This window comes from Mytilus californianus, unplaced genomic scaffold (genome assembly GCF_021869535.1).
Source record: "Mytilus californianus isolate M0D057914Y unplaced genomic scaffold, xbMytCali1.0.p SCAF_6, whole genome shotgun sequence".
Taxonomy (NCBI): Eukaryota; Metazoa; Mollusca; class Bivalvia; order Mytilida; family Mytilidae; genus Mytilus; species Mytilus californianus.
The window spans coordinates 30,530,592-30,674,770 of NW_026262712.1; the positions used below are offsets into that span (position 1 = coordinate 30,530,592).

General features: G+C 31.7%; 1 long non-coding RNA gene across 2 annotated transcripts; it reads right to left on the reverse strand.

The window, feature by feature from the left end:
* Positions 1-22,743: 22,743 nt before the first annotated feature.
* On the reverse strand, positions 22,744-103,484 carry LOC127705437 (uncharacterized). 2 transcript variants are annotated; one of them, XR_007983883.1, is made up of 4 exons: positions 103,371-103,484; positions 33,225-33,357; positions 24,698-24,796; positions 22,744-23,166 (listed from the first exon to the last, which is right to left on the reverse strand). It is a non-coding gene; the product is annotated as an uncharacterized LOC127705437 (long non-coding RNA). The 2 variants fall into 2 exon arrangements; XR_007983882.1 differs by lacking the exon at positions 103,371-103,484 and adding an exon at positions 55,700-55,813.
* Positions 103,485-144,179: the final 40,695 nt, after the last annotated feature.

Here is a 144,179-nt window from a genome sequence, read left to right on the forward strand (position 1 = left end):
GTCCATATATTGAGTTGGAGCTGATAGATATCTATAATATAACACACACACACACACACACACACACTAGCAAACTACATGTGTAAGCGATAGAGATAAAACGTAGAATTTATGAATGACGGTCTATTGTATTAAACACCACGAGACTGCAACTAAAAGAGTTATATCACTATAAAATTTACATAAACAATAATAAGGCATGGGTCAATAAACGTGATAACGATCTAATAAAATCATAATGTTGCGATGTTTCTAATACTTCGAATAGTTCAATTGCAGCTGAATTTACATATTAAACAGACCAAAAAGAAATCAACAGATCTGTTGATAAGATAAGATATAATAAAAAATGCACGTAGCAACTACATGTGAACAGGAATGGTTATTGAATATCTAATGTAATACTATTTGCATATTTAGGAGTGTTGTTTCGTTTCGTAATTGTTTGCATAACTAAGACTATACTTGTCTTTAAAATAGATCAATTTGTGGATTTGATGCATTTGAAGTGCTTTTTCGGATTTTCCTTCATCGGGAATATACAATCACACACTTTAAAGGTCTAGTTAACCCTTGAGGACCAACATATGATAGCCAAAACGTCTAATACAACTTTGCCTGAAGAAGTTTAAACTTTCGTTTATAAGTTATTTCTTACTGTATGGAAGGAAAACTTAGATATGTATGTTATAATATTTTGATATATACCAAAAAAAATATTAGGCAAAAATTCACTCATATCCGTAAGAAAAAATTGTATATAAGGTTGTCCTCACTATATGCAGAATTACGCAAAAAAAAAAAAAGACAATTTGTATCGATATGTATATATCATCAATATCACACCATTATTTGATATCTGTTTTAAAAAAAATCATAGATAAAAGAAGCGTTTTAGGACTTTTTTGCATACATCAGGAGGAACCTGGTCATCTAAAATAATATAGTCTACCGATATGAAGATGTATGGGAGAAATTTGTTAAGTGTTTCATGATGGGACAAAACGTTTGAATATTTATTGAAATCTGTTGATATTTACCATTTGTACTATTTTTAAAACCATTCAAACAGGAAAACCAACGGTCTAATCTATATAAAAAACGAGAAACGAGAAACACTTATGAACCACATCAACAAACGACAACAACTGAACAACAGATTCCTGACTTAGGACAGGTGCAAACAAATGCAGCGGGTTTTAACGTTTTAACAGGCGCTTACCTTCACCCTAACCTGAAATAATAGTGTAATATCACAACATAGAAAGACACCCTATAAAATATCAATTGAAATGGCTTAACTCAATCAAAAGACATATTAACAAAAACAAGTAAACATACACTGAACGAATAAATTTGATCTAAGACACAATGTAAATACAAAATTAATAAAAAAAAAAGGGGGGTGTGAGATGTAAACAAATGTTCACAGTTCAGCAACACATACGTTAATCGACCAATCATTAGACAAAATAACTACACAAGTGTTAATTTGAGAAAAATTTAAGACAGAACATTTGAAATCTAGCACTGAGTTTTAATTAACACTTTTTTTTTATTATTTCCAAAGAGTAATTCAAATAAGAATTTTCAAATGTATCAGGGAATTAATACTCGTTGAATTAATAATTGCATTGTATTCCATTTTAAAGGTACCACAACATGAAAAGAGTTATACAACTATTCGCAGGTAATGTCAGAATTATAAAAAATTCACAATTAAAAGTAATTTGCAAGGTCTAGAAATGTGACATGTTTGACGCTCTTGTATTTAAAGTCATGCCGTATTTTCACAATTAAACTACACTTTATATAGACGCAACAAATGCACTGTAAACTTGCTCTGAGTTGATGAAATAACTTTTAAAAGATTGATAAAATTGCAAGAATAAATTGAATATTTCAAATCACCTTGAAAAGAACATTCGTATCACTCAACTATAATAAAAGAGCGGAGGAAGATACGAATAGAATTTTTCTAAAAGAAAGGCGAAAGATACCAAAAGGGACTTTGAAAATCACAAGTCGAAAATAAACTGAAAACGCCATGGCTAAAAAAAGAAAAAGACCAACAGACAAGCATTAGTTACATTTTCGCATATTAAATATTTGCTTCTTAAACGGGAAAGTTTCCTTAAATGCATAAAAAAATTCATCATGCACATTAAATGTTACTAAAAAAAACAGTTTTTAAAAAATAAAATGACATTTCATATCTATTATTTAATTAGAAATGGATGAGAAGTCATATATAACAGAGGCGACAGTAGATAACCAATGTCCAAAACTCGTAACCGTCCTTTTTATCAAACTTTTAATCAAATAAAATAAACATAATGTATCACATATCACCGATACGGAGTGCGCCCTTGTATGTCGACATGACAAGCGTGTATCTAAAATATAGATTGTTTCTGTGTTAAATTGTTATTGATAATGTTTACTCGTTATGTAAACGAAACGTTCGTTAGGCGAAAAGAATCAATAGATTACCAATATCCAAAACTCTTAACTAACAAGAAGTTTTTAAGAGATAAAATGTACGTTTCATATCTATTTCGACATGAAATGAAACGTATATTTCATCTCTTAAAAACTTACGAGCGTTTCGTTTACATAACGAGTAAACAACATCTACAACATTTTTACACAGAAACAATCTATATTTCATATACATGTCAAAATACTAGCACAAACTTCTTGAATTGATTAAACACTTTTAGTTCTCATTTTTCATTCATTTGCATTTCATTTGAATGAGAGCAGGACACGAATCTCACAACCAAATGCTGATACGAAATTGTTAAACACAGATCACACATCATATTCAATTATCACAAATTTTGCTAATATCAAATCTGAAATCCCTGACGAGAGATAATTATATCTTTTTTAATAGAACTGATCGGCACATATTAAACCTATTAAACCTGTGGTGTGTATTATTATTGGTTTTAATAGCTCATTTACTAATAATAAAGACATAATTATTAGTGTGTTAAATGTTAGATTTATAACTTTTTTGATAATATAAAGTATTATTCACATATTAAATTTATAGTGATTAAGATTATAACACTATGTTGACTGCTGTACCCCTATTTTTGAACTATCATGTCTGTTTGCTTTGTTCACACATCGTTGTCAATATAATGGAATTTTATAATGTTATGCGACTGTCATACAAGTGAGAGGTTTAGCTAGCTATAAAACCAGGTTTAATCCACCATTTTCTACTTAAGGAAATGCCTGCACCAAGTCAGGAATATGACAGTTGTTTTCCATTCGTTTGATGTGTTTAAACTTTTAATTTTGCCATTTAATAAGGGACTTTCCGTTTTGAATTTCCCTTGGAGTTCGGTATTTTACTTTTTATACAAACCACCATATAAAATTCATTACGAAAATACAATTCATATGTGTTGGTATATCATATCATAATGATCGCTTTAGGAATTTACATTTAAAACGTTATTAAAACGATAACATTTTAGTATGATCGAAAGTCAACTCGATAACCTTTAAAATGTGTACGGTCTACCGCTTATTCATTTCAAATATAAAGTTTACCCTACAATTTTATTTTTCATTCAATTCAATTTCTAAAGCAAAATAGTATGCATGTTATGTACATAACAGATTGTCAATTTTCATGTTTTGATCATGTCATATTAAACTAGTGAAATTGCGTTAAAGACATCTTATATAAATTTGTTTAATTTCCATTTTTTATTCATGTCACTCACACCTGTGAAATTGCCCTAGAAACATCTTTGATATAAATTTGTTTAATTTCCATTTTTATTCATTTTACTCACACCTGTGAAATTGTGTAAAAACATCTTTTATATAATTTTCATTTTTGTAAAAAGATCTTGAAACAATACAAAAGTAAACTAGAAAAATGTCAGATAAGGACTGAATCAATGATAGCTAATGACAACTTTATTTGAATATAAAAATTAAAAATTTTGCTCTTAACAATCATAATCAAAACATGATTCTGTATTATATCTTTTGTTTTTGTGATATGACAGGTAAATATTGTATAGGGATAGATCTACAAAAAAAACTATCTACATATTTAAGAAATATATATATATATATATTATAAAAAAGTGGTTCGGTTTGAGAAAATATATGTTTTATCATGCTTCTTTTGCCAAGTTCCCAATCTTCACACGAAGCTCATTGCCATGAATTGAAAATACTAGAGTAACGAACTGTTATTCCTTTTAATAGAAAACGGAGATTATATAAAGAAGTCTCAATTTATAAATCAAAATGCCAAGAACAACAAACAACACAATAGCAAAGGGGAAAAAAAACGACAATGAAAAGTTAATAGAAAAAAGGAGCATACTTTATGCTATGACAAAATGCGAAGAACGAGTTTTAAGTGATTTTTTGGAACCTCATGGGTATCATTTCTTCCTTTTTTCATAATGTCAAGCGCTTTGTCTTTAGATAAGTGCAGGTTTGAGCATAATAATCGAGGTTTCACAGGAGGAATTCATGGAAACAAATTTACAAGTTGCTCTAACGTCTAAAAGTTTGAACTGCAGTCTATGTCTTTAATAATAAGATCTTACCTCATTGTAGTCACATGTTTCCAAGTGTACATTTCATTGGTCAAATCACGGAATATACTGCCGAACTTTTGCTACTTATGACATTAATTTGTTACATTTTGATTTCATTTTAACACAAAGATTCGGTACACATCTTCGTAGATTTGCTAACTATCCGATTATTTAATTATAAGTCATTGTTATATAGCTACAGTTTCCCTTTTCACAAGTAAAAGTATGAACTCATAATTTATATGAAAATAATATGTTGTTCACATAAATACCATTCCTACATCTTAATTACATACCCCGGTTCACAGCCTTTACTTTGAAGTTTTCATTGTATACATTTATACGCAATAAACCAAAATAAATATTTTGATATGAAAAGGGGCCCTTTTGGGATAATTGTGGCAGAAATTAGAAAAAAAGAAGGCTAAAGAACTGAATATCAATTCAGATATATTAAAGTTCTCGGGTACTTATATTATTTAACAAAAGCCCCATTGTATATCTAGTCATTGTTTATCTATGTTTAATTACATTTCCTGCCATCACATTTTAATTTGAAATGTAGCAAGGGGCAATATTTGGAATAATCAAAGTTACTCCTTTGTGGTAGTAAAAGTTTGATTTGTATATCCTCACTGTTCGTAGGTATAAATAAAGCAGGTGTAGAGTATGATTCAGTGACATAGCAATGTATTGACGCCTCAATAATAGAAGAATGTTAATAAAATACATAAAATAAAAAGTATTGGAATAAAGAACTTAACGCTTTAGTTTCGCTATAATAAACTATAAAAATTGAGATGCAACTAAAAACATAAAACTGTATCAACGATGCAGAGTAATTGACCTGATTATATTTCGAACTGGATTCTAAAATCGGCATTTGTGCTATAAATACATTTATCTTACCACCTATAGATTTATAGAGATATGATTGGTTAAAGGACTACACGTGGTGACTATGTATATGTGATATAGAGTGTCCTAAAAAATATAGGGTTAGCAACCATACATGGTTAGTTACCATATGGGGTTAGTAAGGTGTTACTTCCCTTTCAAAACAAAATAATGCCACAACCCTTCATAAAAACAACACGGTGTTGAGGACAAATCTTAAAGGATTCAACAGACGAAAAAATTGATGATGAAAGGTTGAAATAAGTTCATAAAACATAATTAAAGCTAACAAGTTGTTATTGTTGGCATAACGGGGTTACTTCCCTTTCAAAACAAAAAAAGAAATCTGAAAGGACTCAACAGACGAAGTAATTATAATACATGTAATGAACGATTGAAATTAATTCATTGAACAAATTTAAAGCTTAAAAGTTGCTATTGTTGGCATTTGTTTTCTATATAGACAAATGGAAGTAGGATCTTAATACTAAGTATTGAAGACTTGATCACTTTGATAGGCCGCTAGTCAAAATACCACATGTGAAGATAGTCGGTAAGATAAATTCGTTACACGGTGTGCTAGTGACCTAAAACGATATAATAGCTGTTTTAATTGTGTGTAAAATGATAAATTATCGAATTGTTAATTATCGACCACCAAATGACACAGATTAAACTTTACAGTTGTACTTGTGTAATTACGAGGGCTGATAAAAATTGCAAACGTTATTGTGTCCAATAGTTACATAAGTGCATACGATACAGTTACAGGGGAGGTAATGACGTCGCTAACGTAAAATGTTATTTTTCGCGACGTCAAACTGTGACATATCGGGAAAAGATGCATTTTTTGACTGATTTTTATCATTCAGACTGATTTAACTCGAAAACGAGTTCATAGACCCCTCTTTTTAAAAATGACATTTGGCTTCAATATGTGTGAAGATTATTTGTGCCGATTTTTATAAACATTTCACTGATGTAATTTTTTTAAATTAGATAAATATACAGAAAAAAATGCCTGTTTTTGACTAAAATCAGGAAAATGTGATAAAAATGAATTACTTCCAAAGAAGTGGTACACAAATTCAAAGACAATTTATGTAGAGAAGATATTGGATATGTTTTTACAAAAATCCGCTTGCGTTTATCTTTTACAACAAAAAAGTTTGGTATGTCTTTCCATAGGATAGAAATATCCAAGAAACCGAAATTTCCAGTAAGTTAAAAAAATTTCAACCCCATTTATCTCCAAAAGTAGCACATGGAGGTATATTTTTTATTACATATTTAAATTGACTAGGTGAAAAATATCTTATATGCAAACTTTCGTCAAAAATTCACCGTGGGATCAAAACTGTATCGTATACCCTTAAGAAATGTCTTTATCTGCCATGATTCCTTCAGTAGAAGTAATGGTATGCGCATACGATAATTCGTTATCTCTTTTTTTAAATATCACGGGTTTATTCCTTACGTAAAACAACAACATGTTTCACCCTTTGCCAATAGGAACAACACTAAACGCTTCATAAGGGATACGTCCCCTGATTTCCATCTTTGTCTCTATGCCTTATTTGTGGTTTCAATGCTTGCAAATTTCATCGTGCTTCATCTTTCTTTGTTATTATCCCATGCGTACCCGATGAAGGATATTCTAGAAACACATCTATTGTGGACGGTACATATAGGCTTTATTCATTTTCAGAAACACATGTCGTGGGTCATGCGTCCGTTCAATATAGAACGTCAATATCCTGAAATTTTGCCTGAAATAAAAGTACTATTCCAAGTACCACCGTATTTCTAAATTTAAGAGGACTAGAGTCCTCTTTAAACATAAAACTGCAAACAATTAAAATGAACTGAGCGCGTAATAATCTAATTATAAAACACGTTTCCATCATGTCCCATGCAATGTATTGTATGTAATTTTAAGGGTACCCGAGAAGTGGTCACAAAATGTGAGGTATTGTAAATCCAACATGTATTAAGGTTAGTCGTATTGATGCGAAGGTATATATTCTACACATGATCATGTTGCCAGTAGATTACGAAAATCTTTCACTAAATATAGGTAAATGGTACATTACAATCTAATTAAGATTACAACATGTATAAGATGTTATATAATACACTGGTGATACAGAATAGAGAACAACAACAAAACTAAATGAGTTATACTGAATATTAGAACGAAAACAATGCATCTTGTACAGTGTCGACAATTATCGCTACCGTGACATCAACTGCTGTCTATAATGTAAAGGTTCTTATGACACTCAAGTGTATTTCTCTTCTCAAAGGCATAATTGAATACTGCATGATATTGTATTTCCACTTAATGGTTTCAAATTGGTGACTATTTAGAACTCGTCTATCTTAGTACACTAGTAAAAATTTGCAAATGGTAAAACCTGTAATTCTATTTTGAAAAGACGGCGAGAAGTTTAATGTTGTAAATGATATCACAAGTAGGATGTTTATTTCAGTCTATACCATTCTATGTTTTGTGTCGTCCTTTAAAGAAAGTATGTTTTGCAGTGATGGTATCATTCTCCAAAATTACCTAGACGAGGCATGATTTCATAATATTGTTCCCCAGATAAAGCCCAAAACACCTTTTTTTTTGTGTAAATCACATTACATAAAAGAGGGACGAAAGATACCAGAGGGACATTCAAACTCACAGATCGAAAACAACGTCATGGCCAAAAACAAAAAGACAAACAGACAAATAATAGTACAGATGACACAACATAGAAAACTAAATTCTAAAGCACAATCGTTTAACAAAGGAATAAACCAAACAAATACACAAAAAAAAATAGCTCCTATACTTTAATACTTACTGTAATCTCAAAATTTTTTATTTAAAGACTATGTATGTAACCGATACGGAGTAATGGAATCCGTCCCTTTCTGTCCCACTTAAAGCTGTATTTTCTTAAGGTATGGTTTTATGGACTTCTTCTTTTGAAATTTTGTTATTCAAATATAGAATTCTTTGAACGAATTATTATTCATAATATTTTTGCATTTTAGTTCAAAATATATACCACAAAGAATAATTTATCTTAAAACGTTTAAATGTTCGCTTGTTTTGCCTCAGTGTTGATGTTTTGTAGCATGATAAAATGCTCTACAGTTTCGAGCAATGTACGGTATATTGCTGAGTCTTCCAAGTACTCCACGAAACCTCTTTCTAAATTATTAACATCTATTTTATCAGCAATCAAAGCCGGGCTCCAAAGTTATTGTGAAACTGCCTATTCTAGAGGTGGCGTGAATCAGATGTGGATACTAAAGAATTCCAACGATCTTTTAGAGTACATACAATCTAAGACTCTCATCTTGCAATAGTATTAAAACATTTGACTTTTCTACACTTTACACAAGTATTCCCCATTCCAAACTAAAAGACAAATTGAAAGAGTTGGTATTACTTTGTTTCATTAAGAAGAATGGCGAACGTAGATACAAGTATCTTGTCTTGGGGAGGGATAAATCCTACTTTGTAAAGAATCACTCTGATTCAAACAAAAAATTCTCTGAAACTGACATTATCAAAGTGCTTGATTTCTTGATTGACAACATATTTGTTACGTTTGGAGGACGTGTTTTTCAACAGACTGTCGGAATTCCAATGGGCACCAATTGTGCCCCTCTTCTTGCCGACTTGTTTCTTTATTATTATGAGGCTGACTTCATACTGGAACTTCTTAGGAAGAAAGATAAGAAGTTAGCAATATCCTTTAGCTCTACGTTCCGCTATATAGATGATGTTCTTTCACTAAATAATACAAAATTTGGTGACTATGTTGAACGAATCTATCCCATCGAACTAGAGATAAAGGATACTACAGATACAGTTAAGTCTGCCTCATATCTTGACTTACATCTAGAAATTGACAATGAGGGTCGGTTGAAAACAAAACTTTAGGACAAAAGAGATGATTTCAGCTTCCCAATTGTGAACTTTCCATTTCTATGTAGCAACATTCCAGCAGCGCCTGCATGCGGAGTATATATCTCCCAATTGATACGATATTCCCGGGCTTGTGTTTCCTATCATGATTTCCTTGATAGAGGATTGCTGCTCACAAGGAAGCTATTAAGCCAAGAGTTCCAAATGGTGAAGTTGAAATCATCCCTTCGTAAATTTTACGGACGCCATCACGAGTTGGTTGACCGTTATGGAATAACCGTTTCACAGATGATATCGGATATGTTCCATATGTCATAACTACAATACCCTTCCCTTTTCACGAATGTGACTTACCGAATTAGCCTATTTACCGGATTTGTAATAACATAAGCAACACGACGGGTGCCACATGTGGAGCAGGATCTGCTTACCCTTCCGGAGCACCTGAGATCACCCCCAGTTTTTGGTGGGGTTCGTGTTGCTTAGTCTTTAGTTTTCTATGTTGTGTCATCTGTACTATTATTTGTCTGTTTGTCTTTTTATTTTTGGCCATGGCGTTGTCAGTTTGTTTTCGATCTATGAATTTGACTGTCCCTCTGGTATCTTTTCTCCCTCTTTTCGACCATGACGGCATTAAAAATCGTATCATTGTTCAACCTAGCAGTTATACATGTTGTAATAAGAAAATCGTTTATACTATGGGAATTGTTAGTTTATAAGTCTTCGATATTATCAGTTCCTCTGCAATATATAAAGACGTCGCATGGTTATTTCAAGTTATATAGTTACATGTATTGTATTGAGAACTGAAAGTAATGTTTTTTTTCGTATTACATTAAAAGGTGATACTGTTTGAAGTCATACATGTACATCTCTTTTCAGCCTTTGTACAATTAATAATTTGTAGATAGAAATTGGAAAGAGAAATGCATGAAAGTTATTTGAATTGTTATTATGTACTTGAAGCTATCATGACTCGTGGCGCTGGAAATTGTTGTGCATATGTTAGTGACACATCTCCATTAATCCTGTTAGGGAGTGTTCATGGATACCATTGTACCCTCGCAGCTTTCGAGGGGAGCTCCGAATAACGGAGGTATCAACCTGAACATACATGCATACATGGCTGTTTCTTAACTATTATATATATCTTCAAAGTTACAGCATGCACAATTAGTACTTATGTCTAATAAGTAGGTCCCGGAAGCATCAGTATAAAAATATCCAAATACATTTAACAAGCATAACAAACTAAGTAAATCCTCGATAAGTCAAGGGGATTCTAGCTTTATAATCGACTTATCATATGTACTATACCTTCATGTTTCTTTTACTTTCACATTTTCGTAAACCTCGGACGTCGACACCTTGGGGATAATTTATTTATTGATCTGCAATAAATTGAACTTGTCTTAAATTTAAAATTTGAAAAAATAGTGTTAGATAACTACAAGAGCGTAAAAATGACGTCAAAGCAATATATGTAGAAATAAGACGACGTGGTATGCTTGCTTATGAGACAACTTTCCACCAGAGACAAGTTGACATAGAACTGAACATAGAACTGAACAACTAGAAGTTACTATACGGCCTTCACCAAAGAGGAAAACCCATACCGCACAGTAAGCTATAAAAGGCCCCGACATGGCAAACGAGAAAACTAACTGCCCTGATTTATTTACAAAACAATGAAAGAAAAACAAATATGATATGCAGCAACAAACGACAACCACTGACTTGCAGTCCCCCTTCCTGGAAAAAGCACACACATAACGCGGCGGGGCTAAATACGACTACTGGTGACAACCACCCCAAACCTTGGACAGCGGTGCAACAGTACAAGACAAGAAGAAATAACAAACATGTCTTCCTATGAATACAAATATCGTTGTGATGTCAAGCATAACTGCAGAAAAACGATCATTATCTGTAGTAATTGAATATAAATATCAGATAAAAGTCATGAATATAAATTTACTTTAAAATCCAATTTGAATTATGACAGCCCCTATTGTAGTGAAAATAATGATCATTTTATTGTGCAATGTTGTAATCGCAAATCGAAAAATTATTGGTTGTAAAGTGTATTAATCCCAGAAGACAACACTTCATGTGTAGAATATAAACATTATTTTCATAAAATATCAGGATACGGAGTATAAATGTATAAAAATCATGATCAAATGTTGAATATATCTACTACTTTTATTTCAACAGCAAACTACTAATAGTAACAAATCTCAGTCGGATCTTCATTGAAATCAAAGTATAAAAATGAAACTCCGTCATTAAAATAGTCTCATAAATCAACAAATTTGTGTTTTAATGTAAAAAAACGAAATTAAATGTAGTGATATATCAACAAGCTTTAATCTTAAATTCTAAGACTAACGCACAAATTCACATCAAAGGAAATGGTGCTTTATAATTCTAAAGGTGCATTTATATTCATCTAAAATAAAAATAAAAAACACGTACACATTCCCACAGATTTTGTTTTTAATACAAATTTGTCCATTGTTTTCAGTGGAAGTTTTATAATCAATTTTCAATTTCAAACTGCTGTTAAAAGGCAACTTTATTTTAAAGACAACTGAAGTAAAAAAAAACCCAGTACTTACTTAGATGTAAATCTCTAAAGTTATAAAAAACTATGTAAAAAAAATTAATTGGAAATGATATCCACATCAAATGACATTTTTCTAAAGATCAGTCGTCTAAAAGTAACACCCTAGACAAGCAGTGTTCCCATTGAAACATTTACTAAAAAATCTCCATCCAGCCTCGATGTGATGTGGTATGTCAGTCACAACTTCTGTTCCAAACGAGAGCAGCTCACATCTAAAATGTTATTTAAGAATGCAGTGATTTCTGAAGTATTTTGATAAGAGAAAAAACTTGTTCAAGCAAAGTTTATATTGTCCACCAGGTTCCTTGCTCTTTGTTCTTTGAGATACACGAGAAGCGTTTACTATTTGCATTACAATTAACAGCATTAGAAAAGTATGATGTTGTTTCATTTATGGGTAAACGTAACCGTTACGTTGAGCAAACTAAAGAACGGATCAACATATGATGACATCATGAGTCACTTACAGGTTTATTCAAAGACAAATTGAAGAATAATCTTTACCCCTTCTTCCATACTCTAATAGAATTATATAAAACCCTGAAATTACATGTTTTAAGTATATGCATGATAGTTATTAACCGAGTTATTTCCCCTTATTAAAAGACTCACAATAAATTCAATACAAAACATACATGTACCACAATAACATGGAAATGAAATAAATCTTAATCTTGTTTTTTAGTAGTATTCTGTTTATGAATTGGATCTATTGTAAATACGTGCTTAGTTTATCAATTATACCGAAACCAGCTGTTAATCAGATTTGCAATTGATTATATTCTCTTATTTCCCAAAAGAAATATCTTAATGATACAATTTCTATGAAAAAAAGAAGAAAAAAAAGATACCGAGGGGCAAAATACAGTGATAAGTTGAAAAGAGACAGCACCGTGTACGAATGATATATGGAAAAACAAGCAACAATCCATATAACAGTTAACGGAAACTAAAATCATTACATAACCAAATAAATCAAAATTCGTATGACCGGCATTGTATACAGTAACGGTTAATAAAAATTACAAATTCTGGTGAAAAGTCATGAAAATCAAATAATTTTCCTTTGCTATGATACTTTGAAACGCAATGTAGCATTAAAACAAAATACGTCTTTACAGAACTTTTAAATACACTGATCAGTAAAAAGAGACTGAGTCGAAGTGTAGATAGTTTCTACTGCAAGGCGATCATAAACTTAAGGCTGCCGAGTTGGGTTTGTCAAATAACCAATTCCACAAATCATTAACAAAGCATATGATATTTTTTTTCTGATTAATGTTAAAGGGGTGCATCAATTTATATCTTGTTCTGACACTGACTGGATTGTTTTAAAAAGCACCCTTCCGGTTGATCAGATATAGAATATCATCTGTTAGAAGACCGTAGGTTGGAGAATAATAGTCGTTAATTATTTGATAATGCTATTGAATTGGTGTGTCATTGACGTTTACCCTTACCTCCTGTCAATCATGATAACACAGGTTATTTATTACCTTAGTCTGCTTGCCGCGTCCGTCAAGGTACAAATCGAAAACCTGAGAACCGACGACGGAAGAATACTATGCCATATGATAAACCTCTAAATGAAATGTGACGAAATATATTGGCAGGTTATGTTATTCTGATAAGCAGACATCGTTCCACTTTGATTAAAAAATAAAACAAAAAGAACATGCAAGTGTCGAGTGATGTCCTTGTGTATTTCTCGAAACTTTTTGTTACAACAATTACTAAAATAATGCATTTAAAGGGAGGAAGTAACTGAAACAAAACACTATACTTGCACAAACCTTTTTAAAGCAATGTTGAAATTATAACCCATACAAATCTTCGACAGTCCACAACGTGTAGCACACTCGATTTGTGATGGACACTGAAAATCATCATATACAACCAAGTCTCCCTTGTCATTATTCATATCACAGCTATGAAAACGGCCAGCAAATTTATCTGAAACTATATTATTATTATCTTATTAGATTTATCTTCATCAGGATTTGGTCATTTCAAAACAAATGAAAGCCATGGATATATAAATACTTGAATATATTTGGAGCCATATCACTAAAAAAGGGCATAAAACGAATAGCCATATCCACCTAAGGTCACGTTTTTTCAAATGGAAGTTGGAATCTTAGTTTCTTAATTTTCATCAACGGATAATTTAGATGTTATGTCATATATAATTATTGTGCAGAAGCACTTACTACTGAGCTGATGATACCCTCTGTGACTAGCGGTCCAACACCAGTGCTATTTACCCAGTGGTAAAAATAATATATCAGTTTATAAATTTGGAAGGTTTATTTTTATTTTAATTAGTAGTGAAAGCAAAGGATTCATTAATACTGGAATAAATGAAGAACTATACAAATAGTAATCTCATTGTCAATCATAACACATCTCATTATTTTAATGAAGATTTGAACGTTTACTTTACAATGGAAAATTTAAAGAAATTAAGCTCATATTCAAACATTACTTTTATGAATAGCAAATAAAAAAAGGAATTATCGGAACATTACCTTCCAGCTGTATTTTCCATTCTGCTGATCTATCATAATTATAGCTGACTAATACACCAATACCTCTTACTTCAATTTGATTTGTATTTATCACATTGCTCAAAGTATTTTCACCAACAAGAAGTCCAGTTCCATATCCAATGTGCCCAACTGTATAACTAATCCAGAATGGTAGATACACAGTACAATTAAGTATATTTGGAGTATCAACCGTTGTCAAATGCATGCTTTCATCAGTTAACGAATCATCCGCCCTATACAGAAGATGCGACTTCGCGTTATGCCATCCACCAAGACGTATCTCATACAACGGTAATGAAGAATTTTGGATATCTGAACTAGATAGAAGAATATGTACAGACAAACATGCTTTTACTTCAAATACCAACGTTATTCCTTTAAGATCAAGGTTGTACCTATTTATGTCAATGGTATAATTCATGATATCAGCTATTTCTGAGGCTTTCTTGTATCCACTGTCATCTGTCAATACATTGTTTACAATATGTATACCTACAATATACATACATATGAATAACACGAGCTACGCTTTCGTCCTATCTAGAATTGACCGTTTCAAAGAATAGCGGTGACGTCAGTCTTTTCAGTAAATTTGGTTTTTTCTTCCTGAAACCAACGCTTCTGTAGTCGCTGATATTGCACCAATAATTTTTATCAATTGGTCGCATTATTCATTAAAAAAAAATAGATTTGAATTAGCCAAATAGCTGATTTCTGTTTCCAATTGGAATTGCTATAAAATTTTTCATTTGACTTAAGCAAATTAATATTTGTCGTGATTGGGGTTCGAACTCACTCAATAATGTGTGACTGTTCATGACGAATCAAAGAAACCTCTCGGCTACCAAACAGTTAATTTTAAAATGAAAGGCGGAGTGTTGAGCCCTCACAGACATGTTTAACCAGGCACATTCTTTATGTGCATGTCTTAAGTCATGAATCTGCAATCCAGTGTTTATCGTAAGTTCATGTCTGTTATGTATCTTTTTTCTTAAACTGCTATAAACTAGGACTTAAGTTTTCTCGTTTGAATTGTTTCACCTTTTGTCATATCGGGGTCTTTCTATACCTGACTAAACGGTATGAGTTTTGCTCATTGTTGAATGCCGTACTGTGAACTGTGATCTATAATGGCTTACATGCGTAACGTCTTTTGATGTGTTGGGGATAGTGGTCATATTGGCATTCATACCACATATCCCACTAGAAGACAAATTCGAATTTCTGTTTTGGATTTTTCGTCGGTCTAGTTTGTTGTGATATTATTGATACTTTGTAATATGAATGGGTCACTGTTTGATAATATTTAATAATTAACTACTTTTCATGAAATTCAAAAGAAATTAAAAACATTGCTGAGTTGATGTTTAGAGCAATTTCATCTGTTTAAAATCATACATTTTGCATATTCGTAGAAAATGATTACTGTAAATCGTGAAGAAGATAAAAATGTTGCTTTCCTAGGAAAAAATGTTTGAATGTGCGTTATTTTTTTTATTAATGGACACATTTTTAAACCATATTCCTTATATCGTAAGTTCTACGATTTTGTATCAGTTTTCGTCTACGATGAAACTCGTTACCCTGGTTGATTGTAGTTTAATTGCGTCATTCAAGAGACTTTAGTGGTCATATTTCGTATGACAGTTTTAATGTCAATAGACAATAGGAATATCTCTTTTTTTAAATTAATGGATGACGACAACGACAGACGACGGACGCTAAGAGATGGCAAAAGCTCACATTGGCCCTTCTGATCGGGTAAGCTAATAAGGAGATCAGATGTGATTGCTTATGAGTCAACTATCCATGAAAATCAAAAATACAAAGACGTGACCAAAGTACATGTCATCGTACGGCCTTCAAACCGTAGAATAAACTTTAAAAGGCAAAACTACAATACAATGAAAAAAGAAAAAAATGATGAACAAAAAAATACAGATGCATTCAACGACTATCAGTTGAAAAAAGTTTCCTGCCTTGAGACAGGCACATATATATATAAAGAATGTACAAGGGTTGCTTCATAATATGGGACATTGGTGTAACAGCAAATAATACGAACAAACTTTAAACATCATTTAGAAAGGTTTTACTCATTAAATTGGTACTAAGCACCAACAAAATAGCAAAAGGGACAGACAGTATCCATCTAAAAGTACTATCAGTTACTGAAAGGTAGTTTAGTAAATACTACCGATATAGACTATTTGTCAGTTTTGGTAGCGGACGTGTTGAGTTTTTTTTAACCGTATCGATAGTAAACAAATTTGCGGATATAATAAAAAAAATTAGAGAAGAAGCACGTTAGCTCTGAACAAACGTTTAAAATCATTTGGAAAGGGCTTGCCTCATCAAATTAGTATTGACAACAAAAAGAAGAAGACGAGCATATTAAATAGATTTCAATCATAACATTACTGAACTTACCATAAGACTTCAGAATAAGTAAACATGAAACAGAAATGTCGAAAAACAGATGCATCTGAAATAGAATATTTCACAAAGTCCTACAAATTTTTACTGATCCGTCTTTTTGAATGATGCTCAAAGCTTATAGATTATTACAAATTGCTTGACTACCTTGATACAATCAATATCACAGACACAGATACGATTGGTCTCTTGAGATGATCGATGCATGATTAAATGAAAACGCGCATATGATAAAAAGAGAAACTTTTTAAGATACAATGAAATGTCCCACATTGAAGTTTAATTGACGTGACCAGAAAGCTAGTAGGTTCTGAAAAACCCAGCAGTTTTCAAAGCAAAATTTTAATTATAAACGATAGTCTTGTACTTTTATTACAAGGAGTTGGCAATCTTTCGATTTGCGCTGTAGGTACAGCTACCAGTCTCAGACATTTTAAGGCCGTGACGTCGTGTCTATATATGCAAGAATAACTCATTATCTGTGTAATTCATAGCAGCAATATTGATGAGAATACATTTGTACTGTTAAAATGATGCTACAAGCGCTGTGCTTTTTAATTATGATGTATACACATGCAGCAGTACAAATTGTATTTGACGCTAACTCCTGTCTAAATTTTAATAATTTTCAATATTTTAATTCTTCTCTTTAAAACACACGCTGGTTATAGTAAGAGAGCTAGGACAAACATGGCTAAAGAAAGGTTAATATGCTAGATATACTTACTGGAGGTGTGATGAGATGATTAAAGCCATACATTTTCTCCTTGACAACATTTATGTACGTTTCGGCAACAAAGCTTATCGACAGAATGTAGGTATCTCAATGGTCACCAATTTTGCCCCTTTAATAACAGACTTGTTCCTTTACTGTAATGAATCACAGCTTATGGCCAAACTCAGACCCGTCTCATTTCCTTTTAATTGATAAATTCAACAACACTCACCGTTATCTTGATGATATTTTTTCGTGAAATAATCAAGAATTCTCTAAATATACTTCCGATATTAACCCAAAGGAACTAATCTTAGATTAATCCAATGTTAACAGCAATAAGTGTCAAAATATTTACGACAAAAGGGATGATTTTTCTTTCCCTATTGTTAATTTTCCTTTTGTAGACGGTGATGTTACTTTGGCACCGTCTTACGGTGTTTATATATCCCAACTCGTTCGCTATGCCCGTGTCTGTAGTGCCGTTTCGGATTTCAATGAGTGTAATCTATGTATTACTGGTATATTATTAAGTCAAGGATATCGTTACCAAAAATTACTTAAAACCTTTAATGAATTCTTCCATAGATACAATGGTTTTGCTTGCAAGTTTGGCTATACATGAAAAAAACTCATTTCAGACGGAATTGCACATTTTTACGGTGATGCTGTTTACCGAGACCGGAAATTTATATACGACCCGGGTAAACTTCTTTAGATAAACATATTCTAAAAGGTTACCAATTCAACACTATAATTGGGTCTTTGAATATTGTTTTTATTTATATAAATATTGATTTGGTTATCAGTAAATTAAAACCCTTCTAAATAGTACTTTTATACACACTTGCACTTTCACGGTACTAAAATCTGTCGATACCTGTCTTTTGGCATTGCACAAGTTTAGGTTTTTCGCTGACTGTTAATGACGTCTTTACACTTAATCCATTGGATGTTGGATATGCACTGATTTAAATATAAGTCTTAGATACATGATTTCTTTTATTAGTTGGTATTGGCTGTGAAATAGCTGTCATTAACTGCGAGTACTATCAAATCTATACTTTCTGTCTTTTGTTGTTAGGGATGTATAAATACCCTGCTACGTCCGGTTTGTGTTTTTGTTAAATGTTTTTCTGCTTTGTATCGATCGGATGAGTTAAGCCATTTTTAACTGATTTTATAATTTGTTTTTATGTTGTGCTGTTACACCACTGTCCCAGGTTAGGCGAAGGGTTGAACGCTGAAAAACAAGTTTAACCCCGCCACATTCTTTATGTGCCTGTCCCAAGTCAGGATCCTGTAGTTCAGTGGTTGTCGTTGGTTCATGTCTGTCATATTTATTTTTCATGTCGGGGTCTTTAATAGCCGACTTTACGGTATTGGTTTTCTCATTGTTGAAGGCCGAACGGTTATCTGTAATTGCTTACACCCACTTTATTTTAACTTGAGTGGATAGTTGTCTCATTGGCAATCATACCACATCTCCTCATTTTTATATAGTGTTATTAACAATATACATTTTTTATAGGAGAATAGGAAGGTTATAATTCATATTATATTGTACGTTGCCTAATTTGTAGACTATTTAAAAGATAATATAGTGTGTGTTAATTACATGTGTATGAATGCAAATTATCTTAAGAAAATAGTAAACGTGGGCTGCGTTTTTAAGAAAATCCTCAATACAAATGTTCTTGGAAATTTTGGCTTTGACCGTTCCGCATCATGACGGGTGCCACATGTGGAATAGGATCTGCTTACCCTTCCCGAGCAACTGAGATCACTTCCAGGTTTTGGTGGGCTTCTCGTTTCTCAGTCTTTATTTTTCTGTGTTGTGTTTGGTGTACTGTTGTTTGTCTGTTTGTCTTCTTCTTTTTTAAGCATTGGCGTTGTCAGTTTGTTTCGACTTATGAGTTTGAATGTCCCTTTTGTATCTTTCGCCCCACTTTTTCCGGATGAAGGTAAATCCAGAAAATCGCTTCAAGCACATAAATTGATAAAGTGTTGTTTTCATATTTTTGTATTTATCTAATGGTCTGTATAGTTTATCCCTTAGACGTATTAAATGTAGCAAAATAATACCAACGACTGAACGTCTAATGAGTGTATGTTAATCATTTATCAAATAGTAATATAAATTACATTACGAAAGTATATGTAAATATAAATCCCACAAGGAGGTTAATAATCTTGTCAACAGCGTAACAGGTACATCTAACAGTCCAAGACATTTCAAACAAAAGATGTAAATGTCGTGTCTATATTAAGGAATAACTTTAGCTGTGTAATTAAATTGATTTCTTCGTATGAAGCATTATAAAGGGCTGTACTACACTACATTTATTTTTCAACCACTGCTGTAAAAATACCCTAACCCATACATTACCCTTACACTAGTCATATATAACTGTGGCACTGAATCAAGGTCATAAGTATTGAAATTAGCCTATACTGATGTATGATTTATTCAGCTTAAGGAGACCAAGTTTTGCTTATCTTGAAATGAAAAATGAAGAAGCAAAAACGAACAAAGTGTCTGCGTGCTAATGTCTTATCTTTTGATTGCATTTCTATTATAAACAAATATTTTTTTTAAACACAGGAACTTCCAATTGGAAATAGTATATCCTCTTTTCATTTTATACTTTTAAGTAAATATTTATTTATATATATATGTTGCACCTCTATTCTGCCTGTCATACGAATAGAGGAACTGATTAACTACTGTTATCGAACGATTGTATGGATGAGAGCAAGAAAACATTGAATAAGAGAAGGTATGTTAAGATATTAAAGAAATCTGTTCCCAAAAAATTGTAAACCAATATAAAAAGGAAAAGAAAGAAATATGCTTTTTCTTGCCCAAAGCGCCTATCGTCAATCTTTTTTATAAAACGGATGAATATACATGAGTTGTCTTCCATATATGCATTCTAATTTATATTTTATTGTCAAAATTTACTCTTACAATATAGTCGGTATGAATTTTCTAAAAACTCGTGCATTTGTTTCAGTAAATGAAACAAGAATGCACACGCTGAAATGTCTCGCCTGCTTTTCTAAACATTGATTTTATTTTGAAAGTCTTGAAGATAGAGTTTTTATTACAAGCTTCACATGAAATCCTGTCAGACAAACATATACACCTTATAATTATTCCATACATCAAATATAGCTGACCTAATTGCTCATGGTAACTGAAAACAGATCAAAACACAAAACTAAAGATTGACCAATGAACCATGAAAATGAGTTCAAGGTCAGATGAAACCTGTCATAGAGACTTGTACCCCTTACAATCATTCCATACACCACATGTAGTTGACTAATTGCGTATAGTACCAGAAAAACCGACATAATCATGTAACTTTAACCTTTATCACTGATCCATGAAATGAGGTCGAGGTCAGGTGAACCATGTCTGACGGATATGCAGACGATTTAAGGAGCATATATACCAAATATAGTTGTCCTAACACTAATAGTAAGTGAGAAATTCATATGAAAAAGAAACTATAATTGTTTTTTCAAGCAGTCGCTGAATCATGAAAATGAGGTCAAGGACAATGGACATATAGAACCGACGGAAACTTATGAACATAAGGTATCTGCATACAAGGCATGAAGCGTCAAGGTCTTAAACCTTCTGAAATATAAAGTTCTATAAAAATAGTATACGCCGCCGCCGCCAGATAGTATTACTTACGTCGTGCATTCTGCGACGTAAGTCTCTTACGTCGCAGGCGAGACAAAAATGAAGGCTTTTCACCATTCTCTAGTTGCTTGTTTATTTTATATTTGATACAATGTTAATTATGAATAACTTAATTGTTGCAAGTAAAGACTAAAAAATCTCTTACAAGAACATGTTGCATATTATTGCAAATGTAAGACAATATTTGATTTATTTAACTGCAATTTTTTTGAAAATAACAATAATGTTTTGCTTTATATTTTGCCGTCGGTTAATTTTGTAATATTTACAACGAATGTTGCTACATTAATTTCAATTAGCAAGTTTCAAAAGAACTTAAAATTAAAATGTCGACATATATATAAGTTTTCGTGGATCAACTAATTTAGTGTTTTCAATTCTTTAATCGTGACGGATTACAGACTTTCCAAAGTGGACGGTAGATGTTGCAAACATATCGAAATAAAAAATTTAAATCATCACATGAAGATACTAGTATTGACATATAAAAAGGGGTGTCTAGGTTGCTTCTCAATCTGTCTGTCTAAACCATTGGTGAAGTTTTTTTGCAAACAACTTATATGCTTGTAAACTTGATTATTTTTGTCTAAAGTTGATATATGAAATAGTTTATACTGAACACAAACATGACAAATGATCCTAAATACATACCAATGATCGTAGTCAAAATTTGTCATCCTCTCTTCGTTCATGCCTAATAAGATGGTATGGATGTGGAGTTCTCCATTCTGTATTCTTTTATTTATTATGCTATGCTTCTCTATTCATATTTGTTATTGTTTTAGGTAAGTTTTCGTCAGTCATAGAGCTCCCAACTTTGATTCGTATTTATACATCCCAATCTTTCAAATGATTGGATTTGCATGAGCGTTCCTGCTGAAGGTAAATCCGGAAAAGTGCTTCAGACGCACGAAATATTGTAAGTGTTATTTCCATTTCCTGGCAAGCATGCTTTTTCTGACAAACAGACGCTTTAAAACAGAATTATCTAGCAAGCTGTCTCTTTAAATGTAATTTAATCTTCGATGTACAAACTGATAATGTTTAATTATTGATGATTCATCCAATCCATTTCTTTTTTAAAACAACACAGCAAGATTAGATAGAAATATTAGAGATTGGAATGGATTGGGAATTTCAAGTATTCACGTTTGATCTACACCATTAAGGAAGTCCTTCACGTGAATATTTGTATTTGTTTGAGAAAGGTTGCAATCTCATTTCTGACATGCATATTTCATATATGACATGTATATTTGATTCAGATATAGAAGTTAAAAAACTGAAATAAATGTACATTTTATTGATGGTTAAACATAAAATTATACGAGAACATATGAAAACGACATGAAAAAAACAACTTTATTTTCACTACCTGCATGAACTTTGTCAATGTTACATTAGTTTCTATTTTGTATACTGCATTTTTAAGCAGTCGTTTAATCAATCGTTTCTCTAATTCGTTCATTCTTGTGTCTGATATCAATCGTGGCTTGTGAAATAATTTACAGTCAGCTATGTAACAACATTGAAGAAAATCAGCATCCAGTGTGAAATATGAGATTTAACACAACTTACTGCATACATATTGAAAGTTCACCCGACAACTGGTTAGTTGAATGATTATAACGGTCAGTCATCTGTTTCATTCTGCTTGTTTCATTCTGCTATTTTGCACAACTTTCTTCAGAATGTGGTAAACCTGAAATATCTGAATGTGAACTTGAATAAATATGAGGCAATAGTAGGTCAATGTCCGCCATTGATGTCACTTAGCGTACATCGTCTGTCTTTCGTTAGTTTTAAGAAAAATCTTCTCTGAAATATCTAATTCAAGGAATTTCCTTGGAATATTTAGCTATAGAAATTAGTTCGGTGATCTAAATACAAAACAATGATCCGAGGTCATCTATTTGTATGCCACATAAGTTAAAGCACTGTATGTTGCAAGTTTACAAAATTTAAGCAAGATTCACAAATACGAAATCGTTATCTTTAAATTTCTCTTTAAACCTAACTTCATTAAAACAAATGTGTAGGTTGGTTAATTTATTTACAGAAAAATCCATCGATAACAAGATTATTGAACTAAGACCAGTGTTCAGTCAATTTTTCGTATTGTTTGTAGTTTTTATGTTGTTATATCGACATATGTCAGTCCTCAAAGAAAACACCTCATAACGTAAGCAATATATAAGTGTCTGTACAATTCAGATCCGCGTGACTACATGTATCATAGCATTTTGTGGTAAAGTAACATCAAAACAGGTACGTGTATCAGTAATGAGAACACTACAGGATTTACAGTTTAAACATTTTTAACAATCTAGCAGGTTGTCATTGAAATCTGATATCAGTTATACAATACCGTGCAAATGTTTACAAACTTGTTTGAAATTGTGTTGTTAAACGAGGAATCTGAAGACTGAATATAGGTTTGATGATTATAAAATGCATGAATTATTTACTAAAATACAAGTCTTTAACACTGCTAAAAATGACAACAAACAAGCAAGCTTATAAACCTGGAGGATAAAAATTTACCGATTGTTGCACGAGTGTTTACTTTTATATTGGAAGGGGAATAACTCTTGTTTGTTTACACTGTGTCAGGTAATTAGGAACAACCAAACCTACTGAAGTAAGCATGCTCAAATAATTATTGAAAGATAACAACAGTGGCAAATGAAAAAAAAAAACTACAAATATATAGAATTAAGACATCAAATGTAGACTTACAAATGTAAAAGGTAACAGATTGAACTCAACTTATTGCAAACTGTAGTTAAAATGTACATGATTTTATTTCATTTCATTATAAATTGTGTTAATGAATGTGTACATTTATTAATAGGTACCCATACATTTATAGGTAGGACATGTATGTTTTGTATGCAATATATGTGTGTTAATCTGCATGTATGATACTGGGTGTGGTATGATTCAGTGTCTTGGATCTTTATTCCATTTTCAAAACAAACTTTTTATTATAAAAACAAATAACTCAAAACATGCACATTACCCGGTATTTTGCTATCTTTTATTAAGCAGAAATTAATGGCCTACTTTTTAAGAGTCTGTAACTATGAAATTTTACTTTTTGAATTTTTTGATATGCACAATCTTATATAGCAAGTTTAGGCTTTTTGCAGAGCTACTGCAGCAATCGAATTTTTAACCAATGTGCAGTCAACAGCTTTCAGAATTTAAAACAGGGCAACATCTTTATTATTGATATTTACCTGAAGTCTGCTTCAGATGCACGGCTTATCACATTGCGGGAGACATTCTTACTTTTACATAGCGTTATTCTCCATCAACATCCATCACCACAATTACCACTAAAACAATTCACCACAGACTTAACAATATGAGGCTAACATTTTGAAATTTTTTCTCGATCACTTTTATGCTTCACAAATAATGATATCATTGAACCGTGTGACGTAATTCAATATCGTTGGCAAATGCTGTTTAAATATATATATATATTTTTTTTTTTTTTTTGGGGGGGGGGGGTGCATTTGTAACTCCAGGGAACATACAGACACCATATTTGGATCGGAGTACTTCACGGAATTGACTGTATCGGCAATTCTGTTTACTGACCATAAAGGGTCAATTATCTCTTGAATTGCCTCTTGTAAACTTTTCACACCTTTTGAATAACCATCAGTAGTGCAATTGCCACAGGCAATACCATTTGCCAGTGAGGCATTTTGACCCATTTTATGTCTACTTTTGATATAGATACTCTGATATGTACCATCCATTTGTAATTTTACAGGACTACTTTTATTAAAACTTAAGGTTTCATTTCTCAAACACTTGTTTTGTTTCGTCCTCATTAATATTTACAACCTTGTCACAAACAATATTATTTATTCTTTGTATTGATGTTCTTGCCATAGGAGGAAATACAGGAATTTGTCCAAAATACATGACTTTGTGAACTGTCATTACCGATATTAGAATTATTGCACAAGTCTGAAACAAGTAGTTTATGCTGGCACTCTTGCTACCAGGTCTTTTACTGTCCATATCTCTAAAAATTTTATATTCTTTTTAAGTAAAAGTACATTTTGTATATTTCAGTTCCCAAATCTAACCGAGAGTCTCTTGCACAAGGTTACCATGTGGAACATTACAATGTGGACTTTGATTTATATGACAAATTATTAGATTATCAATCATTGAAATGTTAAGATCTCTGTCCACTGGTCTGTTTTAGATATTTTTCTCCGCTAAATATAATTTTGATGGTCATCAGACACTTCATATTGGCAAAGGAGTTTGACGGAGTAGCACAATTTTCAGTTTGTGGTGCTACATATGACTTCCTATCATAACTTTCTTTATAATACAAATTGAAATCTTTTTCAGTAAGGCGGGGTAACCAGCTAGATTCCCTGTGTGTTTCAAGCATCCCATTTGAAGTTCGTTAATACAATTTATGCTTAGATGCTACTTTCACAGATGAACTTTTTAAAACCTGTGTAGATAGGGCTGTAGATTGAGCAATACCAAAGAAACCACAATTAAATCTGTTATTTGTTGCTAGGGGATCCTAAAGGGATAAAAATGCTTGGTAACCAACCCTAACGCCATCACGAGTTGGTAGACCGTTATGGAATATCCGTTTCACAGATGATAGCGGATATGTTCCTAATGTCTTAACTACAATCCCGTCCCCTTTTCCCGAATGTGACCTACCGAATTAGACTTATAACCGGGTTTGTAATAACATGAACAACACGACGGGTACAACATGTGGAGCAGGATCTGCCTACCCTTCCGGAGCACCTGAGATCACCCCCAGTTTTGGGTGAGGTTCGTGTTGCTCAGTCTTTAGTTTTATATTGTGTTTTATGTACTATTGTTTGTCTGTTGGTCTTTTTCTTTTTTAGCCATGGCGTTGTCAGTTTATTTTCGACTTATGAGTTTGGATGTCCCTATGGTATCTTTGGCCTCTCTTTGTTTCGTTTCCTTTTCTACTTTCATATTTCAAAATTTATACACCCTGTAAGATGTGTACAACTCTAAATTATGATGTCATAAATCAATCACGTCACAATGTACTCTTCACCAAAAAATACCCCATTTTGCCAACTTTGAACACTCACACGCAAAGTACTGTAACATGCTTATTACTTGATTTGGTTTTAAAAATATAGCAGTTTTTGAAAAGGTCTATGACGGATCTTCATTTTAATGGAATTAAATAATAATTTTAATGAAATGAAAGTAAAAATAACAGAATAAAAGAATTTCAGGGTGACAAATTCCTGTTATCTAATAGTTTTTAAGCCAAAACACTAGATTTTTATGATATATCAACAACAAATGATGATTTCTATACTGCTGTAAGATTAAAAAAGCTTATGAAAGGCAGTATAAACATTAAAAGGCAAAGCAAATGTTTAGAATGTGAATTGATATTATATGGTTTTTATGCTTTATTCTTCCTTTAATAGATATTAAACAGTCATAAGTATTGCTACTTGAAAGTATTAAAATGATTTGTTTGTATTTCAGATATGGCGAAAACTTTACAGAATTGTTCTGAAATATGTACTGATGGGAAACACATGAATATTAGGAGAATCTGATGTAAGATGATCTAGTATTGGTCATTCCAAATGGGCCTTGAGATGAGGAAGACCGATTTATGAATCTCATTAAAATATTAGTCCGCCATACAATTGTGGATGCTGCGATTTTTAGAATTGACATAACTCAACTATAGAATTGGTATTTCATAGAGCTGATATGATATGAAAAAATAAAAATACGAACCTGAATTAATTATGCCAAAGGACAGATTGAAAATAAATTCGTTAGTCAGAATTCCACGAGGATAGTGACTATTATCACTATCTTCCGGAGTTTAGCTTTTACAGAAACAAAATATACTTCCAACCTAAAAATCAAACCACACAGATGTAACTTTCTCAGCTTGAAAATAAATCATCATACATATTCAAGTTTACAATATGGACTGAGAAAACAGAAAAAAATGTTACCATTACTGCCTACCTGAAATAATTTGAGCATATTGGCCCCCTTAAGCATACTAGTACTCATTGTACTATTTGAATCAAACGAGGATATCTTAAAGCAGAGAAAGAAAGATAAATACATAGAGAATAAACCAACAAAGGACACTTTAAACGATGATCCAAAATAACTAGATCTTAACCAGAGCGACAAACAACCTTAATTTTGTGGAATGTACACATTTATTAAATTAATGGCTTATAATAACCACCGTTTGGTCTTGGTAAAATACTTGCTTTATAGGCGGTGAAAACATAGACATACGATCAGTCAATCATAAGGAAAAATTATCCAAAATAGATCGGCACTATCTTATGATAGAAACAGAGAGAACCAAACGTTTCAATAAATAATACCACAAAAATAAATATCAGTTAAAGGAATCAACTTTGTGCACATGAGATTGACACATTCAGCCTCATCCGTTTGGGAATATTGACTTAAAAATTTTGATCTTGACTGAAAAGGCGTGTTGCGCCCTGCTGAGAAGGTAGTAGTTACAATTATGTTGCTGAACCGAGGGTTCTAAATTAAATAAGTATTACGACGCCATTATGATTTGGATTATAAATAGTTGTTATAATGTCATAGCTGACCACATATAGGTCCAATGTGCCGTATTCCCGTGCTCCTTTACTCTTTTATAATAAATTCCAATAATGCGACTTAACAATCACATTTTCCATGAGCAATTAGTAAAGCATGAACTGCTTATAAAGCATATATCTTTAAATCACTCCATTGTTTTCGAATGTTCATATTGGTCTTAAATTAGTTTTCTGTGCAGTGTGTTTGAACATTGATTGTCACCTCTAAATGACGCAGTTGCTAACATTTTGTCAAGAACATTGATAAGCCATCAAGCAAAGCAGGCTTATAATTGAGTACACAAGACGCATGTTACAGTAAGCAAGACGCATGCTTCAGTACGATAGATGTGTGTTGAAAAATTGAAAGTTAACAATTGGAAAGTTGTAATCATCACATTTAACATAGATTTTTAGGTTGCATTTCTGTAAATATTGACAATGCAATTTCCCATAGGAACTCCTTTTACGGCTAAAACTGTACCACTTTTACTATGAAGTTTTGAAAAAAATCACATCCTAGAATGGAAAGTTCATACTACTACTATTTTTTTTCAAATGTCAAAATATAGGGCTGTGCGGCATATTTTCAACGTTTATATGCCCCGAACTTCTAAGTGTTTAAACTAACACTAAATTTCTTAACTACCCCTACCTTAACTGTAGGATTACCACAGATTTCAATATAAACAATATGCATATGTATATTTACTGGTAACATTCACAAGTTATGTCTCTATGAGATGAAACATAGAGATCATAACTGGGAACCAGTATGTAAACAAAATTAATTATCTATGAATATTCTATATCTCCCCAAAAGAGGCGTGGTTTGAGAAACAGCTGTATTTACAAAGTGCAACCTTTACAGACATTTATTCAAATAGAAAACTCTCTAAAAACACTTTTTCTCCCATTAATACTTATTTATCAGAATTATAGCCTTAAAGAAATCACTGCATATACTCTAAGTTTTCTTTTACTGTACATTGTATACCCCCTCCCCTGTTTCAGTTTTTTATAGAATTTGAAAACAAGTCTTTAACTATTGCCAGCTTATCCTATTTGCATGTTTTCTGACATGAAATACCTAGAACCTGTTTAAAACTTTTCTTATAACAAATTGAAAGCATTTCAGAATACTGTAAATGTAATGTTTAGCAGTCAATCATTCCAACATTCAAGATTATATAAAGTATCCAATCCTGCCTCTGTCTCCAGTCCACATCTTACTGTATGCATATTTGTCAATGAAAGTTCACAATTTCTGCCTAAAATGGTCAGTTAAGAATTTTTGTCACAACAGTATCATCTCTAACCATATATCTGACATAATTTAGCTAAAATATGAACTAGAAGTGTTAAAACAAAGCCATATTTGCAATCGTTGTATGTATGCAGATACCAGTCTGATGTACAAATTCACTTAAAATTTTATAGAAATGACTGCTAACATCCGATTTTTGCATAAATTCCACGCACAGTTATTGTTTTCTATATAAAGACCTTAAAAATCATAAAATCATAGCATTTACAAGTTGAATTATTTGTTTTATGACCCAGGGGGTAGGCAATTTTCTCTGTTTTTTGCCCCTGGGGCCTCAAATTTCCTAAATTATTCTGCTGTTTCTAGCAATATGGAATATTCAGTACATATTCAGGATAGGACACACTATTGTAGGTTCTGTTGAGATTTTTTTGTATTTCTAGCTTGTATTTTTTATGTCGCGGTGACAAAAAAGCAGATTTAGGTGTAACGGCTTACTTTTGGGTTATCGACAGGACAAAAACACCCCACCAATAATATTCAGGAAGAATCTATGAGTTTCAATGACTGCGAAGAGTAAATATAAGCACTTCTAAACAATTTAACTTACAAATATGCATATATTATGAATTTATTTTGCATTCAGGGCTTTAAGTAAACTATGCATACTGTAAACTGTGAATTTATGCTGAGTCATCATAGTTAAGGCCCAGGATTTTCTCAATCTTCATGAAATATTTATAAAACTTCATATTTGAGTTAATTTCATTAAAATCTGTGAGATAAACCAAATTTGGTTAAATTCTGTATGTTCTCTTTTTTCACCCAATATAGGTTGCATATCTGTAAATATTGACAATGCAATTTCCCATAGGAACTCTTTTTACGGCTATAACTGTACCACTTTTACTATGAAGTTTTGAAAAAAAATCATATCCTAGAATGGAAAGTTCATATGCACTACTATTTTTTTCAAAGGTCAAAATATAGGGCTGTGCGGCATATTTTCAACGTTTATGTGCCCCGAACTTCTAAGAGTTTAAATTAACACTAAATTTCTTAACTACCCCTACCTTAACTGTAGGATCACCACAGATTTCAATATAAACAATATGCATATGTATATTTACTGGTAACATTCACAAGTTATGTCTCTATGAGATGAAACATAGAGATCATAACTGGGAACCAGTATGTAAATCAAAACTAATTATCTATGAATATTCTATATCCCCCCAAAAGAGGCGTGGTTTGAGAAACAGCTGTATTTACAAAGTGCAACCTAAATTTTAATTGAACACAATGGGAGTGTTGACCATAAGAGAAATAGGTTTGACAACTTGTTATAATTGGATATCGCTTGATATCAACTCTCATTATTTAATTTAAATAGGAATAATAAATTCGTCGAAGGCTCGCTTATTATTAAATTGAAAGTAAATAACTGAGTTGATATCAAGCGATATCCAATTCTCATCCGATATGAAACCTATAATTTTTTTTGTCTTTGAGGTTTTTATATTTATATAAATTCTGACTCACATCAGTGCACAATTGTACCCACTCAAATACCGACTTTCTGTTGAAATATAAGTCCACAAAACTCAACAAACATGCTGTCGATAAAAAAAATTCAACCATTTGTGTAGAAAAGGTTCTGTTTAATGAGACGATTTATTTGATCTTTCAGATGAGCGTGGGGAAATGTAATTTAAAGAGCAAAAGATTTTTTTTTTATTTGACTTCAAAATTGTAAAGAAATTGACTGATCAGAAGGCCATCGTTTACTGTAGAAAAAAGGGGTCTTTATAAAGTTGTTCAGTCGATTTATGTCTGAGGGCATTTTTTTTTTTCTTCAGAAAGTACATTTGCAGGAAATGATCATTTTAAATATGCATGTGGATAAAGAACCAAAGTGTTAAAAATGAGTTTTACATTTTATGAACAGTTGATATAAAATAAACTGGGAGTATAACACGGTTATCACGTATAACTAATTTTTTTTATATTGGACGATTTCTGATCTAACCAAAATAGGATTTTTTAATGTCTCTGGTCTTTAGATAGAACGTCATGATGAACACCAACTTTATATAAACTATCATTTGAAAGACACTGTTTTGTTTAAACACAATAAATATGCCGAAACGTTCAGTGTGGCCAATATGTCAGACTAAGCACGGTGACATTCATTTTAAAAAGCCTTTTGTCAACAGACTAGCTGAATTTTTTTTAGGTTTGGACAACGAGTCTAGATTATCACAAAGCCCATTTCACGTCGACTTCTAGTCCAAATACAATTTTATGACATCTTGAAAGGTTATTTTGAATTTTTGCAGAGACCCCTAGCTACGACTTCTTAGGAAGTCGTAAAGGTAAAAAAATAAAATAGAATTTCAAGATGCCATAATTATTTGGACAAGTCAACCTGATAACCATTTAAAACATTTTACCTCGATTTACTGTTTACCTTTGCTCTTCATGTTCTCGGAAGGTGTCTTTTATTTTTCAACCTGGACGAGGGTTTTGAATATTTGAAGGCAATATAACTGTTAACGTTCATTTGGTCAGTTAGTATATGGATAGTAACATTGTCTCATTGGAAGTTGGAAGGTGTCTCATTTGCAATTGTCTCATTGGCAATTATATGCAACTCGGAGTACTTATTTTTTTTTATTTGGTGTTTGTGTCTCCATCTCTCGTGCAATGGCAGTTCCATTCCAACTACTATTTATGTATTGCGTCCAAATATGAATTATAACACTTTATAGTGGACAAATCCTCAGTCCTTGAAACAGAAAATGCAGAAGACACATCGAAACTGCACCAGATCGTTTGACATTGCAGCTTATATAAGAAAATTTAGATGGGATAGTTCCAGTTTTAGGGATAAAATGTAAAAAGCCTATATAAGAAAATTCAGATGGGATAGTTTCAGTTTTAGGGATAAAATGTAAAATTCTTGTGAAAAGAAATAAAACAGATAAAAAAAACAATAAACAAATTGGTTTACTGAACTTTTTTTTTCTATTTAAATTTGAAAAAGGCAGAAATAAAATCTATAGAAGAGATCCATTTTAAGGAAAAAAACAATACTATTAATGTATATGATTTATTATGATAACATTTTGATAAAGCTCAAGCATGATTTGTAAAAAGAAGTTTCATAAGATTTTAAGAGAAAGGTTTACGTAAATTTTTTATGACAAAATCACATATTGATTCAACGACAAACACCAATTAAAGTTTAAGATCGATAATGCATAATCACAAAAATTAAATATATGTTATGGCTAATATATAATATTTCAACCATGCTTATTCATCCTCTGACAGTCACAAGCGCTTACTCTATTATGTTCAGGCCACCAAATGCATGACATGTACACTCTGTTACGAACATATATATATAAATACTTTAAAATGCCGTGATTGCGCAAAACAATTAACTCAAAGAAGTATATAAAACATATATTTGACAACAATTAAATACTTTTTTGTAGCAGGGATGGGGATATTGTCAGATCAATTTCAAAGCTTAAAACAACTTAATACATTGTTGTTTTAAATGTAACAGTAGTCTAATTTCCTTTGAAAAAGCGATAATACCACAAGTGATAGTGGACTTGGATTGAAGAAATTAAGACCAACTGGTTTCCATCAGCCAAATTCAAAAGACCTCATGAGAAAAACTGTTCTTGTATTATAAGGTTAACCATGAAAAATGTCTAAATGAAAATGACAATTGTATTTACATTCTGAGGAACGTTCGCCTTTTTTTGCGCCGCTAATAAAAATATAATAGAACATCATGTTACTTTAATTTTTGTTTAATAAAATCAGTTTACTTGTACTTACTCGCAAACATATAACCAATCGCAACCTTGGGTGTGAGTATAGCCGTATTTAATTACTGCGTCAGCGCCATTTGCACAATCCATGGATACCAACTGACGTTCTTTCCTGTCTCCAAAGGTTGTATTGGTATCCTCTGAAAGAAGGAAATTCATAATAATATGATAATATATAATTATTTCCAAAATGCAAGGAAAACACTTAATAAGTCCAAATAACTCCAGAAACAAATCATGATCTTAATTACTTGCATAATAAAATCTATCTTCATTACTTATCTCTAAGTTTACAATGATATTTGTCTTATTTGTTTTGTGGTTGCTGATGTATATGTACCTTAAGGATATTATCTGATATGGCCTCTATATCAAATTGTAGTCCAACACAAAAGGAAATTACGATGAGAAGATTTGGGTTCGAGAAGCTCAATCTTTACTTTTTCGTGTTTTTTATTTACTGTTATTTGTCTTTTAGTCGTTAGGCAGTTCGTTTTTGACCTATGTGATTGAATATTCATTCTCTATATTTTGCATCTCTTATAGTTCAATTTTTTCGTTATGGAAATCTTTGTAAATTCTTTTGTGAACATAAAAAGCCAATACATATATTGTGTATCAAACTGGAGTTGAGTAACACATACAGACAAATCTAATCATTGAATAGCTACATCCCATTCGGTTATTTCGTGACAATGACGTATTTCCTTTATCTTGTAAGTCTTCTCTTACATACTTAAATATAGTTTCTTACAGTAAATTTACATAAATCCCTGTAAACTTATTGACGATGAACTTTCATGACATCGGATAAAATACTTACTAAAAAACTCTGCATTGTCTGGAATTAGTCCAACTTCATATAGTTGGAATCCGAAACCTTTAACAAATTCTTTTGCACTTTTACTACCAAGTATATTCGAATCCTGTATGACCCCTCTCTTGAACCAACTTTTGAGAAAGACTGATGCAAGTTCCTCTCCCGAAATCTGGTTGCCATTATGTTTCTGTAAAGTTCGATGAATGAGTTAAGAGAACTCAAAATTTAGGAGATCTGTTTAGTATGTAGTAAAGTGTAAAATGTAGGTAAAGGTTATAAATGTAAAGATTTTTAATTTCTGATTTCGAAAAGATATAAAGTTAAACCCCTATCCAATATATGCCATAATGCTAACCGTTGATAAATCATCAGGGAATGTGGAAGTAAAACCCTCTCATCTCTCCCTTCCAACATATGCTTCTTAATGTATTTTGCCGCTTGCACTTCTTTTTTTTTTCTGGAGATCCCATTCGTGTCAAACTATAGGAATTACACAAACATCGGCAATGTAGAAATTTTCATGGACTTCATTTGATTACATGAGATTATCGAGATTCAATGCTATGTATGAACAAGCACAGACATTTGTTATGCACTAACTGGTTTTACTGACTGGTATGCCCTTGACTGTTTGATAGTCAACTTGTTGTGAATTTTGAAACATCAAGTTTATAGCATGAAGAAAATTGAATTGACATGACAAATAAGCAGTCAAAACTTATAAAATTGTTGTTGTTTATCGAATAGTCAATAGGTATGTATCTCTTCGAAATTGAATTATGATATATTTGCTGAAATCGATGATCATAATTCTTTATCAAATCAAGCAGTGGTATTTCCGAATTATGACTATAAAACATTACTGTTTTCACATATCATTTATATACAATTATTATCCAAATACCGAATGCTGATCACAATTAGTAGAATTAACGTCTTGAAAAGCTCTAACTTATAATTTACTTACCAATCTAACCTAACACGTAAACATGTAATGTATTTGACATGTTTCACAATTAGTTATGTTAAATTGAGAATTTGTTTTGTGTATACATGGTATACAGTTGATAACCAAATTTTAACTTTGTTTCGTCACATATTATTTTACAAATACAACATACGTCCGATACTTAAGTTAAAGTATAAAAAAAGTATCCATTGTTCCTGACGGCTCTATTGAGAAAATATCGTATAATTATTAATATTTGCTTCACAAGTACGATATAGAGTCGTAAAGGTGTAACTTGAAATAGCAGTCATCATCTTTTCTATAATTTCCTTATTTATGATGAATTATTTTTTCAGATATTTTTTTATTTTTTCATTTTTCAGACCTTAATACCAAATTGGAATTAATACCATAGGGAAATAATGAAAAAACAAATTCGATAAAGTAAGATAGACGATAGACATTGACGTGGTAAAACGAAAACAGACAAACAGACAACCTTCAGTTCACATTTTATAAGATGGAAAGGAATTTTATTTCAAACACAGATAAGTCTTGAAGCATTCCAACGTTGACGGATTACTAGATACTTCAATATTCTGCATTTAAAAATAAATTACTCTAGAACATACCACGCAAATAACCATTAAGTTATATAATATATATATACAATCATATGATTTTAAATGAATACTGGATTACATGCAGGACTTAGATATAGCATTATCTTTTTAGGCTGTTAAGTACTCTGTCTGCCATGGCATTCGACGACTTGATTAGCAGTTGACGTTGCGGCCGTAAACATGTCTCGCATATGACGTTGTGTATTCAAATTTTATTAACGAGGCGTTGTCACTACATATAGCTCTGGTCATGGGTGGTCATCAACAAATCCCTTCTGCCTGTACCTTTGTTGTAAAGACAGTAAGATGAGTTTCTGACGTATAATTGTCTAGCAACAGCACGTTTGCGTATATCTGCCCGCAATATTCTAATGGCCTAATTCAGTTTTCTATTGCTCAGTCTCGGCAATATGGAGATACAACAAGGTTTAACAGATATAAGTGTGAGTATGGATTGAAATAATTGTTTCACGAAGAAAAAAACTTTAAAAAAAGCATTTATGAGTTTCAAACATTCGTGCAACTTGAATAATTTGGTATGTTCAATAACCTTAAGTAAGTACATTTTTGCCATTTGCTTTAATTATAATAACCTACTGCCACTTTGCTTTTTCACACATGATACCTTTTTTGTTATATCTATTCCACATGAAATGGTTACTCTTTCCTTTCATTACAGCAGACGAATCACTGATTCATCGAGTAGTTAAAAAACACTAGTTCCAATACTAAATTAATAAAAAACTTCAATAACAATAGCAATAAACTCAAATATAATTTGTGAGCTAAATCTTATTCAGACCAAAAATTAACGTTATCAGAAAATGAACCTGTTTAAGATTAAATATGCATGATTCAAACAAGCCGAAACAAGTATGGACTCCTGATTAACTACGATGTACCCGGGGCATACACTTTGGATTATTGAAACACACAGCGAACATTTTCTGTAAATCAAGATGTATATGATTTCTAACTATATATAATAATCTTAAGCATTAATGATGAATATAAGTAACTGGGCTTTAATGGTTACGTGAAAAATTTATTCTTACAATTGAAATTAAGTTGTTTAAAAAATTTAATACTATCATTTCAGGTCCGTCCGTTTTAAACCTCCGCTGATCAGCATCACTAAATTAAGAATACAAAGAGAGAGGCAAAACCGAAACATATGCAAAGCATACGTACAGCATAAGTTTGTTTTTATATCATGATCACTGACATTAGTAAGTAAATGGATATTTTTTTTCTTAAAATGTCCTGTACCAAGTCAGGGAAATGGCCATTGTTATATTATAGTTCGTTTCTGTGTGTGTTACATTTTAATGTTGTGTTTCTGTTGTGTCGTAGTTCTCCTCTTATATTTAATGTGTTCCCCTCAGTTTTAGTTTGTAACCTGGATTTGTTTTTTCTCAATCGATTTATGGATTTTGAACAGCGGTATACTACTGTTGTCTTTATTGGCAACATAATAAGCGACGACATCAATATGAACAGTAGTATATGTGATCAGTACTGTTTTTGTATCTTACGAGATGCCACAGTCAATATATGTTATCCACAGTCACCACGGACATTATTCTACAGCATCATTGATGTTTTAAATGTAGAATGATAACTAACAATGTTGCTTATTTAATAGTTTTACATATACGTTGCCTATTCATATACATTATTTTTCAATAATTTCACCCAAATCTGATGATAAATGTAAGTAGTAGTGCCATTTTATCCTGCATTTTATTTCACAGGTGTGATAATTCCCACAAAATCTTTTGATATTTTTTTTTAATTTAATGTTCTACAGCTTAATGATTGTACTGTTCAACTTTTTTCTGAGCATGTATCAACATTATATTTTCCTTTAAATGGCTCAAAACAGCAATTAAAGGAGACACGTGTTACTGTATATACAACAATGCACCTCATCGGTGCTTAAACAATACAGTCCTTGTCTTTACTCTACCAACATGATTTGGAACGAAAATTGATTATTTATACATATACTACAAACAAATCAGGTTTAGTTGAATTATTTTTAATTATTATATTGAATCAACTTTATATATTCTAAACGAGGATACACAGAATAAGTTTGAGATAAATAGGGTAAAATTTATTAACTTATTTTGGATACCATTTGAATAGTGACAATAAATCACAACGTAGTTGTAGTTTGCCTACATAAACTATTTCTAAGGTATTTTATATTAGCTGCAACATGAAAACGTCAATTATTTGTCGTAATCGAAATAGAAATGAAAACAACAAAACACTTGCAATTATTAGAAAAAGCATCAATTCATTTTTGCATTGTTTCCCTTATATGCATTACATTGTTAACATTGAATATATTATGGTGTTCAAAGGATTTATTAATACATCAAGTATCATATCTTTACTGTAACAGTTCAACAATATACTTTATTAGTGTTTTCTACTAAAATAACAATGGATAGTACTCTAAATTGCTTACCCTTCCGGAGCACCTGAGATCACCCCAAGTTTTTGGTGGGGTTCGTGTTGCTTAGTCTTTAGTTTTTCTATGTTGTGTCTTCTGTACTATTATTTGTCTGTTTGTCTTTTTATTTTTAGCCATGGCGTTGTCAGTTTATTTTCAATCTATGAGTTTGACTGTCCCTCTGGTATCTTTCGTCCCTCTTCTTTGACATTTGTATAGTGCAAAAAAAAAACAACAAAAAAAAACAAACAAAAAAAACAAAAAAAATTCCGAGATAAAGGTGAAAAATAAACATAGATTGTACTTTATTTCAAAATATTTGAAAGAATAAGGTAATTTTTATAATAAGCATCACAAATTTTAAAATGTGAACTTCAAAATATTGCATTTTTCTTTTGTTTCATTATTAGATAATGTCTTCCAGCTGAAAAAAAGGAAGTGCACTGTGCTAAAAGCAAATGTAATAAAAAAAATCCCGAATTTTCTGAAATAATTGTTGATCAAATGCTCTGAACTGTACCCCTTTCACATGTTCAACTAGATGTAGTTGATTTTTGATTGTTGCTTATCTTTTTTCGTTTTTTGCCAGTGAGTTTTGATGATTTAGTTAAAATGGTCCTGAAAGTAGTACGTATTTTCCATTATCTGGTAAATGTTAATTTTGACGTCTTACAAATGCATAACACTCCGATTGCGCTAGTAACCCACCCCACAGGTACATATGTTATGTTGTTATTCTTGCGAAATAAATTCCGAAGTTAAAGACAAAAGCGTTCATACCATTGTAATATCTTTTTCTCAAAATAACACGGCCGAAATATTAAAAACAAATTCATTTTCTTCTCAACTTTCTTTTGACCACTACTAGAAAACATACAAACAATAGGAATTAGAACTTCAAATTCAATTTCATGGGATTTGCTTTCAACGATATACATGTATGGTAATATAAATGAACCCATTCTAACGAAATACTAGTACCAGGATATATCTTCATAGTAAAGCAAACAATTTTGTTAAATGTTTATCGATAAATATTTCATAAACACAAAATTTGAATGTTATGTGTTTTGAGTAAGGGTAAGTCCTACGCCAATCTCTTTTCATCAGTTGTTATTCGTCGTGGTGTTTTTGCCCGTTGTTGCCTCTTTGACAAATTAAGAATTTGCCGAAAAATCGCCATCAAAAATTTGTTTGTTATGTTCATATGAAAATGTGAATTTTTAAGTTTTCGTCATGACATGGCTAGAAATCGAATCACATCTTTCTAACAGTCCTTGTAAACGTGCTAATATTACCAATGCGGTTGCCTGAAATGTATATCTAGTAATATTACAAAAACTGTAAACCATTCTTGTAGGGTGGATAGAAGATGATTGTTTTTGTTCTGTTTTTCATTATTCGGTAAATTTAATCGTTTTTGGAGATAAAAACATCGCTTTAAGGTCGTATGAGAGAATAAACATAAATGACAGAATTTGTTTTATTCATTGCAAGTATTATGTTTATATCGTGATATTTTCAAAAATACAAAACATTAAGAAATATAGATCACGGCGAATGCTTCAAAGCTAAGGCTGTGCAAATTTATCATATTTTGTATGAATTATACATGAAAAGGTTTTATCATATGGCTAGAAAATAGAATTCTGAAATAAGATATATAAAAAGACAATTTCACTAAATGCTTTGACAAAACATTGGAAATTCAAATCGTGTTTTATAACATGACGTAATGCTTTATTCTATATGACGAAATCGTTAATGCGACAATATATATAATGTATATAAAAATACTATTTTATAAATTTGGTACGTCCGAAGCATTTAATCGGGATTTATTTTCAACAGGATCGCACGAAGCCAAAGCAATAACAAAGCCAAAGACGTATATATCCGTAAGAAACTATACAACAAAAACGGTGCTTTAAAGAAAAGTTAATATCCTACAAGGTAAACTGTGCCTAACGCAGTAACAGCTTTATTTTTGTGGATAATTTCTAATTTATCAAAAGAAAATTTCAGAAATATGTGTCATATTTGATGTCAGTGGCGAAGTAATCAATGATACGTCGTGTGGATCTTATAATGATGTATTTCCCATTTTGTAATAGTGGTAAAAATTTTAATTAAAGTTTGAAAGCTCAATACCATAAATACTTGACTGAGACATAAAAAGTTATGTAGGAATCGAATGTACATGTATAAAGAGTAACTCTTTGTTCGATTGGTTTTTTTTTCTAATAGACAAGCAACTTAGACAAATAAAGCATCTCCTTTTTTGGAGATAGAACATTTCACTAAAAACAATGTAGTCTTAGAAATTTTCCCCTATATTTCCATTGGAGATAGACCATGGATTTTTTTACTTTGTAATATCACATATTCTGTACATCTATACTTGCTAAGAATTGCTCATAGATTGAGTTCAAACCACACGAACCATTTAATCATAGTACTACTTAGACAATTTTGATGACAAGTATTTAACAGCAAAAATACACGAGAAATAGTTGAGACACAACACTATGAATTTTTTTTCTTTGAACTTTCTAGATGAATATGCCATTATAATCGAATGGGAGTGTAGATATAGAACAGCGTAGTTCTGACAAAAACTCGTAGAGTGAAGAGATCTCTTATTATAGTTGTATAAGGAGACCATTGCACTTGGATCTCAAATATATAGCTATCTCCATTTTTATCAAAAGTGGACATATTACACTATGGGATTCACATGACGAAGTCTAGACTAACAAAATAATCGGGACATACTGACACAGCAACATTATCGACCTACACAATGTAAAAGTAATTCTTTTAAAATAAAAAAAAAACGCTTAAAAATCTATCAATACAAACACACAAACTTTAAACACAAGTTGACTCGCAACATGGTTGTGCATTGTATTAAACAAAAACAGGACCTTGATACAGTGATGACCAAAATCGGTAGAATGCAATTAGAATATATCTAATCGTTTATGACAAAAAAGGGAACACATTCTATTTCAAAGGCAGTTATTCCTATAAGGAATCGACCGGTGATTACTACATATGTCGATCTATTAGTAAATCTAATCCTGATGATTATTTTTCCTGCAAATAATTCACTTAGTTTACTATAATTCTGCAAAAACAAACAATGCACAAAGGTTAAAGGACAATAACACCTGCAAGTAGCCATGTTGTTGTCTATTTATATCTTGTTCTGCTGATCATTGTCGGTTACCATTTGCCCTATATATACATGTACCATATGTTCTGCAAACAAACTCCAGTAACACTGGTAAAAACAGTATTTAAAGGTGTCTGTAAGAAGAATTAATTTGCCTTTCAGTGTGTGTTCTATAAAAGCTGAAAAATAGCACCGTTTTATCAAAACAAATTAATCTTAATGACAAGTATGACCACTCGAACTAAGGTAAGGCATGGAGTTAAGTCATGTACCTTTTCACGATATAATAAAGTTAGGCATGTTACTAAGTACTTTGTAGCTTTAAAAAGTAAACTTCGAAATTACCACGTTTACAAAGAAAAAAAAAAGAAGAGAAAAATGTAATTTCTAAGTAAGTTTCTTGCAACTTGTGACAAAACAGTCTTACACTATTAATGAAATTATGGCTTTAGTTAAGATAGTTCGTCATTTTTTACTATTTTCGATAAACATTATTACATGAATGTTCTGGTTATTTGGCATTTTCTCGAAAGTTTTGTAAGCTTGAAAAAACTGACAGCACCCAAAATTACCATCGAAACAAGATCTACCATGAATGTAACGTCTCTACAAGTAATGTTTGGAAAAGCAATAAACATATTGATGAAGTCATTACTCAAGTCACAACATAGAAAACTAAAGAATGAGCAACACGAACCCGAGCAAAAACTCATGTGCTCCGGAAGGGTAAGCAGATCCTCCTCAACATTTGGCACCTGTGTGTTGCTCATGTTAGTACAAATCCGGTGATAAGTCTAATTTGGTAGGTCATATTCGGTGAAAATGGGAGGGAATTGAAGGAACGATAATTGGAACATATTCGTTGTCATCTGTGAAACGGATATTCCATAACGGTCAACGGTCTAATGATGGCGTCCGTAAAATTTACGAAGGGTTGATTTTAGTTTCACCACTTGGAACTCTTGGTTTAATAACTTCCGTATGAGCAGCAATCCTCTATCAACGAAATCATGATAGGAAATACAAGCCCTGGGATATCGTATCAACTGGGAGTTATATACTCCGTATGCAGGCGCTGCTGGAATGTTGCTACATAGAGGAAAGTTTATAATTTGGAAGCTGAAATCTTCTCTTTTGTCGTAGAGTTTTGTTTTCAACCGACCGTTTTTGTCAATTTCTAGATGTAAGTCCAGATATGACTTAAATGTTGTATCCTTTATCTCAAGTTCGATGGGATAGATGCGTTCAACATAGTCACCAAATTTTTAAGTATTTTGTGAGAGAACAACATCTGTTTAGCGGAAAGTGAAGTTGAAGGATACTGCTAACTTCTTGTATTTCTTCCTAAGAAGGTCCTGTATGAATTCAACTGCATATGATTAAAGCAACAAGTTGACAAGACGAGTAGCACAGTTGGTTTCATTGGGAATTCCGATTGTTTGTTGAAAAACACGTCCTCCAAACGTAACAAATATGTTGTCAATCAAGACATCAAGCATCTTGATTAAGTCAGTTTCTGAGACGAAGGAATGGAATGTACCACGGAGGAAGTTGAAAAAAGGGGTAAAAGATATCAATGAGACATTCAAACTCAAGAGTCATAAATACACTGACCACGCCGTGGCAAAACAAAAATCAAAATACAAACAGCAATTTACATAAAACAACAGACTGAGCAACACGAACCCCACCAAAAACCGATGATGATTTCAGATAAAAAAAAAAAAAAGATCCAAACAATTATACTGCGACTCATATTTTTCTGAAAGGTTATCAGATACTTTTAATCTCAGTTTTCATTACGTAATTCAAAGGTTAATTGATCAGATACTGTTTTTGGCTGTCGTATTCCCTATTTTTTTTACAGAAACTTTGTTTAACTGTCAAGTCACTGTGTTGTAAAATATAGTATACGCATCACATTAAAAAAACTTGAATGATGGGAAAAATGTTTGTGTTCAAATTTATTCTTGATTATATAACCCTTTATTTATCACTTTACTTATTTCAAGTGGCTAGTCTGAGCTCAATCAATCCGCTGAATATACATCAGTCCCTCTGTATGCTGGTATTTTCATATAAACTCATCAACAAAATATCCATTTTTCGTCATTCATCCGGTTAAAATATGAAATCATTTTATGTTCAGTCACAACGTTAATAATATGAACAGTCGTTTGTTTTCTTATAAAAGTTAAACACGTGTCAAAACATTGTCATTTTGTAGGACCATTGTAAAAATTGTGGAATTATGAAATCAAAAATGCAAGACAATGATCACCGCAGTTACAAAATATGCATATGCATGTCGGTATTTTAAAACGTTTAGATATTTTTTCTCTATTCATTCCTGAATGCATTGCTTTAGGGGGTGGTGGTTGGTGAGGGGGGGGAGGAGGGGGGAGGGGGGGGGTGGCAAAATGGTACTTCGAGCTTATCGATTTACGTTCTTTAACAGATTGATGAATATCTTTGAAGATTTTACTAACTGCATATAAAATGTTACGAAAGGAAATTTAAAGGTTTATATTACGTATGAATGAGATTTAATACAGAATATGACAGCAAAAATTACGTCCATACCATGCTTTTGTGTGTTGTTGTTTTATTTTTCTTTCTTCTGTATTTAGGTTTTTTAGTAAAAAAAGTAGAATGATAACACTTTTCAAGAAATATGACATTTCGAAACACTAACGCAATAGAACATATTGATGTTCATAAACTGTATATAACTTTATTCGTCCAATAATACACACTCAGCTTTTTATCACTGATATGTGACTAGAAATTAAAAACAATGAATATAACATCATTCATCCTTATCCGAATGTCTTCAAATAACTTGTTATTATGCTGTTTAAAAGATAAACACCGCCAAATCAGTTAAAAACTACATATATAAAAATAAGGAGATGAGGTATGATTGCCAATGAGACAACTATCCACCAAATGTCAATAAAGTGGATGTAAGCAATTACAGGCAACCGTACGGCTTTCAATAATAAGAAAAAACCCATACCGTATAGTCGGCTATAAAAGGTCCCGACATGAAACATATGAAACAATTCAATTTAGAAAACTAACGGCCTAATTTATAACAAAACAATTAACGAAAAACAAATATGACAGACATGAACCAACGACAACCACTGAACTACAGGTTCCTGACTTGGGACTGGCACAAAAATAGTGTGGCGGGGTTAAACATGTTTCTGAGCGCTCAACCCTCCCCTAATCTGGGACAGTGGTTTAACAGCACAACATAAGAACAAAATATAAAAATCAGTTGAAAAACTCTTCAGATCGATACAAAGAAAAACATCAAATATAAACATTGACCGGACGTGGCAGGGTATGTATCCATTCCTTATCGCTAACAACAAAAAAGACACTAAGTACAGCTCTGAGAGTACTCGCAGTTACTGACAGCTAGTTCAAAGCCAATATCAACTAATAAAAAAAATCATGTATCTAAGACTAAAATATAAATCAGTGCACATCGAATTTCCAATGGATTAAGTGTAAAGACGTAAATTAACAGTCAGAGAAAAACATGACCTTGTGCAATGCCAAAATGCCAAACGATCGACAGATTGTAGAACCGTTAAGGTGCATATGTGTATAACAAAACTATTAGTATGAAATTAATTTACTGATAACTAGATCAATATTTATACCAATAAAAACAATATTCAAAGATCTAATTACAGTGTTTAATTTGTAACCTTTTAGAATAGGTTTATTTAAAGGATTTATAAGTCTACCCGGATCGTATATAAATTTCCGGGCTCGGTAAACAACATCACCGTAAAATTAAGAATGTGCTAATCCGTCTGAAATAAGTGTTTTACAGGTGCAGCCAAACTTGCAAACCAAATCTTTATATCTATGGAAGAAATTAGTAAAGGATTGAGTAATTTGTGGTAACGAAATCCCTGACTTAATCATTTACCAGTGATACATAGATTGTACTCATTGAAATCCAAAACGTCACTACATACACGGGCATAACGAACGAGTTGGGATATATAAACACCGTAACATCATCGTCAAGAAAAGGAAAATCAACAATAGGGAAAGAAAAATCATCCCTTTTGTCGTATGTTTTTCTGGTAGAGTTTCTGGTGTAAAACTGAAATATCTAAATCTAGGAAGGACACTTATTGCTGTTAATATTTGATTTATTTAAAGTAAGTTGCTGTGGATAAATTTCGGCACTATATTGAGAGAATTGATTATTTAACGAAAATATATCATCATGTTAACGGTAAGTTTTGTTGAATTTATCAATTAAATGGAATTTAGACGGATCTTTACTGAGCTTGGCCATAAACTGTTTTTCATAACAGTACAGGAACAAGTCTGCTATTAAAGGGGAACATATATTCTCTAAGTTTACTGTTCATGAAGTATATAAAGTTTTGAAATATTCGAAACACTTAAGTTTTACATGTCCTTACTAGTATTTTGCACATTTTTTTCGCGGAAGATTTGGCTTTGAGTGCTTGTCAACGTTGTTTTTGGTTTGGCTTCTATCAATTTTAATTCGATCATTTCTGACGAGATTCGTGTAGACGAAACTTTCTTCTTGAGTAACATATTTAAAGTATCTTTGATGAGTTTTTACATGTATAGGAATAGAAATATAAGTCGGAACCTTTTTTATATTTCGTTTTAAAATGAACATTTTATACTGCAAAAAAGGTCTATAGAAAAATATTCACTCTTTAGAAATGCTTTTAAAAATGCTAAAATTTTTGAAATGAAGGAACATAAAAATTATATGTCACCGGACCAGCAAACTAACAACACTTAATATGTGTTAAGCTGAAAGAAATACCGAGGTCAACATACGGCGTTAAGAAAATTATGAAGCTTCAATGATAGCAGCTTACGCGATAAGTCGATGAAGGATTGATTGATTGATTGTTTTGTTGTTTAACTCCACTGTCAGTATATTTGTCTGGATAATTTTGGTAAGTTATCATCATTGGAATAAGCCCTAGCACACGGAGAGAACTACTAACTTTTGAAAGAAAAATTGGCGATCCTAATTTTCTAAGATCTGAGTCGATCGGACCTTACCGAATTGGGGTTCGAACTCACATCAGTAATGACAGGAAAGTGATTGAACTCCTAAGACAGCTCGATCACCGAGCCCCGTAGAAGACAGAAAAGTAAAAAAACAAAAAACAAAAAACATAAAGTAAAATCCACATAAAAATTATTTACAACGGACATTTTCAAAAACCAGGATAATCCATGGAATTTCAGAAAAGAAAGTTATTCTACTCCTCTAGCATATTTTTTGACAGCAAACATAATTCTGTTTACGATGATTTGAACATATCCGTAGTCATCCATGAATCAAATTTCCCAAAAGATAAAACAAAGCATAATAATATTGTTCTCCTAATTGATGACTTCAATTTTGTCATAAAGCTTTCATAATAGCGGCCTTTATGTATCAAAGTTTAAAATGAGATTAGAATTAATTAGTTTTTTTTTTTAGGAACTATTATTTAATATACGTTCAATTAAATCCATAAAGAAGAAACAGGGTAAAAAGATAATAATAAAATACTAAGGAAATCGCATAAACTCCTATTTTGCTTTTGATTGCTTCTATGCAAAAATGTCTTCTGATTTGCATGCATCATCCGCCATACGAAACATAATCACAGATACCAGGAATATTTGTACCTCCGATAAGCAACATCTCTACATGTGACTCATCAGTTCGATTTAAACATCTAAAAGGCTAAATCAAATACGACGTTGTCTTATGTAAGGATCACATCTTTGTTAATGAAGTTATTATAGTGTAACCGTGCATGATCGTATCCTTTCAATTGAGGAATGTGAAGTTAGAGGATATGGCTAGGTTATTTTCATTTTTCCTGATAAGCTCCTGTATCAAAACTGCCTTAAGGCGATAAAAAAGAGAGTCGACAATAAATAATATGGAATTACTTTTCGTATTGGATTTAGTAGACCTTGCAATATAACGTCGTTTGTAAGAACAATTACTTGAGTATCTAGTAGAGTGGAGAAAGATCAGGTTCGTTTTCGGCTAGAAATTCCAAAGAAACAGTTCCAACCTATAGTCATGATGATTGCTTAGAGATAATACTAATAATAATTGAACGTATATGTTTATGGTTGACTTTGGAGTGAAACAAGGATGTAACTTATCCCCGATATTGTTTTCAGTTTATATAAAACTAGGAATCCAAAAGTTGAAACTGTGTAAATGTTCGACCTAGGTCCGTATTTAGAGACAAAGAGGCTGTGAAATGTCTGAAGTCTCTTCAAGATAAATATGTCCTGCGGACAAAGAATCAAGCAATATTGTTTTTGTATGTTAATCCTATTACTACGAGTGTCTCATCATGAGGGATAAATGAACACTCGGGTAATCCCACGTAATTAAACGTAACATTTGATAATAAAGATGAGATCTTAGCAAATCACAAGTCCTGTATGGCCTCATTGAATATTTCGACGAACAAATCTGATGACTTAAATTGTTTGTATTGGATACCTAAATTTCACAAGGCTCCGTACAAAAAACGGTACATGACCGGTTCATATGCATGTTCTACAAAAGAATTATCTGTTAGATTTACCAAAATTGTATCCACAGTGGAAACGGGATTACAAAAATACTACAACACTGTTTTCTCGCGTAGTGTCATAAACCATATGTGGATTCTTTAGAACTGGACAGAACTACTGGAAAATTTAAAATCTCGGTCATTTTCTGAAATAATTTCTATCATACCTTCGATTTTCCACCATTTCCACCAACATACCACATGAAAAATTAAAAAACGGCCGTCTTAAAGAAATAATCAACAATGCTTTTCTTTTTAAAAATGATTTCACACGCTACAATTTTATTGTTTTGGAATATAACTCTACATATTTTGTTAAAAATGAGCCCGAAAAACAAACATGCTACACCGGAAAACAATTGATCAGAATGCTGGAGTTTCTCATTGACAACATATTCACCTCTCGACCTTTTTTTATTTTTATATGAGTCGGCGTTCCTTCAGACACTTGTAAAACCAAGAAGATCAAAGATGCTAGATTATTTGATTTCACATACAGGTACATTGATGATGTTCTTTCCATTAACGATCTCCCTCACCTTAGCAACAATATTTCAACTTCAGACGCGTAAGGAGTATACAGTTCTTAACTCAAACGATATCAAAGAGCTTGCAGCTGCTATACTCAGACTTTGTAAATCGCCATTGGTGTCTGAGCAAAAAAAAATAATGAGCCAGCTGGGATTTGTCAAAGAACGTCTCGTCTTTTTTTCTCAAAAAGTTCATCGGAAAGTACCAATACCTAATAGATAATAATTCAGTGCCTTCTTCACAAACACAACAAGATGTCTTGGGGTATCGAATCTAGGTGCTGAAGATTTTTGTATCTTTTCATTTTACTGTAGTTTCTCTGTTATTTGTCTTCTTGTTATTGTGTTTCTTTTGGTCGACGTGACTCGGTGTTTATGCATCCCGCTATCGGGTTTTGGACTTTTTAACTTTGGGCATTCCTGTTACAGGTGTGTCCAGGAGTGCGATTCGGATACAAAGAGTTTTATACAGTATTGTTTCTATTTTGGTAACCTTTGTATTTCTATTTACTTAGTTTTTACTTTATCGAGAAAGTGTATACTATATACGGTATGTACTATCAACTACAAAAACTTTCTTTTTTGGTGACCAAATTGTCTTATTTTTGTCACTGATGAGTCTTTTGTGGACGAGACACGCATCTGGCACACATTATTTTGGATTTATTGTCTATGGCGCGTTATAATTATAAACTACACCTTTTTTGTTGGCGTCTTTGTAAGTTTAAATAGTATTTTTGTTTGAACTTTTTAGTCATTTGTGTCTTATTTTGTGTGATGTATGTTTACACAGGTTTGACAGCTGGATCTCAATTATTGCCACATTAACCTTTTATATCTGTTTGGATTGCTTAACCAATTCGGTCAATATAACGGAAGTATAAATAATTGTCATCCAAGTGGCAGGTTTCCCTATCTATAAAATAAGGTTAAACCCACCATTTTCTTTGCAAAATGCCTGTACAAAGTCACGAATATGGCAATTGTTTTTCATTTGTTCCGTTGATTAATAGCATTCTATTTTGTCAGTTTTTATGTACTTCCCCTTTTTGAATTTGCTTTGGACTGCAGTATTTTTGTTATACTTTTTTGGTATGTGGATAGATGAACACCTATTCTGGTGGTATGTGATTAGATAAGTGAGAAAGCAGCCAGTCGAATTTTGTCGCCTTTCTAAACGAAAATAATAGCTTGTGAAGAATTGCATTTCGATATATTCGAGAAATTATATGAAAACCTTGTTCAGACAACTTTGTTTTATGGATCCATTATATGTGTATTATCTGAAAATAAGCTTCTGTGCAAAATAGTCATGTTGATACCTCTTTGCAATAAACTCCTCCAACATTGAAGTTCTTAGATTCTTTTTTAAGCTCTCTTATTTAGAGGATGGGAAAATAGTTCAGACTATACGTATAATTAGTTAAACAAAACAACGGCCATGACATTAGCGTACATCAGCATTTCTTATTAAATGTAAATAAGACTATTTGAACAATCTGAACATAACAACCAAACAAATGCTACATTTTGCCCAACATAAATTGACAGCAATTGACCGTGAGAAATATGTACTGATATTTTTGACGATAGACATTTTGAAAATAAAATCAAGCTCAGAACTTTTAGAAGATTTAGATTTAATAGCACTATTGTTTCTCCCCTATTAGTCTGTAAAATTTGCGTTTTTCAAAAACATGTGCAGTAAAAAAAAATTAGCATGAGTAAAGTGTTTTGTGTCAAACACTACAAAGAAAATTTCACATAACATCTCATTGTATATAAGAAAATAACCATCGACGGAAGTAAACCAATCAATTTCTCATTCCTTTTTTTCTGGTTTACAAGCTTTGTCACATCGAATTTCCAATTGTTTTTTTTATTGAAACCCAATATAATAAAAAATGTGCCCAAAGATACATGCCTCATGACTCACCAAAAAAATGAACTGCAAGGTTAATTTTCTACAACTGTCAATTTCAAAGGAATATTTTATGACTCGTTTTGAACATGAAACCAAATCTGACATACAATTGTTTTTTTTTTTGTATTTTACCTTTCTAGAAAACAATTCTAAAACTAGCATATACGTTAGAACAGTAACAAATCTTGGCCATCATCGCATTATATCGAAGTTTTGATGTGGATCACTGCTGCTAGCGATTGAGACTGGACGTTACCCCAGGTGGACTACAACATTGTGTGGTTTTTTTGTCGTTTTTGCCATAGTTTATTCAGACAGAAAACCATATATATAATATATTGTAATTTTTACTCAAATATAAAGAAAGAAGTTTTTAACTATATTGATATTGTGAACAATTTTTTTAAAGGTCTTAATTTTAATGACAAGTTTCACCCTAATATGAGCCGAGATAAAGCTCACGTTTTATAAGCAAAGACATTTCATCTTATGTTTAAACGTAAGAAGATTAAAGTGGTTTTTTTTTCTGGATATATAAATGATTCTTTTTTTTTTTTTTTAAATGTTAGTATCATATGCAAAGTATTGTTATTGTTAATTTTTCATTTTTGATATTTCATTATACGTGTAGCATATATTTTTATTTTGCAAAGGATGGAAGTGTCTTATATGTCTTAAGGGCCAAAATATAATATGATTGTGTATGATAGTTTATATTAGATTGTGATATTATAATAGACTATCTACTTTCTTACTTGTAGATATCATTACAAAAATAAAGGTAACAAACATTAACTTACGATTATGTTTTAATGATTTTACTTTTAAATAGCGAAAAAATATCATAAATCCAAGTAAACTTGACATTGAACTAACTACTCCCAAGATTTCCTTTCCAAAACTTTTCTTGTACTTGTGTACGTAGTTTTTTTTTGCATCTTGAACCGTGTTTAATGAAGTGGTTTGCCTATTTACATGTTCATTCCAATCCAATACGGATAGGTTTGTCACTTGTTTGGAGAAGTTAAATGACCCTTAATTTCAGTTGGTTTAAGATGTAACTGACTTTTACAAACTTTTCCATGGTTTATCAGTATTTGAATAAGGTTCTCGATTGATGTTTGGGCAGTGACAAAAAGTTTCTGTATTGATGTTTCCTCGTTATATGTTGTAAAAGAACATGGTACATGGCTTTCCTGAGCTATATATAGATCTTCATGTGGTTGCGTTATATTGTTTTTAATTTAGAATGTCATTACTTTAAATACCTTGTTTTTATTTGTAGTTCTGCTTGGATTCCCACCACCCATTGCCTTTTTTATGTCATTGGTCATTTCATATATCAAATTCTTCTCATCAACAAATCCAGAAGTAAAATGTATTTTTCCTTCAATTGGTTTTGGTTTTTCTTCCCTCATATCATTTCTTCTTTTAACACTCTCAGTTTTATCTTTTGAAAATTTTCGTTTTTCTGCAGGTTGAATATATTTTCATTCCTATTTACTGTAAGTGCTTCCATGATTATGAAAAATTCAAGTTCTAAATTTCCCTCCAAATATTGATAGCTACTGAGGTTGGACATCCCAATTTTCACTGAACGCAGGGCTGATTATTCTCAAAACAGAAGTCTGTTTCTATACTTTTTCATGATGGTTTTTGAGAACATCGTTTAATATTTTTGAGCTTTTATTTGTATTTGTAATTCAATTATTGAAAATTTTCCCTCAAAAATAAATTACATGTGGTCCATAACAGAGGAACAAAAACTTGGAATTCTGGCATTTTTTCATGGGGACTTTAATGAAATAACATCACTAAGTACTTCTTCTAACCTTCATTTAGAAGATAATACAGAAATAATCTAAATTCAAGTGATGACATTGAGCACTCTGGTCGAAGTGGGTCAGATCAACAAAGTGCTGGAAATGATCTCAATGATGAAGATATGTGTCAGAAATGTTTTCGTAGTCCGTGTGTTACACAAAATACACAAAATTCATTAGGTGTAGGACAGAGACCACATGCAAAGAGTAAAATAACAAAAATTCCGATCTCCAGGGAAAATTCAAAACTGAAAGTCACTTATCAAATGGCAAAATTAAAAGCTCAAACACATCAAACGAATGGAAAACAACTGTCATATTCCTGACTTGGTACAAGGAATAGTGGAAAAGGAAATCTCAAATATAAATTGTTCTGTAGCATGCTGCAGGATAGAGATGCATGGAGCAATCCTCAATATCTGAGGAAGAAAAGTAGGCTTCTGAATAGGGATAGGGTTAATGAAACTGTTGTAAACGTCAGAAGAGAAGTTATTCCTGAACATGCTGAATGTGTGTTAAATCTTGTGAGGGAGTTGTACCCAAACCCTATGTACATTTGTTTACAAACAGAATCAGCTGGTATAAGGCTCCGACTTCTTAATTCAAATTTGAACTAAAAATCTGTTCACTTCAGATTTTTAAACATGGAATATTTAAAAGTTTTTTTTAATAATATTTTTTATCATAATATGTTGCAAATTTTTGAATTTTTTACATATGTGACAAGAATCATAATAAATTACAAGTGATAACAAAAGTTATTCAGAAAACATTGTCTCCGATTGTCACGACAAATCAATAAAATAGCCTTTCAAGACGTCATTATTATTTTGACTAGTCGATCTCATAACTATTTCAAACATTTTAACTCGATTTACTGTTTACTTTTGCTGCTTCTCATGTTCCCGTTAGGTGTCAATCTGGACCAGGCGTATGAATTGTTGAAGGCAATATGGTGCCCTATAATGGTCCACGTCTTTGTTCCTTGATTAGTTTGTATATGGATAGTTACATTGTCTCATTGGCAGTTGTCTCATTTGCAATGGCCTAATTTTTTACCTTTTTTTTTTTTTTGTTCTTTTGTTGTTGTTTTTTTTTTTGCCTTTCAATCAATGGCAGTTCTTTTCCAAATACTATTTATGTGTTTCGTCACAATATTTATTTTTACACTTTAGAGTGACTGATAAGGGTGAACAAATCCTTAGTCTCTAGAAACAGAAAATGTAGAAGACGCCTCGAAACAGCACCAGATCGTTTGACATTGCAGCGTATATCACAATATTTAGATTGTGATAGTTCCAGTTTTAGGAAGAAAATGTAAAAATCTTGTGACAAGAAATTAAGCACAAATAAACCCGACAAACAAAGTAGTTAATTAATAAAAAAATATCATTACATGATTATTTCTGTATCTGTTATTGGCCCTCGGACAGCTGCATTTGCATTCGATCTTGCCTCAGGCCAATACAGCAAGCCTTTAGTATATTACAAGGTCAATACAGAAATAATCACCTGTTAACATCATAATGCATCGATTTACTGGACGGTTTTTTTCTATTTATATGTGAAAAAGGCAGAAATAAACATTATAAACGATATCTATTTTAAGAAAAATAACAATACTATTAATGTATTTAATTTATTATTATACCATTTTAATGAAGCTCAAGCATCATTTGTAAAAAGACATTTCATAAAATTTATAAATAAAGTATTGATTACAAAATCGCATATTGATTTAACGACAAACGTCATTCAGGTTTAAAATCGATCATGCTTAATCACAACAATTAAATCTATGTCATGGCTAAGATTTTATATTTCATCCATGTGTATTCATCCTCTGGCAGTCACAAGCGCTTACTGTATTATGTTCAGGACAGCAAATGCATGACATGTACACTCTGTCACGAACATGAGACTTTGGACAGTCCAGTTCTACATTATTTCCATGTCCTCCATTGCTAATAGTTGGTCTGAAATTCAATAGTAAGCATTGTTTAGAAATGAATAAATAATTATTTGAAATGCCGTGATTGCGCAAAACATTAAATTCAAAGTGTTTAAAATATCTGTCAACACTTTAACAACTTTTTGTTGCAGGGATGAGGATATTGTCGGACAAATTTCAAAGTTTCAAACAACTTATTTCACTGTTGTTTTAAATGTAACAGTAGACGAACTTCCTTTGAAAAAAGATAACACCACATGTGTAAGTGGTTTTGATTTTTTTCCCTGACATTAAGAACAACTGGTTTCACCCAGCCAATTTCAAAAGACTTCATGAGAAAAGTGTTCTTATATTACAAGGTTAACCACGAAAAAATGTATAAATAAAAATGACAATTGTATTTACATTCTGAGTATTGTTCCCCTTTTTTAAAATAAAATCAGTTTAATTGTACTCACTCGCAAACATATAACCAATCACAACCTTGGGTGTTAGTATAGCCATATTTAATTACTGCGTCAGCGCCATTTGCACAATCCATGGGTACCAACTGACGTTTTTTCCTGTCTCCAAATGTTGTATTGGTATCCTCTGAAAAAAAGGAAATTCATAGTAATATAACAATACATAATTATTTATAAAATGCTGGGAAAACACTAAATGTGTCCAAATACCTACAGAAACAAATCATGATCTTAATTACTTGCATAAGAAATTCTATCTTTATTACTTTTTTCTAAGTTTACAAGAATATTTGTCTTATTTGTTTTGTGGTTGCTGATGTGTATGTACGTTAAGGATATTATCTACTATGGCCTCTATATCAAATTGTAGTCCAACACGAAATAAAAATTACGATGATAAAATTGGATCAATAGTTCCAATTATCATGATCTACATTGTACTCACTTTTATTTAAACTAGAAATTAACAATGAAGGTGGGTTGAGAACAAATGTTTACGACATAAGAGATGGGTTCAGCTTCCCAATTATGAACTTTTCATTTCTATGTATCATTGATGACGACAGATATGTGCCAATTGTCGTAATTGCAATCCTGTCCTCTTTTTCTTAAATGAGTCGTACCGATTGAGACTTATCACCGGGTTTGAACTTCCTTTAGCAACATCACGGGTACCACATGTGGAGCTTGATCTACTTGCTCTTCTGTGCACATGGTATCACCCCCGGTTTTTATTTAAGTTCGTGAAGCTTAATCTTTAATTTTCTATGTTGTCTTATATTTACTGTTATTTGTATTTTAGTCGTTTGTAAGCTCATTTTCGACTTATGAGTTTAAACATTCATTTGCTATATTTTCTTTCTCTTATAGTTCAAAATTTTCAGTTATCAAAATCACAGAAAATTATTTTGTGAACATAAAAAAGCCCATAAATAATATGTTGATCAAACTGGAGTTGAGCAACACATACAGACAAATCTAATCATTGAATAGCTACATCCTATTCAGTTATTTCGTGACAATGATGTATTTCCTTTATCTTGTAAGTCTTCTCTTATATAGTTTCTTATAGTAAATTTACATTTATCCCTATAAACTTATTGACGATGAACTTTCATGACCTCATATAAATTACTTACTAAGAAACTCTGCATTCTCTGGAATTAGTCCAACTTCATATAGTTGAAATCCGAAACCTTCAACAAATTCTTTTGCACTTTTACTACCAAGTATATTTAAATCCTGTATGACCCCTTTCTTGAACCACTTTTTGAGAAAGACTGATGCAGGTTCCTCGCCCGAAATCTGGTTGCCATTATGTTTCTGTAATGTTCGATGAATGAGTTGAGAGAAATCAAAATTTAGAAAATTTGGTTAGTATGTAGTAAAGTGAATTGTTCGCAGCATAAAATATACTTGACCACTGATGTTATATATAGTGCAAAAGATATTCATTTATAAAAGAATAGTATGTCCTTACTATTGATAATTCCAACTTCTGTATTTAGTTTTCAAATCAAGAAATGATCATTATTAATGCAGTTTTCTCGCTTAATTATTAAATGCATTAATTCCATTTTTGTATGCAATAATCATACAATTTTAACATTAACACATTGCTACCATTCAGTTGTTATACTCTAGATGGTTTCACCGACTGTTATGCCCTTCACTGTCTGATAGTCAACTTGTTGTGAATTGTTCACGCATCATTTTTATAGCTTGAAGAAAATTGAATTGACATGCAAATAAGCAGTAAAAATTTATAAAGTTGTTGTTGTTTATCGAAATGATCAAGAGGTATGTATCTCTTTGAAATTGAATTATGATTTATTTGCTAAAATCGATGTTCATAATTCTAAATCAAATCAAGCAATGATATTTCCAAATTACGACTATAAAAATAAATTTTTACACATACCAATTATATACAATTATTATTCAGATACCGAATGCTGATGGGTATACATGGTATACAGTAGATAACCGAATTTTAACTTTGTTTCATCACCTATTATTTTACAAATACAACATACGTCCGATACTTATGTCAAATTATCCCAAAAAAAGGTATTCATTGCTCCTGACGACTCTATTGAGAAAAAAATCGTATAATTATTATTATTTGGTTGACAAGTACGATTTAGAGTCAGAAAGGTGTAATTTGAAGTAGCAGTCATCATCTTTTCTATTTATAATGAATAACTTTTTCAGATATTTTTTATTTGATCAATTTTCAGACATTTATACCAAATGGGACTAATGCGATAGGGAAATAATGAAAAAAAATATTCGATAAAGTAAGATAGACATTGACGTGATGAAAAGAAAACAGACGAACAGACAACCTACAGTTTACATTTTATAAGATGGATAAGAATTTTATTTTCAAACACAGAAAATATTTGAAAATTTAACAAGTCTTTAGCAGATTGACATTTATGAAAATATTTTAAAACAATAATACATACATATCCCTTTACTAAGCTCTCTGTTGTTTCTGTGGCATCTTTGTACACGGTTCGGTCTAGATAAGTCTTATAGCATTCCAACTTTGACGGATAACAGGATACTTCAATATTCTGCATTTAGAAACATATTTCGTTTTCATTTTGTATAATATTATAATGATTTGGCAATTATTATAACAAATAAAACTATTTTGAACAAGACTGAACGTTTTGAGGTTTTAACTTATCAGATCATTCAAAGATGAAAATTTAGTTTACTAGAGTATGGAAATCTATACAAATATGATAATGATATGCTGTTATGGTGTTGCCTTTGAAATCTCATTCATGTCGAAACCGTATTAGAAATTATATTCTGGTGTTTTTCGAGTGCTTACTAGCATATTCCTTAAGTATACTCTCATTTACATACAGTCAAATATGTATATGAATTTCATATACTTGCTGAATATTTGTCTGCCAAATTAAAATACATTACTTATGATTATAAAAGATTAAATGATAATCCCAAATATTGTTCCAGGTCCTATCTCATGTCTTTTTTACTAGACAATGACCAGATACAGTTTTAAAATAACTTACATGCTTAAAATCTTGCACTTTGTACATTTCATCAAGGTCGTTGTGTGCCTGGGTGTGGTAGTAAATAATGTCATTTATAATATCTGTATCGATGCTTTGGTCAAACAACGCGCCTTTTTCTGCTACGTGGAGGTCAAAAGTCTAGAAAAAATTATACATAAGCACCACGTTTTGTTTAATTTGAATAACATTTATGATAGGATATAAATATAAAATATTACTTAATACTCCTTGGTACAGTGGTGTGTATTTCAAGCTAAATTGTTTTATCGTCCGGCAGCGTTATATATTCGAATATACTTAACGAAATGAACAATTTTTTATTGTAAGTTTCTGGTTCAGTAATTTGATAAACTTATCTTCTTTGGATTTCCGTAAAATTGAATCGTTCTGCCGAATTTCGAAAAAAAAAACCCTAAATTTCTTTTTTCAGTATATATCAAAATGTTAGGAAAATTGTTCGTTTCTTATTGTTGTAGCTCTGATGTGTTGTTAATGTGCACGGTCAATTAGTCTCTCTCGGTTTCTTCAACATCAAATTCATAGCTGATTAGACATATTGCACAGTAAAAGAGATTTAACGATTTTCAATTCATGCATGAATTCGGTTAAAAAATTTCCCTCGATTCTTAGCAAATATTGTCACCTTCATGAATAAAATCATACGTTCCGCATCTAGGGAAATCGCATTTTCTCACATGCTTTGAGTCTTTTGAACCAAATTCGCCAATGATTACTAATTTTTAAGGTTTGGTGCTTGGCGTCTTATGTTTATGATATGTGACGGATCGACCAGTTGAATCATATTTTGAGACTGTTATTAGATCTGGAAAAATCTTTTTGTAGTTTCGTAATATGTTGCTAAATACTATAAACTGCCAAAAGATTATTTTCTGTATATAAATAATGTCGGATAAACAGAAAAAAACTGAACAACCGTGTGAGAGTTCACAAACAATGCATGACAGATAAAACCATTATAAACACACCATCTTCCGAAAATTTCGATATATGTGGATAGGGAGGTTTAGGATTATACCTTTCTTCTTAAGTTACCCATTGGAATATTGAGCATTTGTTTAGGTTCAACTCTCTCGGGCAAAGTTGATCTTAAATGAATTTGACCAATATTTTTCGGCCCCTATGGCATGGTCATATTGCTCCTAATGATACTACTTATTAAGTCGTCCATATCTTTCAAATGTTTAAGCGTGAACGTTCCTGATGGCAAATCCAAAAAAAGCGCTTCTGACCAGTTAATCAAGTGTAATTTTTATATGATTATATTTACATAAATATTTACGTATGTATATTGCTTATTTAAGTCTAGATTCTAAACCTTTTTAAATAAATGTGATAGCATTACTATATTAGGCACAACATTTTGAAAACAAAAACCTTGATAGCACAAATCAATTTCAAGCTTATATAACTGAACACAATGTTATTATACCAGTATAAATCCTCAAAAATGGATATCTTCAGCAGTAAAATGCCAATGTAACAGGGACTATATTATGACATGATTAAATGATCGGTGTAGCATTACGAGATAACCGAAAAACATTATTGTTGCTTTGGTTTAAATGAAAAATATCAAACATTGCTTACAGCAGTATATTTGTGCTTCGGCAGACACTGCACACCAATCACACAAACACAGGAAAGAAACACTTGAAACAACATCTTTTATCTTCTTGATTGCAATGACACAAGAGTAAAGCTAAAATATAAATAAATTGTGTGAAACAATTCAACTATCGCAACATGTTGCTTTAACATATTTCTGGTGTAAAGGAGCTCATAATAACGTACTAACTTTAGTTAAGTGAATACAATTCTTACAAGTAGAAATTGTTCGATTGAAAAATAATATACATCACTTATTTATATTCAGATATATTAGATTTGAATCGATAGTGTTTAATAAAAAGTTGATTTTTTTGTCATTGACCTTGACATTTATATATTATCATAATGATTTAGTTGAACACTTTCATCTATAAGCTCTTTTTAAAACGGAAACCTTATCCGATAACTAATATCAGAGATCCAGGACGAAAAAAAAAATTAAATTCAAATTTGGAAAAACTGTGCTTTGAAAATCCGAATCCGATTAACGAAATCAAAAGCATATCATTTTGGCAATAGTTAAAACTATGTAAAGACAGACAAGAACAATTTGGTATTGCTTGTAATAGATCGATATCTTTTTGGCATATCGTTGGATGAAACAAAATCAACCACTGTGTCTCGAATACCTGCCATAAAAAAAAACATAAAATAAAGTTTAGATCTGTTTCATACCTGACGATTTCTAGTTAAATAAGCGATTTATCCAGTGTACTTGAATTCGTTGTAATTTATAACAAAAAAAGGAAACATGTCTACTAAAAGAAGTTTCAACTTACCTCGACAGTCAACCTCAACTTTGTGTTCACATCAAAGTTGTATTAGTTGTCTCTTACCTCGCGTAATTTATATAACTTTCGATATATAATTGACCAATGAAAATTAGAAGTCAACATCCTGGTACAAACTACTGTAAATCAAAATCTTTTCAAATGCCATGTCTTCTTATTTCCAAAAACTTCAAAGTTACCAAGCCCTTTAATCTTGTTAGGAAATCGTTATGAGTGGCACTTTTGATAAAATATACTGTGTAGTTAATATTCCATAACATGAAAACTAATTCATTTAAGGGATACACTTTGTGAACAATGTTTTCAATTCTTGGAAGAAAATCGTCATGGATTTTGATGACAGTGCAATCACGTTTTTACAATTTATCATATCACCTGGTTGAATGTCATCGGGAACAATCAAAATAAAGAGTTTGACAAGCCTATGATTACATTAATTCACGGAATCATTGAAATTAGGTCTCCCGGATGTCTACCAGGAAAATGTTAAAAAAAAAACATATCTTGTTAACTTGAATTTGGGTCGCCATTTTAGTTTAAAAAAATACCAGTTTCATCTAATGAAAAATTAAAATGTGTTTAGTTATTTAAGTAAGATGATAGTCATCGTAAAGTTCTGGAATGCAATCCCATTTGCTTTTAATAAATAAAGCGCAAAAAAACGACATTGGCGTATATTCAACAATAACGCTACTGAAGTTCAATCAAAACAAAATCATTTTTGTGTGGTCTGTCATAATACTCATATACATATTCTTACATGGCAGCAAAATATATAATTCATTTGTATGAGCTTTAAAACTGGTAACAAAATGTAGCTTATCGACGTCTTCTTTTGTTTCGTGACGAATACAAATCAATTTTATATACTTTCCTACAATGTACTAATTGTGTTTCTATTCTGACATTAATCACATAGGCTTATCTGTACAGATTTTTACACTTCCTACCGTTGAATTTGTGATTGAATAAATCGGCATGACTTAAACGCGGACCGCTTCATTTTCGGCTATATAGATGATGTTCTCTCACAAAATAATTCAAAATTTAGTAATTATGTTGAACGCATATATCCCATCGAACTAGAAAAAAATATACAACTGATCCAATTAAGTCTGAATCCTATCTTTACTTACATCTAGAAATTGACAATAAGGGTTGGTTAAAAACAAAACTTAACGGCAAAAGAGATGATTTCAGCTTCCCAATCGTGAACTTTCCATTTCTATGTAGCGACATTTCAACAGCGCCTTCATACGCAGTATATATCTCACAGTTGGATCGATTTTCCATGGCTTGTACAATGTTGTTTTTCGTATCATGATTTCCTTGATAGAGGGTTGCTGCTCACAACGGAGCTATTAAAACCAAATGTTCCAAGTGGTGAAGTTGAAATAATCACTTCATTAATTGTACGGATGCCATCACGGGTTGGTTGAACGTTATGGAAAATCTTTTTCACAAATGACAAAATATATGTTCCAATTGTCGTGACTACAATCTTGTCCCCTTTTCCCCGAATGTGACTTACCGAATTGGAATTATCACCGGCATGAGCAACACAACGGTCGTCACATGTTGAGCAGAATCTGCTTACTCTTCCGGAGCACCTGATATCGTCCCCAGTTTTTGGTGGGGTTAATGTTGCTCAATCTTTAGTTTTCTATGTTGTTTTTGGTGTACTGTTGTTTGTATGTTGTTTCTTTTTTCATTTTTAGTTATGGCGTTGTCAGTATATTTTCGACTTATGAGTTTGAATGTCCTTTTGATATCTTTCGCCTCTCTTTTCCGATAGCAAATTAATAAATAACTTCAATAACAAAATCAATAAATTCAAATACAATTTTGAAGTTCGATATTATTAAGAGAAAAATCAACGTAATCAGAAAATGAACCTCTTTAAGATTAAATATGCATGATTCAAATTTAGCCAAAAACAACTATGGACTACTGATTAACAACGATATAACAGAGGCTTAATTTTGTTATTAATTTTTAAAAAAACTGAACATTTTCTATACATCAAGATGTACATGATGTATATGATTTCTAAGAACAGATAATAATACTAGGCATTTATAATGAATATAAGTAACCGGTCCCTTTAATGCTTACATGAAAATTTTATTCTTACAATTGAAATTTAGTTGTTTACAAAATTTAATACAATCAAGTATGAACCTCCGCAGACCAGTATCGCTAAATTAACAATACAAAGAGAGGGGTAAAAGCGAAACACATGCACAGCATACATACAGCATAAGCGTTTTCTTATATCATTGTCACTGATATAAGTAAGTAAATGTATATATTTGCAAAATTGTAAATGACCAGTATTGTTTATATATCTTACGAGATGCTATATATATGTCAGCCTCAGGATATCATTCTACAACATCATGTATGTTTTATGTGTAGAATGATAACTAACAATGTTGCCTAATTGTTAGTTTTATAAACACGTTGCCTATTCATATACACTATCTTTCATTAATTTCACCCACAATCGAATGATGAAATCTAATATGGTAGTGCAATTTTATTTCACACTTTCGGTGATTCCAACAAAATCTTTTAATAAATCTTATAATTTATTGTTCCACAGCTCTATGGGTGTACTTTTTCGACTGATTTATGTGCCTGCAACAAAAATATTTTTCCTTTTAAAATGCATAAGGAATCAATTAAAGAAGACACGTGTTTCTATATACACAACAGTGCAACTCATCGATGCTAAAAAAAAATAAATAAAATAAGTCAATACATGTATGACATTAGTTAATCAATTAAATTCTAATTGATATATAACAGTCCTTGTCTTTTCTCTACCAAAATGATTTTAAACGAATATTGATTATTTATACATATACTACAAAACATTCCGTTTTTAAATGAATTATTTATAATTATCATATTCAATCAACTTTATAGCCCGCGATTCTAAACGAGGTTCAAAAAGTAAGTTTGAAATAAATGGGGTTAGTTGTGTTTGCATATTAACTTATTTTGGATACCATTTGAAATGTGACAATACATTTAAACATAGTTCGCTTACATAAACTATTTCTAATGATAAGTATTTAAGCTGCAACATGTAAACGTCACTTATTTGTCGTGATCTAAATACAAATGGAAACAAACAAACTCATGCAATTATTAGAAAAAACTTCAATTCATGTGTGCATTGTTTCCTTAATACGCATTACTTTGTTATTATATAATATGAATTATTGTAACAGGGTTCAAATGATTGATTAAGGTGGATCATCGGTATATATTTCCTCAGATACATTTTGTTTATACTTTGCTAAAATGAAGATTTTACTATGCTTTTTTCAAAAATATAATAAAAAGTATGAGTCGCCGTGCTATTTTTCAAGCTATAAGTCCTGCAAAATTGCCCAAATTTGCATAGATTGTTCATGAAAAAACACTTTTTTGTGAATAAAAAGAAATCTATGACGGTATACAGAGAAACTACCTTAATACTTCAAGTATCACATATTTACTGTAACAGTTCAACAATGTACTTTATTAGTGTATTCTACTAAATTAACAATTGATAGTCCTCTAAATTGATATTTGTATAATGCAAGATAATAATTTTTTTTCCGAGGTTAAGGTAATAAAACAAACATAAAGTGTACTTTAAGGATGTACTTAGGTGATCTAAGGTAAAATTAAATAAATCAAGAATTCAAAATTGATACTTTAAGATGGAAGAGTATTAGTTAAGGATCAAAATAAGCTAAAAATATTGATAGGTCATGGAGCTCCTTTTCGAGATATTTGATTTATGAAATATGGCGGGAAAAGGCTGACTCTGACTTTTACCTTATATTTGCATTGGTATTATTTGGGTCTCAAATCAGAAGAAAGAAAATCAAGAATCTGCTAAAATTTTGTCAAATGACCTTTTATGAGCTATTAATTCCTTATGTTAAAAGATAAATAGGTGTTATGGGGCAAAATATTTTACCTTATATTGTATTGAAAAAAACCGAGGAGTCCGAACATTTAACACAAATTCCAAAACCTCACCTAAGTACACCCTTAATTCAAAATAATTGAAAGAATAAAGTAACGTTTATAATAGTTACAATAGTTAACCTGGTGATATTACATTTTTAGGTTTGATTTTCCTTTGGTTTCAATACTAGATAATGTCTTCGACGTCAATTAAAAAAAGGAAGTGCGCTGTGCAAAATCAAATGAAATGAGAAATTCCCGAATTTTCTGAAATAATTGTTTATCAAATGTTCTGAAGTATACCCATTTCATATGTTAAACAGTATGTAATTGATTATTGCTTATCTTTTCGTTTTTTGCCAATGAGTTTTGTTAATTTAGTTAAAATGGTCCTGAAATTAGTACATATTTTGCCATTATCTTGCAAATATTTATTTTGACGTCTTTCAAATGGCATAACACTTAAATTGCGCTAGTAACCAAATGGTACATATGCAATGTTGCGAGAAAAGTGTTCATACCATTTTATTTTTTTTCTCAAAATAACACGGCCTAAATATAAAACAAAAATTTTCTTTCTTTACTTAAGACCACCACTAGAAAACATACAAAAAATAGAAAAGAATTCTACCTTCAACTTCAAAATCATGGGTTTTATCTTCAAAGATAAATGGTAATATAAATGAACCAATTCCAACGGAATACCAGGAAATGTGTTCATGATAAAGCAAACAATTTTGTTAACTGTTTGTCGATGAATATTTCATAAACACAAAATTTGAATGTTATGTGTTTTGAGTAATGGTAAGTCCAACGCCAATCTCTTTTCATCAATTGTTATTCGTCGTGGTATTTTTTTCTGGGTCTTGACAAAATGCAGAAAATTGCCATTAAACATTTGTTTGTTTTGTTCATATGGAAATGTCAATTTTTAAGTATTTGTCATTACGACATGGCTTGGAATCGAATCAGATGTTATTAACAGTCGTTGTAAACCTGCTAATAATACTAATGCGGTTGCTTAAAATGTATATCAAGTAATATTGCAACAAAAACTGTAAACCATTCTTGTAGGGTGGATAGAAGATAGACGATGGTTGTTTCTGGTTTTGTTTTTCATTATCCGGTAAATTTAATTGTTTTTGAAGAAAAACAACAAAGATTTAAGCTCGTATGAGAGAATAAACATAAATGACAAAATGTGTCTTATTCATTGCAAGTATGAAGTTTATATCGTGATATTTTCATAATGACAAAGCGTTATTAAGAAATATAGATAACGGCGAATGCTTCCAAGCTACAGGCTGTGCAAATTTATCATATTTTGTATGATTTAAACACGAAATGGTTTTATTATATGACTAGAAAATAGCATTCTGAAATAAGATATAAAAAATATAGGTTTCACTAAATGCTTTCACAAAACATTAAAAACTAAAGTCGTGTTTTATAACATGACGTAATGCTTTATTTTATATGTTGAAATACGAAAATAAATATAATGAATAAATAAAAATTACATTTTATAAATTATGTACGTTCGATGCGTTTATCTGGATTTATTCATTCAGGATCGCACGAAACCAAAACAATAAAAAACCAAAGATAATTATATTCTTAAGAAACTATACGAAAAATACGGTACTTAAAAGAGAGGGTCTTTATCATAAATGGTAAACTTTACCTAACGCAGTAACATTAAATCAGCTTAATGTATTTCAAACAAAGTCTAATATTAACAGCTGGATTGTGAACATACTCCTTTCTAACTGATGTTCAAAAATAACAAAAATATCGCCATATGGTAACAGAAATATTCATTTTCTGTTATGAAATCAATTTATGTATCGCACTTATATATTTTTGTTCATGATGTAAGATTTGATATATCTTAAACCGTGTCTTATCTCAATGAAAAATATGTTTTTGGATGGAAGTGTCGTATATGTCTTAAAGGCAGGAATTTAAGACGATTGTGTATGAAAGTGTATATTAGATTGTGAAATTATAAGACTATCTACTTTCATACTTGCATACTTACCTAACTTTCATAGAAACAAATGATTGTGCTGGTTAAACCAGCAACATCCGATTAATCGATCGGGAGGACATGCGCAATGAAGATCTGACTGATACGGTGATGTAGAAGGTACAAGTTGTATATAAACAGCAGCTGATAATTGTAAACAAAACAAATGCACATGCTTGAGGAATTTGTAGCAGACGATTTAATTATCTTATCCACTGTGGTCAAAATAGTTATGGTTTGTAGTAGATATCATTACTAAAATAAAGGAAACAAACATTAACTTACGGTTTTGTTTTACTGATTTGACTTTTAAAAGTGAAAAAAGATCATAAATCCAATTAAATTTGAACTAACTGATACCAGATTTCAGACCACATATCGTAAGATTTCCTTTTCAAAACCTTAACTTGTACTTCTCTACGTGTTTTTTTTTTCTTTGCATTTTGAAAAGTTTTTAATGATGTGGTTTGCCTATTTACATGTTCATTCCAATCCAATACGGCTAGGGTTGTCCGAAGAATATACATTTGTTTGGGGAAATTAATTCTCTTGTCATGATATTGAAGGATAGCATTATTGAAACTTCCACATAATAACTGTCCATACAATGTACATAATCAGATAGCGATTTGTTTACTTAAGTGTTCATTAGAGGCCGACCTAATAACATCTCGGCTTTGGGATCCTTGATGACATATTTAGTTGTTTCATAGTTCGAATCAGTTTTACGACCCGATACTTCACTACAGTGTTCATGATTGTTTTAATAATGTTCAACTATATTCAATAGACTTAGTTAAAGTTTCAGTGGATCCTTATGGAATTTTTCATTGCCCAATATAGATGAGTTTTTATGCTTGCCGCTTTGTCCGATAACTCAGGGTGCCACTGGTTTGTCCTTCCTTATATCTTGGTCAAGAAAAAATGGTCTTGATTTTTTGGCTATGTTTTGGTGGCATGCCAGGTATCAGTTGTCGATTCTGTGTCAATTCCATTAATACGGATAAATTAATTAACACTGGTATTTCTATTATGCCAGTAGACGCGAATTTTCACCTCGTATTCATCTTTAAGGTTTTTGAAAATATTCATAAATCCTTTCTGTTCCAATTAGTTCATGTCTTTGTGCACTTGTACAATCCACTTTTGAAATTGTTTCAACAGGTAAAACCTTATGTGTTCTGGCAACAAGGCAAACTAAGTCTGTGTACATAAAGTTTTTCTGGTACCATTTATTGCATCAGTGACAAAAAGGAGCGGATTTAGGGTGCCCATCAGATTCCTTACTTAGGACAGTTGCAAACAATTGCAGCGGGTTTAAACGTTTTAGTGGTACCAAACCTTCACCCTTATCTGAAACAATAGTGTAACATCACAACATAGAAAGACACACTATAAAATATCAATTGAATTGGCTCAATCAAAAGACATATTAACACCAGTGAACATACACTGAACAAATAAATTATATCTATGATACAATGTAAATACAAAATAAATAAACTAAGGGAAGAATAATTAAAGTAACATGTTATACCGCTGTGAAATGTTAAACAATTTAAGAAAAACAATTTGCTTGAATAAAAATATCAGCCATTTGCAATTACTTTAAACACAGGTAAATGAAAATAATTGTGTTGTTAGGTATATGTGTACAGTTCAAATGGAGAAAGGAAATATTTTTACAAAATACATAATTTTGATGTTTATAGTACGAAGAAGTGAAAATTTATAGTAATACCAAACACTTATCAAAGCTGGTATATAGACCAGATATAACCCGAAAAAGCAAACATTAAATAATAAAAAAGCATTACAATTAGTATCAACAGGTCAAATAAACAAGAAAGTACGATTTGAGAGTACTCGCAGTTACTGACAGCTAGTTAATAGCCAAAAACAATTAATAATAAAAAATCATGCACCAGAGACTAAAATCAACTAAAACACATACCAGGAATTTAGTATTTTAACGTCATGGACAGTTGTCTGTATTGATGGTATTGATGGTCTGTATTGATGTTCTGTATTGATGTTTCCTCATAACATGTTGTAAAAGAACAGTCCATAAATGGTACATTGTTGTCTTCAGCCATATGTTGATCTTCATGCGGTTGTGTTATATTGTGTTACATTGTTTTTAATGCAGAATGTCATTACTTCAAATATATGTCTTTATGTGTAGTCCTGTTTGGATTCCCACCACCAATTGCCTTTTTATTGTCATTGGTTATTTCATAAATCAAATTCTTCTCATCAACAGATCCAGAAGAAAAAAAATATTTTTCCTTCAATTGGTTTTGGTTTTTCTTTCCTCATATCACTCCTTCTTTTAACACTCTCAAATTTATCTTTTAAATATTTTCGTTTTCTGCAGGTTGAATATTTTCATTCATATATACTTCAAGTGCTTCCATGATTATGAAATATTCAAGTAACTGTTATAAATTTCCCTTCAAAATTTGAAAGCTACCGATGTTGGACATTCCAATTTTGACTCAACGCAGGGTGAATGAAAATTAAATTCTTTTCTCAAAACAGAAGTCTGTTTCTATACTTTTTCATTAGTGCTTTGAGACAATCATTTAATATTTTTGAGCTTTTATTTGTATTTGTAATTCAACTATTGAAAACTTTCCCTCAAAAATAAATTACATCTGGGTTTTTCCCCCACTGTCAAAATGCTTGACATCACTATTTATCTGGGGTGAATTTGGAAAACAACTGCAAAATTTATATATTTGATAAGATGTTTTGTTAATTCAGCAGCTTTTTCATTTATCATGTTTATCCAAGGTATATAAATCACAGATTAATATACTATTGTGTTTCGTGTAAAGATAAAATATCACTCAATTGGACGTTAGAAATTTTAACAATCCCCAAACCCCCATCAAAAGTGTACAAAATGGTAATGGCACACCAAAAATTGTTACACATGACATTTCTGACATCTAGTAAAATAGAAAACCAGTTTGTTCAAAATGTTCTTTCTTTGTCTGTAACAGAGGAACAGCAACTTGTAGTTCAGACATTTTTTAGCCACAATGATTGTAGGACTTTAATGAAATAACATCACGAAGTACTTCTTCTAACCTTCATTTAGAAGATAATACAGAAAACAATCTATATTCAAGTGATGAAATTGAGCACCCTGGTCAAAGTGGGTCAGATCAACAAAGTGTTGGAAATGATCTCGATGATGAAGATATGTGTCAGGAATGGTTTTGTAGTCCGTGTTTTACACAAAATAGATGAAATTGGTTAGTTGTAGGACAGAAACCACATGCAAGGAATAGTTGAATAGGAAAACTCAAGTATAACTTATTCTGGAGAATGCTGCAGGGTAGAGGATCGTGGAGCTATCTTCAATATCTGAGGAAGAAAAGCAGGCTTCTGAATAGGGATAGGGTTAATGCAACCGTTCCAATCGTCAGACGAGAGGTTATTCCTGTGTTAAATCTTGTAAGGGAATTGTACTCAAACCCTAAATCCAAAACATACATGGGACATAGATAGTACTATTTCAAAATTTACTTATTTTTATAACAACCGTGTTGACTGAAATAATTAAACCTTTTTTGACCTTTTATATCACTTTGCACTCAATGTTTATATACAATTAAGCTTATTGGATTAATTAACAAAATAGGTTTTCTGGAAGGAAAGGTTGTGTAATGTTTCAAAGGGATTTATACATTGGAAATCTCTGCAAATTAGGTAGATGCTGTCTTTATTATTTATGAACATTATTTTCTATGTGTATTTGTTACAGCTGTTGTCAGGCTCTGCCTTCTTAATTCAAATTTGAACTACAAATCTGTTCACTTCAGATTTTTAAACATGGAATATTTAAAAGATAGAAAGTTTTTAATAATTTTTTGCACTCAATATGTTGCAAATTTTTGAAAGAACATATGTTACAAGAATCATAGTACATTAAAAGTTATTCATTACTAATTGTCTCTGATTTGAACCCTATCAATTATTTACCGATTTTAAGAATTCAAGGGATGCAACTCTTTAATATCTTATTCTTTTAATTGTCTTTATGAATATTACTTTTACTGTTTTGTGTGTTTTTGGTGATATCCATTTGACGTGGCTCTGTACTTATACATCCCGTCATTGTGTTATTGTTCTATGGTACAATTTTTGTATTCTTGTCTTTCATTTTTGCTAATGTGCTTTGTCTTTATGCCTTTTTGTGTTTCTTTGTTACATATGACGTGGTTCTGTACTTATACATCCCGTCATTGTGTTATTGTGCTATGGTCAATTTTTGTATTCTTGTCTTTCATTTTTGCTAATGTGCTTTGTCTTTATGCCTTTTTGTGCTTCTTTGTTACATATTTGTTTGTTTTATAGTGATTAAGATTATAACACAATGTTGACTGTTTCACCCCTATTTTTGACATTTTTACCTATTATGTCTGTTTATTTTGTTCACACATCGTTGTCAATATAATGGAATTTTTTGCGACTGTCATACAAGTGAGAGGTTTAGCTAGCTATAAAAATCAGATTTAATCCACCATTTTCTACATAAGAAAATGCCTGTACCAAGTCAAGAATATGACAGTTGTTATCCATTCGTTTGATGTGTTTGAGCTTTTGATTTTGCCATTTGATTAGGGACTTTCCGTTTTGAATTTTCCTCGGAGTTCAGTATTTTTGTGATTTTACTTTATACCCATGCTGCTGGTTTTAAGTTTTTATTGAAAAAATCATTGATATCTAGATTATTAACATGAGACCGGTGTTCATTTAAGTTTTCGTTTCGTTTCGTTCGTCTTGTCTCATCGACATAGCAAGTCCCCAAAGATACATTATATAAAGTACACACTATTAGCGGCAGTATAATTCAGATCCTCGTGACTACAGGTATTGTAGCATTTGGTGGTAAAGTAACATTTAGACATATATCATTAATGAAAAAACTACAGGATTTACAGTTTAAACATTTACATTTAGAATCTTAACCATGAAGCAGGTTGTCATAAAAATCAGATATTTGGTTCCAATACCCTGCCGATTATTACCAACGCTGTTTGGCACTGAAAAAAAGAGGAATCTGAAGACTGAATGAAGATCGTTTTCAGGACATCTTCTAAGATGATCGTTGAGACATCTGTATCATTAGATAATGTTGTATCCTTGACAACATCCGAGTGACACCTAATTATCCTCGGCGACTTGCCATCTAGTATAAAATACTATTTGAATCAATATTGTCCACCAGCAGTGGCTAACTAAGAAGAGGAAAATAAAGATAAATACTTTAAGAATTATACAACCAATGACACTTTAAACGATGATCCAAAATAAACTTGTACTTAACCTGAGTGAAAAATAACCTAGATTTTAATAAAAACCATAATAACCAACATGTGGTCATTTTGAAATACTGACATTTTGGCGGAGGAAACAAAGATAAACTTACAGTCAATAAGAAGTAGAAAAGATGCCAAAGCAATCGCAATTGTAATTATTCTTTGATAGAAACAGAGAAAACCAAACGTTTCCACAAATAATAATACAGAAATGAATTTCTATGCAGTTTAAGGAATATAAATCGGTGTACAGGATATGTAAATATTCAGCCACATCCGTTTGGGGATATTGATCTTAACTGAAAAGGCTTGTTACTCCCTGCTAAGAAGGTAGCAGTTACAACTGTGTTGCTGAACCAAAGGTTCTAATGGAATTGGTCATAACAATTTTGATCTTGACTAGAAAGGTTTGTTACTCCCAACTGCTAAGGTAGTAGTTACAATTGTGTTGCTGAACCAAGGGTTCTAAATGGAATTGGTCATAACAATTTTGATCGGAACTGAAAAGGCTTGTTACTCCCTGCAAAGATGGTAGCAGTTACAATCGTGTTGCTGAAACAAGGGTTCTAAAAGGAATTGGAAATAACAATGTTAATCTTGACTGAAAAAGCTGGTTACACCCTGATGAGACGGTAGAAGTGCTTTTGAAAGCAGCATACACGTATTTTATCTATGACACACATTTCTAATCCATTGGAGAAAATACGATCACAGTTATAGAATAGTTATCACTGCCAATAATCTGATTAATATCTTAACGGGAAAATATACATATCACTGAGTTACTAACATTTTGTTAATGACATGAGTAAGTCATCAAGGAAACCAGGCTTACAATTGAGTAAACAAGACACATGTCGCAGTACACAAAACGCGTGCTTCAGCCCGCTAGACGCGTGTTGGGAAATAAGAACTTAATATAATCATAACGTTAATCAAAGATTCTAGTTTGAAAATGCGCATCTGGGTCAATATCCAGGAACATATCAAGTTATTAAGCGTACCTTTTTGTTTCTGTTGTATCTCAAGTTCACTTGCATATACGAGATTCAAGCACTCACGGAAATTTGGATTATTGAGTGACAGGACATCATCAATATATCTGATATTGAAATAAACCATTTGCGAGATTTTTTTTTATTCTTTTGGTCTTTGCGGTTTTCTTTATTTCTTTTTTTTTTAATAATTCTGCCTCATATTAGTACACAAACAAGTCGGCAAGTAGTGGTGCACAATTGTACCCACTCGAATACCGACTTCTTGTTGAAATATAAGTCCACCAAATTCAAGAAACATGCTGTCGATCCAAAGTCCAGCATTTTGATGTTATCATCTTCAGATACCCATTTAAAAAGAAAGCTTTGTTTAATGAGACGATATATTTAAACTTTCAGTTGAGGATTAATTAAGAAATGTAGCGTATGTGTAGTGAAAAGCACATAGAATCTTTTATTTTATTTGACTTCAAAATTATAAAAGATTTGATTGAAGATATCGCAATAGATCTTTAGAATTTCTATAAATCCAAATGTGATTGACACCGTTGGTTGAATTTACCTGAATGCAATATTTTCGAATGCCATCGTTCACTGTTGAAAAAATGATGGTCTTTATAAGGTTTTGTAGTCGATTTAAGTCCGATGTTAGACAATTTTTGGCTTTAATTTTTTTAATCTCTGGTCTTAAGATAGAAAGTCATGATGAACACTAATTTCATGTAAGATATCATCTGGAAGACAGCTTTGTTAAAACACTATTAACATGCCGAAACGTTTGTGTGGCAAATATGTCAGGCTAGAGACGATCACATTCATTTCAATGAGCCTTTTTTCAACAGACTATTAAATTTTTCAGGTTTGAAAATGAGTGGAGATTATCACTAAGATTATTTATAATCAATTTTTTTTTACGTCTTGAAAAGGCTATTTAAATTTTTTGCAGAAACGCCTACCTACGGTGTCGTAGGGAGGCGTCACCACAAATGAATAAAATAGCCTTTAAGACGCAATAATTATTTGGACTAGTCGACCTCATAACTATTTCAAACATTTTAACTCGATTTGCTGTTTACTTTTGTTGCTTCTCATGTTCCAATCAGGTGGCAATATTGTGACCTATAATGGTTCAAGTCTTTGATCCTTGATTTTTCGGTATATGGTTAGTTACATTGTCTCATTGGCAGTTGTCTCATTGACAATGGTCTCATTTGCATTCATATGCAACTCCTAATTTTTAGCTTTTTTTGTTTTTTGTTTTTTGTTTTTTGCATTTCAATCAATGGCAGTTCCTTTCCAATAACTATTTATGTATTGCGTCTAAATATTAATTTTTACACTTTACAGTGACTGAAAAGGGTGAACAAATCCATAGAAACAGAAAATGAAGAAGACGCCTCGAAACAGCACCAGATCGTTTGACATTGCAGCTTATATCACAAAATTTAGACTGGGATAGTTAAAGTTTTAAGGAGAAAATGTAAAAATCTGGTGAAAAGAAATAAAACACAAATAAACCCGACTAACACAGTAGTTAACTTATAAAAATATCATTACATGATTATTTCTGTATCTGTTATCGGCCCTCATCCAACTGCATTTGCCTTTGGTCTTGCCTCAGGCCAATACAGCAAGCCTTTAATATATTACAAGGTCAATACAGAAATAATCACCTGTTAACATCATAATACATCGATTTACTGGACGGTTTTTTTCTATTTACATGTGAAAAAGGCAGAAATAACATTTTTAAAAAAGATCCATTTTAAGGAGAATAATAATACTATTAATGTATGTGATTTATTATTATACCATTTTAATAAAGCTCAAGCATCATTTCTAAAAAGACATTTCATAAAATTTATACATAAAGTATTGATTACAAAATCACATATTGATTTAATGACAAACTTCAATTAAGGTTTAAAATCGATTATGCTTAATCACAACAATTAAATCTATGTCATAGCTAAGATTTTATACTTCATCCATGCGTATTCATCCTCTGGCAGTCACAAGCGCTTAGTGTATTATGTTCAGGACAGCAAACGCATGACATGTACACTCTGTCACGACCATGAGACTTGGACAGTCTAGTCTTACACTATTTCCATGTCCTCCATTGCTAAGAGTTGGTCTGAAATTCAATGGTAAGCATTGTAAAGAAATGAATAAATGAATACTTTAAAATGCCGTGATTGCGCAAAACATTAAATTCAAAGATATGTTTAAAACATATATCTGACAACAATTTAGGATTTTTGTTGTTGCAGGGATGGGGATATCGTAGGACTAATTTCAAAGTTTCAAACAACTTAATTCATTGTATTTTTTTCCTGACATTAAGAACAACTGGTTTCCATCAGTCAAATTCAAAAGACCTGATGAGAAAAACTGTTTTTATATTACAAGGTTAACCACGAAAAAATGTCTAAATGAAAATTGTATTTATATTCTGAGGAATGTTAGCCTTTTTTGCGCCGCTAATGAAAACATAATGGAACATCATTTTACTTTAATTTTGTTGAATAAAATCAGTTTACTTGTACTCACTCGGAAACATATAATCAATCGCAATCTTGGGTGTTAGTATAGCCATATTAAATTACTGCAGCAGTGCAATTTGCACAATCCATGGATACCAACTGACGTTTTTTCCTGTCTCAAAATATTGTATTGGTATCCTCTGAAAGAAGAAAATTCATAATAATATGACAATATATAATTATTCTCAAAATGCTGGGAAAACACTGAATATGTTCATATAACTCCAGAAACAAATCATGATTTTAATTACTTGCATATGAAAATCTATCTTTATTACTTTTTTCTAAGTTTACAATAATATTTGTTTTATTTGTTTTGTGGTTGCTTATGTACATGTACGTTAAGGATATTATCTACTATGGCCGCTATATCAAATTGTAGCCCAACACGAAAGAAAAATTACGATGAGAAAATTGGATCAATAGTTCCAATTACCGTGATCTACATTGTACTCATTTTAACTTAATCTAGAAAGTAAGAATGGGGGTGGGTTGAGAACAAATGTGTACGACATAAGAGATGGGTTCAGCTTCCCAATTAAGAATTTTTCATTTCTATGTAGCAAAATTTCAGCAGCGCCTGCATATGGAGTATATATCTCTAAGCTAATCCGATATTAGTGGAAATCATCCCTTCGAAAATTTTCGTTAAAAAATATCTTTTTCATTGATGACGACGGATATGTGCCAATTGTCGTAATTGCAATCCCGCCCTCTTTTCTTCAAATGAGAGATACCGATTGAGACTTATCACCGGGTTTGAACTTCCTTTAGCAACATTACGGGTACCACATGTGGAGCATGATCTATTTGCCCTTCTGGTGCACATAAGATAACCCCCGGTTTTTATTTCAATTCGTGAAGCTCCATCTTTATTTTTTTATGTTTTCTTTTATTTACTGTTATCTGTTTTTAAGTTGTTTGTAAGTTAGTTTTCGAGTTTGAACATTCATTTGCTATATTTTGCTTCTCATATAGTTCAAATTTTTCAGTTATCGAAATCACAGTAAATTATTTTGTGAACATAAAAAAAGCCAATAAATATAATGTGTATCAAACTGGAGTTGAGCAACACATACAGACAAATCTAATCGCTGAATAGCTACATCCTATTCAGTTATTTCGTGACAATGATGTGTATCCTTCATTTTGTAAGTCTTCTCTTATATAGTTTCTTACAGTAAATTTACATCTATCCCTGCAAACTTATTGACGATTAACTTTCATTACCTCGGATAAAGTACTTACTAAGAAACTCTGCATTCTCTGGAACTAGTCCAACTTCATATACTTAGTTGAAATCCGAAACCTTCAACAAATTATATTGCACTTTTACTATCAAGTATATTTAAATCCTGTATGACCCCTTTCTTGAACCACTTTTTGAGAAAGACTGATGCAGGTTCCTCGCCCGAAATCTGGTTGCCATTATGTTTCTGTAATGTTCGATGAATGAGTTGAGAGAAATCAAAATTTAGAAAATTTGGTTAGTATATAAAAAAGTGAATTGTCCGCAGCACAAATTTATACGTGACCACTGAGGTTAAATATGGTGCAATAGATATTCATAAAAGAATAGTATGTCCTTATTATTGATAATTCCAACTTCTGTATTTAGTTTTTTTTTCAAATCGAGAAATGATCATTATTAAATGCAATTTTCTTGCTTCATTATTAAATTCATAGAATTTTAACATTAACGCATTGCTACCATTTTGTCAATAGAGGTAAAGGTTATACATGTAAAGGTTTCTAATTTTTTGTTTTCGAAAAGGTATAACGTAAACCCCTATCAAATATATGCCATATTGCTTATCGTGAATAAATCATCAGGGAATTTGGAAGTAAAACCCTCTAACCATGCTAACCCCTCCCTTCCAACATATGCTTCTGGTTGCAGTTTTGTTTATTTCTGGAGATCTCATTCGTGTAACACTATAGGAATATTGGAATTACACACAAAAATCGTCATTGTAGAACTTTTCATGGACTTCAATTGATTACATGAGATTATCGAGATTCAATGCTATGTATGAACAAGCACAGACATTTGTTATACACTAACTGGTTTCACCGACTGGTATGTCCTTCACTGTCTGATAGTCAACTTGTTGTGAATTGTTGAAACATCATGTTTAAAGCTTGAAGACAATTGAATAGACATGACAAATAAGCAGTCAAAACTTATTATGTTGTTATTGTTTATCGAAATGATCAATAGGCCTAGGTATGTATCTCTTCGTAATTGAATTATGATATATTTGCTGAAATCGATGTTCATAATTCTAAATCAAATCAAGCAATAAAAGTTCCAAATTACGACTATAAAAATTACTTTTTACACATATCAATTATATAAAATTATTATTCAGATACCGAATGCTGACCACAATTACTAGAATTAACGTCTTGAAAAGCTTTATAACTTATAATATACCTACCTATCTAACCTAGCACGTAAAAATGTAATGTTTTTAACATGTTTCACATTTAGTCATGTTAAATTGAGAATTTGTTTTGGTGGGTATACATGGTATACAGTAGATAACCGAATTTTAAAATCAAGCAATGATATTTCCAAATTACGACTATAAAAAATACATTTTGACACTTATCTATTATATACAATTATCATTCAGATACCTAATGCTGATAGGTATACATGGTATACAGTAGATAACCGAATTTTGTAAAAGCTTTGTTTCATCACCTATTATTTTACAAATACAACATACGTCCGATTCTTATGTTAAATTATAAAAAAGGGTATTCATTGCTCTTGACGGCTCTATTGAGAAAAAATCGTATCATTATTATTAGTTGGTTAACAAGTACGATTTAGAGTCAGAAAGGTGTAACTTGAAGTAGCAGTCATCATATTTTCTATATTTTCCTTATTTATAATGAATACTTTTTTCAGATATTTTTTTATATGATCATTTTTCAGACATTTATTGATATTGTAACACAGTGATGACTGCTGTACCCATATTTTGAATATTTTATTTATAATGTCTGTTTTGTTCACGCATCGTTGTAAATGTAACGGAATTTGATAAGACTGTCATACAAGTGAGGGGTTTAGCGCTATAAAACCAGGTTCAATCCACCAATTTCTACATTTGAAAATGCCTGTACCAAGTCAGGAATATGACAGTTGTTGTCCATTCGTTTGATGTGTTTTGTCATTTAATTTTGCCATGTGATTAGGGACTTTCCGATTGAATTTTCCTCGGAGTTCAGTATTTTTGTGATTTTACTTTATACCAAAGTGGGAATAATACAATAGGGAAATAATGAAAACAAGTATTCGCTAAAGTAAGATAGACGTTGGCGTGATGAAAAGAAAACAGACGAACAGACAACCTACAGTTAACATTTTATAAGATAGATAAGAATTTTATTTTCAAACACAGAAAATATTTGAACATTTAACAAGTCTTTAGCAGATTGACATTGATGAAAATATTTCAAAACAATAATACATACATATCCCTTTACTAAGCTCTCTGTTGTTTCTGTGGTATCTTTGTACACGGTTCGGTCTAGATAAGTCTTATAGCATTCCAACTTTGACGAATAACAGGATACTTCAATATTCTGCATTTAAAAACACATTTCGATTTTGTATTACATTATTATAATTTGGCAATTATTATCGCAAGTATAACAATTTTAAACTGAAACGGTCATTTTTAACACGACTTAAATACCGCACAAATAATTAACAGGTCTTGACAAGACTAAACGTTTTGAGGTTTAAACTTTTCAGATCATTCAAAGATTAAAATTTAGTTTACTAGAGTATGGAAATCTATACAAATATGATAATGATATGCTGTTATGGTGTTGCCTTTGAAATCTAATTCATGTCGACGCCGTATTAGAAATTATATTCTGGTGTTTTTCGAGTGCTTACTAGCATATTCCTTCAGTACACTCTCATTTACATAAGGTCAAATATGTATATGAATTTCATATATTTGCTGAATATTTTTCTGCCAAACTAAAATACATTACTTATGTTTATAAAAGATTAAATGATAATCCCAAATATTGTTCCAGGTTCTATCTCATGTCTTTTTTACTGGACAATAACCAGATGTACAGTTTAAAATAACTTACATGCTTAAAATCTTGCACTTTTTACATTTCGTCAAGGTCATTGTGAGCCGGAGTGTGGTAGTAAATAACGTCATTTATGATATCTGAATCGATGCTTTGGTCAAACAATGCACCTTTTTCTGCTTGGAGGTCTAAAGTCTCGAAAAAATATGCATGATCACCATGTTTTGTTATCATATTGAATACCATGTATGAAAGGATATAAATATAAAATAGTACTTAATACTCCTTGCATCTTCTGAAAATTTTGATATATGTTGATAAGGGAAATTAAGGATTATGCCTTAATTCTAAAGTTACCCTTTTTTAGGGTTTAGCTCCCTCGGATAAAGCTGATCTTGAATAAATTTGACCAATACTTTTCGGCCCCTATGACATTGTCCCTATTATTCTTGTTCCTACAATTCGTACAAGTCTTTCAAATGTTTAGGTTTGAACGTTCCTGATGATGGCAAATCCAAAAAAGCGCTCTTGACGAATTTATCAAGTGTTATTTTCATATAATTATATTTACATAAATATTTATTTTTATATATATTGCTTATTTAAGTCTAGATTCTAAACCTTTTTAATTCTATGGGATAGCATTAATATATTAGGCAAAGCCTTTTGATGACACATATCAATATCAAGCTTTAACTACTGAAACAAAACACATCAACTATAAGAGGAAAACATCGGAACAACAGAAACACTGAACTGCTACAAAAACAAACGCCAACATACATAGAAACGGACTATTTGATAACGCCTGCCATATTCCTGACTTAGTTCAGGACATTTTAAGAAAAAATGGTGGGTTGAACCATCCCACTGTAACAGGGACCATGTTATGACATGATTAAATGGTGATCAGTGTAGCATTATGAGATAACTGCTTTTAAATGAATTATATCAAAATTTTCTTACAGCAGTATATTTGTCCTTAGGCAGACACTGCACGCCAATCACACAAACCACAGGAAAGAAACACTTGAAATAACATCTTTTGTCTTATTGATTGCAACAACACAAGAGTAAAGCAAAAAATTTTATAAACTATGTAAAACAATTCAATTATCGCAAAATGTTGCAGTAAAATATTTCTGATGTTAAGGAACTCATAATAACATACTAACTTTAGTAAAGTTAATACAAATATTACAAGTAGTATGCATTAAAAATTTTAATTGTCCGATTGAAAAATGATAAACATTGATTATTTATATTTCAGATATGCTAGATTTGAATCTGCAGTGTTTCATAAATAATTAGTTATGGTATTGACCTTGGCATTAATATACTATCGTAATGATAAAGTTGAATACTTTTCTTTCTAGAAGCTCTTTTTAAAACCAAACCTTATCCGAGAATTAATATCAGAGGCCCAGGACGAAAACAAAGTCATAGTATTAAAATTGTGCAAATTTGTGCTTTCAAAATTTCAAACCCGATTTACGAACTCAATAGCATACCATTTTGACAATAGTTTAAACTATGTAAAGTCGGACAAGATCAATTTTATATTGCTAGGAATAAATCGATAACGTTTTGGCATATCGTTGGTTGAATATCAACCAATGTGTCTCGAATAACCCTCATAAAAAAACGGAAAATAACGATAAGTTTGTTTCATCCCTGACGACTTTTAGTTACCTAGTAAACGAAGCGATTTCTCCAGCGTACTTTATTGTTTATTGCAATTTATAAAAAAAGGCACATGTCTACAAAACGAATATTCAACTTACCTCGACAGTCAGCCTCAACTTTGTGTTCACCTCAATGTTGTATTAATTGTTTCTTACCTGACGTAATTGATATAAAATTCGAAACATAATTGAACAATGGAAATTAGAAGTTTACATCCTGTTACAAATTACTGTAAATCAAAATCTTTTTAAATGCCATATGTTTTTTTTTTCTAAAAAAAACTTCAAAGTTACCAAACCCTTGAATCTTGATAAGGAATCATTATGAGTGGCCCTTTTGATAAAATATACTGTGTAGTAAATATTCAATAACATGAAAACTCCATAAATTAATTGATTTAAGGGATACACTTTGTGAACAAGCGTTTTGGGTTGTCCGCAATAATTCGCATCTACAATATTCTTACATGGAAGCAAAATATATAATTCATTTGTGCGAGCTTTTTAAAAACAGGTAAAAAAGTGAAGCTCATCGAACTCTTCTTTTGTATCGTAACGAGTAAAACTCAATTTTATATATATTTTCCTACAGTGTGCTAATTTGCTTCTATTTTGACATTAAACAAATATGCTTATATGTACATTTCATACCGTTAAATTTGTGATTGAATGAAATCGACATGACTTAAACGCGGACCGCGAAGATGACCCAAAATTTAACAGTAGTGTGAAAGGAATCATTTGATTGCAACAAAAGCAGAATACCCGGAGACTAAATACGTACATTTTGCGTATACGATACGTAAAATAGTATACCATGTATACGTTTATGGCTTCGTGTTATCTGTATACCTTATTTCTATAATTAAAATGTTAATTACATGAAATAAATTAATAATCTTAAAAAATTGCAATAACTGTAAGGTATGCGGATTTATTTTAACAATTACATGTTCTTGTTATATTTTATTTAAATATTTTGATTTCAAAAGGTTACGTTAATGATGTAGAAAAATACTGATTTAATGAACCACTGTTCACACGAAGGAAGAAATAAAATTTAGGCAACAGCAGTTTACCGTTGTTAAAATCTCATAAATCTATTTTCAAGAAAAAACAAATTAAGTGAGGGATTTGTATGGAACACAAAAGAAGCGAGACCTCTGCGTCGACAAGGTAGACGTCTCCTGCTATTAAGCAAACATATATAGCAAGTATGTCAATATGAAATAAACGAGATGGGAGGATTAAGTAAATTTGACGAAACAATCAACGATATAAAACAAAAAGGCTCAAAGAGGTCGAATAAGATTTTTATATTCCGAACTCTACATTTAAGCCCATGCTTGGCTCAACATATTCAGTCTAATATTTTCTTTCATAAAACTACTTTTACATCTTTTGAAAAAACATACTGATGAACATTAAAAACGCAACACTAGATCATTCTGGTAAATTTTCATTTTCTAATCAGCATTTTTTACAAAATAAATGTATAAACATTTCATTACTTCATTCTCTAATAAAGGTTTGCAGCTCGAAAGTTGAATTGATGACGTCAAGTTTAATGTTCAAATCATGTGGTATGCACATAAACCCTGGTTTTCACCTTACCAACGGATGTGTCACCGTTCAAAAGCGATGACTGCTTGAAACCAACGCCTAAATGTTAGACAAAAATTCAACCAATTCTGTTGGGCATGTTTTGAGTTCTGTTTTGTACCTTCTGATTACAGTGTGTTTTGGCAATTATGCGGTTTAGACTTAAGGGCTAAAAAATGTTTTTTGCAGTCGATTCTTTGCCATTTCAGTATATGAGAAACAATTAGGGTGTCAATATGTCTGCAATGGCATTCAACGATTTGATAAGCAGTTGACGTTGCGGCCGTCAACATGTCTCGCATATGACGTTGTGTAATCAAATTTTAGTGACAAGGCGTTGTCACTACATATAGCTCTAGTCAAGGGTGATCATCAACAAATCCCTTCTGCCTGTACCTTCGTTGTAAAGACAGTAAGATGAGTTTCTGATGCATAATTGTCTAGCAACAGCACGATCGCGTATTCCTGCCCGCAATATACTAATGGCCTAATTCAGTCTCGGCAATATGGAGATACAACAAGGTTTTACTGATTTAAGTGTGGGTATGGATTAAAAGAATTGTTTCACGAAGAAAAAAACTTTAAAAAATGCCATTTGCTTTAATTATAATAACCTACTGCCACTTTGTTACTTTGATACCGTTTTTGTTATATCTATTCTACATGATATTGTAACTCTTTTCTTTCATTACAGCAGACGAATCACTGATTCATTAAGTAGTTAAAATACACTAGTTCCAATACCAAATTAATAAAAAAAAACTTCAATAACAATAGCAATAAACTGAAATATAATTTTGAAGGTAAATATTATTGTGACCAAAAATCAACGTAATCCGAAAATGAACCTGTTTAAGATTAAATATAATATGCATGAATCAAATCTGGCCGAAACAAGTATATACTCCTGATTAACAACGACGTACCAGGGGCATAAACTTTGGATTAATGAAACAAACAGCAAACGTTTTCTGTAAATCAAGATGTATATGATTTCTAAGTATATATAATTATCTGAAGCATTAATGATGAATCTTAGTAACTGGTCATAATGGTCACGTTAAAAGTGTATTCTTACAATTGAAATTAAGTTGTTTACAAAATTTAATACCATCATTTCAGGTCCAGGATAAACCTCCGCTGATCAGTATCACTAAATCAACAATACAAAGAGAGGGGCAAAAGCAAAACACAGACGCATATGTACAGCATATGCTTGTTTTTATATCATGATCACTGACATAAGTAAGTAAATGTATATATTGGCAACATAATAAGTGATGCCACAGCCTATATATGTTATCCACAGTCACCACGGACATCATTCTACAGCATCATTGATGTTTTAAATGTAGAATGATAACTAACAATGTTGCTTAATTAACAGTTTTACAAATACGTTGCCTATTCACATACACTATTTTCAATAATTTCTCCACAAATCTGATGATAAATGTCAGAAGGAGTGCCATTTTATCCTGAATTTTATTTCACATGTGTGATAATTACCACAAAATCTTTTGATAGTTCTTAGAATTTATTGTTCCACAGCGTGATGGTTGTACTGTTCCACTCATTTCTGAGCGTGTATCAACATTATATTTTCTTTTAAATTGCTCAAAACAGCAATTACAGGAGACACGTGTTACTGTATATACAACAATTCACCTCGATGCTTAAACAATACAGTCAGTCAATATATGTATGATGTTGATCAATTCATAATTTTAATTTATATATACCAGTCTTTGTCTTTACTCTACCAACATGATTTGGAACGAAAATTGATTATTTATAAATATACTACAAAAAATTCCGGTTTATATGAATTATGTATAATTATTTTATTGAATCAACTTTATAGCCCAGATAAATAGGGTGAATTTGTTTATATATTAACTTATTCTGGATATCATTTGAATTGTGACAATAAATTACAACATAGTTTGCTTACATAAACTATTTCTAAAGTATCTTATATTAACTGCAACATGAAAACGTCAATTATTTGTCGTAATCGAAATAGAAATAAAAACAAACACACACCTGCAATTATCATGATTATTAGAAAATGCATCAATTCATTTTTGCATTGTTTCCCTTATATGCATTACTTTGTTATCATTGAATATATTATGGTGTTTAAAGGATTTATTAATACATCAAGTATCATATCTTTACTGTAACAGTTCAACAATGTACTCTGTTAGTGTATTCTACTAAAATATAGATCACAGCGAATGGTTCAAAGCTACAGGCTGTGCACATTTATCATATTTTGTATGAATTATACACGAAAAGGTTTTATCATATGACTAGAAAATAGAACTTTGAAATAAAATATAAAAAGATAGGTTTCCCTAAATGCTTTGACAAACCATTGTAAACTAAAATCGTGTTTTATAACATGACCTTATGCTTTATTTTATATGACGAAATCGTTAATACGACAATAAATATAATGGATAAATGAAAATATCATTTTATAAATTTGGTACGTCCGAAGCGTTTATCGGGTTTTATTTTCATCAGGATCGCACGAAGCCAAAATATTAAAAACATCCAAAGACGTATAAATTTTTAAAAAACTACAACAAAAACGGTACTTAAAAGAAAAGTCAATAACCTGCAAGGGAAACTTTGCTTAACCCAGTAACAGCTTTAGTTGTTTGATACTTTCTAATTTATCAAAAGGAAATTTCAGAAATATGTGTCATGTTTGATGTCAGTGGCGAAGTAATCAATTATACGTCGTGTGAATCTTATAATGATGTATTTCCCATTTGGTAACAGTTGTTAACATTTTAATTAGATTTTGAACGCTCAATATTATAAATATTTGTCTGAGACATAACAAGTTTTGTAGGAATCGAACATACGTACATTTGATTTTTCATTTCCTATCGTTAATTATCCATTTTTAGATGGTGACGTTCCCTTGTCACCATCTTACGGTGTTTATATATCTCATTTTGTACGATTCGCTTGTGTATGTTACAATGTTTTAGATTTTAACGAGAGAAATTTATGTATTACTGAAAAATTATTACACCAGTATTTTCGATATCACAAACTAGTCAAAACATTTACTAAATTTTATCATCGGTATAAGGACATCATTCGTAAATATAGCTCAACATGCAGACTTCTTATACGTTCAGGTATTTCACATCCATTTTTTTATGGAAATATTCTTTATCAAGCACAAAAATGTCAGTATTCACCTCTGAAACTAACAAAACCTTTAAATAGACTTATTAAGAAGGGATATAGTTACGATACTGTTGTCAGGTCATTAAAGATTGCATATTTTGGCGTTAATATTGATTCACTTATAGGGTCTTTGCATCGGCACTAAACACATTTATTTAAAAACCAGTTGTTGGCATGACACGGGTTATGTTCTTCTCATATATGTTATGATGGTATGATACTAAACCCCTAACGGGAAGGATTGTGCCTGATATTCATATGATGAAGACATAATCTTTCAATCAGTTTAATTGAAGTCTGGAGCTGGCATGTCAGTTAACTGCTAGTAGTCTGTTGTTATTTATGTATTATTGTCATTTTGTTTATTTTCTTTGGTTACATCTTCTGACATCAGACTCGGAAATCTCTTGAACTGAATTTTAATGTGCGTATTGTTATGCGTTTACTTTTCTACATTGGCTAGAGGTATAGGGGGAGGGTTGAGATCTCATAAACATGTTTAACCCCGCCGCATTTTTGTGCCTGTCCCAAGTCAGGAGCCTCTAGACTTTGTTAGTCTTGTATTATTTTTAATTTTAGTTTCTTGTGTACAATTTGGAGTTTAGTATGGCGTTCATTATCACTGAACTAGTATATATATTTGTTTAGGGGCCAGCTGAAGGACGCCTCCGGGTGCGGGAATTTCTCGCTGCATTGAAGACCTGTTGGTGGCCTTCTGCTGTTGTCTGTTCTGTGGTCGGGTTATTGTCTCTTTGACACATTCCCCATTTCCATTCTCAATTTTATGAAGATTAACTTTTTTTTCGATTGGTTTTTTTTGTAATAGACAAGCAACTTAGACAAATAACTTAGAGAAATGTATCCCTATATTTCCATTGGAGATAGACCATGGATTTTTTAACTTTGTAATATCACATATTCTGTACATCTGAATTTGCTAAGAATTGCTCATAGGTTGAGTTCAAATCAAACGAACCATTTACTCATAGTACTACTGAAACAATTTTGATAACAAGTTTTTAATAGCAAAAATAAACGAGAAATAGTCGAGACACAACTCTTTGAACATTTTTTTCTCTGAACTTACTAGATGAATATGCCATTATAATCGAATGGGAGTGTGGATATAGAACAGTGTAGTTCTGACAAAAGCTAGTGAAGAAATCTCTTATACTAGTTGTATAGGGAGATAGACCATTGCACTTGGATCTCAAATTAAATATATAATAAATAGCTATCTCCATAATTATCAAAAGTGGACAAATTGCACAATGGGATTCACATGACGAAGTGCAATTAGAATATATCTGATCGTTTCAGGCAAAAAAGGGAACACATTCTATTTCAGAGGCAATTATTCCTATAAGGAATCGACCGGTGATTACTACAATGTCGATCTATTAGTATATCTAATCCTGATGATCATTGTTTCTGCAAATAATTTCACTTATTTTACTATAATTCTGCACACAAAAAAAAACAATGCACAAAGGTTAAAAGCCAATAACACCTACAAGTAGCCATGGTGTTGTCTATTTATATCTTGTTCTGCTGATCATTGTTGTTGTTTCCATTTGCTTTATATATACATGTACCATAGTTTCTGCAAAAATAAAACAGTAACACTTGTAAAAACAGTCTTTAAAGGTGGTTGTAAGAAGAATTCGTCCATATTGACTAATTTGTCATGTTGCAGATCTTGTCCTGCATATCATATTTGATGTATCATAATGCTATCTATTTACTTTAGTTTCCGCCAAAAAAAGAAAAAAGAAAAAAAGAACAGGTACAAAATGCCTTTCAATGTGTGTTCTATAAAAAGGTAAAAATGGCACCATTTTAATAAAGAGTTAATCTTAATGACACGTATGACGACTCGAACTAATGTAAAGTATGGAGTTAAGTCAAGTACCTTTTCACGATGTAATAAAGTTATGAATTGAACATTTCAGAAGAATATATAATTGTAAAGGAAAGTAGTTTGTAGCATTAAAAAGTAAACTTCGAAATTACCACGTTTACAAAGAAAAAAAAAACATATAAAAATGTAATTTTTAAGTAAGTTTCTTGCAACCTGTGACAAAACAGTCCCACATTTTTAATGAAATGTTGGCTTTAGTAAAGATGTTTCGTTTTTTACTCTTTTCGATAAATATTATTACATGATGGTTCTGGTCATTTGGCATTTTCTAGAAAGTTTTTTAAGCTTGAAAAAAACAGACAGCAGCCAAAGTTACCATCGAAACAAGATCTACAATGAAGTCAACGTCTCTACAAGTACGTTTACTGGAAAAGCAATAAACATATTGATGAAGTCGGTATTCAAAACACAACATAGAAAACTAAAGAATGAGCAACACGAACCCAAGAAAACTGGGGGTGATATTATGTGCTCTGGAAGGGTAAGCAGATCCTGCTCAACATGTGACTTCCGGCGTGTTGCTCATGTTAGTACAAACCCGGTAAGTCATATTCGGTGAAAAGGGGTCGGGATTGAAGTAACGGTAAGTCATAAACGGTGAAAAGGGGACGGGATTGAAGTAACGACAATTGGAACATATTCATCTGTAAAACGGATATTGATGAAGTCGGTATTCAAAACACAACATAGAAAACTAAAGAATGAGCAACACGAACCCAAGAAAACTGGGGGTGATATTATGTGCTCTGGAAGGGTAAGCAGATCCTGCTCAACATGTGACTTCCGGCGTGTTGCTCATGTTAGTACAAACCCGGTAAGTCATATTCGGTGAAAAGGGGACGGGATTGAAGTAACGACAATTGGAACATATTCATCTGTAAAACGGATATTTCATAACGGTCAACCATCTCGTGATGGCGTCCGTAAAATTTACGAAGGGATGATTTTAACTTCACCACTTGGAACTCTTGGTTTATTAACTTCATTGTGAGCAGCAATCCTCTATCAACATAATCATGATAGGAAATACAAGCCCTGGAATATCGTATCAACTATGAGATATATATTCTGTATCTGGGCGCTGCTGGAATGTTGCTAAATAGAAATGAGAAGTTCGAAGTTTGGAAGCTGAAATCTTCTCTTTTGTTGTAGTTTTGTTTTCAACCGACCGTTATTGTCAATTTCTAGGTGTTAGTCAAGATATGAGGCAGACTTAAATGTATCTGTTGTATCCTTTACCGCAAGTTCGATGGGATAGATGCGTTCAACACAGTCACCAAGATGAGAAAACATCATATATTTAGCGGAAAGTGAAGTTAAAAAGGTCCTAGATGAAGTCAACCCCATATGATTAAAGCAACAAGTCGGTAAGACGAGTAGCACAGTTGGTGCCATTTGTGAATTCCGATTGTTTGTTGAAAAACAAGTCCTCCTAACGTAACAAATGTGTTGTCAATCAGGAAATCAAGCATTTTGATTGAGTCAGTTTCAGAGACGAAGGAATAGAATGTACCACGGAGAAATTGAGAGGTAAAAGATACCAATGAGACAGTCAAACTCAAAAGTCATAAATACACTGACCACGCCATGGCAAACAAAAAAAAAGAAAGAAAAAGGACCAAAATACAAACAACAATTAACATAAAACAACATAGAAAACTAAAGACTTAGCAACACGAACCCCACATGATGATCTCAGATAAAAACAATTATACTGTGACTCTGAAAGGTAAGGATACTTTTAATCTCAGTTTTCATTACGTATTTCAAAAGTTTATTGATCAGATACTGTTTATGGCTGTCGTATTCCCTATTCATTTTTTACAGAAACTTTGTTTAACTGTCAAGTCACTGTGTTGTAAGATATAATATAAGCATCACATTAAAGAAAGTTGAATGATGGGAAACATTTTAATGTTCAAATTTATTCTTGATTATATAACCCTTCATTTATCATTTGACTTATTTCAAGTGGCTAGTCTGAGCTCAATCAGTTCGCTGAATGTACATCAGTCCCTCTGTATGCTGGAAAAACTCATAAACTCATAAAAAAATATCCATTTTTTGTAATTCATCCTGTTAAAATCTAAAATAATTTTATGTTTAGTCGCATAACATTGTCATATTGTAGGACCATTGTAAAAATTGTGGAAATATGAAATCGAAAATGCAAAAACAATGACGACGGCAGTTACAAAATATACATATGCATGTCGGTATTTAAAAACTTTTAAATAATTTTTTTCTCTATTCATTCCTGAATGCATTGTTTTAGGTTGGGTTGGGTTGGGTTGGGTTTGGTTGGGGGATGGGGGGTTGGGGCTGTCGGCCAAATGGTACTTCGAGCTTATCGATTTACGTTCTTAAACAGAGTGAAGAATATCTTTGAAGATTTTAATAACTGCATATAAAATGTTACGAAAGGAAATTTGAAGGTTTACTTAAGTATGAATGAGATTACATACAGAATAGGACAGTAACAATATACGTTCTATACCATTCTTTAATGTATTGTTGTTTTATTTTTCTTTCTTTTGTATTTAGGTTTTTAGTAAAATGGGGTGTAAATGATTACACTTCTCAATTTACGCTCTTAGAAAGTTTTTAAACTGAATTATGACATTCCGAAACACTAAAGCAATAGAACATATAAATGTTTATAAACTGTAAATACTATTATTCGTCCAATAAACATACACTCAGCTCTTAATCACTGATATCTGACTAGAAATTAGTAACAATGAATATAAAGTCAATCATTCTTATCACACATGTCTTCAAATAACTTGTTCTTATGCTATCTAAAAGATAAACTCCTCCAAATCAGTTAAAAATTACATATGTTCTCTGAGTTTACTATATATACAGTTTTGAAATATTCGAAACACTAAAGTTGTACATGTCCTTACTAGTATTTTGCACATTTGTTTTCGCGGAAGTTTTGGCTTTCAGTACTTTTCAACGTTGTTTTTGGTTTCGCTTCTATCATTTTTAATTCGATCATTTTTGATGAGATTCGTGTAGACGAAACTCGCTTTTTGAGTAACATATGTTAAGGATCTTTGAGGAGTTTTACTTGTATAAGAATAGAAATAAAAGTCGGAACCTTTTATATTTCGTTTTAAAATGAACACTGTATACTGCAAAAAGGTCTATAGAAATGCTTTTAAAAATGCTAAACTTTTTGAAATGAAGGAACATAAAAAAATAGATGTCAGTGGACCAGCAAACTAACTACACTTAACATGCGTTAGGCTGACAAAAATCTCGAGGTCCACATTTGGCGTTAAGAAAATGTTGAAGCTACAGAGATGGCATTTTACGCAATAACTCGACGAAGGATTGATTGATTGATATTTGTTGTTAGTATTTAGACTGGATCATATTGGTCAATTTTTATCATAGGAAGAAGCCTTAGCGCCCGGAGAGAACTACTGACTTTTGGGAAAAAAATTGGCAATTCTAATTTGCTAAGATCTGAGTCGATCGGACCTTGCCGAATTAGGGTTCGAACTCACATTAGTAATGACAGGAAAGTGATTTTGAACTCCTAAGACAGCTCGATTATCGAGCCCCGTAGAAGACAGAAAAGTAAAAAAACAAAAAACAAAAAAAAATAAAGTAAAATCCACATAAAAATTATTTACAACGGACATTTTCAAAAACCAGGATGATCCACGGATATTTAGAAAAGAACGTTATTCTCCTCTAACATATTTTTTGACAACAAACATAATTCTGTTTACGATGATTTGAACATATCCGTAGTCATCCATGAATCAAATTTCCCAAAAGATAAACCAAATCATAATAATTTTGTTCTCCTAATTGATGACTTCACTTTTGCCATAAAGCTTTCATAAAAGCAGCCTTTATGTATCAAAGTTTAAAATGAGATTAAAATTAATTAGTTTTCTTTTGGGAACTAATATTTAATATACGTTCAATTAAATCTATAAAAAAGAAAGAAATCAATATATAAAGATAATAATAAAAAAAAATAAGGAAATCGCATAAACTCCTATTTTGCTTTTGGTTACGTCTATGCAAAAATGTCATCTGATTTGCATGCATCATCCGCCATACGAAACATAATCACAGATACCAAGAATATGATTGTGTACCTCCGAAAAGCCATTTCTCTAGATGTGACTCATCAGTTTGATTTAAACATCTAAAAGGCTAAATCAAATACAACGTTGTCTTATGTAAGGACCACATCTCTGTAAATGAAGTTATTATAGTGTGATCATGCATGATCGTATCCTTTCAATTGAGATATGTTAACAACATTAGATGTGGCAAAGGGTATGTTATTTCTGAGAAATGGGAGGGTGACATTTGGAACGTTGAAATCATCTCGTTGTCATAGATTCTTGTTTAAAGTTCCCAATCTGTGTCAAGGTCATGTACAAATTCAAGATAAAAAGCACACATTCTAGTTACGGTTACATGCTTACTTTTAGGGTTACTGGGATAATGAGATTCAAACACACACAGAAATGCTGGTTATTAAGTTATATGGCATCATCAACATATCTGAAAGTGAAATTAAAGAACTTATAAATGTCCATAGGGTTGACTTATTGAATTGTTTCACATTTTTAATGTCGGGGCCTTTTAAAGCCGACTAAACTGTATGGCGTTTCCTCGTTATTGCCTATAATTGCTTACATCTACTTTATTTGATCTTTGGTGGATAATCGTCTCTGTGATCATTGACAATCATACCACATCTCCTTATTTTTTTTATTATGTCTATATCTGGATTGACTCTGTGTATTTAAATTAGTCGCGCAATACTTTGTATAGAAACATGATGTTCTGCTTAACGAAAATAATATCAAATGATTAAATAGAAAACAACTAGACGAACGTATTTTGAATTTCAATTGAGGTATCCATTGGGTTTTTTTTTCTGTTTATGCAATATTTCATAAGTCGTTACACTGCATTGGTCTACTTCAAAAATATTCCAGTCGTCACGATAACAACATGTACAACTGTTTGGGTAATATTTGCACAATTTATGAATAATTCAAGTATGATTAGTATACTCCTTACAATGAATTTATTAGAAGTATCAAAGTTTACACATCATTTGTAAATATAAATCAACGTGGAGACATATTATACGTTCAGGTATTTCACAACCCATCTTTTATAGAAATGTTCTATACAGAGCACAAAAATGTTCTCATTCACCTCAAAAGCTAACCAAACATATAACCAGACCTATTCACGAGGGATATAGTTACGATACTGTTGTCAAGTCATTAAAAAAATGTTTTTATTAATCTCGTAGGGTCTTTACATGAGAAATAAACATATCTATTCTATAATCAGTAGTTGGCATAATGCAGGTTATGTTTGTCTCGTATATTTGTGATATCATGGCACTTAACCAATAACATATGGTTAAATTTCATATGCTAAAAACATAACCTTTCGATCAGCTTAATTGAGGTCTGGAGCTGGCATGTCAGTAACTGCTAGTAGTCCTTTGTTTATTTATGTATCATTGTCATTTTGCTTAGTTTCTTTTGTTACCTATTCTTACATCGGACTCAGACTTCTTTTAAACTGATTTATACTGTGCGTATTTCTGTGTGTTTGTTTATTCCATATTGGCTAAAGGTATAGGGGAGGGTTTAGATCTCACAAAATGTGTTTAGCTACGATATATTTTTGCGCCTGTTCCAAGTAAGGAACCTCTAGCCTTTGTTATTCTCGTGTGTATTTTCTTTTTTAATTTTGATTGATCTGTATGTTTCGAAGTTAATTGGGCGCCAATTTCGCTGAATTACTATACATCATTGCTTAGGGGCAGGTTGTGGCATCAGTCGTGTTGCTTATATAAGTAAAAGTCATAAGTTTCACTCGGTAACTTATATTCGAAAAAAAACAGTTCGGGATTGAGGATACGACAATTTGATCATATCCGACGTTATCCGTCGTAATATTTTCAACCAACTCGTTATGGCGTCCGTAAAATATTCAAAGATGACTTCAATAATGCAACTTGGAACTCTCAGTTTAATAGATTCCTTGTGAGTAGAAACTCTATATCAAGTAAATCATGATAGGAAATTCAAGCTCGGAAATATTGTATCAAATTGCAGATATATACTCCATATGAAGGCGCTGTGGGAATGTTGCTACATAGAAATGGAAAGTTCACAATAGAAAGCTGCAATCATCTATTATATCGTAAAGATATGTTCTCAACTGCCACTCACTGTCAATCTTTATGTAAAGATATGACGCAGACCTTACTGTTTCTATTGTATCCTTAATTTCAAGTTCAATGAGATAGATGTCATAACATAATCACCAAACTTTAAATTATTCAGTGAGAGAATATCATTTTTAAAGCGAAACGCGAAGTTAAAGAATAATGCTGGCTTCTTTTTATTTTTCTATAGAAGCTCATGAATGAAGTCTGTCCAATATGAATAAAGGAACAAGTCTACAAGAAAAGGAGTACAGTTGGTTTCTATGTGAATGCCGATTTTTTTTTAATCAAATACACGGCTTTCCAAGGTAAAAAAAAAAATAACATAATGAAATCAAAATACTCATATGTTATGCATAAATTGGACAAAATACCAAGGAGCCAATCGAAACTATAACTCAAATTAAAAAGAAATAACATCATGGTCACAAAAAACCCCAAAACCCACGAAAAGACACGGAACATTTCATAACTTACCACACAGTAAAAAAGACTGAACAACTCGTACCGCATCAAACAAGTAGGAGTAAAACAACACTAACATTGGGAAATTTAATAGCACAAAATATCACAAAAAACTTAAAACTAAAACAACATAAATCACCTATGAAAAAGAACATTAATGAACGATTATAATCCAAAAGAACAAACAGTACCTGCTGAACTAATGATAACCGTCGTGTTGCTCATGGTAAGTGACTTTGTCACACTAGAGGAATGTAAGTCGGGAGTGTGCCTATAACTGTGGAATATATAAAGGGTCATTTTTGACAGACATATTCCAAACAGCCAACTAAAACATGATGGCTTTAGTGACATTTTGCTAACCAAACTAACTTAACTATGGTGTACACTGTTTCAAAAGCTCACTTAATCCATGCTTTATATGCAGGCTCTGCTTTATTGGTGTCAATGAAAAATTGAATGTTCTCAATGGTAAATTTATGAATTCAAACCTGAAGTTCATCTTTTTCATTGCCATGATGTTAATCAGGAAAGAAAGCAGACTTAATTGTTTCGATAATATATTTTTTTAGAATCAACATAGACAACGAACTTTTAATGATTAGATTAGAAGACATCATCAATATATAGAAATATAATGGTTAAGGATGAAACCAGCTTCTTTTTATTTTTCTTGAGAAGCACATTTATGACTCTACCTATTACGAATAAGGAACTTGGTTCAATACCCTCTTCGTAAGTAGCAACCTACTATAAAAAAAACATTGATAGGACAAGCAAAGTCTGGATTGTTGTATAAAATGGGAGAGTTATACTCAATATGTGGGCGATACTGCAATTTTATTACATAAAAAAGTAAGGTTTGCAGATTGATAGTTAAAATTCTTATTTCTTTGTTTTTAATAGATACTCATCGTCAATTTCTAAATATAAGTCAAGTTACGATGCAACATTAACTTATCTGTAGTATCCTTTATTTAAAATGTGATGTGATAGATGCTTTCAACATGGTCACCAAACTTTGAATTATAAAATGCAAGGACAAGCTCTGCAGGTCGGAATGCGAAATTAAAGGATATTGCTAAGTTATTTTCATATTTTTCCTGAAGAGCTCCTGTATCAAAACTGCCTAAAGGCGGTAGATAAGAGAGTCGACAAGAAGAAGACTATAGTGCGTTCCCCTAGGAATGCCGATTGTCTGTTTAAAACACATCATTATTCATGTTATTGTTTGTTTTACAAATTATGAATGGTTCCTCTTTAAAATTGTATATACATTGGTCGTTTTCATGATACCAAGTTTGACGAATTCTTTAAAAGGAATACTGGTGTAAAAGGTCAAACGTTTTCATACTATTGCAAGAGGAAAGAAAATTATACAACAGACGTAAATAATATGGAATGACTTTTCGTTTTGGATTTAGTAGACCTTACAATATAACGTCGTTTGTAAGAACACGTACTTGAGTATCTAGTAGAGTGGAGAAAGATCAGGTTCGTTTTTGGCTAGAAATTCCAAAGAAACAGTTCCGACCTATAGTCATGATGATTGCTTAGAGATAATACTAATAAGAAAATGGAACGTAAATCGAGGTTTGTTTGTTTCATCGACACAAAAAAAGCCTTTTAATCCGTGAACAGAAAAATGTTGTGGTATAAATTAATGGCAATTGGCAGAAAACGAAAGGTTCTTAACGGTTAGTATCCCTATACGTAGATGTTCGTAAAGCACGTAAAATCAATTGGTACATGACAAATATGTTTATAGTTGACTTGGGAGTGAAACAAGGATGTCACTTATCCCCGATATTGTTTTCAGTTAATATAAAACTAGGAATACCCAAGTTGAAACTGTGTAAATGTTCGACCTAGGTCCGTATTTAGAGACAAAGAGGCTGTGAAATGTCTGAAGTCTCTTCAAGATAAATATGTCATGCGGACAAAGAATCAAGCAATATTGTTTTTGTATGTTAATCCTATTATTAAGAGTGTCTCATCGAAGAATGAGGGATAAATGAACACTCCGGTAATCCCACGTAATTAAACGTAACATTTGATAAAGATGAGATCTTAGCAAATCACAAGTCCTTTATGGCCTCATTGAATATTTCGACGAACAACAAATCTGATGACTTAAATTGTTTGTATTGGATACCTAAATTTCACAAGGCTCCGTACAAACAACGGTACATTACTTCATATGCATGTTCTACAAAGGAATTGTCCGTTAGATTTACCAAAATTGTATCCACAGTGGAAAAGGGATTACAGAAATACTACCACATTGTTTTCTCGCGTAGTGTCATAAACCATATGTGGATTCTTTAGAACTGAACAGAACTACTGGAAAATTTTAAATCTCGGTCATTTCTGAAATAAATTCTATCATACCTTCGTTTTTCCACCATTTCCACCAACATACCACATGAAAAATTAAAAAACGGCCGTCTTAAAGAAATAATCAACAATGCTTTTCTTTTTAAAAATGATTTCACACGCTACAATTTTATTGTTTTGGGATGTAATTCTACATATTTTGTTAAAAATGAGCCCGAAAAACAAACATGCTACACCGAAGAACAATTGATCAGAATGCTGGAGTTTCTCATTGACAACATATTTACCTCTCGACCTTTTTTTATTTATATATGAGTCGGTGTTACTTCAGACACTTGTAAAAACAAGAAGATCAAAAAGCTAGATTATTTGATTTCACATACAGGTACATTGGTGATGTTCTTTCCAATAACAATCTCTCTCACCTTAGCAGCAATATTCCAACTTCAGCCGCGTAAGGAGTATACCAATTCGGTCAAAATAACGGAAGTATAAACAACTGTCATCCAATTGGAAGGTTTCCTTATCTATACAATAAGGCTAAACCCACCATTTTCTTTGGAAAATGCCTGTACAAAGTCACGAATATGGCAGTTGTTTTTGATTTGTTCCGTTGATTAATAGTATTCGATTTTGTCTTTTTTTTATGGACTTTCCCTTTTTGAATTTGCCTTGGAGTAGAGTATTTTTGTTATACATTTTTTGGTATGTGGATAGATGAACATCTATACTTGTGGTATATGATTAGATAAGTGAGAAAGCAGCCAGTCGAATTTTGTCGCCTTTCTAAACGAAAATAATAGGTTGTGGAAATTGAATATTCGAGAAATTATATGAAAACCTTGTTCAGACAGCTTTGTTTTATGGATCCATTATATGTGTACTATCGGAAAATAAGCTTCTGTGCAAAATAGTCATGTTGATACCTCTTGGCAATAAACTCCTCCAACATTGAAGTTCTTAGATTCTTCTTTAAGCACTCTAATTAAGAGGATGGGAAAATAGTTCGGACTATACGTGAAATTAGTTAAACAAAACAACGGCCATGACATTAGCGTATATCAGCATTTCTTATACAATGTAAATAAGACTATTTGAACAATCTGAACATAACAACCAAACAAATGCTACATTTTGCCCAACATAAATTGACAGCAATTCACCGTGAGAAATGGGTACTGATATTTTTGACGATAGACATTTCGAAAATAAAATCAAGCTCAGAACTTTTAGAAGATTTAGATTTAATAGCACTATTGTTTCTCCCCTATTAGTCTGTAAAATTTGCGTTTTTCAAAAACATGTGCATTTAAAAAATAATTGGCATGAGTAAAGTTTTTGTGTGTCAAACACTACAAAGAAACTTTTACATAACATATCATTGTATATAAGAAAATAACCATCGACGGAAGTACAAAAAATGTAAACCAACCAATTTCTAGTCCCTTTTTTTCCAGTTTACAAGCTTTGTCACATCGATTTCCAATTTTTTTTATTACTGAAACCCAATATAAAAAAATGTGCTTTGAAGCCCCAAAGATACATGCCTCATGACTCACCAAAAAAGTTCGGCAATGAACTGCAAGGTTAATTTCCTACAACTGTCAATTTCAAAGGAATATTTTTTTACTCTTTTTGAACATGAAACCGAATCTGACGTACAATTGTTTTTATTGTATTTTACCTTTAAAAAAACAATTATAAAACTAGCATATACGTTAGAACAGTAACAAATCTTGGCCATCGTCGCATTATATCGAATTTTTTATGTGGATCACTGCTGCTAGCGATTGAGACTGGACGTTACCCCAGGTGGACTACAACATTGTGTGGTCTTTTTGTCGTTTTTGCTATAGTTTATTCAGACAGAAAACCATATATATAATATATTGTAATTTTTACTTAAATATAAAGAAAGAGGTTTTTCACTATATTGATATTGTGAACAATTTTTTGAAAGGTCTTAATTTTAATGACAAGTTTCACTTTAATATGAACCGAGATGATACTCACGTTTTATAAGCAAAGACATTTCATCTTATGTTTAAACGTAAGAAGATCAAATTGTTTTTTTTTCTGGATATATAAATGAATTTGTTTTTTAAAATGTTAGTATCATATGAAAAGTATTGTTATTGTTAATTTTTCATTTTTGATATTTCATTATACGTGTAGCATATATTTTTATTTTGCAAAGGATGGAAGTGTCTTATATGTCTTAAGGGCAAAAATATAATATGATTGTGCATGATAGTATATATTAGATTGTGACATTATAATAGACTATCTACTTTCTTACTTGTAGATATCATTACAAAAATAAAGGTAACAAACATTAACTTACGATTATGTTTTAATGATTTTACTTTTAAATAGCGAAAAAATATCATAAATCCAAGTAAACTTGACATTGAACTAACTAATCCCAAGATTTCCTTTTCAAAACTTTTCTTGTACTTGTGTACGTAGTTTTTTTTTTTTTTTTCATCTTGAACCGTGTTTAATGAAGTGGTTTGCCTATTTACATGTTCATTCCAATCCAATACGGATAGGTTTGTCACTTGTTTGAAGAAGTTAAATGACCCTTAATGTCAGTTGATTTAAGATGTAACTGACTTTTACACACTTTTCCATGGTTTTTCACTATTTGAATAAGGTGCTCGATTGATGTTTGGGCAGTGACAAAAAGTTTCTGTATTGATGTTTCCTCGTTATATGTTGTAAAAGAACATGGTACATGGCTTTCCTGAGCTATATATAGATCTTCATGTGGTTGCGTTATATTGTTTTTAATGTAGAATGTCATTACTTTAAATACCTTGTTTTTATTTGTAGTTCTGCTTGGATTCCCACCACCCATTGCCTTTTTTATGTCATTGGTCATTTCATATATCAAATTCTTCTCATCAACAAATCCAGAAGTAAAATGTATTTTTCCTTCAATTGGTTTTGGTTTTTCTTCCCTCATATCATTTCTTCTTTTAACACTCTCAATTTTATCTTTTGAAAATTTTCGTTTTTCTGCAGGTTGAATATATTTTCATTCCTATTTACTGTAAGTGCTTCCATGATTATGAAAAATTCAAGTTCTAAATTTCCCTCCAAATATTGATAGCTACTGAGGTTGGACATTCCAATTTTCACTGAACGCAGGGCTGATTATTCTCAAAACAGAAGTCTGTTTCTATACTTTTTCATGATGGTTTTTGAGAACATCGTTTAATATTTTTGAGCTTTTATTTGTATTTGTAATTCAATTATTGAAAATTTTCCCTCAAAAATAAATTACATGTGGTCCGTAACAGAGGAACAAAAACTTGGAATTCTGGCATTTTTTCATGGGGACTTTAATGAAATAACATCACTAAGTACTTCTTCTAACCTTCATTTAGAAGATAATACAGAAAACAATCTAAATTCAAGTGATGACATTGAGCACTCTGGTCGAAGTGGGTCAGATCAACAAAGTGCTGGAAATGATCTCAATGATGAAGATATGTGTCAGAAATGTTTTCGTAGTCCGTGTGTTACACAAAATACACAAAATTCATTAGGTGTAGGACAGAGACCACATGCAAAGAGTAAAATAACAAAAATTCCGATCTCCAAGGAAAATTCAAAACTGAAAGTCACTTATCAAATGGCAAAATTAAAAGCTCAAACACATCAAACGAATGGAAAACAACTGTCATATTCCTGACTTGGTACAAGGAATAGTGGAAAAGGAAATCTCAAATATAAATTGTTCTGTAGCATGCTGCAGGATAGATAAGCATGGAGCAATCCTCAATATCTGAGGAAGAAAAGTAGGCTTCTGAATAGGGATAGGGTTAATGAAACTGTTGTAAACGTCAGAAGAGAAGTTATTCCTGAACATGCTGAATGTGTGTTTAATCTTGTGAGGGAGTTGTACCCAAACCCTATGTACATTTGTTTACAAACAGAATCAGCTGGTATAAGGCTCCGACTTCTTAATTCAAATTTGAACTAATAATTTGTTCACTTCAGATTTTTAAACATGGAATATTTAAAAGTTTTTTAATAATTTTTTTTATCATAATATGTTGCAAATTTTTGAATTTTCTACATATGTAACAAGAATCATAATAAATTACAAGTGATAACAAAAGTTATTCAGAAAACATTGTCTCCGATTGTCACGACAAATCAATAAAATAGCCTTTCAAGACGTCATTATTATTTTGACTAGTCGATCTCATAACTATTTTAAACATTTTAACTCGATTTACTGTTTACTTTTGCTGCTTCTCATGTTCCCGTTAGGTGTCAATATTGACCAGGCGTATGAATTGTTGAAGGCAATATGGTGCCCTATAATGGTCCACGTCTTTGTTCCTTGATTAGTTTGTATATGGATAGTTACGTTGTCTCATTGGCAGTTGTCTCATTTGCAATGGTCTCATTTGCATTCATATGCAACTCCTAATGTTTACCTTTTTTTTTTTTTTTTTTTTTTTTTTTTTGCCTTTCAATCAATGGCAGTTCTTTTCCAAATACTATTTATGTGTTTCGTCAAAATATTAATTTTTACACTTTAGAGTGACTGATAAGGGTGAACAAATCCTTAGTCTCTAGAAACAGAAAATGTAGAAGACGCCTCGAAACAGCACCAGATCGTTTGACATTGCAGCGTATATCACAATATTTAGATTGTGATAGTTCCAGTTTTAGGAAGAAAATGTAAAAATCTTGTGACAAGAAATTAAACACAAATAAACCCGACAAACAAAGTAGTTAATTAATAAAAAATATCATTACATGATTATTTCTGTATCTGTTATTGGCCCTCGGACAGCTGCATTTGCATTCGATCTTGCCTCAGGCCAATACAGCAAGCCTTTAGTATATTACAAGGTCAATACAGAAATAATCACCTGTTAACATCATAATGCATCGATTTACTGGACGGTTCTTTTCTATTTATATGTGAAAAAGGCAGAAATAAACATTATAAACGATATCCATTTTAAGAAAAATAACAATACTATTAATGTATTTAATTTATTATTATACCATTTTAATGAAGCTCAAGCATCATTTGTAAAAAGACATTTCATAAAATTTATAAATAAAGTATTGATTACAAAATCACATATTGATTTAACGACAAACGTCATTCAGGTTTAAAATCGATCATGCTTAATCACAACAATTAAATCTATGTCATGGCTAAGATTTTATATTTCATCCATGTGTATTCATCCTCTGGCAGTCACAAGCGCTTACTGTATTATGTTCAGGACAGCAAATGCATGACATGTACACTCTGTCACGAACATGAGACTTTGGACAGTCCAGTTCTACATTATTTCCATGTCCTCCATTGCTAATAGTTGGTCTGAAATTCAATAGTAAGCATTGTTTAGAAATGAATAAATAATTATTTGAAATGCCGTGATTGCGCAAAACATTAAATTCAAAGTGTTTAAAATATCTGTCAACACTTTAACAACTTTTTGTTGCAGGGATGAGGATATTGTCGGACAAATTTCAAAGTTTCAAACAACTTATTTCACTGTTTTTTTAAATGTAACAGTAGACGAACTTCCTTTGAAAAAAGATAACACCACATGTGTAAGTGGTTTTGATTTTTTTCCCTGACATTAAGAACAACTGGTTTCACCCAGCCAATTTCAAAAGACTTCATGAGAAAAAGTGTTCTTATATTACAAGATTAACCACGAAAAAATGTCTAAATAAAAATGACAATTGTATTTACATTCTGAGGATTGTTCCCCTTTTTTAAAATAAAATCAGTTTAATTGTACTCACTCGCAAACATATAACCAATCACAACCTTGGGTGTTAGTATAGCCATATTTAATTACTGCGTCAGCGCCATTTGCACAATCCATGGGTACCAACTGACGTTTTTTCCTGTCTCCAAATGTTGTATTGGTATCCTCTGAAAAAAGGAAATTCATAGTAATATAACAATACATAATTATTTATAAAATGCTGGGAAAACACTAAATGTGTCCAAATACCTACAGAAACAAATCATGATCTTAATTACTTGCATAAGAAATTCTATCTTTATTACTTTTTTCTAAGTTTACAAGAATATTTGTCTTATTTGTTTTGTGGTTGCTGATGTGTATGTACGTTAAGGATATTATCTACTATGGCCTCTATATCAAATTGTAGTCCAACACGAAATAAAAATTACGATGATAAAATTGGATCAATAGTTCCAATTATCATGATCTACATTGTACTCACTTTTATTTAAACTAGAAATTAACAATGAAGATGGGTTGAGAACAAATGCTTACGACATAAGAGATGGGTTCAGCTTCCCAATTATGAACTTTTCATTTCTATGTATCATTGATGACGACAGATATGTGCCAATTGTCGTAATTGCAATCCTGTTCTCTTTTTCTTAAATGAGTCGTACCGATTGAGACTTATCACCTGGTTTGAACTTCCTTTAGCAACATCACGGGTACCACATGTGGAGCTTGATCTACTTGCTCTTCTGTGCACATGGTATCACCCCCGGTTTTTATTTAAGTTCGTGAAGCTTAATCTTTAATTTTCTATGTTGTCTTATGTTTACTGTTATTTGTCTTTTAGTCGTTTGTAAGCTCATTTTCGACTTATGAGTTTAAACATTCATTTGCTATATTTTCTTTCTCTTATAGTTCAAAATTTTCAGTTATCAAAATCACAGTAAATTATTTGTGAACATAAAAAAGCCCATAAATAATATGTTGATCAAACTGGAGTTGAGCAACACATACAAACAAATCTAATCATTGAATAGCTACATCCTATTCAGTTATTTCGTGACAATGATGTATTTCCTTTATCTTGTAAGTCTTCTCTTATATAGTTTCTTATAGTAAATTTACATTTATCCCTATAAACTTATTGACGATGAACTTTCATGACCTCGGATAAATTACTTACTAAGAAACTCTGCATTCTCTGGAATTAGTCCAACTTCATATAGTTGAAATCCGAAACCTTCAACAAATTCTTTTGCACTTTTACTACCAAGTATATTTAAATCCTGTATGACCCCTTTCTTGAACCAACTTTTGAGAAAGACTGATGCAGGTTCCTCGCCCGAAATCTGGTTGCCATTATGTTTCTGTAATGTTCGATGAATGAGTTGAGAGAAATCAAAATTTAGAAAATTTGGTTAGTATGTAGTAAAGTGAATTGTCCGCAGCACAAAATATACTTGACCACTGAGATTAAATATGGTGCAATAGATATTCATTTATAAAAGAATAGTATGTCCTTACTATTGATAATTCCAACTTCTGTATTTAGTTTTTCAAATCAAGAAATGATCATTATTAATGCAGTTTTCTCGCTTAATTATTAAATGCATTAATTCCATTTGTGTATGCAATAATCATACAATTTTAACATTAACACATTGCTACCATTTAGTTCAATAGAGGTTTTTTTTATTTCGAAAAGATATAAAGTAAAACCCCTATCAAATATATGCCATATTGCTAATCGTTGATAAATCATCAGGGAATCTGAAAGTAAAACCCTCTAACCCCTCCCTTCCAACACATGCTTCTTAATCTATTTTGCTGATTGTAGTTTTTTTTATTTCTGGAGATCCCATTCATGTAAAACTATTGGAATTACACAAAAATCGTCATTGTAGAACTTTTCATGGATTCAACTGATTACATGAAATTATTGAGATTTAATGCTATGAATGAACAATTGTTATACTCTAAATGGTTTCACCAACTGGTATGCCCTTCACTGTCTGATAGTCAACTTGTTGTGAATTGTTCACGCATCATTTTTATAGCTTGAAGAAAATTGAATTGACATGCAAATAAGCAGTCAAAATTTATAAAGTTGTTGTTGTTTATCGAAATGATCAAGTGGTATGTATCTCTTTGAAATTGAATTATGATTTATTTGCTAAAATCGATGTTCATAATTCTAAATCAAATCAAGCAATGATATTTCCAAATTACGACTATAAAAATATTTTTTTACACATACCAATTATATACAATTATTATTCAGATACCGAATGATGATGGGTATACATGGTATACAGTAGATAATCGAATTTTAACTTTGTTTCAGCACCTATTATATTACAAATACAACATACGTCCGATACTTATGTTAAATTATCCCAAAAAAAGGTATTCATTGCTCCTGACGACTCTATTGAGAATAAAATCGTATAATTATTATTATTTGGTTGACAAGTACGATTTAGAGTCAGAAAGGTGTAACTTGAAGTAGCAGTCATCATCTTTTCTATTTATAATGAATAATTTTTTCAGATATTTTTTATTTGATCATTTTTCAGACATTTATACCAAATGCGACTAATACGATAGGGAAATAATGAAAACAAATATTCGATAAAGTAAGATAGACATTGACGTAATGAAAAGAAAACAGACGAACAGACAACCTACAGTTTACATTTTATAAGATGGATAAGAATTTTATTTTCAAACACAGAAAATATTTGAAAATTTAACAAGTCTTTAGAAGATTGACATTTATGAAAACATTTTAAAACAATAATACATACATATCCCTTTATTAAGCTCTCTGTTGTTTCTGTGGCATCTTTGTACACGGTCCGGTCTAGATAAGTCTTATAGCATTCCAACTTTGACGGATAACAGGATACTTCAATATTCTGCATTTAGAAACATATTTCGTTTTCATTTTGTATAATATTATAATGATTTGGCAATTATTATCACAAGTAAAACAATTTTGAACAAGACTGAACGTTTTGAGGTTTTAACTTATCAGATCATTCAAAGATGAAAATTTAGTTTACTGGAGTATGGAAATCTATACAAATATGATAATGATATGCTGTTATGGTGTTGCCTTTGAAATCTAATTCATGTCGAAGCCGTATTAGAAATTATATTCTGGTGTTTTTCAAGTGCTTACTAGCATATTCCTTAAGTATACTCTCATTTACATACAGTCAAATATGTATATGAATTTCATATACTTGCTGAATATTTGTCTGCCAAGTTAAAATACATTACTTATGATTATAAAAGATTAAATGAAAATCCCAAATATTGTTCCAGGTCCTATCTCATGTCTTTTTTACTAGACAATGACCAGATATACAGTTTTAAAATAACTTACATGCTTAAAATCTTGCACTTTGTACATTTCATCAAGGTCATTGTGTGCCGGGGTGTGGTAGTAAATAATGTCATTTATAATATCTGTATCGATGCTTTGGTCAAACAACGCGCCTTTTTCTGCTACGTGGAGGTCAAAAGTCTAGAAAAAATTATACATAAGCACCACGTTTTGTTTAATTTGAATAACATTTATGATAGGATATAAATATAAAATATTACTTAATACTCCTTGGTACAGTGGTGTGTATTTCAAGCTAAATTGTTTTATCGTCCGGCAGCGTTATATATTCGAATATACTTAACGAAATGAACAATTTGTTATTGTAAGTTTCTGGTTCAGTAATTTGATAAACTTATCTTCTTTGGATTTCCGTAAAATTGAATCGTTCTGCCGAATTTCGAAAAAAAACACTAAATTTCTTTTTTCAGTATATATCAAAATGTTAGGAAAATTGTTCGTTTCTTATTGTTGTAGCTCTGATGTGTTGTTAATGTGCACGGTCAATTACTCTCTCTCGGTTTCTTCAACATCAAATTCATAGCTGATTAGACATATTGCACAGTAAAAGAGATTCAACGATTTTCAATTCATGCATGAATTCGGTTAAAAAATTTCCCTCGATTCTTAGCAAATATTGTCACCTTCATGAATAAAATCATACGTTCCGCATCTAGGGAAATCGCATTTTCTCACATGCTTTGAGTCTTTTGAACCAAATTCGCCAATGATTACTAATTTTTAAGGTTTGGTGCTTGGCGTCTAATGTTTATGATATGTGACGGATCGACCAGTTGAATCATATTTTGAGACTGTTATTAAATCTTGAAAAATCTTTTTGTAGTTTCGTAATATGTTGCTAAATACTATAAACTGCCAGAAGATTATTTTCTGTATATAAATAATGTCGGATAAACAGAAAAAAACGGATCAACCGTGTGAGAGTTCACAAACAATGCATGACAGATAAAACCATTATAAACACACCATCTTCCGAAAATTTCGATATATGTGGATAGGGAGGTTTAGGATTATACCTTTCTTCTTAAGTTACCCATTGGAATATTGAGCATTTGTTTAGGTTCAACTCTCTAGGGCTTTGTTGATCTTAAATGAATTTGACCAATATTTTTCGGCCCCTATGGCATGGTCATATTGCTCCTAATGATACTACTTATTAAGTCGTCCATGTCTTTCAAATGTTTAAGCGTGAACGTTCCTGATGGCAAATAAAAAAAAGCGCTTCTGACCAGTTTATCAAGTGTAATTTTTATATGATTATATTTACATAAATATTTACGTATGTATATTGCTTATTTAAGTCTAGATTCTAAACCTTTTTAAATAAATGTGATAGCATTACTATATTAGGCACAACATTTTGAAAACAAAAAATCTTGATAGCACAAATCAATTTCAAGCTTATATAATTGAACACAATGTTATTATACCAGTATAAGTCCTCAAAAATGGATAACTTCAGCAGTAAAATGCCAATGTAACAGGGACTATATTATGACATGATTAAATGATCGGTCTAGCATTACGAGATAACCGAAAAACATTATTTTTGCTTTGGTTTAAATGAAAAATATCAAACATTTCTTACAGCAGTATATTTGTGCTTCGGCAAACACTGCACACCAATCACACAAACACAGGAAAGAAACACTTGAAACAACATCTTTTATCTTCTTGATTGCAATGACACAAGAGTAAAGCTAAAATATAAATAAATTGTGTGAAACAATTCAACTATCGCAACATGTTGCTGTAACATATTTCTGGTGTTAAGGAGCTCATAATAACGTACTAACTTTAGTTAAGTGAATACAATTCTTACAAGTAGAAATTGTTCGATTGAAAAATAATATTCATCACTTATTTATATTCAGATATGTTAGATTTGAATCGATAGTGTTTAATCAAAAGTTGATTTTTTTGTCATTGACCTTGACATTTATATACTATCATAATGATTAAGTTGAACACTTTCATCTAGAAGCTCTTTTTAAAACGGAAACCTTATCCGATAACTAATATCAGAGATCCAGGACGAAAAATAAAATTCAAATTCAAATTTGGAAAAAATGTGCTTTGAAAATCCGAATCCGATTAACGAAATCAAAAGCATATCATTTTGGCAATAGTTGAAACTATGTAAAGACAGACAAGAACAATTTGGTATTGCTTGTAATAGATCGATATCTTTTTAGCATATCGTTGGATGAAACAAAATCAACCAATGTGTCTCGAATACCTGCCATAAAAAACAAACATAAAATAAAGTTTAGATTTGTTTCATACCTGACGATTTCTAGTTAAATAAGCAATTTATCCAGTGTACTTGAATTCGTTGTAATTTATAAAAAAAAAAGGAAACGTGTCTACTAAAAGAAGTTTCAACTTACCTTGACAGTCAACCTCAACTTTATGTTCACATCAAATTTGTATTAGTTGTCTCTTACCTGGCGTAATTTATATAACTTTCGTTATATGATTGACCAATGAAAATTAGAAGTCAACATCCTGGTACAAATTACTGTAAATCAAAATCTTTTCAAATGCCATGTCTTCTTATTTCCAAAAACTTCAAAGTTACCAAGCCCTTTAATCTTGATAGGAAATCGTTATGAGTGGCACTTTTGATAAAATATACTGTGTAGTAAATATTCCATAACATGAAAACTCCATAAATTAATTAATTTAAGGGATACACTTTGTGAACAATGGTTTCAATTCTTGGAACAAAATCGTCATGGATTTTGATGACAGTGCAATCACGTTTTTACAATTTATCATATCACCTGGTTGAACGTTATCGGGAACAATCAAAGTAAAGAGTTTTACAAGCCTATGATTACATTGATTCACGGAATCATTGAAATTAGGTCCCCCAGATGTCTACCAAGAAAATGTTAATAAAAACAAAACATATCTTGTTAACTTGAATTTGGGTCGCCATTTTAGTTTAAAAATACCAGTTTCAACTAATGAAAAATTTAAATGTGTTTAGTTATTTAAGTAAGAATATAGTCATCGTAAAGTTCCTGAATGCAATCTCATTTGCTTTTAATAAATAAAGCGCAAAAAGCGACATTGGCGTATATTCAACAATAACGCCACTGTAGTTCAATCAAAACAAAATCATTTTTGTGTGGTCCGTCATAATACTCATATAAATATTCTTACATGGCAACAAAAATATATAATTCATTTGTATGAGCTTTTAAAACTAGTAACAAAATGTAGCTTATCGACGTCTTCTTTTGTTTCGTGACGAATACAAATCAATTCTATATCCTTTCCTACAATGTACTAAATTTTTTTTTATTCTGACATTAATCACATAGGCTTAACTGTACAGTTTTTTCACTTCCTACCGTTGAATTTGTGATTGAATAAATCGGCATGACTTAAACGCGGACCGCTTCACTTTCAGCTATATAGATGATGTTCTCTCACAAAATAATTCAAAATTTAGTGACTATGTTGAACGCATATATCCCATCGATTTTGAAAAAAATATACAACAGATACAGTTAAGTCTGAATCATATCTTTACTTACATCTAGAAATTGACAATGAGGGTTGGTTGAAAACAAAACTTAACTACAAAAGAGATGATTTCAGCTTCCCAATCGTGAACTTTCCATTTCTATGTAGCGATATTTCAGCAGCGCCTTCATACGCAGTATATATCTCACATTTGGATCGATTTGCCATGGCTTGTACAATGTTGTTTTTCGTATCATGATTTCCTTGATAGAGGGTTGCTGCTCACAAGGGAGCTATTAAAACCTAGAGTTCCAAGTGGTGAAGTTAAAATCATCACTTCGTTAATTGTACAGATGCCATCACGGGTTGGTTGAACGTTATGGAAAATCTTTTTCAAAAATGACAAAATATATGTTCCAATTGTCGTGACTACAATCCCGTCCCCTTTTCCCCGAATGTGACTTACCGAATTGGAATTATCACCGGCATGAGCAACACAACAGTCGTCATATGTTGAGCAGAATCTGCTTACTCTTCCAGAGCACCTGATATCGTCCCCAGTTTTTGGTGGGGTTAATGTTGCTCAATCTTTAGTTTTCTATGTTGTTTTTGGTGTACTGTTGTTTGTATGTTTTTTTTTTTTTCATTTTCAGTTATGGCGTTGTCAGTATATTTTCGACTTATGAGTTTGAATGTCCTTATGGTATCTTTCGCTTCTCTTTTCCGACAGCAAATTAATGAATAACTTCAATAATAAAATCAATAAATTCAAATACAATTTTGAAGTTAGATATTATTAAAAGAAAAATCAACGTAATCAGAAAGTGAACCTCTTTAGATTAAATATGCATGATTCAAATTTAGCCAAAAACAACTATGAACTACTGATTAACAACGATATAACAGAGGCATAATTTTGTGATTAATTTAAAAAAAAAACTGAACATTTTCTATAAATCAAGATGTACATGATGTATATGATTTCTAAAAACATATGATAATATTAGGCATTAACAATGAATAAAAGTAACTGGTCCCTATAATGCTTACATGAAAATTTTATTCTTACAATTGAAATTTAGTTGTTTACAAAATTTAATACAATCATTGAAGGTCAAGTATAAACTTCCGCAGATCAGTATCGCTAAATTACCAATACAAAGAGAGGGGTAAAAGCGGAACACATGCACAGCATACGTAGATCATAAGCTTTTTTATATCATTGTCACTGATATAAGTAAGTAAATGTATATATTTGCAACATTTTAAGTGACCAGAATGTTTATTTATCTTACGAGATGCTATATATATATATATGTCAGCCTCAGGACATCCTTCTACAACATCATGTATGTTTTATGTGTAGAATGGTAACTAACAAAAGATAGGTTTTATTAAATGCTTTAAGAAAATAAAAAGAAAAAATGGTGCCACCGAACTTGGTTTCTTGCTACAAGTATAAAATGAAAATTTCACTATTATTCCAGTATAAAATATTTACTATAAGAGTTATTTCCCCTTGAATGGCTAAGTTGAAAAATTGATTTTAAAAACACAAATATTTGGTATTTGTTTAAACATTTTGGATTATGCAATAAATCACTATTTTTCTTTTACAAATAAACAGTCTAAAGCATAAATTGCAATGATGCAAGCATGATGGAGGTATACAGTGAAACTACCTTAATACTTCAAGTATCGCATATTTACTGTAACAGTTCAACAATGTACTTTATTAGTGTATTCTACTAAATTAACAATTGATAGTCCTCTAAATTGACATTTGTATAATGCAAGATAAATATTTTTTTCCCGAGGTTAAGGTAATAAAACAAACATAAAGTGTACTTTAATTCAAAATAATTGAAAGAATAAAGTAACGTTATAAAAAGCACCCAATAGTTAACCTGGTGATATTACATTTTTAGGTTTGATTTTCCTTTGGTTTCAATACTAGATAATGTCTTCGACGTCAATAAAAAATAAGGGAAGTGCGCTGTGCTAAATCAAATGAAATGAGAAATTCCCGAATTTTCTGAAATAATTGTTTATCAAATGTTCTGAAGTATACCCATTTCATATGTTAAACAGTATGTAATTGATTGTTGCTTATCTTTTCGTTTTTTGCCAATGAGTTTTGTTAATTTAGTTAAAATGGTCCTGAAATTAGTACATATTTTGCCATTATCTTGCAAATATTTATTTTGACGTCTTTCAAATGACATAACACTTGAATTGCGCTAGTAACCAAAAGGTACATATGCAATGTTGCGAGAAAAGTGTTCATACCATTTTATTTTTTTTCTCAAAATAACACGGCCTAAATATAAAACAAAAATTTTCTTTCTTTACTTAAGACCACCACTAGAAAACATACAAAAAATAGAAAAAAATTCTACCTTCAACTTCAAAATCATGGGTTTTATCTTCAAAGATAAATGGTAATATAAATGAACCAATTCCAACGGAATACCAGGAAATGTGTTCATGATAAAGCAAACAATTTTGTTAACTGTTTGTCGATGAATATTTCATAAACACAAAATTTGAATGTTATGTGTTTTGAGTAATGGTAAGTCCAACGCAAATCTCTTTTCATCAATTGTTATTCGTCGTGGTATTTTTTTCTGAGTCTTGACAAAATGCAGAAAATTGCCATTAAACATTTGTTTGTTTTGTTTATATGAAAATGTCAATTTTTAAGTATTATTGTAACAAAAACTGTAAACCATTCTTGTAGGGTGGATAGAAGATAGAAGATGATTGTTTCTGGTTTTGTTTTTCATTATCCGGTAAATTTAATTGTTTTTGAAGAAGAAAAAAAACAACATCGATTTAAGCTCGTATAAATGACAAAATGTGTCTTATTCATTGCAAGTATGACGTTTATATCGTGATATTTTCATAATGACAAAGCGTTATTAAGAAATATAGATAACGGCGAATGCTTCCAAGCTACAGGCTGTGCATATTTATCATATTTTGTATGATTTAAACACGAAATGGTTTTATTATATGACTAGAAAATAGCATTCTGAAATAAGATATAAAAAATATAGGTTTCACTAAATGCTTTCACAAAACACTAAAAACTAAAGTCGTGTTTTATAACATGACGTAATGCTTTATTTTATATGTTGAACTACGAAAATAAATATAATGAATAAATAAAAATTACATTTTATAAATTATGTACGTTCGATGCGTTTATCTGGATTTATTCATTCAGGATCGCACGAAACCAAAACAATAAAAAACCAAAGATAATTATATTCTTAAGAAACTATACGAAAAATACGGTACTTAAAAGAGAGGGTCAATATCATCAATGGTAAACTTTGCCTAACGCAGTAACAACTTTAGTTTTTTTATATTTTTTGTTTGATGTCAGGGGCAAAGTCAATGATACTAGACTAACGAAACTATCGGGACTTACTGACGCAGCAACATTATCGACCTACACAATGGAAAATTGTTTTCTTTTTTAAATAACAAAAATCCGCTTTAAAACCTCTCAATACACACATACAAGCTTTAAACACAGGTTGACTCGCAACATAGTTGTGCAATTTATTAAACAAAAACAGGACCCTAATACAGTGATGGCTAAAATTGATGGAATGCAATATGAATATATCTGACCGTCTTTTTGGTAAAAAGGTAAAACATTCTCATTCAAAGGTAATTATTCCTACAGGAATCGACTAGTGATTATTACAATGTCTACCAATTTGTATATCTAATCCTGATGATCCTTTTTTCTGCAAATAATTTCACTTAGTAAACTATAACTTTGCAGAAAAGCAAAAATAAAAAAAAAGGTTAAAGGTTAAATGACGCCTGCAAGTAGATATTTTGTTTTCTTTGTATATCTTGTTTTGCTGATTATTTTTGTTGTCTACATTTGCTCTGTATATACCATAGTTTCTGAGGTCAAGTTTGGTTCCTATTGACCCAGTAGTTTCAGAGTAGAAAAATTTGGTAAAAGTTATGGGACGACGGACGACGACAGACTCCAAGTTCTTAAAACAGAGTCCAGGTGACTTTTGTTGTTCGTTGTAATCATGGCAAACGTTTTATTGTGTAAGTAGCATTAAAGTAAATTTTATACATATCTGTTCAACCTTGCTGATACATCAAATAAACATCACGTCATGAATCAGCTTAAAGTATTTCAAACAAAGTCGAATATTAACAGTTGGATTGTGAACATACTAGTACTCCTTTCTAACTCATGGTCATCAAAAATGACAAAAATATCGCCATATAGTAACAGAAATATTCACTTTTTGTGATGAAATCAATTTATCTATCGCACTTATATATATGATGGGTTTGTTCCTGATGTAAGATTTGATATATCTTTAACCGTGTCCCATCTCAATGAAAAATATGTTTTTTGTCCTAAAGATGAAGGATGGAAGTCTCTTATATGTCTTAAAGTCAGGAATCTAATATGATTGTGTATGATAGTGTATATTAGAATGTGAAATTATAATAGACTATCTTCTTTCTTACTTGCATACTTACCTAACTTTCATAGAAACAATTGATTATGCTGGTTAAACCATTAACATCCGATCAATCGATCGGGAAGACATGCGCAATTAAGATTTGACTGATACGGTGATGTAGAAGATAGAAGTTGTATATAAACGGCAACTGATAAATGTAAACAAAACAAGTGCACATGCTTGAGGAATGTGTAGCAGACGATTTAATTATCTTATCCCCTGTGGTCAAAATACTTATGATTTGTAGTAGATATCATTACTAACATAAAGGAAACAAACATTAATTTACGATTATGTTTAAATTATTTTACTTTTAAATAGTGAAAAAAGATCATAAATCCAAGTAAACTTGAACAAACTGATACCAGATTTCAGACCGCATATCGTAAGACTTCCTTTTCAAAACCTTAACTTGTACTTGTCTACGTGGTTTGGTTTTTTTTTGCATCTTGAACAGTTTTTAATGATGTGGTTTGCCTATTTACATGTTCATTCCAATACGGCTAGGTTTGTCCGAAGAATATACACTTGTTTGGAGAAGTTAATTCTGATATTGAAGAATAGCATTATTGAAACTTTCCACATAATAACTTTCCATACAATGTACATAATCAGTTGGCGATTTGTTTACTTAGGTGTTCATTAGACCCCGACCTAATAACATCTCGGCTTTGGGATCCTTGATGACATATTTAGTTGTTTCATAGTTCGAATCAGTTTAACACCTCGATAATTCATTAGTGTTCATGATTGTTTTTATAATGTTCAACTATATTCAATAGACTTAGATTTTTGAGTTTTTTTTATGCTTGCCGCTTTGTCCGATAACTCAGGGTGCCACGTTTGTCCTTCCTTATATCTTGGTCAAGAACAAATGGTCTTGATTTCTTTGGCTATGTTTTGGTGGCATGCCAGGTATCATTTGTCGATTCTGTGTCAATTCCATTAATACGGATAAATTCATTAAGACTGGTATTTCTGTCATACCCAGAAGACCAAAATTTTCACCTCGTATTCATCTTTAAGGTTTTTAAAATATTCATAAATCCTTTCTGTTCAAATTAGTTCATATATTTGTGCACTTGTACAATCCACTTTGAAATTGTTTCAACACGTAAAACCTTATATGTTATGGCACCAAGGCAAACTACGTCTGTGTACATAAAGTTTTTCTGGAACCATGTCTTGCATCAGTGACAATAAGGGGCGAATTTAGGGGGGTGCCCGCCCCCCTCCCCCTTATTGAACTTTATTTATGGTTAATCCAGACTTTTTACAGGTTCCACTACAAATGTTGTCTAGTTCGGGTGCCCACGGGCTCCCTTTTCATAATACTGTATCCGCATCTGAGTCAATATCGATACATTCTTGAAGTTCTTCATAAGAAGCAATTTCCTCTAAAAGAGCAGTTTCATAAGACTCTTTCACCAGCTGTGACACTACCGGGGAGTATTTCTAAAAAATGCTATTCAGCGTCGTCTCGCCAACAGTGCCAATATTAGATGCCTGACAACATCTTGAATATTGGTTTGTCAGTAATCCTGACACTTAAAACCCATGATACATTCTTAAATTACATAGAAACGTGCCTTCCATTTACGGTGAACTCGACCAGTGTAGTTCTTGTTTTTTATCACATTTAAGTTTGCATTATTTCAACATAACCCTTAATATCAGTTGATTAAGATGTAACTGACTTTTACAAACTTTTCCATGGTTTATCACTCTTTGAATAAGGTTCTCGATTGATGTTTCGGCAGTGGCAAAAAGTTTCTATATTGATGTTTCCTTATTACATGTTTTAAAAGAACAGTCCAAAAATGGTACATTTTTTTCTTCAGCCATATGTTGATATTCATGTGGTTGTGTTATATTGTTTGAATGAAGAATGTGATTACTTCAAATAACATGTCTTTATATGTAGTCCTGTTTGGATTCCCACCACCCATTGCCTTTTTAATGTCATTGGTCATTTCATATGTCAAATTCTTATCATCAACAGATCCAGAAGAAAAAAATATTTTTCCTTCAATTGGTTTTGGTTTTTCTTTCATCATATCATTCCTTCTTTTAACACTCTCAATTTTATCTTTTAAATATTTTCGTTTTTCTGCAGGTTGAATATTTTCATTCATATTTACTGCAAGTGCTTCCATGATTATGAAAAATTCAAGTACCTGTTCTAAATTTCTCGTCAAAATTTGATAGCTACTGATGTTGGACATTCCAATTTTGACTCAACGCAGGGGTCAATGAGAATTAAATTTTTTTCTCAAAACAGAAGTCTGTTTCTCTACTTTTTCTACTTTATCTGAGGGGAATTTGGGAAACAACTGCAAAATATATATATTTGATAGAATGTTTTGTTAATTCAGCAGCTTTTACATTTATCTAAGGTTTATAAATCACAGGTTAATATACTATTGTGTTTCGTGTCAAGATAAAATAACACCCCAAACCCCCATCAAAAGTGTGCAAAATGATACTGGCACACCTAAAACTGTTACACGTGACATTACTGAACTCTAGTAAAATGGAAAACAACAATGTTCAAAATGTTCTTTCCTTGTCTGTAACAGAGGAACAGAAACTTGCAATTCAGGCATTTTTTAGCCACAATGATTGTGGGACTTTAATGAAATAACATCACGAAGTACTTTTTCTAACCTTCATTTAGAAGATAATGCAGAAAACAAACTAAATTCAAGTGATGAAATTGAGCACCCTGGTCAAAGTGGGTCAGATCAACAAAGTGCTGGAAATGATCTCAATGATGACGATATGTGTCAGGAATTGTTTTGTAGTCCGTGTGTTACACAAAATAGATAAAATTGGTTAGGTGTAGGACAGAAACCACATGCAAGGAATAGTTGAATAGGAAAACTCAAATACAAATTATTTATGAGAATGCTGCAGGATAGAGGTGCATCGAGCTATACTCAATATCTGAGTAAGAAAAGCAGTAAACAATATTAGCGACAGTATTTTTCAGATCCTCGTGACTACAGGTATCGTAGCATTTGGTGGTAAAGTAACATTTAGACATATATCATTAATGAGAAAACTATAAGATTTTCCGTTTTAACATTTACATTTAGAATCTTAACCATGATGCAGGTTGTCATAAAAATCAGATATTGGGTGTACAATACCACGCCGAATATTACCAACGCTGTTTGACACTGTGAAAAAAAGAGGAATCTGAAGACTGAATGAAGATCGTTTTCAGGACATCTTCTAAGATGATCGTTGGGACATCTGTATCATTCGATGATGTTGTATCCTTGAGAACATCCGAGTGACACCTAATTCTCCTCGGCGACTTGCCATCTACATGTAGTTTTAAATACTATTTAAATCAATATTGTCCACCAGCAGTGGCCAACTATGAAGAGGAAAATAAAGACAAATTCTTTAAGAATTATACAACCAACGACACTTTAAACGATGATCCAAAATAATTTTGTACTTAACCTGAGTGAAATACTACCTAAATTTTAATAAGAATCATAATAACCAACATGTGGTCATTTTGAAATACTGGCATTTTGGCGGATGAAACAAAGACAAACTTTCAGTTAATAAGAAGTAGAAAAGATGCCAAAGCAATCGCAATTGTCATTATCTTTTGATAGAAACAGAGAAAACCAAACGTTTCCACAAATAATACTACAGAAATAAATATCTATGCAGTTTAAGGAATATAAATGAGTGTACAAGAGATGGAAATATTCAGCCACACCCGCTTAGGGATATTGATCTTGACTGAAAAGGCTTGTTACTCCCTGCTGAGTAGGTAGTAGTTACAATTGTGTTCCTGAACCAAGGGTTCTAAATGGAATTGGTCATAACAATTTTGATCTTGACTGAAAAAGCTTGTTACACCCTGATGAGAAGGCAGCAGTACTTTTGAAAGCAGCATACACGTATTTTATCTATGACACACATTTTTAATCCATTGGAGGAAATACGATTACAGAATATAATCACTGCCAATAATCTGATTAATATATTATTAACTGAAAAATATTAACTGTCTGAATAATATCCAACGATAAATCTTACGAGGCAATGGATCATATAATATAATACAGTACACTACAAAATATAATATATAATAAGCAAGTCTAAAAGGGTACAACATCACCAAAAAAATAGTAAAATCATGAACAAATATTAAATATTTCGGATAACTAATATCCTTCATCAGTAAGATGACAAATGATTCTTATCTTGACATGTGGTAGTCGAACTGAAATAATAATCTTGAACGTCATACAAATTATCACGAATCAATAAGCTGGTAAATTTTTTCAATATTGAAGTTTGGGAAGAGGAATGAATTCCTTAAAACTGTGAGAGTCCTGTACTAAAACCTGAGTTACAGGAAACAAGTGATGCAATGTGATGGTAGGGATTCATTTTACGTTTTTTTCATTAATGCCCTCTGGGGAAACTGTCCTTAACTTTCTTATCCAAACACTTTCCTGAACAAGTCTGTCGGCCCTTGACCAACCCTCGTTGTGGTCTTTGATAGTGATGGTAAGGTTTTTGAGATCAGCTTGGGCGTGCCCAGGTGATTTAAATGACGACTTACAGGGAGGTCGGGCTTGCAGGTGTAGACACTTCGATGACCATTCATGCGTTTGTTGAATGGCTGTTTTGTCTCGCCAACATACTGCATGCCACATCGACACTGAAGAAGGTATACAACATTCTGGTTTTCGCAAGTTACATTGCAATATATAGTGTATATGGACCCAGTGGAGTGGCAAGTAAATGTTTGAGTATACAGTATTTGTTGGCAAGTCAGACATCGTCTGTTACCACACGACTTGTACCATCCTGCAGTTGAAGAGCTTTTATTAGAGGAGACATCAGCTCTCACGAATAAGTCTTTCAGATTTTTGGGTCTCCAAAAAGCTAAGACAGGAGGTTTTGGAAAGATCTTGGATAATTTTTGGTGTTTGGCAATAATCTGCCAATTGGTACGAATGAAATGGGAAAGGTTAGTAAAGGCGTGATTGTATGTTAAAACAAACGGAACTATTTCGCTTCGCCTTTTCTGTTTGTACTGTAATATGTCATTGCAGCTGTTATTGTTAGCACGCGCAAACCCCTTATCTATGTCCAATTTCTTATAACCTTGTTTGGTCAAAAATCCGCGAAGCTCCTGTTATCGTTTAGTGACAGCTTCCTCAGAGGAATAAATCCTCTTTACTCTAAGAGCTTGACTGTACGGGATACTTTTTGTACAGTGTTTGGGGTGACAGCTTTGGGGAGAAAGGTACTGATGTTTATCTGTAGGTTTAAAGTAGAGGTCTGTTGACATGACATAACAGAAAAATATACATATCACGCAGGTGCTTTAGCCCGATAGATACGTGTTGGAAAATGAGAACTTAATAATTGGAAATTTTTAATCATAACGTTAATCAAAGATTCTAGTTTGAAAATACGCTTCTGTGTCAATATCCAGGAACATATCAAGTTATTAAGCGTACTTTTTTGTTTCTGTTGTATCCCAAGTTCACTTGCATTCACGAGATGCAAGCACTCACAGAAATCTGGATTATTGAGTGACAGGACATCATCAATATATCTGATAGTGAAATTAAACACTTGCAAGAAAGTTTTTTTTATATTATTTTTGTATTTGCGGGGTTTTTTTTATTAATTCTGGCTCATATTAGTACACAAACAAGTCGGCAAGTAGTGATGCACAATTGTATTCACTCGAACACCGACTTCCTGTTGAAATATAAGTCCACCAAATTGAAGAAACATGATGTCGATCCAAAGTCCAGCATTTTGATGGTATAATCCTCCGATACCCATTTAAAAAAAAAGCTTTGTTTAATGAGACGATATATTTGAACTTTCAGTTGAGGATGGGTAAATGTAGTATATGTATAGTTTAAAGCATAAAAGAATCTTTTCTATGGTCAATTTTGAGTTCTTGTCTTTTATTTTTCCTTATGTTCTTTGTCTATATGCCATTTTTTTTTTTTTTTTTTGTTGAAACAGTTATTTGTTTTTATAGTGATTAAGATTATATTACAATGTTGACTGCTGTACCCCAATTTCTGACGTTTTTACCTATTATGTTTGTTTGTTTTGCTCACACATTGTTGTCAATATAATGGAATTCTATGCGACAGTCATAAAAGTGAGAGGTTTAGCTAGCTACATAGCTGTATAAGACCAGGTTCAATCCACCATTTTCTACATAAGGAAATGCCTGTACCAAGTCAGGAATATGACAGTTGTTTTCCATTCGTTAGATGTGTTTGAGCTTTTGATTTTGCAATTTTATAAAGGACTTTCCGTTTTGATTTTCCCTTGGAGTTCGGTTATTTTGTTATTTCACTTTTTAGTTTATTTGACTTTAAAATTGTAAAGAATTTGATTGACGATATCGCAGTAGATCTTTAGAATTTCTGATAATCCACATATGTATGACACCGCTGTTGAATTTACCTCCTTACAATATTTTCGAATGCCATCGTTAACTGTCGAAAAAATGATGGTCTATATAAAGTTGTGTAGTCGATTTATGTCCGATGTTAGACAATTTTCGGTTTAATTTTTCAGAAATTATAGTTGCAGGAAATGATCGTTTTAAATATGCATGTGAGTTAAAGAACTGTGGTCTTTGATATGAGTTTTACATGAGCAGTTATTATAAAGAAACTGGGTGTATAACATGGTTATTACGTATTAGTAATTAAGTTCTCTGTAATTGGAATTTCCAGATAAAAACTGCCTGTGCAATACAAAAGTGTTAACTCGGCCAATACAGAATAACCTGGTTAATATTGATCTTTTTTGCAGTGGTAGAGTTCTGATCCAGCCAATACATGATTTTTGAATGGCTCTGGTCTTAAGATAAAAAGTCATAATGAACACTTACTTCATGTAAACTATCATCTGGAAGATACTGTTTTGTTTAAACACCATTGTCACGCCGAAACTTCCGTGTGGCAAATATGTCAGGCTAGGGACGATCACATTCAATTAAACTAGCCTTTTGTCAACAGACTATTTAATTTTTCGGGTTTGAAAATGAGTCTAGATTATCACTAAGCTTATTTCATATCGACTTCTAGTCCAAATAAAAAAAATTGACGTCATGAAAGGCTATCTTAATTTTTTGCAGAAACGCCTACATACGTTGTCGTAGGGAGGCGCCACGACAAATAAATAAAATAACATTTCAAGACACAATAATTATTTGGGCTAGTCGACCTTATAACAATTTCAAACATTCTAACTCGATTTACTGTTTACTTTTGCTGCTTCTCATGTTCCCGTTAGATGTCAACCTGGACCAGGCGTATGAATTGTTGAAGGCAATATGGTGACATATAATGGTTCACGTCTTTGTTCCTTGATCAGTTGGTATATTGATAGTAACATTGTCTCATAGGCAGCTGTCTGATTGGCAATGGTCTCATTTACAATCATATGCAACTCCTTATTTTTACCTTTGTTTTTGTTTTTGTTTTTCGTGTTTTTTTGGCATTTCAAGCAATGGCAGATCCTTTCCAATTACTATTTATGTATTGTTTTTTTTCTATCAGTCAGGGGCATTACTTAAACAAGTAATTTTTTAAATTACCTATACTAGTAATGTTGAAAAAGAGGCTATTTTAAATATTACTTATTTAAGTAACTTTTCTAAATATTATTTTTAAAGGTGTCCTTTCATACAGATTTTACCACCTTTAACAAATTTTCACAGTCATCTGGTTATTTTTCCCATGAAATATAAAAACTAATCCTCCTGAAACACTAATTGCCTTTCTGACCCACTTATCTTTCATATCGACGTTTTTGTGTCAAAGATTGGTCTCTTGGGACTATTAAAATATCATTTTCCTCGAAAATCTTGAAGGTGGACAGATATAAATAGATAGACACTTGTGATGTAATTAAGACGTGAAGTTATTTATAATTTGTAACCCAAAACAATTACCTATGTTCCTTAAATAGTTGTAATAACTTATTCAAGTAATATTTTTGTCATTATTTTTAAAGTAACCTTTTTTTCTCTATATACCTCTCAAATTTAATAAATTCCTTATTTTATGTAATAAAATGATGTAAAAAGTCATGAAAACTACATCTAGTCCATGCTTTATTGAAATCTAAAATAACTCTATTGAGTAATTTAATAATTTTCAAAAAACAAAAATCACCTATATAAGTAACTAAAAAAAATAACTTGTTTAAGTAACGCCCCTGACTGTCTATTTACATGTGAGAAAGGCAGAAATAAAATTAATAAAAGGGATCCATTTTAAGGAAAATAACAATACTATTAATGTATATGCTTCATTTTTATACCATTTTGATAAAGTTCAAGCAACATTTGTGAAAAGACATTTCATAAAATTTATACATAAGGTATTGATTACATAATCACATTGATTTAACGACAAATGTCAATTAAGGTTTTAAAATCGATTATGCTTAATCACAATAATTAAGTCTATGATTTTATATTTCATCCATGCGTATTCATCCTCTGGCAGTCACAAGCGCTTACTGTGTTATGTTCAGGACAGCAAATGCATGACATGTAAACTCTGTCACGAACATGAGACTTTGGACAGTTCAGTGTTACATTATTTTCATGTCCTCCATTGTTAAGAGTTGGACTGAAAATCAATGGTAAGCAATGTAAAGAAATGAGAAAATAAATATTTAAAAATGCAGTGCGTGCGATATATATAAGATTCTAAGAAGTGTTTTAAAACATATATCTGACAAACATCTGTTCGTTGCATGATTGGGGATATCGTCGTGTTTTAAATTTCAATGTTAACAACGAAAAACTGTCTACATGAAAATGAAAATTGTATTTACATTCTGAGGAACGTTCACTTTTGTTTTATGCACCGCTAATGAAAATATAATGGAACACCATTTTACTTATCTTTTGTTGAAAAAAATCGATTTACTTGTACTCACTCGCAAACATATAACCAGTCGCAACCTTGTGTGTTAGTGTAACCATATTTAATTACTGCGTCATCGCCATGTGCACAATCCATGGGTGCCAACTGACATTTTTTCTGTCTCCAACTGTTGTATCTAAATCCTCTGAAAGGAGGAAATTCATAATAATACGACAAGAAATAATTAAAAACACTACATAATATGTCAAAGCAAACTCCAGAAATAAAACATGGTATGAATAATTTGCTTAATATAATCTATCCTTTTTACTGGTTTCTAAGTTTACATTGAAAAATGACCCCTTTCTTGAACCAACTTTTTAGAAAGACAGATGCAGGTTGCTCGCCCGAAATATGGTTGCCATTATGTTTCTGTAATGTTTGATAAATTAGTTGAGAGAAATCAAAATTTAAGAAATTTGCTTAGTATTGAGTAAAGTGAATTATCCGCAGCACACACTAAACTTGACCACTGAATTAAACATGGGGAAATTGATTTTCATTTATAAAAGAATATTGATATGGCCTTATTATTAATAATTCAAACCCAAATTCTGTTACAAGTCTTTAGTTTTTCAAATTTAGCAATGATGAATATTAATGCAATTTAATTACATAACTAGTAAATGCATTTATTCTGGGGTTTTTTTTGGCAATAATCAAAGAATTTAATCATTAGCACACTGCTACCATTTAGTTAAATAAAGGTACAGTTGTGCATGTAAATGTCTCCAATTAATACTAAGTGGTCCGTTTTCTTTTTAAGCCATGCATAAGAATCTTATTTTCAAACACAGAAAAGGTTTTTAAACCCTTTTTTAGCATATAGACATTTCAAAACAATGATGAATGATGGTCACTTTAATATGATAATTGAGATTAAAAATATCAATCTAGAACAAGTAAGTGAATATTGTTTCATGTCAACGAAAAGGGAATCATAAATATAGTTTGCATATATGGCTTCTTTGCGATATTGATAATTCGGCCGGTTATAGCAAGGCTATTGAATTACCATACGTACATATCCCTTCACTAAGCTTTCGGTTGTTTCTGTGGCATCTTTGTACACTGTTCGATCGAGATAAGTCTTATAGCATTACAACTTGGACGGATAACAGGATACTTCTATATTCTGAATTTAAGAATATAAATACTCTTGAAAATACCATAAAACCAACAATCAGTTATTGTATATATACTGTCATTTGATTTTATGTTAACTATTACTGAATAACATGCAAGACTTATATAGAGCACTATCACTCTAGCTTGTTAAGTACTCTATAAAACATGACAAAATGCATATATCATATTTTATTGTCGAATCCGGTCCGCATATATGTTTAAGCGTTTGGCCCCATATCTTGACTGCAATGGAATAATTGAGTAGTTTCAACGAGTCTCGTTTTAATGTTTTATTACATTATTATAATATGGCATCTCATTTCGCTAGTATACGTATTTCGAACTAAACTGTCATTTTAACATGAACACGTCTTCAAATACTAAACTATAGATTAACAAGTAATTTTGGTGTTATAGTCAATTTTCAGATTTAACGACCGAGGAAAAAATTCAGAGCTGTTCAGACACATAGCTTGCAATCTGTTAAGATCTGCTCAGTAGTTTTATTTACCTTTACCTTGTTAACAAAGCACTGAATTGTCTGGAAAACTCCTAAACAGTATTGAATAGAATGCCAGCGAACTATTTGAACAATACAAATATCTTAATCTGTGAAAAAAACTTAGCATAAAATAAATGTTCAAACATTTCGGATGAATTAAGATCAAAATGGTCGTTTAAGATTGAAATTTAGTTACTGCAGTATGGAAGTCTTTCAAAATTAGTTTTGATATACTATTGCCTTTGAATTCATATCGAAGTCGTATTAGAAATTGTATCCGGATGTTTTAAGAAGGTTAAGAGGCATATTCATTGAGTATACCCTCATTTACCTGCAGTCAAAGATGTATATTAATTTCATATATATGCTTAATATTTGATTGCCAAATTAAAATACATTGCTGATGTTTATAAAAGGTTAAATGATAATAAAAGCTATTGTTCCAGGTCATATCGCATATCACTTTGAATGGACAATAACTCGAAATACAGATTTTTTAAATAACTTACATGTTTAAAATCTTGCATTTTGTACATTTCATCAAGGTCATTGTGTGCCGGAGTGTGGTAGTAAATAATGTCGTTTATGATATCTGTATCGATGCTATGGTCAAACAACGCGTCTTTTTTCTGCTACGTGGAGATCAAAAGTCTGGAAAAAAATCATGCATTATTACCACGTTTCTTTTTACATACTAGAGAAAAACATCTATGATGGTATATATAAAAGTTCATCTTAGATACCAAGCTTATGTATATATATAATGTAATTAATAATCCCTGGTACTGTGGTGTATTTTTTGAAATAAATTCTTGCCTCGATATATGCTTTCTGCGGTCGATAACAACAAATATTATTAGTGACTCTAGTCTCATGATAACGTCCGATAGCGTTATATTACGAAATATACTTAACAAAACGAATTATTTCGGTTTAGTTTCGAGTTAAATAAAGGCAACAGTAGTATACCGGTGTTCAAAATTCATAAATCGATTGAGAGAAAACAAATCCGGGTTACAAACTAAAACCGAGGGAAACACATCAACTATAAGAGGAAAACAAAGGAACAACGGGAGCACTGAAGTGCAACAAAAAAAACGCCAACATACATAGAATCGAACTATTTGATAACAACTGCCATATTCCTGACTTTTTACAGGACATTTTTAGAAAAAAATGTGGGTTGAACCTGGTTTAAAGGCTAGCCAAACCTCCCGCTTTATGACAATGTTAAAAAAATATCGCTAAAAATGACAACACTACGTGACAGAAATACAGCACAAACACACGTTAAGTTATTTGATTAAATAATCTTTTTTGCCTTCCGTAAAATTGAATCGTCCTTCCAAATTTTGAAGAACGGGAAAGTTCCTTATTCTTTATATTGTTATTCTAAACTGTTTCCCAAAACTGATCGCCTTGAAGATCATCAAAAACATTTTATTAAAATCAAATATGTCAATAAAGGTTTTGATTTTGTAAATATTGCCTGTATTTTTAATGATCATTCTGTTAAAGAACAAATTCCTGGTTATTTTGATAATACTGAGCTCCCTCTTATTTTTATTTGTTATGTTTACAAAAAAACAACCCGGAAATATGTGTTTAATTATAGCAAAGTGTGTAAAGATGTTAATATCAGCGACAATACACCTACGTCATGAAATTGCAGTAATTCCGAATACATTTATGGCCCCAGTTCCCATGTTATAACAGGAGACCTTAACATCGTCCATGACCGAGAGTTGAAATCATTCCTCAGTAAAGGACATAAATATTGCCCCCCGTCAATGATTAATTGGAATGAGTGTCGTAACATCATCCACGACTCACTCCGTACTAACAAGAAAAAAGCTGACAAAAAATCCTTAGATTCTTTTTCTTATTCAATGATGAACATAGTTGATATTCGCATTAAACATTTCAAAGAAGATTTTACTCCTAACAACAACCATAATAGCCCTATTTTTCGTATCAAACATAAGTTAAAAGAACTCGTAAAGGAATTTGTTTTTGTCCCGGCTGATAAGGCTGCCAATAAAATCATTATTGTTTGACGAAAATTTTACATGGAGGTTTTGCAAAAGGAAATCACGAATCACCAACATTCCAACTGACTCAATTTTCGGAAAATGACATCTGCAACAAACATAAACTTTTAGCTACCTCTTTTCAAGCAGAACCAAATACAATGAAAGTTCCAACTATGTACTGGCTTCCGAAGCTGCACAATACACCTTACAAATATAGATTTATTTCGTCTTCAAGCCATTGTTCCACTACTAAACTATCTATTCTACTTAAAAGTACACTTGGTACAATCAAAAACCTGGTAACAAATTGGTGATTTCGAATCTGTTCAAAGTTTTGATTTTCTACCCTATATACCACTTTGCCTCATAATCTCATTAAGAAAAAATTCACACACCTAATTAAATGGGATTTAAAAAGTCCGAATGCGAATATATATGTTTAAACTCTTTTAGGTCATTTTCTAGTAACAACAAACAAAAGAACTATGTCAATTGGACCTGCTTTGATACGATAACTGCACTTGAATTTTTACTAGATAACATTTCTGTTCGCTATGGAGATTCCGTATATCGTCAAGTTATCGGAATTCCAATGGGAACTAACTCTGCACCACTTATTGCGGACCTTTTTCTGTATTGTTATGAGTTACAATTTATGACTAAAATCAGCAAAGACCAATCGAAACAATATCTGATACAAAAATTTAATAACACTTTTAGATATTTGGATGATATATTAACTCTCAATAATGACGACTTCAGTATGTACACTAAAGAGATTTATCCTTCTGAACTGACGTCACATAAAGCTAATACTAACAATTAACACTGCCCTTTCCATGATTTTGATATATATATTTTTAACGGGAAGCTTAATACCAGAATTTACGGTAAAAGAGATGATTTTTCATTGCCTATTGTTTACTATCCATTTTTAGATGGTGACGTTCCCTTGTCACCATCTTATAGTGTTTATATATCTCAACTTGTTCGATTCGCTTGCTTATGTAACAACGTATTTGATTTTAACAAAATAAATCTCTGTATTACTGAAAAACATGCACTAAATTTTATCGTCGGTAAAAGGACATCATTCGTAAATATAAATCGACATGCAGACATCTTATAAGTTCAGGTATTTTACATCCAATCTTTTATGGTAATATTCTATACAAAGCACAAAAATGTCGTCATTTACTTCAAACACATGAAAAACTAACCAAACCAGACTTATTCAGAAGGGATATAGTTACGTCAGGTCATTAAAGATGGCATATTTTGGAATTAATATTGATTCACTCATAGGGCCTTTGCATCGGAAATAAACACATTTATTCTAAAAACCAGTCGCTGTCATGATACGGGTTATGTTCTTCTCATATATTTTTGTATGCATAAATGTGTTTATTTCCGACATTTCATCATTGTCATTTTTCTTATTTTCTTCTGTTACCTCTTCTGACATCGGAGTCGGACTTCTTTTGAACAGAGTTTTACTGTGCGTATTGCTGTGTGTTTGTTTATTCTACATTGGCTAGAGGTATAGGGGGAGGGTTGAGATCTCACAAAACATGTTTAAACCCGCCGCGTTTTTGCGCCTGTCCCTAGTCAGGAGCCTCTGGCCCTTGTTAGTCTTGTTTGTTTTTTTAATTTTAGTTCATTTATATGTTTCGGAGTTTAGTGTGACGTTCATTTTCACTGAACTAGTACACAACTTTATTTGTTTAGGGGCAAGCTGAAGCCCGCCTCCGGGTGCGTGATTTTTTCGGTGTGTTGAAGACCCATTGGTGGCCTTGGGCTGTTTTCGGCTCTTTGGTCGGGTTGCTGTCTTTTTGACACATTCCCCATTTCCATTCTCAATTTTAATATTTGATAGAATATGTCCATGCTTGTCATGACATGCTTTCTTTAATATTTTCATTCAAAAACTATTTTGAATTTGATTTTTGAAACAAGATACCGTGTTTGTTTTATCTATTCGGCATGTATTAGTAACACTTTTTCTTTCAAAACAACAGACTAAAAAATTAAAAACATTTCAGGCCCAATATACACCTTCCCTGATCAGTATCGCTAAAATTAAAAAAAACAATAATTATCTTATATAATAGTCTGTTACATATGTAAGTCAATGTATATATTTACAACATTATGATTAACGACATTAATGGAAACAGCTTTATATGTGATCAGTATTGTTAATGTATCTTACGAGTTGCAATTGTTTACATATACAATATCGCAGCCTCAGTCACCACGGACATCATTCTACAGCATCATTGATGTTTAACGTGTAGAATAATAACTAACAATGGTGTTTAATTAATAGTTTTAACAAACACGTTGCCTATTCATATCAACTTTTTTTTTCAATAATTTCACCCAAAAAGAAATATATGATAAAATGCAAGAGGTCTGGCCATTTTATCATGAATTTTATTTCACAAATGCGGCAATTTACAAAAATTCTTTTAATTGATCTTAACATTTACTGTTCCGCAGCTTCATGGGTGTACGTTTTGACTGCAAACACAACAAGGTTTGTTTCAGAGCATGTATCAAAAGTATGTTTCCTTTTAAATAGTTCAAAACAGCAATTTAAAGAGACAAATGTTACTGTACATACAAGAGAGCAACTCATCGATGCTAAAGGAAAAATATAAGTCAATACATGTATGACACTAGTTGATCCTTAATTTTAATCTATATATAACAGTCATTGTCTTTACTATACCAACATGATTAAGAACGAATATTGATTATGTTTACAAATGTTACAGAAAAATAGAAATCAAATTCCAATTATGGGGTGATTATTTTCGCTGCAAAATGTGACGGTTATAATTTAAAATATGGGGTGGTGAAAATACTAAGGAGGCAAGCAAAAAAGAAAGTAGAAAAAAGGTAAAAAAGTATACATTTTTGTTTAGGACAAGCAGAAGCCCGCTTCCGGGTGCGGGATTTTTTTGCTGTGTTGAAGATCCATTGGTGGCCTTCGGCTGTTTTTTGCTCTTTGGTTGGATTGTTGTCTCTTTGACACATTCCCCATTTCCATTCTCAATTTTATCAATACAAAGGCCAAATGATACATGTGATACAGGACGAACGGGAAAAAACTACAGAACTTCGCCAAAATCTAGTGCTAAACTATAGACGAAACGCGCGTCTGGCGTACAAAGTTTTAATCCTGTTATCTATGATGAGTTATTTAGAAATGAATTTCACAGCGTCTGTTTTTACTGCAAACAAAACATCAATCGTAGACTACTTCATCATTTCTGCAGATAGGTTAGTTTTACGTGAATTATCTATAACTATTATATTGAATAACCTTTGAAGCCCGCGATTATAAATGCGGATTCAATAAGTGTTAGATAAATGGGTGAATTTTGTTCAAATGTTAACCTGTTTTGAATATCATTTGAATTGTGACAATATATATATATATATGAAAAATAATCGTTGCTTACATAAACTAATTCTACGGTATCTTATGTAAGCTGCAACATGAAAACGTCAATTATTTGTCGTATTCTAAATAGAAATGAAAACAAACAAACACATGCAATTATCAGTAAAAATCATCAATTCATTTTTGCATTGTTTCCCTTTTACTTTGTTATCATACAATATGAATTATGGTGATAGGGTTCACATGATTTATTAATACATCAAGTATCGTATCTTGACTGCAACAGTTTAACAATGTACTGCATTAGTGTATTCTACTAAAATAGTAATTGATAGTCCTCTAAATTGACATTTGTATAGTGCAAAATAAATATTTCTCCGAGGTTAAGTTATAAAACAAACATAAATTGTTCTTTAATTCAAAATACTTGAAAGAATAAAGTGACATTTATCAAAAGCACCTATTATTTAAAAATGTTAACTTAAATTTGTTGCATTTTTGGGCTTGAGTTTTCTTTGGTTTCATTATTACATCATGTATTAATACATGATGGTCTTGAAGTATAGATTCAAGGCACTGGCGTTGTTTATCATCTGAATTACGTTTTATAGTGTTATTTTATTTGTCTTTGTAAATTATCAACCTTTACTGTTTAGTCCATTGTTGGCTCGGTACTTATATGCTTAATATGTGCTTTGTCTATATGCCATTTTGTTTTTCTTTGTTGACATATTTGTTTGTTTTTATAGTGATTAAGATTATAGCACAATGTTGACTGCTGACACCTATTTTTTGTGATCGGTGAGAGGTTTAGCTAACTATAAAACCAAGTTTAATCCACCATTTTCTACATAAGGAAATACCTGTACCAAGTCAGGAATATGACAGTTGTTTTCCATTCGCTTGATGTGTTTGAGCTTTTGATTTTTGCCATTTCATAAGGGACTTTCCGTTTTGAATTTTCCTTGGAGTTCGGTATTTTTGTTATTTTACTTTTTTCCACCTTAATAAAAAATAAGGAAATGTGCTCTCCTGAAATCATTTGAATTAAGAACTTCACAAAATTTCTTGTTTTATAACATGAATCAATGCTTTATTTTATATGATGAAATTGTTAATACGAAAATAAATATAATAGATAAATGAAAATAACACTTTATAAATTTGAATCGGCCAAAGCGTTTATGATTTATTTTCATCAGGATCGCACGAAACCAAAACAATCAAACGCCCACTGATGTATATATTCTACGACAAAAGCCAAAAAAGGTACTTACAAGTGAAGTTATTATCATACCAGCTAAAAGTTGCCTGACGCAGTTGAAACTTCAGGTTCTTAATAATTTCCAATTTAGATAAAATTTGGTAAAAGAGGGGCGAAAGATATCAGAGGGACATTCAAACTCATAAATCGAAAATAAACTGACAACGCCATGGCTAAAAAAGAAAAAGGCAAACAGAAAACAGAAAACAATAGTACACAAGGCACAACATAGAAAACTAAAGACTAAGCAACACGAACCCCACCAAAAACTGGGGTTGATCTCAGGTGCTCCGGAAAGGTAAGCAGATCCTGCCCCACATGTGGCATCCGTCGTGTTGCTCATGTTAGTACAAACCTGGTAAATATTCTTATTCGGTAGGTCACATTCGTGAAAATGGAACGGGATTGTAGTTACGACATTAGGAACATATCAGCTATCATCTGTGAAACGGATATTCCATAACGGACCAACTCGTGATGGCGAAGGGATGATTTCAACTTCACCGTTTGGAACTCTTGGTTTGATAGCTTCCTTGTGAGCAGCAATCCTCTATCAAGGAAATTAGTATAGGAAATACAAGCCCGGGAATATCGTATCAATTGGGAGATATATACTCCGTATGCAGGCGCTGCGGGAATGTTGCTACATAGAAATGGAAAGTTCACAATTGGGAAGCTGAAATCATCTTTTTTGTCGTAATGTTTTGTTTTCAACCGACCCTCATTGTCAATTTCTAGATGTAAGTCAAGATATAAGGCAGACTTAACTGTATCTGTTGTATCCTTTATCTCTAGTTCGATGGGATAGATGCGTTCAACATAGTCAAAAAATTTTGAATTATCTAGTGAGAGAACAATTATGAGACAACGGACGCCGACAGACGCCAAGTTCTTAGAATAGCAAATTAGTCCTTCCAAGTGACCTTTGAGTTTCTGTGTATCATGACAAACGTTTTCATGTGTGAGTAGTTTTATAGTAAATGTTCAACCTTGCTGGAACACAAGTACATCAAATAAACATCACGTCATGTACCAGCTTAAAGTATTTGAAACAAAGTCGAATATTAACAGCTGGATTGTGAACATACTCCTTTCTAACTGATGGTCAAAAATGACAAAAATATCGCCATATGGTAACAGAAATATACACTAGTTTATGCTCTTATAATATACAAGATAATGGAGTGTGTGTCCGAGCGAAAACTTCTCTATGTTCATTACTTTAGGAATATTTATCTAAAACTCATAATTTACTATTCAGTCCTATTCTACTATTTATTTTGTTTAGGGGCCAGCTAAAACACGCCTCCAGGTGCTGGATTTTCTCGCTGTGTTGAAGACCCGTTGGTGGCTTTCGGCTGTTTTCTGCTCTTTGGTCGGGTTGTTGTCTCTTTGACACATTCCCTATTTCCATTCTCAATTTTACTTTCTGTGATGAAATGAATATATGTATCGCATTTAAGTATACATAGTATGTCTTTGTTACTGGTGTAAGATTTGATATTATAATTTATTATATACTTAGTAGTAAATACAGATAAATTGTATGTGTAATACAATCATTGGCAAGCGTGCTGTATCAGCCACCCGTGATGATATCGATATCAGCACGGTTACAAAGGCTTTATCACACCTTTAATCTGTATGACGTCACGTCATCGATTGCAGTCACTGTTGCAAAGGCTTTATAAAAACCCCTTCTCTGTATGACGTCATGTCAAACCTATAATCTTTATGACGTCATTTCAAACCTTCTTATCTGTGTGACGTCATGTCACATAAAAAACATCTACATGAGGTATATGTATATAATAAAGTGTATATGATATGGCTTTTTCAATATCACACACCGTATCAACCCTCAACCAATATTATTCCTCGAGCAGAGCTCTTGGGATTATATTGGTGTCTCAGGTTGATACGGATGTGATATTGAAAAAGCCATATGATATTCACTATTAATTAGAAGGAAGAAAATATACCAAGGAAGAAATTGAAAAACAATATAAAAAACGGCATATTTTTATCAGATAAAAAAAGTCCTCAAACACTTATACCTACGAAACACGAACCTCAACAAAATGAGAGGTTGATTTCATATGTTCCTGAAAGGTTAACAGGTCATTATTATAATTGCAGTCTTGTTTCGTATTGTTGTTTTTTTTAACATTGTTTAACTGTCAAGTCACTATATTGTGTTATAAGATAAAGTGTACTCATCTCAGATAAACTCAGCGTAAATGGTTAAAATAATAAACTGATAACAAGTCAAGTTATTCGAATAATAGTAAAAATACACACCGTTTTAATATTCAAACTAAAACTGTTGTTTGAGTTATCTGTTTTTAAAGTTTGGAATTATTCGAAACATTAAAGTTGTAATTCCCACCAGGGAAAGAAGTCCTTAGTAGTCTTTTCTCATTTTTTCCGCGTAAGTTTTGGCTTTCAGTATTTTTTTGTTTTTTTTTATTGTTTGGGTTAGCATAGTACTTAGCATAATTTGGTCATTACTGATGCGATTCATGTACACATAATATAACTTGCTTCAAGAGTAGCATATTCTAAATCTGCTATCTTTGATAAATTTTTACATGTATAGAAATAGAAATATATTAAGTCAGAACCGTTTGTATATTTTGTTTTAAATGAAAACTTTATACTGCTAAAAGGTATAAAATTGATTGAAAAATATAAACCTTTTTGAAATGAAGGAACATTAAGAGTATTATCATTGACCCAGCAAATTGGTGACACTAAAGCTAAAAGATATCTCGAGTTCAGCATACGGCATTAAGACAATTAGGAATCTACTATGTTTACAGTTTACGCGATAAGTCGGAGATAGATTGATTGATTGATTGATTGATTGATTGTGTCAATACACTTGTCTGGATTATTCGGTCAGTTTTATTATTGAAGGAAGCCCCAGCACCCGGAGTGAACCACTGATTTACGAAGTTAAATTGGCAATCATTTTTACTTAGATCAGAGTCGATCGGACCTTGCCGCATTGGGATACGAACTCAACCACAACATCAGTGTTGACAGAAAAGTAATTGAAATAAGACAAATCGACCATCGAGCCCCGTTGAACACAGAAAAAACAAAAAACGAAAAGTAAAATTCACATAACAATTACTGACAACTGACCGTTGCAAAAAACCGGGATGATCCGAGGAACTTCAGAAAACTTATTTCTGCTTCTCTGTATTCCTTTTACAACAAACACTGGTGTGTTTACAATGATTTGAACATATCCATGGTCATCAATGAATAAAAAAATTTCAAAAAGTAAACCAACTCGTACTAATAATGTTTGTGTAATTGATGACTTCACTTTTACCACATAGCTTCAAAAAAAGCAGCATTCTGTATCAAAGTTTAAAATGATATTTAGATTAATTTGGTAAATTTAAGGTTTCAATATTTCTAATATGTTCAAATCTGATAATTAAGAACAAACTCCTAGAGGAGCTACCGGTTGAGTCGATGCGAAAGCGTCTTCTGTTTTGTGCTTTATGAAAATAGTACCAAATGCATTTTTATGTCATACATTCAACATGTTCAAATAGGAAACGACCAGAAGAATGTAGTTTGATCAATTTCAGTTGAGGGTTCAATTGGATTTTTTTTCTATTATGTAATATATAATAAGTCGTTGCACTGCATTGGTCTACTTCAAAAATATTCTAGTCGTCACGATAACAACCTGAACAACTGTTGTGGTAATGTTTGCACAATGTATGAATGATTCAAGTATGATAGGTGTACTCTCATCAGTGAAATGTATTGAATTTCAAAAGTGAAATATCAAAGTTTAATCTATAAGTAGCACTAAATAAATTTTTCGATATATTTCCCTTTGACATTTGACTGTTCCCACTCGCCTTATATTTACAGTCCCTCTTAAAATGTTATTACTGGGGATCTAAACATAATTCAACGAAAGGTGATAGCTCATGGTCTAAGAACTCAAACACATCAATTGGAACCATAACTTCAAAATAATTTTGGATTCCATTGAGGACTACGCCAGAACATGGGCTAAACGAGAAGAAGTTGAACTATGTAATTTGTCAGAATGGGTCAAAACAATCAGGTCTCTGATAAAACGTCGAATTCATAAGTTGAAAAACTGTGAATTCGAATGATCGACCAAAGTCCGTTTTCAGAAACAAAGAAGCTGTGAAATGTCTATCATCTCTTCACGATAAATATGTTGTTGTTCATGAAGACACAATATTGTCTTTGTATGTACATCGTACTACTGCGAGTGTCTTTAAAGAATTAGGAATAAATGAGCACTCAGGTAATCCCACATACAAATACATATCATTTGACAAGGATGAGATTTTGGCGAATCAGAAGTCTTTTATGGCTTCAATGAACATTACATTAAACAGCAAATCTGAGGACCTACCTTGTTTGTATTGGATACCTAAGCTTCACAAAGTTCCGTACAAACAACGGTACATTGCCGGCTCATCTGCATGTTCTACAAAGAAATTGACCATTACATTGACAAAAATGCTGTCCGCAGTGAAAGAGGCTCTTCAGAAATACTGTGAAACTGTTTACTTGAGTAGTGGTATTAACCATATGTAGATTCTAAAAACTCTAAAGAACTTCTGGATAATATTAAATCTCGATCTTTCTCTGAAATTAATTCTATAAAAATTTTTTGATTTTTCAACCATGTATACCACCATTCCCCATGTTAAATTGAAAAATAATCTAAAAGGAATAATCCACAATGCCTTTCAATATAAAAATGGTAGCATACGCTATAAATTTATTACTATTGGATACCATACGGCATATTTTGTTAATAGTGAACTAAATATTAAAACATGCTACACAGAGGAACAAGTGATCAGTATGCTAGAGTTTCTTATTGACAACATATTTGTTGAATTTGGAGGTAGACTTTTTCAACAAATTGTCGGCATTCCTATGGGAACGAACTGTGCGCCTCTCTTGTCGACCTCTTCTTATTTTAATATGAGTCGGAGTTCATTCGAACACTTGTCACAAACAAGAAGATCAAAGAAGCCAGATCATTTAATTTTACATTCAGATATATTATTGATGTTCTTTCCATTAACAATCCAAACTTTTCTGATTGGGTTCCATTAATATATCCCCCAGAACTAGAAATTTAAAAAAAAAACAACAGACACGGCTGCTTCCGCCTCATTCGTAGACTTTTACCTCGAATTTGACACAAGCGGTCATCTCAGTACCAGAATCTATGACAAACGAGACGATTTTTATTTTGAAATTATGAATTTCCCCCACCTCAGTAGCAATATATCAACTTCACCTGCATATGGGATATACATTTCCCGACTCATTCGGTATTCAAGAGCTTGCAGCTACTACTGAGACTTTATAAAACGTCACCAGTGTCTGAGCAGAAAGTTGATGAACCGGGGTTATGTCAAAGAACCTTTCGTTCTTTTTCTAAAAAAAAGTTCATCGGAAGATACCAAGAACTTGTTGATAAATATTCCGTATCATCTTCACAAATAATACATGATGGTCTTGATGTATAGATTCTAAGTACTGACGTTGTTTACTATCTTAATTACGTGTTATAGTGTTCTTTTATTTGTATTTGTAAATCATTAAACTATACTGTTTAGTCCATTTTTGGTAAAATCCTTTTAGTGTGGCTCGGCACTTATACATTCCGCCATTGCGTTATTGTGCTATGGTCATTTATTTGTATTCTTGTATTTCATTTTTGCGTATGTGCTTTGTCTATATGCCTTTTTTTTCTTTGTTGACATATTTGTTTGTTTTTTATAATGATTAAGATTATAACACAATGTTGACTGCTGTACCCCTTTTTTGAATATTTTTACCTATTATATCTGTTTGTTTTGTTCACATTGTTGTCAAAATAATGGAATTTTATGCGACTGTCATACAAGTGAGAGGTTTAGCTAGCTATAAAACCAGGTTAAATCCACCATTCTCTACACAAGGAAATGCCTGTACCAAGTCGGGAATATGACAGTTGTTTTCCATTCGTTTGATATGTTAAAGCTTTTGATTTTGCCAATTGTTAAGGGACTTTCCGTTTTGAATTTTCCTTGGAGTTCGGTATTTTTGTTGTTTTAATTTTTCAACCGTAATAAATCATTTGTTAATTTATATGCTTAAAAAAGTTGAAAAACTGTGAATTCGAATGATCGACCAAAGTCCGTTTTCAGAAACAAAGAAGCTGTGAAATGTCTATCATCTCTTCACGATAAATATGTTGTTGTTCATGAAGACACAATATTGTCTTTGTATGTACATTGTACTACTGCGAGTGTCTTTAAAGAATTAGGAATAAATGAGCACTCAGGTAATCCCACATACAAATACATATCATTTGACAAGGATGAGATTTTGGCGAATCAGAAGTCTTTTATGGCTTCAATAAACATTACATTAAACAGCAAATCTGAGGACCTACCTTGTTTGTATTGGATACCTAAGCTTCACAAAGTTCCGTACAAACAACGGTACATTGCCGGCTCATCTGCATGTTCTACAAAGAAATTGACCATTACATTGCTAAAAAATGCTGTCCGCAGTGAAAGAGGCTCTTCAGAAATACTGTGAAACTGTTTACTTGAGTAGTGGTATTAACCATATGTAGATTCTAAAAACTCTAAAGAACTTCTGGATAATATTAAATCTCGATCTTTCTCTGAAATTAATTCTATAAAATTTTTTTGATTTTTCAACCATGTATACCACCATTCCCCATGTTAAATTGAAAAATAATCTAAAAGGAATAATCCACAATGCCTTTCAATATAAAAATGGTAGCATACGCTATAAATTTATTACTATTGGATACCATACGGCATATTTTGTTAATAGTGAACTAAATATTAAAACATGCTACACAGAGGAACAAGTGATCAGTATGCTAGAGTTTCTTATTGACAACATATTTGTTGAATTTGGAGGTAGACTTTTTCAACAAATTGTCGGCATTCCTATGGGAACGAACTGTGCGCCTCTCTTGTCGACCTCTTCTTATTTTAATATGAGTCGGAGTTCATTCGAACACTTGTCACAAACAAGAAGATCAAAGAAGCCAGATCATTTAATTTTACATTCAGATATATTATTGATGTTCTTTCCATTAACAATCCAAACTTTTCTGATTGGGTTCCATTAATATATCCCCCAGAACTAGAAATTTAAAAAAAAAACAACAGACACGGCTGCTTCCGCCTCATTCGTAGACTTTTACCTCGAATTTGACACAAGCGGTCATCTCAGTACCAGAATCTATGACAAACGAGACGATTTTTATTTTGAAATTATGAATTTCCCCCACCTCAGTAGCAATATATCAACTTCACCTGCATATGGGATATACATTTCCCGACTCATTCGGTATTCAAGAGCTTGCAGCTACTACTGAGACTTTATAAAACGTCACCAGTGTCTGAGCAGAAAGTTGATGAACCGGGGTTATGTCAAAGAACCTTTCGTTCTTTTTCTAAAAAAAAGTTCATCGGAAGATACCAAGAACTTGTTGATAAATATTCCGTATCATCTTCACAAATAATACATGATGGTCTTGATGTATAGATTCTAAGTACTGACGTTGTTTATTATCTTAATTACGTGTTATAGTGTTCTTTTATTTGTATTTGTAAATCATTAAACTATACTGTTTAGTCCATTTTTGGTAAAATCCTTTTAGTGTGGCTCGGCACTTATACATTCCGCCATTGCGTTATTGTGCTATGGTCATTTATTTGTATTCTTGTATTTCATTTTTGCGTATGTGCTTTGTCTATATGCCTTTTTTTTCTTTGTTGACATATTTGTTTGTTTTTTATAATGATTAAGATTATAACACAATGTTGACTGCTGTACCCCTTTTTTGAATATTTTTACCTATTATATCAGTTTGTTTTGTTCACATTGTTGTCAAAATAATGGAATTTTATGCGACTGTCATACAAGTGAGAGGTTTAGCTAGCTATAAAACCAGGTTAAATCCACCATTCTCTACACAAGGAAATGCCTGTACCAAGTCGGGAATATGACAGTTGTTTTCCATTCGTTTGATATGTTAAAGCTTTTGATTTTGCCAATTGTAAAGGGACTTTCCGTTTTGAATTTTCCTTGGAGTTCGGTATTTTTGTTGTTTTAATTTTTCAACCGTAATAAATCATTTGTTAATTTATATGCTTATTAAAAAATGCTGGATTTTAGGTTTAACTTTACATTCCTTATAATGGTATTGTTATTGAACCTTTCAAAGGTAAATATGCAGTATCGGTTGTTTTTTATGTGTAGTTTTTAAGTAACATTATTCTTGAATGCTTAGGGAAACCAAGAAGTCAGATGAAAAAAAATACATCTAGCGATAGCTTAAAAGATGAAAAATCATACTAACATGTCGAAATGAGCATTATACCTAGGAAAATATATGTAAAATAATAATAAAGTTGTGTTAACAAGTTGACTCTTAATCGACGTCTATTTTCCTTATTCAAAATTTCTTTTGTTTGCTGCTACGTCTTTTCCTTTAAACTGTAAATAAAAGAGCCTGACTTACATATTGAAGATCTATAACAAAAAGTGAAAATGCCATACCTAATCACTAGAACAAACTACATGCATAAACATTGGTGACCAAAAAGTCTAATTAGTACGAGTAAGATTAAATCTAGTCACTAAACTAATCATTCAAAAAAAAGGTTCTAGTAATAAGTTCAACAGCGGTCAATAGCTTTTCAATTTATTGTTAAGTTGTCACATGGATGAAATAAGTAAATAGAAAATTTAATAAAAAAACTAACTTGAGGCATCGTAGTTTACTTATTTATGTATTTAGTTTTGGAATATATGTTTCACAGATGACAACGAATATGTTCCAATTGTCGTAACTACAATCCCGTCCCCTTTTCTCCGAATGTGACCTACCGTATTAGACTTATCACCGGGTTTATACTAACTTGAGCAACACGAAGGTTTCCACATGTGGAGCAGGATCTACTTACCCTTAAGGAGCACATGAGATCACTCCCGGTTTTTGGTTGGGTTCATCTTGATCAGTCTTTGGTTTTTCTATGTTGTGTTTTGTGTACGGTTGTTTGTCTGTTGTTCATTTACTTTTTTAGACAAAGTGTTTTCAGTTTATTTTCGACTTATGAGTTTGAATGTCCCTTTGGTATTTTTTGCCTCTTTTATGTATTTCTGGGGGGAAAAAATCACTCACAGTTATAAGGTACACAGAATCATACTTATTGATCATGTTGATGCCCTCCAAAAATATTTCTATTGTCATATGGCTCAATCGTTTATCTGTTGGTTATATACAATGAATTAGATGACCCTAGATTTATAAAAACGTTAATAAAATAAATTGTCTATAAAAGAGAGTCAGAACATATCAAAAGGACATTTAAACTTATAACTCAAACACAAAGTGGCAATGCAATGGCAAACAAAACGACCAAAAGACAAATAACAGTGTACAGAACACAACATAGAAATCTCAAGACTGAGCAACACGAAGTCCATCAAAAATCAGGGGATCTCATTTGTTCTGATAGTAAGTGGATGAGTCTCTATATTTGGCACCAGTCATGACGCTTAAGTAAGTACAATCCTGGTTACAAGTAGTTCACATTGGAATAAATGAGTAAGGGATTGAGGTTACAACAATTGGAACATATCATGAGGAAATTATGAGCTTTTTAATAAGAGTCTAAACAACATTGACTGAGATGTTTTGCTAAGTAATAAAAACGTTGATGAAATGTGGAAAAGTTTCTCTTCTGTTATGTCAGAAAATATTGATAGATTTATTCCTAAGAAAAAGACTGACCGTAAATTTATAAGCCCACCGTTGTGGATGGATAGAGCTACTAAATCTGCAATTGTCAAGAAACGTAAATCATGGAAAAAATATAAATATTCAAGAAGTAACTTGTCATATGCAAAATATGTGAAGGATCGTAACAAATGTACAAATGCTGTTAGAAATGCTAAACTTAGTTTTGAGCGAAAAGTGGCCTTAGAATCAAAGATTAATGTTAAGTCGTTTTGGAATTATGTTAACAGTAAACTCAAGACTAGATCAGTAATAGGCACTCTTGAGAAACCGGATGGTACTTTAGCATCCAGTACTGCTGATAAAGTTGAAGTTTTAAATCAGTTTTTTACTAGTGTGTTTACTCATACAGATGACTTGAAAGATTATGATACTAATTCAGAGTCAAACAATTTTTTGGATGATATTAATATTCGTCAGGAAGATGTGCTAAAGAAACTTAATAAATTAAGGACAGATAAATCTGCAGGACCTGATGGTCTACATCCGAAAGTTTTATATGAAGTAAGACATGCAATTTGTTATCCCTTGTTTAAAATTTTTGATAAGTCTATCAAAAAGGGTAAAGTTCCAGATGATTGGAAAAACGCCATAGTGTCACCAATATTTAAGAAAGGGAATAAGCTGAGCCCTGGTAATTACAGACCTGTTAGTTTAACATCCGTAGTGTGTAAGATCTGTGAATCCATTATTAGAGACAATATTATGAAGTATATTCTCATGAACAATCTTTTTACAAGTAGTCAATATGGCTTCCGACAAGGTAGATCATGTGTTACTCAACTCCTGGAGGTTTTGGATGAGTGGTCAGAATTAATTGATAATGGTTTTCCACTGGACTCAATTTACCTTAATTTTTCCAAGGCATTTGATACTGTGCCTCATTAGCGCTTATTTTTTAAAACTTGAAAAACTTGGAATAAAGGGATGCATTTTGGATTGGATAAAAAGTTTTCTATCCAGGCGTAAGCAATGTGGTCGTATAAATAATACAACTTCAGCATGGTCATATGTTGTGAGTGGTGTACCTCAGGGGAGTGTTCTAGGACCAGTTCTTTTTTTTACATTTATAAATGACCTTCCTGATGTAGTAGAGGGCATAGTGAAAATTTTTGCCGATGATTGTAAAGTATATTCTTAAGTCTCAACAGATAATGAGCGCTGTAAGTTACAGGAAAATTTGGACAGTTTATGTGAATGGTCAAATACGTGGAAATTGAAATTTAATGCTGCTAAATGTAAAGTATCACATATTAATCCTGACAATGGTCAACTATATCGTTATACCATGTTGGATGATACAGAAAATGTTATTGCGTTATCTACAAGGTGAATGAAGAAAAGGATCTTGGAGTAACTTTCGAGTCAAATTTAAAGTTTGAAAAACATATTAGTACTATTGTTAATAAAGCACAGAGAGTTTTATCTCTTATTCATCATTCCTTTGACTACATGGATCAGGATATGTTTCTTACTCTTTATAAGTCAATTGTTCGTCCACTGTTGGAATATGCTACATATGTTTGGTCTCCGCACCTTAAAAAAGATATTCGTAAATTGGAATCTGTCCAAAGAAGGGCCACTGAACTCGTAAAGAATATAAATCATTTAAGTTATAAAGATAGATTACGCTCATTGGGATTGCCAACCTTGGAATATCGTAGGGATAGAAATGATATGATACAAGTATATAAAGCGTTGCATGGTATAGATGATATAAACTGGATGAGCTTATTTACTTTAGCATCATCTAATAATACTAGAGGTCGCTCATTAAAACTCTTTAAGAAACAGTGTAAGACGACACATAGAATAACTACTTTTTCAATTCGAGTATTGGATCAGTGGAATAACCTGTCAGATTTAACAGTGACGGCAAAGACTTTGAATAAATTTAAGTCAGCGTTAAATGGCGAGAATTGGAACCCATATAAATTTATATGTTCATGTTAATTGTTAATTGTTAATTGCACACCTAAATAAGTTCTATTTTTATAAGTATAATATATATAAATATATTATTATGCGTTTATTATGAGAGGAGAAATTGCATTACGACAATCCAAGATGAGGGGTCAGTAGAAGCCTTTGGCTTATTTTAAGGACCCGAAGATAAAGGTATAAAGATATAAAGGTATAAAGGTATATCCGCCGTCATCTGTGAAATAGGTATTTCATAAAATTCAATCAATTTGTTATTGCGTCCGTAAAATGTTCGAATGGATGACATCAACTGCACCATTTGGACATCTTGGTTCAATAGATTCCTTGTAAGCAAGTAAATCATGATAGGAAATGCAGAGTCGGGAATATCTTATCAGCGGGGAGATACATACTCAATATGCAGGCGCTGCTGGAATGTTGCTACAAAGAAATTTAAAGTTCACAATAGGGATTATCTATTATATCGTAAAGGTTTGTTCTTGCCCGAACCTCATTGTATATGTCTAGATGTATTTCAAGATATAATATAGGCTGTATCTGCTGTATCATTTATTTCAAGTTTGATGGGAAAGATAAGTTCAACATAGTCACCATACTTTAAATTATTCAGTGAGAAAACATCATCTAAATAGCGAACGAGAAGTTAAAGAATAATGCTAGCTTCTTTTCATTCTTTTATAGCATCTCGTGTATGAGATCTACGTCATATGAATAAAAGAGTAAGGCGACAACAAGAGGAGCACAGTTGGTTTCTATGAGAATGTTGATTGGTTGTCAACACCACAGAGCATATTTATAACATAATGAAATCAAAATTACCCTTTGTTTTGGCATAAAAGGAAAAGGTTACCAAGGAGCCAATTAAAAACCATACCTCTACAACACCGTGGCCAACAAAAACATGGAAAAAAACATGAAAAGACACAATGCGTTCAACATGGTCACCAAACTTTGAATTATTAAATGAAAGGACAAAGTTAAAATCTAAAAGCACTGAACTCTATTATAATAACAGTAAAATAATTACAAACAAATTAAGATAATCCACAAGCACAAGTCGAAAAAGCAAAACATTTTGAAATATTGAAAGCAAGCTCAAAGTTCCATAACATGCAGATGAGAAATCATGTCGTCCTACACTGTAATACAGGTAGCTCAACTTTAAAGTAGACTCCAATGGTCAGCAATATTACAAGTAGAGTAAATAAACTCGCCATAGATACAAGGATTAAAATTTAATACGTCAGACGAGCGTTTCGTCTACAACAGACTCATCAGTGACGCTCGAAAAAAAGTGTTTAAAAGGCCAAATAAAGCACGAAGTTGAAGAGCATTGAAGACCCAAAATTCCGAAAGGCTTTGCCAAATACAGCTCATGTAATCTGTTCCTGGGGTTGTTAGACTAAGATACATTAATAGAGAATACCAATGCATAAAATCAGTTAAAGAAACGTTTTTTTTTTAATTCAGACACATTCGCA